This window comes from Rattus rattus, chromosome 1 (genome assembly GCF_011064425.1).
Source record: "Rattus rattus isolate New Zealand chromosome 1, Rrattus_CSIRO_v1, whole genome shotgun sequence".
In the NCBI taxonomy this organism is placed as follows: Eukaryota; Metazoa; Chordata; class Mammalia; order Rodentia; family Muridae; genus Rattus; species Rattus rattus.
Genome location: NC_046154.1, coordinates 39255414 through 39376774, shown reverse-complemented (window position 1 = coordinate 39376774; position 121361 = coordinate 39255414). Strand labels below are relative to the sequence as shown.

Below are 121361 nucleotides of genomic sequence, written 5' to 3'. Positions count from 1 at the left end.
GAATCTTGAATTCCTCTTGAGCAGTCACTTGGATTCCATCTGGATGAAAGGTTAAAGCAGAGCAAACAAATCATTAACAGAGTGTACACATAGATTCCTTCTTATGGAGTAAAGTACAATGTATTATGTAATTTGCTTTGTCCTTGCTGTTGCGTCCCTATGGTAACTGTTAACCTACTGAAGCAAAGACTAGAAAGTAGAAGCTGAGGCTGGAGAGTTAGCTCAGTGGTTAAGCGTGTTTGCCGCACTTTCACAGGACCTGACTTTGGTTCCCAGTACCCACTTTGGAACACTCAAAACTGTCTGGGACTCTAGGTCCAGGGCATCTGATGCCCTTTTCTGGCATCCATGGGCATCTTCACACACACACACACACACACACACACACACACAGGTTTTAAAATGTAGAAGCTGGGTTTATTGTTGTTGTTGTTGATGGTGGTGGTGTGCGTGTGCATGTGGGTGCGTGTCCGCTCACGTGACAAGGGTACATGTGGAGGTTAGGGGACAGTTTTGTGGAGTTGGTTCTTTCTTCCTACCCTTACCTGGGTTCTGGGGATAGGACTCAGGTCACTAGGCTTGTGTAGCAAATCCCTTTAGTTCCCATTTGGAAGGCTTCTGTGTTGATCTTCTGATTAAATGTGTTCAGTCCTCTTGTACACAAGCCTTCTAAGATACAAAGTTGGTAAGAAACTCACCAAGCTGGTGTTATTGGTGCTAACTCTTCCTAGCCTCTGAGCTCTGACCATGACAACTCCTGCTAGTATGAACTCAGGATCTCCAAAGATTTGGCCTCTCTCCCTCTCCTCTCTCCTCTCCTCCTCTCCTCTCCTCTCTCTCCTCCCTCCCCTCCTCCTCTCCCTCCTCCCCCTCCTCTCCCTCCTCCCCTCCCTCCCTCCCTCCCTCCTCCCCCCCTCCCCCTCCCCTCCTCTTCCTGTCTGATCCCATCTTTTTTTTTTTTTTTCTTTTTCCGGAGCTGGGACCCCAACTCAGGGCCTTGCGCTTAGGCAAGCGTCAACCACTGAGCCAAATCTCAACCCCTCCCACTTTTGATATGTATTTTTTTTGAAGTCCCATGGCCAGGGTCTGAAATCACGTTATCAGCAGGTTGGCTTCTGGAGTTGACAATATGCCCCCAGGAGCCTGCCTCAGCTTCCAGTGGTACCAGGCATTTCTCAGCTTGGACTGTATCGTTCAGTTTCTGCATCGGTGTGGATTGACTGCTTTTAAACAAATTGTATGAAAATGACTAACTTCTAATAGCAACACTGTTTATTGTGGCGTTATCAGAATTGGCCAAATATCATAACCCAAGGAACCTCATCAGAGGCAGAGGTACAAGACTGAGAGCTTTAGCACAAAAGCTGCATTTCATGTAAAGAAAGACATTTCTTAGAAAATTTTATTTTAAAACTAAGGCAAGTGGAGAGAATGCTATTTCAGAAAGAGAAAAAAGGACGAGAAATGCTTTTAAGAAAATAATGCTTTATAAAAATGGAATAAAAATAAGTAAACTGAGGAGAATCTGCGTTGAAGCACAGGGCATTTAGCTCCTCTGTCAGAATGAGTGGGGACCAGGAATTGGATGTTTATAACCAAGAAAAGCAGACTTTTATCCAGCACTTCTCCCAGATCGTCAAGGTGCTGACTGAGGATGAACTGGGACACCCAGAGACGGGGATGCTATTACCCGGCTCAAGGAGGTCCTGGAGTACAACGCTGTAGGAGGCAAGTACAATCGGGGTCTGACGGTGGTACAGGCCTTCCAGGAGCTGGTGGAGCCGAGGAAACAGGATGCTGAGAGACTTCAGTGGGCCCTGGCTGTGGGCTGGTGTGTAGAACTGCTCCAGGCTTTCTTCCTCATGTCAGATGACATCATGGACTCTTCCCTCACTCGCCGGGGCAGATCTGCTGGTATCAGAAGCTGGGCATAGGCTTGGATTCCGTCAATGATGCTCTGCTTCTGGAAGCCTCCATCTACCGCCCGTTGGAGTTCTACTGCAGGGAGCAGCCTTCCTACCTCAACCCGCTGGAACTCTAGTCTACCTTTCAGCTCTTTTTCTACAGAGTTCCTATCAATGACTGAGATTGGGCAGACTCTTTCCTCTCATCACAGCACCCCTAGGCCATATGGGTGTCTCCCCATCACTGAAAAGAGGTCGCAAATCTATTCACAAGGGTTACAAGACAGCTTACCTTTCTACCTATTAATCTTTGCTACCTATGAGGTCAGCCAGGGTGCCACGTTACATGGCTGGAATCACGAGTTCTAAGAAGGAACATGCTAACCAGTTCCTCTGATTCTGCTGAGATGGGTGAGTTCTTTGGTTTGGGCAGATCCAAGATGATTTGTGGATCTCTTGGAGACCCCAAGCCTGCACTTCTTTGCCAATCTTAGGTTGGACTGACATCCAGGACAAAGGAAATGCAGCTGGCTAATGGTTTCCTTCTGTGTCTGTTTTGAGCCACCCTTGACAGCATCCAGATCTTGGGAGAATTATTTTGGCCTTGAGTTTAAGGCATCCAGAAAAAGGGGGCTGGTGAGAGCACCAATGAGTGCATGAGGCGCTGGATCTGCAGAATGCTGTTCTTCAAGTACAGAGAAGACAGTTACAACCACCCAAGAGGCTCATAGAGCAGTGTCTCCGACAGCCCCTGCCCCATCCCTCTTCCTGAACTAGCAAACAAGATCTACAAGGAGAAAAGGACCTCAAATTGTAGAGGCTGAGGGGAGAGATCCAGGAATAAATTATTGTTCAACAAGTAAACAACAACAACAACAACAAAGGAAAAAGTAAAACATTTTGGGACTATTTCTCAACTCAAAGATAAAAAATAGCTCATATTCAAATGTATTATATATTTTTTTATTGTTTTAATTATAGGTCTACCACCAAAATCTATAACATGGGAGATTCTCTTACCCACTTTGGCTGCCATTTGAGATGCAGCCTTGCTGCCTTCTGGACCACAGTGTATGGGTGCTGACTCTGAGAAAACACTATCAGAAGACTGTGCTATATCTAAAAAGGCTAATGAGTTTGCAAAATGAATTATTTTTAATATACATGCAAACCAATGAAGTGCTCCTGCAGTTGTATTTCTTCACCTTTGCTAGTTCCCAATAACCACACAGAGAAAGTAAGTTTTATTTCAAGCTGCATCTCAATATCTGGGCAGTTGTTGATCTAATAATCCTCTATGCTAATCTGGTCACTTCCCAGCTTCATCTCCATGATGCTTGCCATTTAAGATTGTCCCAGCTCTCTTTGCTTTAGAGGTTTGTTCCCACGGTGTCTTCTTGGATCTTCTCCCAGCCATCAATCTGAATTCTCCTCTCTTTCTCCTCCTCTCGGCTGATGGAAGCACCCCTCACCCCCAGCCCGTTCTCTCTTCTGCCCAGTCATTGGGTGATCAGCATTTACTGATAGGGCAGAGAATAAATGGCAAGAACTGTTTATATAGACTTGAGACAGGAGACTCTAGACATAAGCACTACAATGCCAGTCCAGATTGAAACAAGATATGAGGGCAGAGAAACCAGCACTTGAATACACAAGGATAAACTTTACACTGTGCACAAAGCATTGTGCCCACATGGGTTGGCTGCCCAGTAGGAGGGAGTGAGAACAGCTCTAAGTTCCTGAGCCTTTGGTGTGCTGGTACCACGTGTCTCCAGCTGGTAAAGTGCTGAGCAGGCTCTTCAGCCTCTCACGTGCTTTTCCTCTGTACTCTGCGAACACATGTAAACATTTCTCTGGGGATATAAAGATATCTTGAGATACTTGTCCAGAACATCCTAGAAAGCTGTTTTGTGTGTAGATAAGATTGTACAGCCTGACACACTCACAGTCTTATCCCTGTTGTGAGTCATCAGAGGTCTAAACCATCGGCCTCTCAAGGCTCCACGAAGTCCTTCTGGCTTCCTGTGTAGGAACTCTCCTGCCAGACCTGGTGTCTACCTGTGTCTTTACCAGTGGTTTCTCACTTACCCCATGTTGTGCTTTGCTCTGGGTCACGTGACAAAAATAAAGAGAAGTTGGTGATATTTTAGCTTGGTGTTTGTCTTGGTTTAAGAGATCCGCTTCATACTGGGTTGTCAGAAAAGTATACCCTGATTTCCTGAGTGATACAGAGAAGGGGAGTATAGCGTATTATAGTCCTTATAATGCTCTGCAGGAGATTTGTATAGAAAATAATCTATGAGGCTTGAAAATTATAAATTTATAACACTAATTCTGAGTACTCAGGACTGTATAGGAGAATTTTGAGGTTCTGGTCCTTCATCTGTTACAGCAAAATTTTCTTTTCATATTTTTCTTTATTATAGTTTTATTGTTTGAAACCATTTTAAAATTTAAATATATTTTGATCTTATTCTCCTCCCCAAGTCCTTTTCATATCTTATAGGCATAACACTACTGTAGATAAAGGGTTTGAGGTTGGCTTGGTGTTTACCTTTTTCCCTTGACAGAGCACAGAGTATTTTCATGCATCCATGATTCTGGAAAGTAGGAGTGAAGGCTCTATGTAGGCACCAGCTCTACACTGCCATGTTGGATGAGTTGAGTAGGTGTTGTTTTTAGCAATGGGGCCTTTCAGCTAGCTTTCTAATACTGCCTAAGCCTGCCTGGTTAGAAGCAGTACACACACACACACTTAGGGAGAGAGAGCGAGAGAGCGGAGGGAGAGAGAGAGAGAGAGAGAGAGAGAGAGAGAGAGAGAGAGAGAGAGAAAGAGAGAGATCTTATAGAATAGTTGGTTTCCCTTTAAGAATCTACATTTTTATTTGTTTATTTTATATTTATTTTATTTTTGTGGCTTGAATGTTTGCATGTACATGTGTGCCTGGATCCCAGGGCGGTCTGAAGAGAGTGTCAGAGCCCTAAAAACGGAGTTATAAATGGTTTGTGAGTAAACATGTGGGTGCTGAGAACCAAATCTGGGTTCTGTGGAATAGCAACAAGTGCTCTTAACTGCTGAGGCATCTTTCAAGACCTACGCCTATTTTTCCCGTTTTTATAATATATTTTTGCAAACTAATGTAAATAGTAAACCAATTTCATTGTTAAAACAAAAACCAAACCAAACCAAACCAAAAAATCAAAACCTAAAACAACAATCTGATGAAGCAAACTGAGCTGATTTTGTTGGAAAACATAACTATTATTAATATTTAGGAATTACAATCAATGTACCGTCATTACACTTGCTTCCCGTTCCTCCCAGGCCCACCCTCCCACCCTTCTACCCCTCCTCCCTAGACCCCACCAAGTCCAATTTGTGTTACCCATATATACTCATTGGAGCATGGTCAAACTCCCAGTGGCCAGCCCCCTGAGTCTCCTTTCCTTTCCCCCTCCCCCTGCCAGAAACCTTCAGCTGTGAAGAGCTACACTTCAACATCATTATTAAAAATTTTAAGGACTTTCTTCATGTTGGTTTCATGTCTGGATTGTTTTTTTTTTTTTTTTTAGTGGGGTGGCATTATACAGAATCCTCAATGTCTCTTTTCTCACTTATGAGTCTGCAGTCATTGTGATCACTGCAAGAGAAGCTCCCCTGCTTGGAGCAACAGCTCACGGACCTCAACATGGTTTCCAGAGGCAGCAGGATTAAAGTCTTTGAGGAGAATTTTTTTCCATCTTTATTTCTTATTTACATTTCAATTGTTATTACCTTTCCCGTTTCCAAGCAAAAATCCCCTAACCCTCTCCCTCCCTTCTATATGGGTGTTCCTCCCATTACCCCATTACCACCCCTCCCCCAACAATCCTGTTCACTCAAGGTTCAGTCTTGCAGACCAAGGGCTTCCTTCCACTGGTGCCCTTACTAGGATATTCATTGTACCTATGAGTTGGAGCCCAGGTCAGTCCATGTATATATAGTCTTTGGGTAGTGGCTTAGTCCCTGGAAGCTCTGGTTGGTTGGCGTTGTTGTACGTATGGGGTCTTGAGCCCATTCAAGCTCTTCCAGTTCTTTCTCTGATTCCTTCAATGGGTGTCCCGTTCTCAGTTCAGTGGTTTGCTGCTGGCATTCACCTATCTATTTGCCATATTCTGGCTGTGTCTCTCAGGAAAGATCTACATCCGGTTCCTGTCAGCCTGCACTTCTTTGCTTCATCCATCTTATCTGGTTTGGTGGTTGTATATGTATGGGCCACATGTAGGGCATTCTCTGAATGGGCGTTCCTTTAGCCTCTGTTCTAAACTTTGCCTCCCTATTCCCTCCCATGGGTATTCTTGTTCCTCTTTTAAAGGAGTGAAGCATTTGCATTTTGGTCATCCTTCTTGAGTTTCATGTGTTCTATGCATCTAGGGTAATTTGAGCATTTGGGCTAATAGCCACTTATCAATGAGTGCATACCATGTGTGTTTTTCTGTGATTGGGTTACCTCACTCAGGATATTTTCCAGTTCTATCCCTTTGCCTATAATTTCATAAAGTCGTTGTTTTTGATAGCTGAGTAATATTCCATTGTGTAGATGTACCACATTTTCTGTATCCATTCCTCTGTTGAAGGGCATCTGGGTTCTTTCCAGCTTCTGGCTATTATAAATAAGGCTGCTATGAACATAGTGGAGCATGTGTCTTTTATATGTTGCAGCATCTTTTCGGTATATGCCCAGAGAGGTATAGCTGGGTCCTCAGGTGGTGCAATGTCCAGTTTTCTGAGGAACCTCCAGACTGATTTCCAGAATGGTTGTACCAGTCTGCAATCCCACCAACAATGGAGGAGTGTTCCTCTTTCTCCACGTCCTCGCCAGCATTTGCTGTCACCTGAGTTTTTGATCTTAGCCATTCTCACTGGTGTGAGGTGGAATCTTAGGGTTGTTTTGATTTGCATTTCCCTTATGACTAAAGATGTTGAACATTTCTTTAGATGCTTGAGGAGACTTAACCCAGAAAAAGGACCATTTTTCATCTCTCATATCTTGCTGCTTAGATTCAGGGCACTAGTGTGGTTGGGCAGGGTGTCCGGGGGCAGGTCTGTGCGAGCATTGCTAAAGGCGGCAGCTGCGTAGGTGGATCCACACCACAGGCTGGACCTGCGGGCCAATTGGCCACTGAATCTTTAGTTCTGTTTCTCTCTAACAATGAAGTCCGCTCTATTCTGCCATCTTTTTTCTTATTCGGGCCTATATTTGAAATTAATGGTGTTATTGAAAATATGAATACAGGTAGAATCTAAAGTAGATATGATACAATAGGCAACCATTCTCAATACTAAAATTCAGATTCATGGCAATTTTATGAAAAGTTACAATCATGCAAAATGCATAGATTGTATTTGCAACAAAGCAGCCTGCCTCTGTGAAAATATTTTTCTTATCTTTTTTTTTTATATTCCCAGAACTCTTGTAAAATAATCCAGGCTTGATGGTGCACATCTGTAATCCCAGTCCTGGGGAAGACACAGAACGTCATTAACCTCTGCTGTCTACACACATGAACACACACACACACACACACACACACACACACACACACACACACACACACACACACAGAGAGAGAGAGAGAGAGAGAGAGAGAGAGAGAGAGAGAACAGAGAGAGGAGAGAAAACATCCTGCCCACACAGAAGGCAGGGAACACTGGAGAAGCAGGGTGTATGAGTCTATGTCTTTTTTGTCACACTATAGTCTTACGAGGACGTGACAAAGCCACCATTGTGGTGTGTATGTGTGTGTGGTACTGGAGCATCTTGAAAGAAGTCTTGTATCCTCTGGAGTTTCAACTCAGGAGAGAACCTGTAGAATAATGGACTTGGTCCAGCCGAGCTGCCTCACCTTCCTGATATCTCCTGCCCTCACCAGCTCCACATCTCTCCTCTCCTTTCACACCTTCATGACCAAGCGTTCACCCAAAGCCAGTTGAGACTGAGGGAGGCTTCCTGAGGGAAAGAAGACTACTGATAAAGGCAGCCATCTTTCTTCTGGTAATTTTCCTTTCCCTGCATTTATAGCCTAGTCTTTCTCTGACAAGTGAGCAATTCAGATTTGCATGTCCTTTTAGGAAGGTCTTTAAAGGCTCCAGTATCCCTGCAGGTCCTGAGTCATAGTGGTTTTCTTAGCCAAGTGCTGCTGGTTAAAGGATACTTTAAGCCTGGTATTTGGGCCAATGGGCATGTTGGGAAAGATTTAATAGCTGGTTTCCTAGGGGAGAAAGGCATGGTAAATGTTGTAATTTCTGTGATGCTAATGCTCCCACAACGGTCAATTCCTAGCTGCTAGTGTGATGTCACTGAACTGAAAGTCGAGAAAAGATGCGAAATCTGCCGTGAGTTCCAGTTGCAGCCTGTTACAGCACACTGCTGGGCTTATCTCCAAGCCTCTTTCCACAGCAGCTGTTTTCTATGGCAGCTTTGAGAGCTATGCTAAGACCAGTGGATAGACGCTTCAGAGAAGCTCTCTCAGGTCTTCTTCAAACACATTCTTTATCATACTTCCTGGCGGAGCCATGCTGAAATACAAATTCACTATAAAATGTGAAAACTCAACAGATAGCTTATCTTGTTCCCTAATTCTCTGACCTGGGTGAACTGCATTTTCACTGGGATAAAGTGAAGGCTGGATGTGAATTTTCAGAAGTGGGATAAGCCAGTGAAGAAGGAACTTTGGGAGTTCTCCTCATCGTATTCTCTTGCTTCTCTGCCTGTGGGTGTGTCTGTTATTCTATCTCTCCAGTCTCTGCCAGAAGGGACAACAAAGCCAGGTTGACAACTCAATCATTTTCTGAGTCAGGACTTACTGTTGGAGTTCCAAGTCCACCTGTGCCCTGGTTTGGCCCTGTCACCTGTGTACAATACTCAGTCTTTGCTTTTCCATCCCTACTGAAAATCTGATTCCCACAGAATGACCCTCCTATATGTCCTCACTGTCTCCTTTCTGATTTGGTTGACTGATGGGGCACACTAGTAGGAGGCTGGGAAGTGGAAAAAGAAAAAACTTGGGGCATGGTCCCCTTCGCCAATGTTATGTCTAGCAAATGCAGTCTCTACCAGTTTGGGAACATTGTTCTTGTTCCTTCATGCAAGAGTGCTGACAGGATTCTTGTTGTTGCTAATGTACGCATGCCATGCCAGATGTTGTTTCGTGCTTTATAACCCCATCTATCCTTCTGAAAGGGGGCTTACATCAAAGACCTTCACCCAAACATTGATGGCAAAGGTGCTCTGTGCTTGCCCAGAATGACACAACTCTATTTTGGAGGGAGAAACAGCAGGCATTCCCTGGCAAGGCAGGTCCTTCAACAGGAAACCCTTGGCTGAGGCATTTCAGTGTAGCTACTGCTTTTCTGGAAACTGAATATTTCTCTACTCATCACTGTCCCTGAGTGGCTCCATCTATCCCAAAGGGATTTGATGATTAATCCTCATCACCCTGAAAGTATATTCTACATTCCTGTCCAATTTGTACAATGCTTTCGGGTGTAGTTTATTTTCCTCTGATCCTTCTGGGGGTAGAACAGGCTCTAAGATCATCTCACAAAAAGGGGACTCAGCATTATAAAACAGGCAAACATACCATTTCTGTCATGGGTCCACATCAAGGGGACTGTGGAAGCTGTCTACTGGAAAAGCATATGATCTTATCTGGCAAACGGATATGAAGAATGAGAACCTATGACCTCTTTAGGTAGTTTAAGTGAGATAGAGCATATAAAGTCCCTTGAACATACAAGATGCTTGTAAAATAGAAAGGCAGTGGTTATGCTAAGGATCACACCAAGAACTGCCCCCTGTTCTCTGCTCCAAGAAACCAAGATGGGATGTTCGTGGTCTGTTTTCTAGTAGGTCTAGTTTCTATAAGTTTTGATGGAAGTCAGTCATACTCTATCCTTTGTTGCCTATGAGCTTTGAGGCAGCTGTCCCCACCCTTTGGCACTTGGCCCAGTTTGAGTGGCTGTTGGGTGTAGCAAGGAGGTGGGAACTGGCATGGTGCCTGTATCCAGAGTATAAGGCAACCCAGGGGCAGCTGGAGGCAGTTGGTGACTGGACCCTGCAAGTTTAGCCATGGTCCTCAACTTCCTCTCCCCGAGCCTTTCCCGCCTCGGCCTGTGGGCTTCTGTAGTGATCCTGATGGTAATCGTTCTCAAGCTCTTCAGCCTGCTGCTTCGGAGGCAGAAGCTGGCCAGGGCTATGGACAGTTTCCCAGGGCCCCCTACACACTGGCTTTTTGGTCATGCCCTTGAGGTATGTGGGGATATAGAGGAGTTTAATCCTCTGGAGGCTGGGAAGGGAGGCCATCAATTTGGACAAGAGGGTGAGGCCTGGAGTCAGGACTCCTAGTTAGCTTTCCCACCTCTGCCTTTCAAGCTGGCTTCAGAAGCAACAGGACATTTCAGAGTTGCCACTTAAGAAGGCCCGAGATGCTTTCCCATTATTCTGAGGCACAGAGTGCAAGTCTGTGTGGAGACTTGTTGATGGATCACACCAGGGAGAAACTAAATCCTCAAAGTGTGACCCAACAACTAGGCAGTCATGAAGTGTCCTGCTCTATGCAGTGTAAAGATTTCTGATGCCAAGGAGGACATTCAAAGTAAAGACAGAGTGCTGTCTTCCAAGGCAATCTAGCATGTCTGAGAGGTTGGTACCCCCAAAGCTGGGAGGTACCCTCTCTCTCTCTCCTTTCTGTGGCTGAGGAACTATGGCGTTTCTCTAGGTTCAGATCCTGGTTAGTCCTTCTGTTAAAGCAGCACAGTAGGAGTTCACCTTAGCACCCAGTCTCAGGAATTCCTCTCGTCTTGGGGTTCCGGACCTTCTGAACACAAGGTAGGGGTTTGGGGTCAAGCAGGAGAAACAGATCCTCCACCCACCTCTCCAAGCATCTGGAGACTAACATCTTAGGTTGGAACTAGGAGCCTAGGAGTCTTCTGGAGTGTTTTGAGCTGCAGACAGGTTTGGGAGCCAGGTCTGGATGTCAGGAATGGTGTCTCAAAAGGGGGTATAATTATTTCTGCTTCTTTATTCCTATGTCTGGGGGAGTTGACACTGGAAATGAACTACATCTCTAATCTTATTCTTGCCCCTTACAGATAGATAACCTGCTGGTAGCCTATCAACTTACTTGTACCACTGAACACCAGGGCAGGGAGGAGGATGGCTTGGGTGAGAGAAAACAGACACTAGAACTTTTCCTACTCCCAGAAGGGTGGAGGTGCTTCCCCAGGGTCCACTTCTGCTCCGTTCTTTTAGTTTTAGCATTGCTCCATCTTTCCTACTGGTCTGAGGCTTTTGGAGAATGGTGACCTGGTTTGATTTATTCCTAGGCGCTCAGGGTCCAGCGCAAAACTAGGGACGGACTGAACATGGCTGAATGAATGAACACAAAAGGCTCTATTGTAGGGAGAGGACCACAGAGGATGGAGAGTGATGGGGAAGAGAGGTGAGGATGACTTGGGAGGGTCTCTGCCAAATGTGGAAGGGTGAGGTCACATTCTAAAAGGGTATGAGAGGCACTTGAGAAGACCTTTAATCCCTTTCTCTGTGCCCCCTTTGTGCTTACCTGCCTTCTTCAGGGTTGGAGAAGCTGGGGAAGTCCTCAATCAATAGCATATGGCTGACTCTCTCATAACTCCATGCCAGAGCTGGCTGTCCTCTTCTTCCCTGGTGCTCCACCCTGTCTTGGAAGTATATAGAGAGCCTGAAACACAGCCTAGCTTCAGCTTCTTTATGCCAATATAACGATCAGAAGGACATTGGCTTGACCCCGGGAGGCCATGCCAAGGCTGGAGTGGAGGCTGGTCTTGAGCGCTACAGTAGTGTCCTGGGGAACAATAACAGGCACAGCGTCATTGCATTCCTCCAGGGCTTGGCACCTCTGCTGCGGTTGGATTCTCACTTCAACCTGAGAATGGGCAGGGCAGGGTGTGGATTTGTTCCCCTAGTGTGAGAAAAGATGGGGAAGTGGAGGTTCAAAGGGGATAAGGTGTCCACTCAAGGACACATATTGGTTCAGGATTCAAGTCAACACTGGACTAGGGACTCCTGCATTTTAATCCAGAACACAGTGAAAGCAAAAAGCAAGCAAACAGATAAACAAACACCCAATCGGTTAACCCAACGGATAAACAAAAAAGCCAAGGAACTGAAAATTGATCCTAGCACACACTGAGGATGGCATGGGAAGGAAAGAGGCGGGGGGAGGACCCGTGGGAAGGATCAGTGGTAGGGAAGGACCCATTAGCGTGAATTCCCCTCCTTTGGTTTCCAGTTACAATCTGCAGGCCTTGGCATCATCTTCTTCTCATCCTATTCAGATCTCAGAATGCGTCCCCTGAGGAGCACAAGGAGTACTTTGAGCTGACATATTTAATCCACGTGTGTGTGTGTGTGTGTGTGTGTGTGTGTGTGTGTGTGTGTGTGTGTGTGTGGTGTTTAAGTGTGGTGTGTGTAGAGAGTATCAAGTTTCCAGCCCAATCTCTGGCTTTTCCTGTTGAGAGCTCTGGCTTCTTCTACTCAGCCAACATTGACTGTGGGCCTTTGCTGTGCCCTGTTTCATAGGTCATTCCTTTGCTGCTGATAATGTGGGAGTCATCATCTTCAGACTGCTGAGGTAGACGAGTGTCGATAGGATAAACTATAAGGATGGAGGAAACAGCTGGGCAGATGGGTGTCAGGTGTGAAATCTCTGTGGTGGGATGCTTGGTGGAAAATACTCTGACGCACTTGTTTCCTTTTTCTCCTTCCCTCCTCAATCCATTCTCCCCACCAAACAAAGATGTCTGAACAACTCCATGAAAGCAGATGGAGAGGGACAGGGACGAGGTGGAAGGCAAACAGGAGGGGATGCCAGGGTTGCTCCGGAGATGGTGCTTCTTGTTTCTGTTGCTCTGCCTGGAAGGCTCCTGCTCTTTGGCTCTATTTAGGAATTTTTTATGCTTTTGATTAGAATGAAATTATACTACTAACTCCCTTCCTTTATTCCTTTAAAAAATTAGTTATATCTCTCTGTGTGTGCATGTGTGTTCTCTCTCTCTCTCTCTCTCTCTCTCTCTATATATATATATATATATATATATATATATATATAGTTTCAAGACTGATCACTTTGCATTGGAAAACCAATAAGGGGGTTCAACCCTGGGAGAGGCTTGGTCTCTCAAGAGTCATTAGTTTCCTAGTTCTTTGTCTAGGGGTTCGACCCTGTGAAAATTTCCTCCTTCCACATTAACATGCCCTTTTCTATTGTCATTATTCTGGTCTTGAATATGCATCCATTTCTAGGAGAGATTGTTTCACAATAGACCCAGTATTCTGTCTCTTATTTAAAATCTTGACAGTGGCTTGGACTCCGCATACTGGGCCCTAGTCATCTTGTATGTGGTAGAAAGAGTACCTAAGGGGTCAGTATGACTGACACTAGACACACAAGGACACCAAGGTATAGCCAGAAGGAGAGCTACTAAGGAGATCTCCACAAGACTTGCCTGAGTGGCCTCAGAGGGAACCTCAGAGACTCATAGGAAGGGTTCCTATTGGGTGGCATTCAGTTCAGGGAGTGGGAGATCTTGTTAAGAATCTGGACAGAAATAGCTGATCTGAAAAGGAGTTAAGGTATTATATTGGAGGTACCCGAGCTCCTGTGTCTGGACCTAGCATGTTGGGGAAGAGGAGTCCCTGTCTTCTACCCCCAGTTGTTGGTTTTTCTAAACATTCACCTCTGTCTTGTAAGCAGATGAGTGTGTGTGCGTGTGTGTGTAGACCTGATATTGGTTGGGTGTCTCCTATGGCTCTCTGCCTTACTTATTCATCTTTTGAGAAGATTTAAAAACCTCACTTCATTTTATTTTATGTACATGGGTATTTTTCTGCATGTGTATCTGTGTATTACATGTGTGCCTGGTGCTTAGAGAGGCCAGAAGAGGATGTCAGGGGCCCTGGAACTGTAGTTGCAGATGGTTGTGAGCCACCGTGTGAGTGCTGAGAACTGAACCTAGATCCTCTGGGAGAGCAAGCAGTATTTTTAGCTGCTGATCCATCTCTCCAGCCTCTTTGAAAGGGTTTGTAAGAATTAAAAATTATGGATTTGTAAGAATTAAAAATTATGTAAGTGTGTGTGTGCATGTGTGTGTGTGTTTGTGTGCATGTGTGTGTGTGTGTGTGTTTGTGTGCATGTGTGTGTAGTGTGGGGATGTGTACATATGAATGCTGGTGCTGTCAGAATCCAGAAGAGGGTGTTAAATTCCTAAGAGTTAGATTACAGGAGGTTATAGGCAACCCCCTGTGGGGGCTGGGAGCTGGGTCTTTCAAAGGAGCTCTTAACTGCTGATCAGTATCTCACTTTTTGAGAGAAGGTCTCTCACTAAACCTGGAGCTCTCCCTTTTGAAAACACTGGCAGGTCAGCAAGTCCTCCCTCCATCTTTCTATCTCACCCTCAGGTCACAGATGCTAACCACCTTGTCTGGCTTTTAAATAGGAGGCTGGAGTTCGAACTCAGGTCTTAATGCCTGGGGAGCAAGTGCTTCTCCTTACTGAGCCATCTCCCTAAGAGATGGATTCTGTCCTCAATCAGTCCCCAAGAGCACTGTAGCTGCAGCAGACTGGTGAAGCAGGGAGCTCCTTCCTTGGACACTGGCCAACTGATCTTTAGGTCCACTAGGGAATGGCCTGAGCAGATTTGTTGACAGGAAGGAAGCTCAGTCACGATTCCTGGTCTGCCCTGTCACGTGTGATAGTTCTGTTGGCCTTTGAATGCACTGTTACCACCAAAGAAGAGGTCACGGTTCAACCAAACTTCACTGATATCTCTTTCTGATCTGATTCCTGAAGTATAACTTACTCAGACTATTGGACGGCAAGTCCTTCCCATTGCTCACTGCTGCCGGGGTTAACACTGGTGCAAATGAGTGGATGGGGGCTTAGGAGCTGGGCTCTATGTCCTATTTTCCTGTTTTCTTCCTTTGTGAGAAAACAAACTGTCCAAGAGCTGATAGTAAGTATCCTGGCTTGGGGTGTCTGAGGATAAATCTGAGGCATTTGTTGTATAATTCAGAGAAGTTTGCCAGCTGCCACATGACCCGTACAACAACAGTCTTAGCAGTCAGTTTTGAGGGATTGCAGCTGCAAAAGTGGGCCCAGATTCTGAGAGCTGTCCTCATTCTTAGGGGCTCCTGGGGACAATCAGGGATCATAGGAGAAGACTGTCTCTGGGGAGGCTATGACCATCTGTGACAGAGGCCAAGGTCTCCTGTCTGTGGTTGGGATGCTGCAGAAGGGCACAGGAATGCTGCCCAGAGTTGGGAAAGACAGAGAGCAGAACGTAAGAAACCCCAAGTTGGGGAAATAATCCCCAATTCGAGAGTATCCAATTAAGAGTATTTCATTGAATTAAGTGATTAATTAAGAGTAATTGATCCAAATAAGAGTATCAGAGTTTTCTAATTTTAGGTAGCAACCAAGAGTAGGTTAATGCCTCAGAGCTTCTTGGTACCAAAATTCAGGGGTACAGCATTTCTAAAATTAAAAAAAAACACCCACAATTACATCAATGTTAGATAAGTATGTTACAAGAGTAACCTTGTAACATTTGTTTAGTTATTTAGACATAACATGACAATTATTCTGGTTAAAGCATCTGGATCATGGGCAGAGTCCTAGAAATCCCAAATGTGTTGCCAAGACATGCATGGCTATTGGGAGGGGTAGAGTGTTGAGAATTCTCTAAGTGGACACAAAATGGAGTCAGGGCAAGATGGTGTTACCTCAGTCACTTCAAGTGCAGGCAGAAAGGAAGAGAGACAGGGCAGAAGGGAGAAGTCCAGGGATGCCAGCCGGAAAGGAGGAAGGGGCCCCACAAATGTCCCTTTGATCTATAGGTAAAGGTGATTTTTATCATTTTTGCTCCTGGCCAATGCATGCACAAGGCAACCTTTTGGGCTGAATTCAGGATTCAGAAAGATGATTCTGCAGGGAGATTACAGTAAACTCTGTAGAACACTGGGTCCAGAACTGCGCAGAGCTGTGCAGAGAAGGCACAGTTGGTGGTAGGATAATCTCCAGGGTCTTAGAGGGGAGTGGCTTGGGTGTGACAAGGATTCCTGGGTTTAGAACAGCAGCTCTGGGACTGGAGAGGGTATTAGAAATGTACAGGAAACAGGATACGGGAGGATGGAAGGAGGTTCTTGCGGGGGCATCTGCCTGGTCAGCACCTTTCCTTCTCTGCTCAGAAACCTGGGTTCTGCTGGGAATACTGGGTTCCTGAGTGGTCCTTGTCTTCTGTTTCAGATCCAGAAGTTAGGGAGCCTGGACAAGGTGGTATCCTGGGCCCAACAGTTCCCCCATGCCCACCCACTTTGGTTTGGACAATTCGTTGGTTTCCTGAACATCTATGAGCCCGACTATGCGAAAGCTGTATACAGCCGCGGGGGTAAGGTGCACTGGAAAGAGGGTGGGGTTTCCTGAGATTAGTGGCTCCGGGACCAAGTTGGGAGAGGTCAGGGCATGTGTCTAAACTCTGGGAAGAGGATGACCACATCCCTACACTACGGGATTCATCACTATGCCTCATTTGAGAATGCCTTATTTCTTTTTGACTGATGTCCCCTTGTCCTACAGATCCGAAGGCTGCAGATGTGTATGACTTCTTCCTCCAGTGGATCGGTAAGGGGGCATCTCTCATTCTGCGCCGCCTTCTCCCTCCTCAGTGCTAAGTGACCAGAATCCTGCCGTGCCACACAGGTCATCCCTCCATTGTCCTAAGCTTAGTGTCTCTGTGGGGAGGTGGGGGAGCAGTAAGCGAGCTCCCGCCTGTCAGGGGATGTAGGAGTTAGACACCTTTCTTCGCTGGCCATTCAGCTTTCCTCCCAAGCAGAGGCAAGGCAATGTACGCACTTGAAGAGTGGCTTCCTAGAGGAGTTAACCCCAGAGTCGACCCTGTAGGATATTATAATGGTGGTGCTTTCCAGAGAAGGGTCTGAGAGAAGGTCTAATAGTCATAGGACTATGGAGGCTGCAAGCTGACGGAGGGGCTGGAATGGAATGCAGACTCCTATTAGTAGATAAGGCTGGGCAGGGAAGATTGATCTCAGCTCTCAGGGATAGATTAGGATTGCCTGGACTCCACAGCCTCCATCTCCCCTCCCTTCTCAGGGAAAGGCCTACTAGTTCTGGATGGGCCAAAATGGTTCCAGCACCGCAAGCTGCTCACACCTGGTTTCCACTATGATGTGCTGAAGCCCTATGTGGCCATATTTGCTGAGTCCACACGAATGATGCTGGTGAGTCCCGTCCCCCCCCTCCCCGGCAGGCTCCTAGAACTGTGGGCTGCAGGACCAGCCCTATACCCATCCCCATTTACCCGGGGTGAGCAAGTGGTGTTCTCCTGGGGAGAGAGTCCCCGAGGCCCTGTCTTCGTTTGCAGCAATGGTGCCAAAGGCCTGCCTTGCCTCCCCCTCTCTGCTGTATGCTGTGGAGGCAGAATTGTCTCTGCCGGAAGACCTGGCTCTTTCTGGCTACAGCAGTTGGTTCTGGGAAGCCACCTAAGTCCCCTACTGGAGAGTTTGAAGGTTGCCTATATTTCAGAGTATTATAAAACACTTTACATTACCAAATTCATTTACATTTTCACAACTGTTTAGACCTTACCATGGAGAGCAATGTCAGGTCTCACTTAGGGCCTTGGAGCTGGAAGAGTTGGGCAATATCCCTTCTGTTTCTATTTTGTGGAATAACTTGAGTATTGGAATAACTCTTCTTCAAAAGTCTGGTAGAACTCTTCACTAAAAGCATCAGGCTCTGGACCCTTTGGTTTTGGTTGGTAGACTTAGTGACTACTTCTATTTCACTAGGGTTATAGCTCTGCTTAAATTTCTTATTTGATCTCGATTTTAACTTTGGCAAATGGTATGTACTGAGAAAATTGTCCGTGCCTTTTAGATTTTCCAGTCTGGTGGATTACAGATTTTTATAGTATGCCCTCATGATTCTCTGGATTTCCTTGATGTCTGCTGCTATGCCCCCCTTCATCTCTAATATTGTTCGTTTACATATTCTCTCTTTGCCTTTAGTTAATTTGGATAAGGCAACTTTTCAGCCTGCGGGAGTTGAACGATCCTTTCACAGAGGTTGCATATCAGATATTTACATTATGATTCATAGCGGTAGAAAGATTACAGTTATAAAGTATCAATGAAATAATTTTATGGTTGGGGTCACCAAAACATGAGGAACCATATTAAAGGGTCGAAGCATCAGGAAAGTGGAGAACCACTGTAGTAAGTGCTTGTCACCTTACTGATTTTTTCCAAAGAACCAGCTCTGTTTCGTTAATTCTTGTTGTTTTTGTTTATTTGGTTTCATTTTATTGATTTCAGTCATGAATTTGATTATTTCTTGCCTTTTACTACTTTTGAGTATAATTCTCTGTTTTATCTTAGAATTTTCATGTGTGCTCTTCAGTTACAGTATGAAATCCATTCATTTTTTAAATGTCTGCACTTAGTGTTATGAACTTGCCTCTTAGAACTGCCTTCATTGTGTTCTATGTTCAGATGTATTCTGTATTCATTTTCCTTCTAGTCTAGATTTTCCCATCTAATTCTGGAATTCACTCAATTTAAGTCTCCAATTTCTATCTTGTCCCATTTTTCATTCAGCAGTGTGTTGTCCAGTTTCTATGAGTTTGTAAGCTTTCTGTTGTTGATATCTACCTTTAGTCTGTGGTGGTCAGATAAGAGGCAGGGTGTTATTTCAATTTTCCTGTATCCGTTGAGACTTCCTTAGTGTCTTGAGTATGTGGTCAATCTTGGAGAATGTTTCATGAAGTGCTGAGAAAAAATATTTTTTTTTTTTTTGCGTGTGGGTGAAATGCTTTGGAAACATGTGCTAGGTCCATTTGGCTTGTAACTCCAGTCAGCTCCAGCATTTCTGTTTAGTTTTTGTTTGAATGACCTGTCTATTAGTGCGAGTGTGGTATTAAAGTCTCCAATTATTGATACTCGAGTGCCGATTGAAACTGCACTGTTGCTTTTACAAGCGTCTGTGCCCTTTTTTGAAATGTCCTCATAGCGGATTGTTTTTTTTCTTTGATGAGTCTATAGTGTACTTTGCTATCCCTTCTGATTAGTTTTGCACCAAAGTCTGTCTTGTCAGATATTAAAAACTGGCTTGCTTCTGGGGTCCATTTTCTTAGAATATATTTTTCCATCTTTTTATCTTGAGGTGATGTCTATCCTTAATGTTGAGGTGTGTTTATTGGATGCAAGGGAAGGATGACTCCTGTTTTCAAATCCATTCTGCTAGTCTGGGTCTTTTTATTGGGGAATCAAGTCCATTGATTTTGGGAGATATGACTGAACAGTGTTTGATACCAGCTATTTTATTGTTGTTGTTAGTGTGTGTGTGTGTGTGTGTGTATGTGTGTTTCTCCCCCCTCTTTAGATTTTCTGGTCTGGGATTATTTATTTTTTTGTGTTCTTTCTGGGTATAATTAACCTCTTTAGATTGGAGTTTCCCTTCTGTGAGGCTGAATGTGTAAATAGAGATTGCTTAAGTTTTGCTGGGTATAGTAGTTGGGCTGGCACCTGTGATTTCTTAGAGTTTGTCAATTATCTATCCAGGTCCTTTTGGCTTTTAGAGTCTTCACTAAGATACCCAGTTTTATTCTAATAGGTCTGCCTTTATATATTACTTAGTCTTTTCCACTTGCAGCTGTTAATATTTTTGTTCTGTTCATATAGCATTTTGATTATTTACCAAGGGAACTTCTTTTCTGGTCAGTCCATTTGATTTCTGCATGCTTTTTGTACCTTTATAAGCATCTTTTTCATAAGGTTAGGGAAATTTTCTTCTATAATTTTGTTGAAAATATTTTCTGTGCCTTTGACCTGGATTTCTTTTCCTTTCTATATTTCTATTACTACTAGATTTGGTCTTTTCATAGTATTCCCGGTTTCCTGGATGTTTTGTGCCAGAAGCTTTTTAGGTGTAACTTTTTTTTGTTTGGTCTGAGGTATTCATTTCTTCTATTTTGTCTGAAATGACTGAGATTCCTTCTTTTTGTATTCTGTCAGCGAGTCTTGCTTCTGAGGTTCCTGTTGGAATTTCAAATTTCCAGATTTCTCATGGTTTGGTTTTTCTTTATTTGTTCTGTTTTTACTTGCAGGACATGAACAGTTCTATTTATTTTCTTCCACTGTTTGTTTGTGCTTTCATGAATTCTTGAAGGGAAATATTAATTTCCTCTTTAAGGCTATTTTAAGGTCTTTGTCTTGTGCTTCAGCCATGTTGAATTTCTCAGGACCTACTGTGATAAGATAGCTAAGCCCTGGGAGACGTGTCTTGGCTGTTATTGATTTTGTTTTTATGCCAGTGTCTAGGCATCTTAGTTTGGGAGGATTATAATTCTAGGTGATGATACCTGGTCTTATCTTTGTTGCGTGGGCATTTTGGCCCTTGGTTTCTTTTACCTCTCTGGTTCTTAAGAGGGTGTGGTGGCTATGTTGCCTCATGGGGGATTTTTCTCAATCCTGATAAGTATTTTCGCAGGGGACATGTTCCTGGTAAAATGTGTTTCTAGGTATTGGGAGCCGACACTTAGGAAAGGAGATGGGCTAGGAGGGGTGAGAGGGTCCACAGGGGAAGAGTATTAGGGTATGCCACCAGGATGTGCTAAGTCCCTAGGGAACTGGGGCTGAGAGCAGGGAGAGCCCACAGCAGGGAGTCTGCTACACATTTGGGGCTAAGACTTAGGGACTGGATTTGGAGGAGAGAGGGAGAAAGAGAGAGATTTGTACTTAACCTACCTGCTTCCTTGGCCAGCCCCACTCCTTCCTACATTACCTCCTTTCTCTTTCTGGATTCCAGGACAAGTGGGAGAAAAAGGCTAGTGAAAATAAGAGCTTTGACATCTTCTGTGACGTAGGCCACATGGCCCTGGACACCCTCATGAAGTGCACCTTCGGCAAAGGAGACAGCGGCCTAGGCCACAGGTCAGGAGCACCTCTACCTAAGGCTCTCGGATAAGCAAGGTGGAAGGGGTTCCTGGTCTCTGCTTGGAGAGGAGATAGGTCCTGCCCTGATTTGTCCAGGGCCCACTCATGGTGGGAGACACTTATGTTAGTGAGGCGTCTTAAGGGGGCAAGAAGAGGAACAGGAGGTATTGCTGATAGGGATTCTTAAAAGAAAGTCGCTCAGGCCTCTACCCCTCCCTCTGCCCTTCCGTATAGAGACAACAGCTACTACCTGGCGGTCAGTGACCTCACACTGCTGATGCAGCAGCGCATCGACTCCTTCCAGTACCATAATGACTTCATTTACTGGCTCACTCCACATGGCCGCCGCTTCCTGCGGGCCTGCAAGATAGCCCATGACCACACAGGTGGGCCTTTCCCTCAAGCCTTCCCTCACCCCTCCACACCAACTAGGAAGCCTTGGTTCTTCCTCTGGGATCCTCTGTACCCTTCTTGATGCAGGGCCAGAATAGTCAGTGACACTTATGCTCTTGGTCCAGATGAGGTCATCAGGCAGCGGAAGGCAGCCCTGCAGGATGAGAAAGAGCAGAAAAAGATTCAGCAGCGGAGGCACCTGGACTTCCTGGACATTCTCCTGGGTGCCCGGGTGAGTGCACATAGCCCACCCTGTCTGACAGCTGGTCCCAGGGAGGTCTTTAGGCTCTCTTCCTGAAGCAGGCTCCTTGCCCAGCAAGTATAATGTATTGCTTACCCATGGCACAAATCAACAAAGGTAAAATGTGCAGCATGTGTGTGACTGGGCTGTGACATTAGGGAACTGGCAGCCTGGGCTGCATGGTAGCAGCTTGAAGACATTTCTAGACTTCCAAGATCCCTAAAATCATGGCGTTGCAAAACCTGGGGTTTAGATTTTATTCTCTTCCTCCTTTCCGTCCTTTCTACCCCTTCCTTCCTTCCTTCCTTCCTTCTTCCTTCCTTCCTTCCTTCCTTCCTTCCTTCCTTCCTTCCTTCCTCCCTCTCCCTCCCTCCTCTGTCTCCCTCCCCCTTTCTTTTCCTTTCTCCCTGCTTCCTCCCTCACTTCCTTCTTTGATTCCGTAACACTCAGTGCCTCCCTGAGTCATTTCCTGTGCTAGGTTGCCGAGATAAGAAAGAGCTGGTATTGTCATCCATTTGTACACAGCATGCCTTTGGGAAGGCAGTAGGTAAATGTTGACAATGATGTTTTCCCCTGCCAGTTGGAAGCAATGTCCCTAATGAACATTATCGAGATTGAATAAAGTTGCAAGTTATGTGTCCAGAGGGTTTAGGGAGGGTTTCATGAACTAGAAGCATCTAGGCTGGGTTTGGAAGAAACAGAAGAATCTGGAGACTCCTAGTCTACCAAGAATCTGACAGCTACTGTTGGGCATTCTTCTCATCCCTAACTCAGAGGCCATCATCTGTTTCATTGTGCCTTCTCTCAGGATGAAAGTGGGATCAAGCTGTCAGATGCAGACCTCCGGGCTGAAGTGGACACATTCATGTTTGAAGGCCATGACACCACCACTAGTGGTATCTCTTGGTTTCTCTACTGCATGGCCCTTTACCCTGAGCACCAGCAGCTATGTAGGGAGGAGGTCCGTGGGATCCTAGGAGACAAAGACTGCTTCCAATGGTGAGTGATCTGAGTGTGAGCTTGGCCCATCTTGCTCAGCCTAGGCACGGGTTGCACTCACCTTGCCAATGCCTGCCAAGGACAATACACAGCTATTCTAGAGGTGAGGTGAGGTTGGCAGCAGTTGTTCCTTGTTGTTGTATAGCTTTCTTGGGAGGATTCATTCTCCACAAATGGAGGCTTTTCAGTGTCACATAAAATTGTCAACGGAGTCTGGATTTCATAATGGCAGAATATGAACCCCCACTGGGTTTCTGGATAGAATAGAGAAGGTTGAGAAAGAGGAAGCAGGAGATGAAGGTGAGAGGACAGCTGGGAATGGCAGTCCCTTGCCACCTGCCACCTGCCACCTGCTACCTTCCACCTGCACTCCCTGCTACCTTCCACCTGCCTCCTGCTACCTTCTACCTGCTACCTTCCACCTGCTACCTGCTACCTTCTACCTGCCTCCTGTCTCCTGCCTCCTGCCACCTGCCACCTGCTACCTTCTGCTACCTGCCTCCTGCCTCCTGCCACCTGCCACCTGCTACCTTCTGCTACCTGCCTCCTGCCTCCTGCCTCCTGCCACCTGCCACCTGCTACCTTCCACCTGCCTCCTGCCTTTCGATGCCAGCACATAGCTCCCAGACTCCTCATTTATCTTCATAATGAAGGAGACTAATTTCTAAATGCCAAAATTTAAAAACTTCTATGTTGTCCCCTCTCCTTGTTCCTCAGCTCGAGCCTAAAATCCTGAATGTGATACCAGCAGGGACAACTTTCTTTCAGAGTGTCTGGGAGTCCTACCAGACTCTCTTGCTGTTTCCTCTTTGTAGGCCTTTGTAGCCCTACAATAATCTCCTCCCACTGAGTTCCTGATGTGCCTCTAGCACTGGACAGGACACATAGTAGGGATACAGAAATTGGCCTGTTAGCATCAGGAATTTCTGTTCTCCTAAGGAGGACTGATCTGTAATTCCAGTGTCAGAGATGTGAAGGATGGATTCTCTATAACTAAGGCTTATTTATTGGATGTAGGAAACTTTCCAAGGGGTCCAGCCATGAGCAAAGTGCTATCTGGAACACATTGCAAGTGCGAAGAGGAGAGGAGGAGCCAGTTTGCTACTGTTGGGGAGTTTTCAGAAAGCCAGACTCACATGTTTGAAATCCAGAAAAGGACAGAATAACTTCAAGTGGCCTGGAAGGTGGGGGTGCGTGTGAAGGGGAGGGGTTTGAATTGACTTTAAGGAAGATTAAACTTCAGGTGAAGAGAGCTGTGCATTCTATACTAGACAATCATGTAGGTGGTCTGAGGCAAGGGATTAAATGTGTATTTTATTTTTACTTAGTTTTATCCAGAATCCAAAGCAACTTCAAGGATGCTTATTTAATAAAATAGTACAAGAAATGAAAGGTCAGGAAGTGACTGGGAGTTTGAGGCTCTGACGGTATTATAGACTTCTGATGGTTGGACCTCACATTTGGGTCTGAGACTCCAGGTAGTTAAAGGGGTATTTGTATGAGTTTATCTTTATTCACCCATGGACATTGGTTGGTTCATTCAACTAAAAACTATCAGGCTACTTTTTTCCATTTCAAGCCCACAGGGAAGCCAAGCAGAAAGTGCAGAAATGATTGTTCCACTTCCCATACCTCCCCGTCTCCATCTTCAGGAGGATGTCCTCACAACTCTACCCCCAACCCACCAGACTCCCCCACTCCCTGGGGCCTCAAATCTCTTGAGGGTTAGGTGCATCTTCTCGAACCAAGTCCAGGCCCAGCAGTTATCTGCTGTATATGTGTTGGGGGCCTCATATCATCTGGTGTATGCTGCCTGGTTGGTGGCTCAGTGTCAGAGATCTTGGGGACACAGGGTGGTTGACTCTGCTGGTCTTCCTACAGAGTCACCTTCCAGCTTTTTCCTAATTCAACCACAGGGGTCACCAGCTTCTGTCCATTGGTTGGGTGTAAATATCTGCATCTGACACTTTTAGCTGCTTGTTGGGCCTCTCATAGGGCTGTCATACAAGTCTCCTGTCTATAAGCACACCATAGCATCAGTAATAGTGTCAGGCCTTGGGCCCTCCCCTGGAGCTGGATCCTGATTTAGGCTGTCACTGGACCTCCTTTTCCTCAGGCTCTTCTCCCTTTATGTCCCTGCAGTTCTTTCAGACAGGAGCAATTCTGGGTCAGAGTTTTTGACTGTGGGATGGCAACCCTATCCCTCTACTTGGTGACTTGTCTTTCTACTAGAGGTAGACTCTACAACTTCCCTCTTCCCACTGTAGGTTATAAAAAAGAAAGTACAGAAATATCCCTTGTGCTACTTTAGTATGGCTCTATATGACACAAAAGTGGCCTTGCCTTTGAGGGTTGGGTGCACAAATGTCTCTAGGATCCTGTGCCTTCTCCTTCTAGCTTGCTAGGTCTACATGGCATCAGTGTTACATTATGCTTAGGCACTTGGAGCCCTTGTGACTCCTTGTCGGAAGTATGATGGGGACAGGAAGTGAAAACAATATTGTGCTGAGGTTGGTGATGGGGCCTACACTCTCCTGGGACCCCACTGTTCCCAGTTCTCAAGTGTCATGTGTTGCCGGCAGGGATGATCTGGCCAAGATGACCTACCTGACCATGTGCATAAAGGAGTGCTTCCGCCTCTACCCACCTGTACCCCAAGTGTACCGCCAGCTCAACAAGCCAGTCACCTTCGTGGATGGCCGCTCTCTACCTGCAGGTAGGTGGTAGAAACAGTGAGGTTGGAATGGAAGTCCTCTGGATGCTCTTCGGTCTTGCCTGGACCACTGGACCATCTTTATACTATGCGGAGAGAGCTCAGGCTTTCTGTGCAGAGACCTGGGCCTAAGCACCAGGCTCACAAAGAATGAGTAAAATTGCCTCTGTCCCCAAGCCCCAACTCCTTCTTCTGTACAGAGAATATAAAGTTCTTTTTTCTTCTAGGTTTCAGGGTGGTTATATGGATTCATTTTCCTGTGGATTGAAATAACAAGGAATACACACACACACACACACACACACACACACACACACACACACACACACACACACACTGTTCCTTTGAGGAATTGTGAGAGTTGGGTTTGCTTTTGGGTTTCATTAGTGTGATAGGACCAGGCATGGCTAATCACTGGGCACACTTGCTGCACTGTTCTCTGGGGAGGAGTTCTTATAGCTTGAAAATTTTCTCTTTCTCTCTTTTTTTCTTCTGCTTAAAACTATATCAAATCGTTTTACTATGGTACTACTGTTCAACAACCAAATTGTGATGATATGCATAACATAAAAAGCAAATGAGTGTAGAGGGGGAGGAAGAAGGTATTGTCCATAACTGTTAGAATTTAAGAAGACGATGATTTTTAGGGTCTTCATGCACACTCTGCCTATTGTGCTTGTAGCCTGGACACTCCAGGGAGGTGATTCACATAGACTATTAAAAAATGCACTCACATGTTCAATTCTGTGTTGTGGCTTCATAAAAGTGTTCAGCCCCGAGCCTGACGTATAGCAAGCATTGAATGAATGGTATCTCTTGTTATTACATCAACTTCCTGAGAGCTAGTGAATTGAAACCCAACAGGCTCTAAGAAGCAGCTCCTGCTTGTTCTCCATTGTGGTAGGGTGGGTTCACAGTTCTTTGTTTTAATCCCACAGACATCTGGGTTAGACACTCTGCTCAGTTCTGCGATATTGGAGCTGCAACTGCTGCTGATTGTTAAAGTACTATGACTGTGATCAAGAGCTCAGTGTCGCCGGCAGTGAACCAGCAGAGGCTGGTGTCTCAGACGGGGGACATTAGGAAATTCAGGCTTAATGTGGAGGTGGCCCCGCTGCCTCATGATCCCTTGCTCTCAGGCCTCTTTTCTGCTTACAGGCAGCCTGATCTCTCTGCACATCTACGCCCTCCACAGGAACAGTACTGTGTGGCCTGATCCAGAGGTACTGCATCTTGGAGGTCAGACAGTGAGTGGGCTGTGGGGTTACCCTCTGCCAGGATTTGCTGAGTACTTAAGAAAGCCCTATCTGTCTCCTCAGGTCTTTGACCCACTGCGCTTTTCTCCTGAGAATGCTGCAGGACGGCATCCCTTTGCCTTCATGCCTTTTTCTGCAGGGCCCAGGTAGGGAGAGAGACAACATTCCCAGGCCCTCACAGCTGGGGAGGAAAAGTGAATGCCATCCACAGTGGGGGGCATCGTCTTAGAGTGCTCTGTGACATAGGAGCCTTTTGCCACTTTTCCTGGGGAAGGGGCGGGACAGATATTTTCATTCTGTGAGAGACTACCAGCCAGAACTCCCAATGTGAAGCTATCCAAAGGGGCCTTTACCATGCCCCTAAGATTTATGTTTTTTTTTTTTTTTAAGCCCAAGTTAACAGATCAACCATCCATTATGTGTCCAAAACTAGTGATTGGTTTTTGTGGGCCCCTAAGAACACCAGACTCCATCAGTCTGGTTAGCCAACAGCTTGATGCATCTTTGTGCTGTTTGCTGCAGGAATTGCATCGGGCAGCAGTTTGCCATGAACGAGATGAAGGTGGTCACAGCCCTTTGTTTGCTGCGCTTTGAGTTCTCCCTGGATCCCTCAAAGATGCCCATTAAGGTCCCCCAGCTGATCTTGCGCTCTAAAAATGGTATCCACCTCTTCCTGAAGCCGCTGGCTTCTAGGTCTGGAAAGTAGGTCTTCAGAGAACTAGGCCTGGGCAGCACAAGCCGTGACTCTTCCTGGGATGTTGCCCTCCTAGATAGAATGTGGAGTCATCATGGATCCCTGCCTGTGGGAGGCTTTGGAGGCAAAAGCATGGACACTGACAGTCTCCTGGAAGACATTCTCTTGTAAACATGTGTGTGGAATGATTCAATGCCCAGACTCCAGAACTTATTTCTTCACTCCACAACATTTGCTGAACGTTTTGCTGCCTTGAGAAACTTCATTGATTTCACATAGCTACATTTATTTAACCATCTTGGTGTGTATTTGGAATATGATGGACTTGAGGAAAATTCTTAAACTAAATCTGTACAAAATAAATAATACTTTAAAAAGCAAACTCCCACCACCAAAGTTAAGGAATAGGAAAGATGTTTTTACTGGCGATTTCTTCCTGGGAATGTGTCTCTGTGGTACTTTTAGGTGTTGGTGTTTCACAGTCACGTAGCACTCTGAACAGTCACAGTATCTCAGGGAAGGTGGTACAGTAACATTAAAGAGGGACTTCCCAGGAAAAAGGAATCTCTTTCCTATAAGGCGAGGCATGAAGATGCAAAGGACTTTTGGGGTGAAGTTGAGGGAGGGGCCTACATGTGATTTAGGGATCCTGTCCATCCTGGCACTCCTTGCAGCAGCTTCTTTTTTTTTTTTTTTTTTTTTTTTTTTTCGGAGCTGGGGACCGAACCTTGGGGCCTTGCGCTTGCTAGGCAAGCGCCCTACAGCTGAGCCAAATCCCCAACCCCGCAGCAGCTTCTTGATGGCTATGGGTACCCATATTTCTAGGAGTCAAGGTCTACGGTCACAACACTAGGAGGATCAAATCTTGGAATTAGCCCCGCATGGAAGGAAGGACATCAGAAGCTAAGATCAGAGATAGGAGCCAGGAATTCTACCCTGAGACTTGGTAAATCTGCTAGGGCAGCGGTTCTCAACCTGTGACTCATGACCCCTTTGGTAGTTGAATGACTCTTTCACAGGAGCCACCAACAATAACCAGAAAGCACAGATTTTATATTATGATTCTTTGCAGTAGCAAAGTTACACTTATAAAGTAGTAATGAGTTAATTTTATGGTTGGGGGTGGGGGTAGGGGAGTCACCCCAACATGAGGAACTGTATTAAAAGGTCAAAGCGTTGGGAAGGTTCAGAACCCCCACTCTAGGGCATCTTGGGAAATGTGCCATATGTACCTTTCCTACTACCAATTCTTTTCTGCTTGGAAGAAGTCCACAGCTTGGAAGCTCTGCCCTAAGATACTTGCTAACTCCTGTAAAGCCCTCCCTGTACACTAGAAGCTGGGATGTTAAGGTCCCATTATAGTGTGCCTGTTAGCTAGAAGCCTTAATGCAACTAACTTGCCCCTTTGCCCTAGCACACAGATAAACTGTTCTCTGAACAGATGTAGTAAGATTTCAACAGTTATCACGTGGGTGCTGATTCTCCAGTCATAACCATCATGTGTCACTGGGTGGTGGCTGAGTCTAAACTGTATCATTTGTTTCTTCAGCACCTTGGCACTCGGGTAGTATAGACTGGATGGAGGTACCCCCTCTCTGATAGGAGGAGGCTGTGACTGAATTTAAATATTAAGGGAAGGAACACTAATCTAGAAGGAACTTGAGCTGAAGCTTCCTGACTCTGGTGTCTTCTAATCAAGACACCATTATTAATATCAGCTCTTCATGAGTATTTGAATAAATCCAAGAACTCTGATGTGTGTGTGTGTGTGTGTGTGTGTGTGTGTATGTGTGTGTGTGTGTGTATGTGCTGTGTGTGTTATGTGTGTGTGTGTGTATGTGCTGTGTGTGTTATGTGTGAGTGTTTGTGTGTGTGTATGTGTGTATGTGTGTATGTGTGAGTGTGTATATGTTGTGTGTGTGTGAGTATATGTGTTGTATGTGTATGTGTGAGTGTGTGTGTGTGTGTTGTGTGTGTGTGTGAGTGTATGTGTATGTGTGTGTGGTATATGTGTGTGTGTCTATTTGTGTGTGTGAGGTATATGTGAATGTGTGTGTGTCTGTGTGTGTGGTGTGTGGTGTGTATGTGAGTGTGTGTGTGTGTGTGTGTGTGTGTGTGTGTGTGTGTGTATGTATATGTGTTGTGTGTGTGTGTGTGTGTGTGTGTGTGTGTGTGTGTGTTAGGGGCATCCTAGGGAAGAGAGTAGACACTGGAACTGGTGGCCATCACAGATGACATTTTCATCTTTACTACTTTTGAAACACAACATGAAATTCCATTGGTCTTGGGCATCCATATGCACATGTGTGGGTGGAATGTGTTATGGGTGTGTGGTGTCTCTTTGTGTGTGTATCATGGAGGGGGGATGTATGTGACAGTGAACTGAGATAAAGTCTTGCTCATTGCTTCCAGGCAATAGAGCCACTTTCTGGTTACATGTTCACCTCATTTGGAATCCTATGGTTAGACTTTGGCTGGTCTCCGAGGGTTCTGGACTCTCTTACTTTGCTGTGTTCTCTCAACATGGTTAATATGAGATTTTCTACATTGCTTGAACATACTGTGTGTGACCATTTGGGCTCTTGTCTCTGCCTTGGATCTCCCCTTGGTCAGGTACTAAGTATCCAGTCTGTCCGCCTGCCTTCCTAAGAATCGGCCTGCACTAGCCCAGCACACTGATAGGTTAGGAGAATAGGAAGGAGTCCTGTTTGCAGTCAGTGACTCCACAAGAAGCCCGCTTCAGGAAGCAGAGCATGGCATCTCAGGGAAGGCAGAGAGCTCATCATGGATCCTGATCCAGGAGCAGTTTCAAACAGAATGGGAACCTGTGTTCAGAGCCAGCATGAGAAGACAGATGCTGTGCAGGACACTGGACACTTTATTGGAGAAAGGAGGGAAGACAAAGAAACTTGTGTGAGGAATAGTCAGGTAGAGAGAGTCTATGCAGGGGAGACTTAGATGAATGTCCCAGGTGACAGTCTTGTGAAGATGATACTAGGCTGAATAAAGGCTTCACAATAATGTTCAGGCCTTGAGTTTTGGAGCCCATGGAACAAGTTGAATTATTCCTCATAATTCAAAAGAGACTTAGTAGGTTAGATGGAGTAAGGAATATTGAGATGGGAAATTATCTTGGAGTTTTTTAGTGGTCTTGATGATGTCATAAGAGCATTTGTAAAAGGGAAGGCATTTAGAAGAGGGGGTATGGGAAGGGTGCTGGCTTTAAAGCAGAGGAATATTCCAGTGCCGAGAAGGGTGATCTGTACTGAATAGAGGAGGAGAGGACTCTCTGAAGCACTCTTCTGAAGAAGGCTAGTCACACCACCAACTCAGCTTTCTGCCAGTGAAACTCATTTCAGATTTCGGAGCTCCACAACTGTAAGATAATAACGTTCTGTTATTTCCGACCATCAAGGTTGTGACCGTTGATTATTGGTATAATGAAGAAGTCCTGTAGGGGGAAAAGATGGTAAGAAGTGAAGAGGCAAGGAGAGAAGGATGGAGGATGAAGGAGGTTCAGGATCAGGTGCACAGTCAGATGTGGGTAGCAGGAGACCAAAAAACAAATGGGGAATCTAGAGGAGAGAGCGAGAGCGAGAGCGAGAGCGAGAGCGAGAGAGAGAGAGAGAGAACAGAAAGCAAGATGGTGACAGGAAGGGACGACAGAGGACAAGGTGCCAGGCTGCATGTTCATAGAGTCTGTCCTGGTCCTTACCAGAATTAGTGGAGCTTCTTGAGATACAGGTAGATCCCATTTTTGGACTTCAGCACAAGTCGTGGTAAGGGGATGGGGACCTTGGTGGGATCTGGCAGTAGCTCAAAGCGGAGCAGGGTCAGGGCCACAATCACCTTCATCTCACTCATAGCAAATTGTTTCCCAATGCAGTTCCTGGGTCAGAAAGGGAAAATAAAACTCATTAGCCTCTCACCTGTTTTAAGGGTTGACCCTTGAAGCATCCCAGAACAACATTCAGGGCCTACTGTCACAGGTTCAGTTTAATGGCTGTGATGACGGGTCATACCTACTTGGCTCTCCTGACTTTTTGACATAGCCTCAACATTTTTCAACGACACCTTGATCCTAGTTTTTCTTGTTTTAGACGTATGAAATCTGTTAGGACAGTATTTTAAGGACTACAAGTCAAACTTGTGACTCATTTAATAAGTTAATCGTTTACTCCATTCAGGAAGATCTAGCATATAGCTTCCACAGAGTGGAATCAGGTATCAGTAGAAAAGGACCTACAGGAAGACTGTGTTGAGGATCTTCAAGTGTCTACCCCATCTGCCTCCTACTTAGGGTACTCCACTTCCTTAATCCATCGGCCTCTATAGCCTTCCAACTCTATTTCAGAAATGTACACTATTCCTTCTTCAGTTTCCTTTCCTGGGCTTCTTTGGTCTCCCTGACTCTCCCTCTACACTGATCCTCTATACCTCCACCAGGTAGGGCTGTGTTCAATGCCTAGTTGCCTCTTCAGGTTCCATATCTCCAGTGTAGTGAGTCACAGCTAAGGTCACCCCCATTGATTTTTGGGCTCCTCTCTTATCCCAGGTCTCTGTCTCCTCCTGGAGATGCTCCCCCCACCCCCATCAGTTGCAGATTTCCATTCATTTTCATGGCCATCCGGCCATCTCTCCTGTCCTTCCCCATACCTGATCCTAAACCCCCACCCCCTCCTCTCCTTCTCTTCCTCCCAGTTCCCTTCCTCCATCTGCCTTTTTTTTTTTAAAGATTTTTATTTATTCTATGTATGTGAGTACACTGTAGTTTTCTTCAGACACACCAGATCCCATTACAGATGGTTGTAAGCCATCATGTGGTTGCCGGGATTTGAACTCAGGACCTCTGGAAGAGCAGTCAGTGCTCTTAACCGCTGAGCCATCTCTCCAGCCCTCCATCTGCCTCTTATGACTTTTATTTCCCCTTCTAAGTGAGATTTGAGCTTCCTTACTTAGGCTTTTCTTCTTGTTTAGCTTTGCTGTTGTCTGTATGTGAGATGTGTTCTTCTAACTGGGCTGCCTTGTCTGGCCTCAGTGGGAGAGGAAGTGCCGAGTCTCATAGAGACTTGAAGTACACAGGGTGGGGGATTGGGGGGGTGGGGGGTGGCGGCACTCTGGAGGCCCCCATCTGCTCAGAGGAGAAGGGGAAGAGTGGAGGGGGAAGGGGAGAATTGTGGGAGGGGTGACTGGAAGGAAGGCAGTAGAATGTAAAGTGAATAAATAAAAATATAAAATTAAACAAAACAAAACAACAAAGGTCTAGCTGCAGTTATACCCTCTACTGGCTGCTGCCCTCACCTCTTTCTTGCCCATCCCACTTCCTACTTAAGATCAAGCTGTTGAGGTATTTGAGGACCACCCCTCCCTTCATATCCCCTAAGCTCAGGTCAATGAGTGATTGGCTCTTATTTCTTTGATGACTGACCCTGCTCCTTCTAGGCCTCAAGGCACCACCTATACCATATTCAAGGCCATGCCACCATCAGGGCGTGGGATGATGCCAGGAACATGGAACATTCTGCAAACTGCTGAGTGGATGAGTGAAAGAATGGGGGAAGAATATATTTTAATCACAGATATATTTGTCTTTGTGGGCCACAGTTTTGAACTCTTAGAGGCAGGAATGGGATAGTATCATTATTTCTATATTTTTATGCAGCATAGCACTGGACACACAGGAGTTGTTTAAAATTTATTTCGCAGTTAAAATAGTTACCTTTCCTTGGTTCTTAAAATGTAATTCATGTGGATTTAAGGGATGAAAAAAAAATAGAACGAAATACAATAAAGATGAAAAAGCTTCTGACCAAAGCAAGCCATGGGAGACTGTGTCTGAATCCCAGCACTTGGGAAGCAGATGTAGAGGGACCATGAGCTCCAGACAAGCCTGAGACTCTGTCTTAGAAAACACCACCATCAGCATGGCTCGGTGAGTTAAGCTGAGTTACTACTGAGTTAAGACAATACTCTCCTGTCTTCTAGTGGCAGTGGCATGATTTGCAGCAAGTGCATTCAATCCTGAAGTTTGCCAAGTGTGTGGACATAGTCTGTGTCTGGAAGAACAACTTACTTCTAGCCTGTTCTGTGAAAACTGATTTGCCACTTCATGAATTCATGAAAAATAGGCTCAGAAAATTCTTCTTCTGCACCACCTTTTAAAATTTGCAGTGAGTTAGGTCCTGTGGAAGGATTTCCCTAGAAGCCATCAGAAAGTCTTTGTCCAGTTCAGTAGCTATTCAAGAGTGTCTTCTATTTCACTCCCAGAAACCTTAAAAATGCTGTTATATGTAAAATAGAGGTTTACTTCAGAGCAGATTACTCTCCTCCTTTTTAATGCCTTTTGTCTGAAGTTAGACTACATAGCCTCTAAGTGTACACTTGAGGAATATACATTATCTATCAAGCTTTGGCCATTGGGCAATTGCAAGAGAGATGTGAGCATCAACACGGATTGAAAATTGTGTTGGGAGAGAGAGCAAAGGTGGAATTAGCATACCCTGGTGTGAACCTTGCCTCAAATGACGTAATACTTCACTGGACAGTTGAATGTGGCAGACATGCTAGCAAATTAACTCCTTGCACAGTGATTCTAGAATAGAGAACTACCCAGGAATAGTGAGGGGTCAGATCGAGGTGTGGAAAAGACATGCCCTTTAAGAGCCCCCAAATTGGACATGCTGGACACCTGAAGTTAAAGTCATGTGAAAAAAAATCAATGTAAAGTCCTGCCCTTAAAGTGAGGGAAACATCAGAACACATGCGAGTTCATGCACTGGCATAGAAATTTGTTTGGCCAATGGGTTAATGTCTTCATAGTGTGTCCTGAAATGCTACCCTCCTTTTGTGCACAGACACATCCTCAAGAAGCTTCTCCCCCCCTCCCATAGCCACCCATCAGGATATACCCGAAGATGCCATATATGCATGAGATAAAAACCAAGGAATGGTGCAAAGATTCTTTACAGTATATTCAATCATCATACACAGGCTATCTCACCTCGCTCCTCCTGAGAAGGGCAGGAATGAGTGGCTGTGTCGGGGAGAGTCTGGTGCAAACCTGGAAGGGTCAAACACCTGCAGGGAGACAGCACTTCAGATAGAGGTCAAACCCTTGCTTGCAACTCACAATGGACAATATGCCTAGAGGTGGGGACAATAGGTGGTATTGATCTTGAGACCAACTCCTCTGCCCTCCTTGGGGGAACCTCCTACCTCTGGGTTTGGCCACACCTTCGGGTTGTGGTGGAGACCATAAATGGAGAGTGTGACCTGGATACCTGTGGGGCAGATAGAAATGTGAGAGAAGATGGGTTATACCAGGGGTGACTCCTTGGTTCCTGAGACAGCAGGGGATGATACGTTTGCACAAGAGGTTAGGGTGCTATAGACCATCACTTTCAGCACATGTGCATGAGTTGGAAACAAACCTGAGGCACAAGTGAGAAGTATAAAAAAATGGAATTAAAGAGAGAGAAGCAAAAAAGATGAACCTGGGTTTTGGGAATAAATAAAGTTAGAACTTAAATTTGATGAAGGATTTCCACTAAAGATGTTAAGATATTAAGATATTAAGTCCCCAGAGTGAGTTGATTTATTCTGTTTTTTTTTTCAGGTGAGTTACTAAAATTTCAGAGAGGGGTTATATATCACCAAAGCAGGATGTGGCAATACTAGGGTTTTGCCATAATGAGCTGTGAGACAAAGGGTGCTTTCCTGACATTGCAGGGGTCTTGTATTTGGTGATCAGTTCATCTCTGTCACTAACCCAAGTGCTTCTCAGAGACTGGACCACATATGACTCATGGCATGGGATTCATTGCTCTTTTTCACTTGCTTTGTCTCATAAAAGAAACACATCCCTCTAGCCCCTGTCTGATTCTCTATCTACCCTGTACATCCCAGTGTGTGTGTGTGTGTATATATATATATATATATATATATATATATATATATATATATGAATGAATGAAGCTTATTTAGCTCAGATTTGGAGCTGAAAGTTCAAACAGCTCTCTCCCTTGGTTGCATCCTATCATGGTGAGGACAGGTGTATATCTTAGCGGTCTCCCTCCTTCTCTTTCTAAAGCCACTATATAGAATAATGTGAGACCAACCCTAATGTAATCTATCCACTCCCAGGTCCTCTAAAGCATGTAGTCAAGCCAAGTTTATCCATCTCATCTTGGGGATGGTAAGTGGCTCAGTCCTAGAGCACATGCTTAGCAAAAAGGAGGCCTTCAGTACAATTTAGAGCACCACCATGATTAACATAAATTCACAAAAGCTTTCACCCTCCCAACCCCATTAACGTGTGACTCTGGGTATTACATAGCTGTATGAGTTTGGCAGGAAACAAATACCAAGCCACAGCAAAAGGTCAGCAGAAAAGAACTGTGAGGCTCCACTTCCAATGTACGCTAGAGACAAGATGTCAATCATCAGGGCGTGAGGAAACTCTGTTCCTTATTTCCTTCACAGACATCCAGAGAGACACATCGAAGATTCCAAGGAGCTCTGCAAGAAAAAACTCTTCCTCTTCTGTTTAAATTTGCCTGATTTGCTCTTTTTATTTTTGAAAACTCTCTCTCTCTGTCTTTGTCTCTGTCTCTCTCTCCCCACCCTTGTGTGTGTGTGTTCTGTGCCTGTATAATATAAATATATGTATAAATGTATAATGTAAAACTATTAGTGAAATAAGCTTGAAAAAGAGACCCTATTCACTATTTGGGTTAAGAATTAGGGCTAAATCTAGTTGGGCACCAGATCATTTTCTCTGTGTTTGATGACATAAGTTGTGTCTTCAGCAATAGGGTCTGACTATCAGGTTATGGAGAGTAACCGGTAACTTGCCTTGGCAAGAATCTGAGGTCACATTTTATTTACTGATCTATATATAAATAGTAGTTCTTTATAAAAATGTCTACACGTTATATCAAATGTAGAACATGATAAAAGATTGGGGATTGAGAGAAAGACCTCAATCCATATAAAAAAGGCTGTGTGTGGTGGCACATGCTTGTTATCCCACTGCTGGTGAGGTGGGGACAGGCAGGTTCCTACCTCAGTGGCCAGCCTAGCCTAAGAGATGAGCTACAGTCCAGTGCAAGACCTCCTGAACTGAAAAATCATGGTGGACAGTGCCTGTGGAATGACAACTAATGCTGACCTCTGCCTCCCACTTCTATGTACAAACATATGCCTGTGTTTCCAGCCCCAACATGAAAACATATGTGACAGTGAGGACATCTGAAGAATAAGTGTGGCTATGAGTTATATGGTGTTGGCATCTGGAATTGAGTCTGGAAAATGTCATTGTTCCCAAATTAGAATGGATGCTTCATGATGAGATCATAGATTCAAAAGAAGAAGGAATGTTAGCTGATGAAGAATGCTTTCAATGTCATTCATGCAAAGTAGCATTTAACTTTATAGGAGGTCATTTAAGCTTATTACTGTACTTTATGAGTAAGAAGCATTATTTACTGAAAAGGAAACGGCACTCAGAGGGATTCAGAACTGTTGAAGGACACAGACTACTGAGCATCCATTCTCTCTGGGATGAAAGGCCTGGGAAATTCATACCCTTGGGTAAAGAGCGCCCATCAGGGAAGGTGACAGATGTGCTGAGTTCTCTGACAATGCCTGGAACAGGTGGGTAAAGCCTCAGGGCCTCCTTGATGCACATGGTGGTGTAGGGAATCTGGTCCAGGTGATCCCTGAAATAAAGTCCATCCTGGAGGTCAGGTAGACTGGAGACCCAAAGAATAAGGGCACTTCTACTTGAACTCTTACCAGGTAATGGAGGACCCATCCCCCAGGACACTCTGAACTTCCTCTCTGCATCTTTGTTGGTGCTCAGGGTGTGTGGCCAGAGCATAGAAGATCCAGGAGACTCCACTGGCTGTGGTGTCATGACCCTCGAACATAAATGTGTCCACCTCAGCACGTAGGTCCTTGTCAGACAAGCTGTCCCCATTCTCCATCTGAGGGAAGCAACAGGCATCATCAGAACTATACTTGTTCCTTGTGTGTTCCCAGGCAGACTCTCAGGCCTCTGCTGTACATACTCACTCTGGCAAATAAGAGGATGTCCAGAAAATCCAAACGTCTTTTCTTCTTGACCTTTTCCAGCTCTCCCGCATTCTGCAGCTGATCCTTCCTTAGCTTGATCACACCATCTATTCCAGAACATCAATTATTCCAAAGACCTGAGAGCTACAGTAACCCCATGTAGCTACATGTGTCTCCTTGCCTGAAGCTATGTGCACTATATAGGATTGGGTAGGGTTAGAGGACCAGTGTGATCTGACGCAGGTCAGAACTCTCTTAGCACCATGGGCAATAGAAGCTCTGCTTGAGTTGCTGGGTCAGGTCTCACTACACATTACCAATATGATGACATCCACTTAACACCTGGCATTCTGACATTCCAACTGCTAACATTGTCAGTGTAAAAGTAACTAGCATGTATGTGACCCAGGTCCTATAGGGGGATGTACTGAAGGGTCTGGATCTGCCTCAGAAGTCATCAATAGCCCCCTTGAGCTGATCCTAGGAAACAAGGGAGACAGAAGGCACAAACAGAACCTGTGTGATCATGGGCAAGTTGACAAGCACGGTTGAACAAGTGGCCATTGGAAGAAAAATTATAGATGGTATCATTCTGATGAAAGATGTTCCTCACACGGGAGTGAAAGAGGTCATTCAAGTTCCCAATGGCCTGGATATAGCTCTTGTAATTTCTGAAGAAGAAGAAGAGATAGAACAGATTAGACTGTAGAGCTCTCCAACCCACAGATAGTACGGACTCTGGGGAGATTTCTATATGATAAGAAGAGACAACACTGAGGCACATAATTCTGTCTCATAACCCTTGTAATTTTCAAGCTGGTAGAAGGTGGCATGAATGTCTAGGATTCCACCTCAGCTAGGGATCAGTGGTCTTTGGATTGGGATAGGATTCAATTGGGTCAGGGATTGACCTGGGACTGGGATAAGACTCTTTATTGAGTATCCAAAATGTCCCACATGCATCACAGATAAATCCATATTAGTTGGTAAGATCAAAGGCCCTGAAGATCAAGGGTTGTCACTCACCCATCCACCTGAACACTGCCATTGTGGCTGAAGGCACACTTCATGACAGTGTCTAGGGTCATTAAGGAGATATGTTGAAAGATTTCTATAGAGGAGTCTTGACCTGCCAGCCGTTCCCATTTGTCCTGTAGTGGGAAGGGAACATTGACTTAATTTCCCTAGAAAATATGTGCTCAATAGACTGAATTCTTTCCCTATATTGTAAGATACTATGTTCTAAGTTATTCAATTTTGATAACAGACGTTTTACAGACTGCAAAACAAATCTTTGTGAAAGGACACCTATATTCTTGTAAATTACTTCAAAATTAAATATAGAAACTCATAAGAAAGGAAACAAGTTTCACATTTTTTCAGTTAGTTAAGATGTTTTACCTGATAAGCAATTCTGTTTTTAGGAGATTAAAAAGATGATACATCAGTAATTGGAGAGCTCAGCTCAACCTGAGATAATGGTAGGATTTCTACATATAGAGCATAAAAAAACCCAAGTAGCCACGAAGGCATTTCTAATGGGGGTCCCCAGTGTATTCATCAAAAGCTTGCTGAGAACAATTGACTCATTATTGTGGATGAATGAAAATAGCCCCTATAGGCCTATAGGAAGTAGCACTATTAAGAGGTGTGGACTTGTTGGATTAGGTGTGACCTTGTTGGAGAAAGTCGTCACTGTGGGGCAGGCTTTGAGGTCTCAGATGCTCAAGCTTGACCCAGTGTTTCACTCTCTTCCTGCTGCTTTTGGATATGATGTAGAACTAGCAGCTACCTCTCTTGCATCATGTATGCCTTTGTGCTACCATACTTCCCATCATGATAATGGACTAAACCTTTGAACTGTAAGCTGGCTTCCATGAAATGTTGTCCTTTATAATTGGTTGTGTGGTTATGGTGTCTCTTCACAGCAATGAGACCTTAATTAAGACAGAAGTTGGTACCAGGAATGGGGTATTGCTGCGATAGACCTAGCCATGCTTTGTTTGGAGTAATGTGGACTTTGGAACTTTGGATTATAAAAGCATTTGAATGATTTAAGTGGGGCTTAATGGGCTGTAGTAGTCGAAGGACGGTGGGGCCGAGGGCACTTGGAATTGTGGGGTCCTGGCTCAAGAGGTTACAGAGGAGAAAAATTTTAGTATGTGGCGTAGATATCTCATGATATTTTGGCAAAGAATATGGCTGCTTTTGCCCTTATTCAAAAGGTTTGCCTAAGGTTAAGGTGAAGAGTTGGATTAGCTGCATTGGCAGAGGATATCTTACAATTGCCTGGTATGGATTTTGTTGTATGGTTATTAGTATTCGCTCATGCAAATCTACAATGAAAAGGAGCAAACTGAGAAAGAGAAAAAATACAAAAATGCATACTTTGAGGAGAAAGGAGGCACCGGGAAGTAGACTGTAGCTAAGGCCTGTGTTGAAGGAGATAAACAGATTAGAGAAAAGCTTGATGCTAAGTGGAATAAAGGGAGCGGTGACCTCAGACCAAGATCCCACCCAGATAAACTTCCAATTTTGGAAAAGAAATTAAAGAAAAGTGAAAAGGAATTAAAGAAAAGCCCAGGGCCAGGCCTGGTGGTGCATACCTTTGATCCAAGCACTCAGGAGGCAGAGGTTTGTGGATCTTAAAGTTTAAGGCTGGCCTGTTACACAGATTGAGTTTTAGGACAGCCAAGCTTAGGCAGTAAAGGAAACCATCAAAACCAGCTGGTGAAGATGTAATTGGATGAGTATGAGAACTTGGCAGCTTTGGCCACATGGTTCTGGTTTAGAGTCAAGGAAAGAAGGAAGGGATTATGGGATTTCCCTCCTTGTCTAAGGAAAGCTGCTGAAGCCAGGCACGTGTGACGGGTGTTCTTGCATAGAGGCTTAAAGAGGTTACTGTGTGAAGATGTGAAGATGAAGCCACAATTGTCTTGGAAGCCTACAATGTTGGAGATGCTGTGAGCTGTTTGCTGAGCAAAGCTGCTAACAGGGAGTGGAACCAGCCAACAAAGCTGAGAGGAGTTGGAAATCAGAATAGCACTTTGACATAAGACATTGAGATGCAGAGTTTGGAGTTTGCCAACGTTTTTCCAGTCTTGCTTTGGTTCAGTATTTCTTCACCATGCTGCCTTTTCTCCATTTTGGGATTGTAAGGTATATCCTGTACATGTCGGGAGTATGTCATCTGTTTTTTTTAATTTTGATTTTATAGGGGATTAAAGTTAAGAGATTGCATGAGTCTCTTAGACTTTGATCTTCGAACTTTTGAACAGTGCTGTGGTAGATTATAAGGACTTTTGAAGTTGAACTGATTGTATTTCTGCATTAGGAAATGGCTACAAGCTTATGGGGGTCAGGGAGAGGAATGTGATTGGTGGTTTGAAGGAAAACGGCCCTCATAGGTCCCTTAGGAGGTGTGGCCTTGTTAGAGTAGGGGTAGTCTTGTTGGAGGAAGTGGTCATTGGGGGTGGGCTTTGAGAACTCAGATGCTCAAGGCACACTAGTGTCTCACTCTCTTCCTGCTGCCTTTGTATCAGGATATAGAATTCTTAGCTACCTCCCTAGCATACCATGTATGCCTGTGTTCTACCATGCTTTCCACTATGATGGCAATGGACCAACCTCTGAACTATAAGCTAGCTCCAATGAACTAAAACAGTCATAACCCAGAGGCCTGTTGAAAGGTGGTGGTATGGAAGGTTTGGCTATGACAATGTGGATCTGAAGTCCATCTCTCTGACTCAAGTCCATGCAGAAGCACTAAGACCCAAGGGAAACCCCAACTAAGTATCATCCTGGGAAGTCTCTCTAAAGTTGAAGATTTGAAGAAGGAGAAGATGCTCTGATGCTCTTTACATTGGGCAATAAGCAAGTATGGCCATATCCTAGTACCTGGAATATTTCTATTTTAACTATATGTGAAGAACCTGTATTCAAAGTAGAATACATATGTAAAGCTTGTTGATGCATACACTGATTAGGTGAAGAGAGAGATTGAGAGAGAGAGAGAGAGAGGAGACTATAAGCAGAGAAGGAAGAAGAAAAAAGAAGATGAAGACGATGAAGACAATGATGATGATGATGACGACGACGACGACAACGAAGAAGAAGAAAAAGCAGAAGAAGAGGAAGAAGCAGAAGAAGCAGCAGCAGAAGAAGAACAACAAGAAGAAGAAGAAGCAGAAGAAGCAGAAGAAGCAGAAGAAGCAGAAGAAGCAGAAGCAGAAGCAGAAGCAGAAGAAGAAGAAGAAGAAGAAGAAGAAGAAGAAGAAGAAGAAGAAGAAGAAGAAGAAGAAGAAGAAGAAGAAGAAGAAGCAGAAGAAGAAGAAGCAGAAGAAGCTGCAGCAGCAGCAGTAGCAGCTATGGTATCTGTGGCAGTAGTAGTAGCCAAAGCTGCAGCTGATGTAGAAAGAACAGCAGAGCTGAGGGGAATAGAGAAGAATAAAGTTAAATGAACTCACTAGCATCAGTCGAATGGAGTCAGCCATGTTTTTCACATAGGGTTTCAGAATGTCATAGTGGAAGGCTGGGGTTAGCATTCGCCGGTGCTGGAACCACGGTTGTCCATTCAGCAAGAGCAAACCATATCCTGGGCAGGAGAGAGGTGTGTGTATATGTGTGATCAAATCAGAGAGACCACTAAATAAATTGGGGACAGGGAACTATGAAGTGTTAGAGATAATTCTGAAGAATGCTACAGTCCAGAACGTGAATTTCCCAGCTAGCGGCACTGGCATACATGCTGTGATTATGAGAGCTGTGAGATAAAACTCGCAAAAGAGTTAGAAGGAGGCAGATCACACTGATGTTCAGATAGGACTGTTTGGAGAAGTGAAGGGTCAGAAGTAGAGATTTGGGGGTAGACCATGACAGTGGTAGTCTGTCACATCTATTCTCTGTGAACCAGAGACACAGCACTTGGAAAATCCAATTAGAAGTAGACCACATTCCCAACTTAGACATACATACCAATCCAAGGAGCTAGCAATCTGTAGACGCCATTGGCCTTTGGATCTGAAAGGGAAACAATGACTTAACAAGAAAAGGGATTAAAAGGCAGCTGTGGTTAAAGGCACGAGTTTCTATGATGTTTTAAGTGCTGTCTGTTGGCAAACTGTCTGAACTCACTGCCCAATTCCTCATATTCCCTTCAAACTCTGTCCTAACATTCAGGCTTAGGAAGGTTACAATTCATGTTCTAGTAGCTGGACTCCTCCATGGCTGAGATGCTGAGTTGGTGAGAAACAGTCCATGAGATCAAAGTCAAAGAATGGAACAAGTGGTGTGTGTGTGTGTGTGTGTGTGTGTGTGTGTGTGTGTGTGTGTGTGTGTGTGTGTGTGTTTGTTTGTGGTTCGTTTATTCTACGAGTCAGGCAGGTAACAATTAGAGATTTCAAACCTGAAACAATTAACTAGACTTACCATCTTAATTTGAATAAATAATAAAGAAAGACAAAGACATTAGGCTAAGAGATTTGACTTTTCAGTTCTGAGTATTGTTGGCCATGTGCTGGGTTGTAGTCTGGAAGAATGGTAGAGTGTGGAGGGTCACGCTCTTCTGGAATTTGACAGCCTAGGGCGAGTACCAAAGAGGAATGTGCTTATGTCTTCACAACAGCATGTCACGCTCACCTGATCGCCCGAGAATCACCTTCATGTAGTCAGGGTCATAGACAACTAAGTAGGCTTTGCTTCCCCAGAACCATCGAGGAAAGGCACTTGGGAAATTCTCCACGCATGTCATAATTTGCTGTAGTTCTTTGTCACCTTGAAACTGCTGTTGAGGGAAAAAGAAGGTAGTGGGACTCTTGATTATTTTTTGGACTGGAGACAAGAGGAGACCAAACACAGGAACATAGTTTTGGATTTTTCTGAAGCTGTCAGGAGGGTGAGGCAGTTCGATGAATTATCTGTGCCATTACTCATGGCTTTGCTGTACGAGGGCTGATCCTGAGGGAGATTTGAGAGTCCTGGTGGTTGGAGCTGTGTTCCTCAGAGGAGCCACAGGGTCGGCTTCTCAGATCTGCACAAAAACACTGCATACCCAGGTCTTTCTAAGAGCATCTATTGCACAATCCTTTGTTGAACGCCTTTCTATGTAGCCTCCTCATTGGCTCTGTACATTATTCCCTGGGGTGACAGTGCAATGGGTCAGTATTGTCCCTTCCCAGCCTACAGGCTGCTATCCCTTTCTAGAGAATTTCATAATCTGTTCCTGGCTCTTGAGCTGAACTCTGTGGTACAAGGAAATAAATTCAATCTAAGTAGCTTACAGTGCAGGGTGTGTGGGAAGGAGAAAGGAGAGCTAAATGACCCTGCGGGAATTCTAACATTAGTGCTGTCATCTGAGGACCCTCCCCAGCCTTTTCCTTTAATGTGCCATGACTTTGGGATTTCAAATTTGGACTTCACCAATCCTGAAAATACTCCTAGTCTGGGGCAGCCACCCACTGATCCCAGCAATGTGAACCCTTCCTGTGCCTGATAGCTTCTAAGATGTGCACTACTGCTCTACCAAGAACCCACAGGGGCAAGGTTTTCAACTCATTGATTCATTCTCTGGCAAGCCCTGAGCTTGGGAGAGAATAGCGGTAGGTAACTCACTAGGTAAGGAACTACTTAAAAGTTGTTTGAGAACAGCAGAGATATTAAAGGTACTCAGCCAGAAGAGGAGGGGACTAGGTAAGACCAACAAAAGCTTTCAAAGTGTGGGGTTATCAGTACAGAGTTGAGCAACAGCCAGACAGGTTGAATAACCCTATCGTTAGGATGGTGTGCCTCAGCCTGAGCTGGGTATCTCATGAGGTACTTGGAATCCTTATACATCAGGCTTTGTCCTGTGAATTCGATGACCAGTCTCTGAGACACCCATCTTCCCTGCTCTCCCACCCATCCTTCCCTTTCCTTCATACCTTGTGCCCAAAGAACCAGTGGAAGGGAGGTGATGGGAACTGCTGGAAAGCCTTGAGTAGCCATTGCCTTTGCAGGTAGAACTGGACTGCTTTGACCAGCAGCAGAAGCAGACCAAGCACGGAGGCCACTTGGAGGAAGCCAGAAATGCTGCCTGTGAAGCGGGTGGGGCTCAGTGCAGAGACACTCATGGTGCAGCCACTCCTCAGTAGCTGCCCTCACTCTCACAGATCCTTTCTGCCTCTTGCCTAAATCCTGTAAGGATTGCCCGCCTACCTGTGGGAGGGAGAAAGGTGAGGCAGACCAATCTTGATCTCAAAGTTCAGTTGGCAGGAATGATTTACCTTGGGAATCAGAGACATGATTTTTTTTTTTTTCAGCTGACAGTGGCTAATAGCCAGACCTGCACCCATTTTCCTCTCTTTGTGCTAGTCAAGAACATTGACTTGTTTGACTTTTATTTCCCTTTTTCATTGTATTTGGCATATACACTTATAGGATACAGTGTGATATTTCAACACCTGGGTACTGCACATATAGGTTAAGCAGAATAATCATAATTTCCTTAAATATTCATCCATTTATTTTTTATCTTTTCTTGAAACATTTAATTTAATTATTAAAAATCAAACAAGGTTGTCAAATAAAAATAAATATCTCTTGTTAAAGTCTTGTGTGATATGGGGGTCCTCACACACTGGCTCTTTCCCAAGCTGCATAGCTTATGTCTGTGGCTTTATTTGTTGCTCTTGTGAGGTCCTTGAGTTTCCACAGCAGACCCAGCACCTACATAGTTTCTTCTGAATTGTCCATGCCAAATGGATGGTGGCTGGTTGCTAATTCAGACTGGAAAGCATCTAGGCACTGCTGCTCTTCTCCATCTAGGTAGGCCAGTCTCACGGGCAGTCCATGCCTTGGGATGCCAAGGGCTCTCTCTGGTGCTTGTTTTGCTTTCCTGGAATCAATGGGTTTCTTTCCATCCCTTAGCACCTTCTTGTGAGATTTTTTTTTGTAGATAGCATACAGTTGAATTTCATTAAAAAATCCATTCAGTCAACCTAACACTTGGAAAGTTTAGTCCATTTATGAAAAGTTTCTGCTGTAGACTCTAATACTATTCTACCAAGCCCATGCTTATATGAGACTTGGCATATTTCTTTTGGTTTGAGACTTTATTGTCTTGGACTTTTGAGAGGTTGAATAAAGTGTGTCTTCAACGGGACTATATCAATTGAATCTAAATGGGATCCTTTGAATTTACTGTACTTGGATGCCTATGTATTTCCCAATAAATACTGGAAAACTCTCAGCTATTACTTAACTAAATAGCTTTTCTTAGGGTTTTACTGCTGTGAACAGACACCCTGACCAAGGCAACTCTTATAAGGACAATGTTTAATTGGGATTGGTACAGGTTTAGAGATTCAGTCCGTTATCATCAAGGCAGGAGCATGGCAGCATCCAGGCAGGCATGGTGCAGGAGGAACTGAGAGTTCAACATCTTGCTCCGAAGGCAAACAGGAGAAGACTGCTTCCAGGTAGCTAGGATGAGGGTCATAAAGACCATGCCCACAGTGCCACATTTCTTCCAACAAGGTCACACCTCCAAACAGTGCCACACCCTGGGCCAAGCATACTTAAACTACTGCAGCTCTATTTGTTTATGGGTTTACTTCTGATTTACTTGTATGCATGTACCACATGAATGCTATATGTGTGGAGGTCAGGGGACAACTTACAGGACTCTGTTTTCTCCTATCATGTAGGTTCCAGAAATGGAACTCAGATCTTGGTCCAGATGAAACTTGGTAGCAAGTGCCTCTGACCAGCAGCCTTCACGAGACAGGCTCCTTTTCTTTTGGTAACTCCTGTAATGTGATCATTTCTCACTTACTAGTATCTTGTTGGTCTTATATACTTTATTTTTCTGTTTTTTCCTATTTCTTTCTTTCTTTGTTTTTTTTTTTTTTTTTTTTTTGATCTGGCTGGGTTATCTCAAAAGTCGGTCTTCAAGCTCAGAATTCTTCCTTCTGCATGATGTAATCGGCTACTGAGACTCAACTGTATCTTTAGTTTATTTAGTAAGTCCTCTGTGGCTTCTTTTTTCTTTTTAATGATCTGTAATTTTTTTCCTGAGTTTCTCATTCAAGTGATGCTTTTCATTTGTTTGTTTGTTTGTTTTTTTTTAATAAAGTGTGCATTCTTCCACATCTTGTCAAGTTTCCTTAAAACCATCATGTTGAAGTTTGCTTTTTTTTTTTAATGGCAATCCACTGATTTTTTTCTTCTGTGGCATTTACTAGAAAGGTATTTTTATTATGTTAGTTGTGTCTTTATTTGGATACATGTGTGGTTAATCACTCACCTTTGCTGTTTTTATAGGATAGCATTTTTTTTTTCCTCAGCAGGGTACTTGGTCTTGGGGATATGCCAGGGAGTCAGTAGTGTGGTTACACTGATCTTAGGTCCAACTCTGTGGTTTCCATGAAGTGTGTGTGTGTGTGTGTGTGTGTGTGTGTGTGTGTGTGTGTGTGTGTGCGTGCGTTCCAGTGGCCTAGCCCTCAGGTATTTATGGACTTTTGCTGACACTCTCCTTAGGAAGTTAACATTTTGTACCCATGAGCACAATGCATGCTACTGTATATGAGGATGAGGAGGTCCAATTTTAGTCTCTGTTGTTTATCCTAGGTTGGGCTGATCTGATGGACCCAGGAAAGCAATTCGTGACTGGTACAGCGCTGGAAGGGAATGTGCTAGTCAGTTTCTGCAGGCCTCCAGGGAGGAGACTGCAGAGGAAGCCTCACCTTCTCCTCTTCCTCCTCCTCCCCCTCTTCCTCCTCCTCATCTTCCCTCTCATCTCATCTCCTCCTACTTAAAACAGGGTTTTTCTGTGTAATTCTAGGCGTTCTGGAACTCTCTCGTATACTAGGCTTTCCTTGAACTCATAGAGATCCACCTGCCTCTGTTTTCCAAAAGCCAGGACTAAACGCATGTGCCACCACTGCAGGGCCTCTAGAAGTTCTGATCAGCCTGGTTCCAGGAATTTGGTACTCTTTAGTTTCTACTCAGTCCTTGTACAGGGTAGACCTGACTGGAGTGGCAAGGGAATGAAGAAATGACAAACACATACACAGAAACAGATACACAGAAAGAGCTGGGATTGAGTGGACAGGGGTCTCTGACAGAGATGCCGAAGCTTTTGTCCCCAAGCGCACTGTATTTATACAGAGAGGCAGGGTTTTTGCACACATAAGAACCAAGGGGGCAGAGTTAGTTAATCACGGTAGTTGCAGTTTCTGTAGGGTAGAATCCTTCAGGCACTGCAGGGGGAGAAGACTATGGTGGACATTTTCTGCACACACTGTCAATACCTGCACACAGCTTTGCTATCCCCATAGGCTTCATATCAGCGAAGTAAAGCTGCACTGTTTTCCCACGGGTTTGGGGCTAGGGTCCTTGATACAGTCACACTCGTGTCAACAGCACACATCCACTCACGAGTTCATTTACTCAGGGTATTTCCACTCCTCATGGTAGTCTCAGGACCCTGCCAGGGCTGAGGTATAAATAGCAGTTCTCAGAGACCAGAGACTGTTCATTGGCTTCACACTTTATCTTCAGGGGAACTTTACTGCAGGGATCGATCAGGGTAGGCTGCAGTTACCCCTAGGGCTTCTGGTAGGAGGGAAGGGTCTCTCAGCTGTTTCCTATGGCCTTGGTAGGCTGAGATGCTCAGAGCAGGCTGTATGGCTTCTTTGTGGAAATTTAGGGACTTGTCGGGTGCTGGCTGGATATATCATGGGTTGCCGGGGTAAGGGTGGAGCTCAAGAGAGTGTTGTTCAGGAGAAGCTTGAGTGGTGGCCCGAGTTAATGCTGCAAGTCTAAGATGGCCTGACCGTGCTGCAAACTGAGCTTGGGCTTCTCCAAGGGCAAATACTTTAGGTGCCTGTGGTTCAAACAGGAATTGCTGGACATCGAGGCGTTGTATCCCCTACGGTTTGATCTCATCTGAGGAACTAGAACAGTAGATTTGTGTGCTCTGTTTCCCTCTGTACAAAGACATTTCCGGGTCCCTGCGCTCTCTCCGTGTATTATTTATTCAAATGCTATTCCAGCGGAATAATAGTGCTTTTTCTTGGTTTTGAACCTTGTTATGGATGGAAACAGGGCAGAAAGGTCTAGTAATATTTTGCTGGTGACGTTCCACCAACCACCTGCCCTGTGCCAGGCACAGGGGTGTGTGATAAGGGGTGTGCACGGCAGCAAGAAAAACAAGCACGAACCCTGACTTAAAAGAGCTCAGTCTAATTTACCAAAATAAATGTGATTGGTCGCAACCTTGCCCTTATTTCAGAGATAAGAAACTGATTACAGAGAGTCCAAATGGATATTGTTAAAAGGAAAAAAATCATTGAGAGTCCATGGTGGTACTGGTAACCTTCCCTATTGGACTACGAAGCTGCCACCCCCAGAATCTCCTGACATGCTCTCAACGGCTTCTCTTCTGCCTTTGCTAGTAACAAGGGGTTTATTTTTCAACGCCTATGGCCAAAGGTCTTTTCTTTTTCTCCTAAATCCTATGCTCTGTCAAAAACTAGAGCAAAGGGGAATGGAACAATTTACACTCCGTCTCACTGAACTTTACCCTAGTTTCATGCCTGCCTTTTCTATCTACATTGTACTCTTCCCCTCTGACCTAGGACTCAGACTGTGGACTTTCCCTCTTCACCCAAAACCCCATTTTTTTCACCCCTAAAATGAGGGAACACATTGTAAAGAGTTGGAATTTACATCTGCTGGTCAGTTACTGTTCTTTGGAGGTTTTTTGAGAATTTTATACAATATGTTTTGATTATATCCATCTGCTCCCAGTTCCTCCTAGATCTACACCTCACTTCCCTGTAGACTAAATTCTGTGTCTTCTTCCTGTGACCTAAAACCCATCATGTCCAGTTTGTGCTGCCCATATACTCCTGGATGTGTGGCCACTCACTGGAACATGGTCAAACCTACCAGGGGCTGACCCCTTTCCTTAAATCTTTGCTAGAATTTGTTGAGAGTTGTTTTTTTCTTTTTTTTGATCTTAGCTGCTGAGGACTGCATACCATGACAGTGACTGCCAGCAGCAGGCCAGCATGGAAACATCTTAGTAACCCAAGGAAGCTCTTTGTGAAAAAAAAAAACAACTGTTCCTGTTTCCCCTAACCTTAGCCTTGGACAATGGCTATGTAGATTTCATTTGCGTGTGACTGCTTTTCAGTTGGCCTTGGTGTGCATACTTATTCTATTATATCTGAATTTCTTACTTCTTTCTCCTGCTCTAGTGAATTCTGTGAAATTAAATGTTCCTTGGTGCAATGATTCTTAAACAATTAAAAATCGAGGCAAAGGGACACAGCACAGCACAGCCCTAATGGCCCAGTTGCATGCTGTGTGCTCTCATCTTGGAAACAATGTAACAACTGCATATTGTTTACACAACATTTAAGAGTGGTTCCTGGATAAGCAAGTATAGAATACATAAAATTATATACTAGTAAAACTACGTCACAACACTGGGACTCTTAGGTGAGTCATCGTGTGCCACGTGCAGAAGCAGAAAGCCAGTGAACTGATGAGTTTAGGGTTAACTTGATTCTTTCTGACCACTGCCTGGCAGCTTTGCCCATGTCATTTATCATTAGAAATTTCACAGGAAAATGCAAGTAGCTGACCTCGGAGCTCTGAAGTATAATAAGTCGAAAGTTAATGTTTAAATAGTGATAACTATTTAACACTGCAATTATTATTATTTTGGCCACAGGTCTGGGAATAGCGGAAGCCTGAAACTTTGGGGAACGATTGTAATTCTTAATTCTTTGTGGGATGTGGTTATTCTTTTGAATTTGATTTGGCAATGATTATGCAATGTCTTGTTTTCTACCTGCTCTTGGAGTGACGATAAAAGACTGGGGCAAGAGAAAGGCGAGAGAGTGGAGGGAGAGTGAGGTGCACATGAGGTGTGCGTGAGATGGGTAGAGAGTGAGTGGAGAGAATGTGAGAGAGGTGTGAGGGAAGTGTGTGTGTGTGTGTGTGTGTGTGTGTGTGTGTGTGTGTGTGTGGGTGTGTGTGTGTGTGTGTGTGTGTGTGTGTGTGTGTGTGTGTGTGTGTGTGTGTGTGTGTGTGTGTGTGTGTGTGTGTGTGTGTGTGTGTGTGTGTGTGTGTAGGTGTGAGGGTGTGTGTGTGTGTGTGTGTGTGTGTGTGTGAGAGAGAGAGAGAGAGAGACAGAGAGACAGAGAGAGAGAGAGAGAGACAGAGAGAGAGAGAGAGAGATCATTGGGGTATGCTGGCTGCCAGTCTAGTTGAAAACCATATGTTCCAGACTCAGCGAGAGGCACTGCCTCAAAGGAATAAAACAGAGTGATAGAGGACACCAAACACCCTTCTCTGGCCTCTGTGTATGGGGCGTAGGTGCAAGAACCCACACACACATTTGCACATATAACACACAGACAGACAGACACACAGACAGACAGACAGACACACACAGAGCGATCCCCATGGTGCATGTATATCACCTTTTCTTATCTGTTCATGTATAGATACACATCAAAGCTGGTTCCATCTCCTTGCTATTGTGAATAATGCAGTTATAAATATGGACACATAGATATCTATGTTGCATATTGGTTTAGAGTCATTTTGGCTTATACCTGAGTGGTGTGGCTGGGTCATGTGGTAGTCCAGTTTTTAGTTCTGTGCACCATATATGTAACTGGTACCCAAGGAGGCAAGAGGAGGGCACCAGATCCCCCTGGAACTGGAGTTATAGATGGTTGTGAGTTGCCATGTGGGTGCTGGGAATCAAACCTGGGTCCTCCGAAAGATCAGCCAGTGCTCTTAACCTCTGACCTACCTCTCCAGCTCCATAAGTGCTTTTTGAAACAATTGCAAAAAGCGTTTCCCCTTATTTTATTTCTTAGCAAATGTATTATAGGTTCATAGAAAAGCTGGCAGCTTTGCATATTGATTTTTCTATCCTGATAATTTGTGGAAAGCATTTATTGGATCTAAGAGGTTTTTTTTTTGTTTTTGGTAGTCAATAAAGTATAGGAGTGTGATATCTGCAAGTGGATACTTTGAGTTTATCCTTTCCTATTTACTTGCTTTTTATTTTTCTTTTGTCCTACCGTTCTGGCCAGGACTTCAGACACTGTGTTGAAGGAGAGAAGAAAGGGTGAGCTCTCTTGTTTTAGATGTTAGAGGAAGTGATCTCAGTTTCCCTTCACTGGATATAATGCTAGCTATGAGTTTGTACACTAAGGTGCTCTTCTTTTTCTAGTTCCTTCAGGGCTTTTAATTATGAGAGAATATTGAACTTGGTTGAGGGCTTTTTCTGCATCAATCGATAGTACCGTGTGGTGTTTGTTCTTAAGTCTTTCCATGAGCAGACTCGCATTTATCAGTTAGTGTATGTTGAACCAATCTTGCATCTCTGGAATAAAACCAAGTACATCATGATGTAAAAGCTTCTTAAACTATTCTTGAGTTTGGTTTGCAAGAATTTTATTGAGAATTTTGCATTTATTTTTATTGTAAGAATTAGTTTACAGTTTTCTTTCTTTTCTCGTGTTTTTCATTCAGTTTTGACATCAGAGTAGTGCTGACTTTATAACAGAATGAGTTTGGTAAGTATTATTTCTTTTTGTATTTTATGAAACAGTTGGAGGAGAATGGGTGTTTGGTAGAATACAGTTTTCTTTCTTGTAAAATCAAAATATTCCTCTGTGTGGTGTTTTTCTTTTGTGTGTGTGTGTTAAACAAAAAGAGAGACAGAGACAGAGAGGCAGAGAGGCAGAGAGACAGAGAGACAGAGATATCAAGGGAATTTTTGTCTTTACCATGTGTGCTCCAGGATTCAATTCAGGCCATTAGACTTGATGTCAAGCACTTTTATCCACTTGTCGTCTTGCAGTTCTGGAACACTTTTAAAAAATTAGCATTTCAATCTTGTTGATTGCTGTGGATCTGTTTAAGTTGTTTACGTCATCTTGATTCGATTTTGGTAGGCTGCGTGCATAGAAAAAATTTCGTTTTCTTCTAGTTTTCAAGGGCTTTTTGTTTGCTTTGGTTTTTTGAGACAGGCTTTCTTGGTGTAAGCCTTGCTGTCCTGGACTTGCTTTGTAGACCAGACAGGCCTCTACCTGCCTCTGCCTCCCAAGTGTAGGATTAAAGACATGTGCCACTATGCCTGACCCCACTATGTTGTGCTTTTGTTTTTAAAGAATACATGTTTTAAAGAATATATGATACTCTGCTATGTTTGCAGACAGGAACCTCGCATAACCGTTTCCTGAGAGGCTTCATCTAGCAGCGGATGGAGGCAGATGCAGAGACCCACAGCCAAACATCAGGGGGATTTCGGGGAATTCTTGTGGAAGACAGAGAGATAGAATTGAACAAATCAGAGGGGTCAAGGACACCACAAGACATACAAAGTCAATTAACCTGGGCCCATAGAGGCTCACAGAGAGTGGGTCACCAACCAGGGAGCATGCAAGATTTGTACCTAGGCCCCCGACATATTTGTAGAAAATGTGTAGGCTGGTCTTCATGTGGGACCCTAGCAAGGGGAGCAGAGCTGTCTCTGTCTCTGTTGCCTGCCATTGGATCCCCTTCCCCCTACCTGTTCTGCCTGGTTCAGCTTCAGTGGTCAGAATGTGCCTGAGTTAAAATATAAACTGTTAAAAAAATAATGTTGGCATTGGTGGTGTTTAATATTTTCAGTATCTTCCTACAATTCTGCCCCTTAAGACTAGTTTCTATCTTTGCCCAGATCTTGAGGGTGCGTTCTCTGTTTGTTTGAATTTCTTTCAGGTCATTGGTCATATTTTTCCAGAGCCTCCACCTTCTCTGAGGAGAAGGGGAGGGAACAATGGGGGCAGGGGATTTGTAAGAGTGGAACAGGGAGGAGAGAAGGGAGGGGAAGCTGTGACCAGGATGTGAAGTGAATAAAAATATAAACTGTTAAAAAAATATGCAATGGCATGAAAAAAAAAGTATATGTTTTAGGCACTGGTGGTGTTTAATATTTTCAGTATCTTCTACAATACTGGCTTCATGGTCATGACCTGCCTTAAGGTTTTTTTTTTTATTTTTAAATTTAAATTTTTTTTTTTTTTTATGTTTCTGTTTTTCCTCTCAGATCTTGAGGTCGTAGATCGAATTCCTCTGTTTGTTTGTATATTCTTTCAGGTCATTGGTCATATTTTTCCAGAAAATGTTTGACTCATTACCTAACATTTACCAGGTTTGATTCGCAGCACAAGGTGGTAGCTCACGATTATTCGTAATTCCAATTCCAGGTGCCAGCTATACACATGGTGCACAGACATGAATGCAGGCGAAACATTCATATGTATCAAATAGAATAAATGAACCTTTAATTAAAAAAAACCAATAAGATAATGCCAAAATAAACATTAAATGTACGGGTGGGATAAGGAAGAAAATACAGGGTTGGGAGGGGTGATCCAAGCATAAAAATATTACCATCAAATGGAAAATGCATAAACACAGTTAGACGATGAATGGAGTATTAAAATCATATTTTTATAAAAGCAACAGTGTTCTTTCCAAGAACTCCCAGACCATGTCTCAGTAGATAGCTAATGCTTTAGTTGGAGTTTGTTTCTCAAGCGCTGTGAGAGTTCAGTAAACAACCATGTAGGGCCCCGGAAGCAGCTGCGGTTTGAAGAGTTTGGGTGGAATGTAGATGTCCACTGGGTCCATTTGATTTATGAGGTCATATAACTTCAGGGCTTCTCTGTCTGCCTGTCTGTCTGTCTGGTTCTTTTTTGTGTGGTGGGAATGCTCTGTATATTGGTGAGAGTAGGGTATTGAAAATACCCACTATTACTGTATTGGAGCCAATCTTTGGTTTTGAATCTAATAATGGTACTTTTGTGCATCAGTGTTTGGTGCAATTTATCTTAATTTGCTTTTGTCTTTCTGTTTTTTTTTAAATTAGAATGAAGAAGTGAAGCACCTCTATTCATCCATTTTCCTGACGATTCCCCTAATTAAAAAAAAAAAAAACTATTTATTTAATGTCCGTGGGTATTTTACTTCCATGTGTGTCTGTGCTCCTCAGGCATGTAGTGCCAGCGGAGTCCAGAAGAGGGTGTCAAATTCCCTGGGTTTGGATGATTGGTTATGAGCTGCCAAATGGGTGCTGGAAATAGAACACAGGCCCTCTGGAAAGCAACCAACGCTCTTAATTGCTGAACCTACAAAAGTGGTAAAATTACTGTAGAACATGTTGTGGGAATAAACAGTATTAAGTGTCTGGCTGCATTCCCTGATTTTTTTTAAAACATTCTTTTGGAGAACTGTGGGAGAAAGCAGGGCAAGTGCCTGTACTAGTGATCTGAATGTAATACTTACCTGATCTGTGTTCCTGATTACCACAATATGGGTCAAATTATAAAGAACTCAGATTCAGAGAAGGAAGCAGTCAAAACTAAAATTCAGCAGTATATTTGGATGCCAAAGCTCTTTCCACTCCGGCCTCCCAATCTGCAAGTAAGAGTGGTAGAGGATCCAAGTAGGGAAGGAGAAAGGGTACCAGTTGACCCGTTCCGTTAGACTAGATCATAATGTCTTGCTAAATATTCACAACGTGCCTGGATCTTTCAATAATTTACTCATCCAACAAATATTTGAAGTTGTAAAATGACCACAAAGTTGGGTAAAAGTTCAGACAGATAGAACATGTCCCCTTGGTTTTTGGTTTTGACAAAAGCTCAGAACTGTGGAAAGAAAGAAAGAACCACGGGTTATGCCTGTTGTGTCACAGTGGAAGACAAATAGGAGTGTGTTAAAGAAAACATTTGGACAGGTGAGAGACCAAGGTAGGAGCAAACAGTCATTCCTGGTAGAGTGAATGAGCTGCCTTTCTAGATATTCCTGTTGAAATATCTTTTGTATATGCTTCTCTGGGGTCTTCAGAATGAGGATTGATTTATGGAAGATAATCATGAACGAGGTGAAGCTAAGGACCTTAGAGAAGGGCTTATCTCCACCCTTTATCTTTTTTGTTTCTCTTCTAAAAAATTGTCATTCTTAAATTTTTTTTACTTAATTTTTAGGCAATCTGTTTTGATCGTATTCTTTCCCTTCCCCAACCCCTCCCAGATCCTCAGGACCTTCCTACCTATCCACCTTCGTGCTAATGAATAGACAAACAAAAAATTCTTTCTTTGCTTAAATAATATCTCCACAAAATCCATAAATAAATGAGATTGTTGGAAACCATCTCAGCACTCTTCAGTTGATTGGCTAGTAATCCTTCAATACTTCATTTTTTAAACTTTTGCTTTATTCATCCTGGGTAGGCATTAATTTCTTCCAGGCAAGGCACAATATGTATAAATGCACTAATTTCTCTTTTAGAATTTGCCCTGAGTTCAATAGATATGTCTTAAATTAATGAATGACTGAATAGGTGATGGGAAACTTAGGTATTTGGGAAAGAGAGGCATTATTAGTCTACTCAATGAAAACACTGAGGCACAGAAAGAGTCTGTCACAGGCCGTGTGTGTGGTGAGGCTAATCTTAGTCTTGAGCCACCTGAATGCAACTGCAGTGTTCCACCTGCTGACCCATCCATCCTGGATCACAACTGGAGAGTGATTGTGGCATGCCTCGGGGAAAGTGGAAGAAACAGCTGGATTTGGGAATCCAGATGCAAGGATGACTATGTGTAGAACCCAGCAATTATATTCATTTGGACATCAATTTCCCTTGTCATCATTTCATCCTGAAATTATGAAAACAGTACAAGGACCTATACCTATGAAATGCTTGGTAAATCTGAATATGAATCTTTTGATATCAAATTTAATGTCTATTTCATGAGTCTACCTCATTCATCAATGAGGATACTACATAATGTGCAATATATGTTCATAAATATTTATGAGTAGTTCAGAGATAAGAGAGTGGGTATATACATAGACTTTACCAAGACCAGCTACTAGGGATTTGTCTTTACTGTTTACCAAAGTTGATGTTGCAGAGTAATAAACTTTGGAGTCTGAGGTCAGTCTCTGTCTGTTTTTCTACTCTCCCTCCCACAAGTAGGTGTGTCTACCTCCTCATGACTTAAATGCAGGTGTTCCAAATGTTCAGTGACCCTAGTGATCCAGAAACCATTAACCATGGGTTTCTCTGTATTTAGCCCTACAAGATCCCTGGATGGTGTCTCTGGGTTCCTCCAAGGGGCCTTCCTGCTCAGTCTATTTCTGGTGCTGTTCAAGGCAGTCCAATTCTACTTACGAAGACAATGGCTGCTCAAGGCCCTCGAGAAGTTCCCATCCATGCCTTCCCACTGGCTTTGGGGCCATGACATGAAGGTAGGAAGAAGGGAGAGCATGGAAGAGTATGAAAAGTACGAAAGTTATACAGGGCAGTCTGCTCTGTGATAATCATGTAGTTTCTGAAGAACACTGGGTTTACTTCTAAGAGCAGGCTTGCCTTAATCATGTGGGGCATACTCTTTTTAAAAAGATACATGATGACAATAGGACTCAAATCTCAGGATGTAGAAGGGAACGGGAAAACAGCCTGGCTTTATGGAGTGGGTGGGTGATGTTAGCTATAGAGAAGCAACTAATCTAGGCTGTTATCTGAGAGAACTTCTAGAAGTGATGCTTTCTATGCTGTCTATCAGTTTCCTCTGAGATTGAAACTTCCCAGTTTGGAGAGAAACAGAGATGATTACAATACAGGGTGTTGTAAAGAGAGGTACAACATTCCATCCAGAAAGAAAGTCCCTTACAATAAAGGAAGTTCTATGGGGGAGGGGAAACATTCCATCCTGCAAGGGAACTCCTCAAGTTTAGAAAGCAAACAACTCAAGGGCTTCGTGGAGCCTCTGAAACTTGCTGGATTAGTTAACGTCCCCCACCCTCAAGTGTATATAAGCTGTAAGAATGGCTGACTGTGATACCAGCTCTCAGCAGAATATAATTTGGCTGGGTCTGGGTGAAGAGGCACTCAGTGAGGGATCACACACTTAGCCACATTTAAGAATATTAAACTCAGAGCTCTTTCCCCAGTAGCTTCTCTAAGGAGCCTTAGCTTCATCTAACAAGGGTCCAGGATCTGGCTAGGGCAAATCCGTGGACATAGCAATGGCCTAGATGGAAGGGACAAAAAGGACAGATCATCAAGCCAACTCAAATTTCTACCTTTTCCTGAACATTCTGGAGCAATGCCCCTGTGGTGGTCCTGCATCTCCCATACCACACAAAGCACTAGATGCCAAAGAATGTCTTTATGGATTTGTCTTTTCTTTGATGTCTGTTCCCAAAGGACAGAGAATTCCAGCAGGTTCTTACGTGGGTAGAGAAATTCCCAGGTGCCTGCTTACAGTGGCTCTCAGGGAGCAAAGCACGAGTCCTGCTCTATGACCCTGACTATGTGAAGGTGGTTCTGGGAAGATCAGGTGAGAGTCCAGTCTCATTTACATCTGTAGCATATCTGTCATCCAAAGTTCATTACAAGTCTGTGTAATATTAGAAAAGAGTGACACTTTAGCCATCGATGTCTAATTAGTACCTACCATTCACACTGTCTAGAGGCCAACATATGGCTAGCAATACTTAGATAGTTCTCACCACTTAAAATAACTGCACAAGGCTTAAATTTTTTTCCTTCCTTTGTTCCTTCGTTCCTTCCTTCCTCCCTTCCTCCCTTCCTTCCTCCCTTCCTTCCTTTTCCTTTTACAACTAAATTGAGTTGATGTGTTTTACAAATTTTCCAAACATCATAATGACAGAGACGTTCATTGCTGATACAATGAAGTCTGCCTTCCTAAGTGAAGCTAACTGGCAATACAAAGACAGAAAGGAATGGAAGGCAGTGTGAGTGGGAATGCATCAACTTGAAATCCACCAAGAACTAACGACATGGTTATTGAAATGACTCGGTTGGTGCAGGGGTTTGCTGCTCAAGCCTGATGACCTAAGGTTGGGCTCTGAAACCCACATTGATTTCAGTGGGAGGAATGAACTAACTCCACAGAGTTATCTTCTGAACTCTACACAGACACTGTAGCAGGTGCATCACAAATAATAATTTTTAAAATTCTGAAAAATGAAAGAAAAAGCTTGTAGTTTTGAACACTGTCCTCCTATCTGGTCCCCAAGATCTGTCTTACTTTTCAGATCCAAAGGCTTCTGGAATTTATCAATTCCTTGCTCCCTGGATTGGTAAGTATATTAAAATAAGGAGTGTGTTTTCTTCACTACTCTCTAGCTAATGGAGAAGAACAGGTGACTGGTCACAGTATCATGATCCATTCCTAAATGAAGCTTTATTTCTCTTCTCGTAATCTGTCCTTAGTTCTTTTTAATGCTGCATGATGCCAGGTTTCTGCCATATTATTTCTTCAATCATTCATTGTCAGACATTTATATATATATCCCTCTTGACCTGATCCCAACATGTTTTAATCCTTCATTTCATTCTGTCTTAGTCACAGCAGATTTATCAGACAAACTAGACTTCTCCCTTTCTATGTCTTTGTCTAATAAAACACCCTTACCATTTCTGAATTTTTATTTCCCCATTTTATCCCAGTTAATGTAACCAAATGATCCCAGGGGTACCTTTGATTCCACCTCTGTCAGACACATTAACGATCAGTCTCTGGCACAGGTTATGGTTTGCTCCTGTTGAATGGGAAGAAATGGTTCCAGCATCGGCGGATGTTGACTCCAGCCTTCCACTATGACATCCTCAAACCCTATGTCAAAATCATGGTGGACTCTGTCAATATAATGCTAGTGAGTTTCTCTGTCTCTTTCTCATTTTATTGTACCCACCTGAAAGCACACTCACAATGACTCTACTCTTCAACACATTCTAGACGTTCACATAGACTAATAACTCATGTTGTTGCTATGAAGTAAGTCTCCCACAAATGCATAAATTGGACAGCTTCTGCTCAGCAGGATGGAGCCACAGACTTCAGAGTGCACTGTGGTAAATATAGGACCAAGTTTTGTCACAGTGGATAAGACACCATACAGTGTAAACTCCCTGTTTTTGGCTGGACTGGATAGTGGCAGCTTCAAGACAAGAATGTCTTGGACCCCAGGCCTTCTGTGTGATCTTAAGTGGCTCATGTGTAAGTAGAAACCAGGTTCACATCCTCACACCCTTACCTGCCAAATCCTTACCTCATATTAGGTCCTAGTTTCTGGCATCACCATTTGAAAGGTGAAATGTAATTAACCAATAGCACGCATGAGGCATGTTCACCCAGGACAACAGCTTTTCTTTTCCTTTATACATTTTATTCCTTCCTGTATTCGTGTTTATACAAATTTTTCAAGTCTGGTTTAGTCTCGAAAGTTTAAAGAGGCCATTTTTGTAAACTGAAAGATTACTTTGTTTCTAAAACCAAATAAGCAATAATTAAATACCATGAGAAAATACGCTGTTTTGTTAAAGAGTTTGGAAGAAGCAGACAACAGATTACAAACATTTGCTTCATGCTTTTAATTTACTGGAAGCAAATGAACTCAATGGAGAGGGACGCCAGACTGATTATCTATAGATAAAGAGAAAACTATTAGTCTAAACACAGGTCGTCTGAAGAAAATTAAGAAATTATCTCGTTCTCACCACAGGACAAATGGGAGAAGCTTGATGACCAGGATCACCCTCTAGAGATCTTCCACTATGTCTCCTTGATGACACTGGACACTGTTATGAAGTGTGCTTTCAGCCACCAGGGCAGTGTTCAGTTGGATGTGTGAGTAAGAACCCTTTGTTGTAGAGTCTTTGGTCTTACCAGTCCGTTTAGTAAGTTAGGATTTAAGTTCAGTCAGTTATTCAGTAAGAAGAAAGTGGGGCAGGTAAGACAGTTCCCTCCACAAAACATAAGATTCTTATCCAGTTCTAGACCCAACTCTTATTTCAAACCAGAACCAAACCAGCCAGCCCCAGTAAGACACTGTGGAACCCTGGCATGTGTCTAAAGTTCCAATGGTCAAAAGATCTTGAAGTGGTGTGTGCCTTGGTATTGTGTGTTCCATGGTTGAAAGAATGACTATAGAGAACCTACTCTATTTTTAGGAAAGATACCCCAATCACCAGTATATTGTACCTCCTGTCCATAGAAATTCCAGGTCCTACACCAAGGCTGTCGAAGATCTAAACAACCTGATTTTCTTTCATGTGAGGAGTGCCTTTTATGGGAACAGCATCATCTACAATATGTCCTCTGATGGCCGTTTGTATCACCGGGCCTGCCAGATTGCTCATGAGCACACAGGTTCTGTCTTCCCCCTTCCTGCCTTCCTTTCTTTGTCAGGTACATTGCAAAGACATGATCAGATATCTCAGACATAGTGAGTTTGCCAGAAGCCTCTGTAGGACTTGAGTCAGTTACTAAGATATAAGTTTTGGGAGCAAGAATGTTAGCATAAAAAGTGCATTACAAGAATTGTCACATTTTATTACATTGGGGACATGTCCGACATGGCTCTGTGACCCATGAACCTGAGTGGAGGTTTGAGGTATATGAGATTGAGTAGACTTCACATCATGACGAGATTCCCACCTGCACATGCATCTGTGGCTTCATAGGACACACACATTAGGTTCAGGGATTGTGTGTATTACAGTAGCTCTGTGTTCTGTCTGACAAGTGCTGTCATGGGATAGATGGAGTGATCAAAACGAGGAAGGCTCAGTTGCAGAATGAGGAAGAGTTTCAGACGGTCAGGAAGAAGAGGCGCTTGGATTTCTTGGACATCCTGTTGTTTGCCAAAGTGAGTGGAGAACAGGGTTAATATTTGGCCCAGAAGTACAGATGAGATACAAAGTCTGTTTTCTCACATTCATTCAGATGGAGGATGGGAAGAGCTTGTCTGATGAGGACCTGCGTGCAGAGGTGGACACATTCATGTTTGAGGGTCATGACACCACAGCCAGTGGAATCTCCTGGGTTTTCTATGCTCTGGCCACCCACCCTGAGCATCAAGAGAGATGCAGAGAGGAGGTGCAGAGCATTCTGGGTGATGGAACCTCTGTCACATGGTGAGAACCATTCACCTGTCTTCTTAAAGGAGAGACCTTCTGGTCTTCCCAGCTTTGTGTGACTCTTCAGGATGGACTTTATTTCAGGGACCACCTGGACCAGATGCCTTACACCACCATGTGCATCAAGGAGGCCCTGAGGCTCTACTCACCTGTACCTTCTGTGAGTCGAGAGCTCAGCTCCCCTGTCACCTTCCCAGATGGACGTTCCATACCCAAAGGTAACCAAATCCAGTCACCTATATGCTCACATGTGTTTCTGTTGTCCCAGCAAACTGGATCCTCACTTTGAAGTTTTGAGATGAGATTATAAGGTTAAGACTGAGGAAGTCTCCTGGAAGAAATGTCACATGCTGGTTAAATGTCATTCTCAGCCTTGAATTTGCAGTCACTTAATATACTCAGGGTTGAAAAAAAATAGACGCAGGTCTTGCCATGATAAGGTTTTGTTTATGAGTAATTAAAATGGTAAGGGAAACTGTTGTGTGGGTGCCATGGCTCCCAGTGTCTCAGGAAACTGAGGTGAGGAAAGAGGGGAGCTGCTAAGTTCTGAGTTCCTTTGTCACATGTCCAAGGCACATGTTAGTGAAACCATCCTTGGATATGGTCCCACCTCTGCCACATGCAAACAGTGTAAACCTAAGTAAAGATAATGGGGCTCATTGAAAATTTAGTATTTCATGTGAAAACTGGGCATGAAACAGTGCCTTTTGGGGATGTTAGAAGGGGAATTGTGTCTTGTTAGCTAGTGTATGTTCTTCAATGGTGTGTGTAAGACATTTAATGAACGTCTGCTGTCATTGCACTAAAGTGCCGTGTACCCCCAATACTTCATTGCTGTCTGTCATCATCAGGTTTATGGTTGTCTAATGTATACTTCACTAAACTCCCTATCCCCAAAAGGATCATTAGCTCTACACGGTGACTCCTTATATACAGGCCATATGTATATGCCACTGGAATTGGCTCTAGAGACAATTCTTTGGCTTAATTATGTTTTTTTCCCATCTTTATTAACTTGGGTAAATCTTTTTTTATTATTATTATTAACTTGAGTATTTCTTATATACATTTGGGTGTTATTCCCTTTCCCTGGTTTTCCGGGCAAACATCCCTCCCCCTTCCTTATGGGTGTTCCCTCCCAACCCCCCCCATTGCTGCCCTCTCCCCAACAGTCTAGTTCACTAGGGTTCAGTCTTAGCAGGACCCAGGGCTTCCCCCCTTCCACTGGTGCTCTTACTAGGATATTCATTGCAACCTCACGAGGTCAGAGTCCAGGGTCAGTCCATGTATAGTCTTTGGGTAGTGGCTTAGTCCCTGGAAGCTCTGGTTGGTTGGCATTGCTGTACATATGGGGTCTTGAGCTCCTTCAAGCTCTTCCAGTTCTTTCTCTGATTCCTTCAACAGGGGTCCTGTTCTCAGTTCAGTGGTTTCCTGCTGGCATACGCCTCTGTATTTGCTGTATTCTGGCTGTGTCTCTCAGGGCGATCTGCATTCACATTTTGATCATCCGTCTTGAGTTTCATTTGTTCTAGGCATCTAGGGTAATTCAAGCATTTGGGCTAATAGCCACTTATCAATGAGTACATACCATGTATGTCTTTCTGTGATTGGGTTAGCTCACTCCAGGATGATAGTTTCCAGTTCCAACCATTTGCCTCTGAATTTCACATAGTCATTGTTTTTTGATGGCTGAGTAATATTCCATTGTGTAGATGTACCACATTTTCTGTATCCATTCCTCTGTTGAAGGGCATCTGGGTTCTTTCCAGCTTCTGGCTATTATGAATAAGGCTGCAATGAACATAGTGGAGCACGTGTCTTTTTTATATGTTGGGGCATCTTTTGCATATGCCCAAGAGAGGTATAGCTGATCCTCAGGCAGTTCAATGTCCAATTTTCTGAGAACCTCCAGACTGATTTCCAGAATGGTTGTAGCAGTCTGCAACCCCACCAACAATGGAGGAGTGTTCCCCTTTCTCCACATCCTCGCCAGCATTTGCTGTCACCTGAGTTTTTGATCTTAGCCATTCTCACTGGTGTGAGGTGAAATCTCAGGGTTGTTTTGATTTGCATTTCCCTTATGACTAACGATGTTGAACATTTCTTTAGGTGTTTCTCAGTCATTCGGCATTCCTCAGCTGTGAATTCTCTGTTTAGCTCTGAACCCCATTTTTTAATAGGGTTATTTGCCTCCCTGCTGTCTAACTTCTTCAGTTCTTTGTATATTTTGGATATAAGCCCTCTATCTGTTGTAGGATTGGTAAAGATCTTTTCCCAATCTGTTGGTTGCCGTTTTGTCCTAACCACAGTGTCCTTTGCCTTACAGAAGCTTTGCAGTTTTATGAGATCCCATTTGTCGATTCTTGATCTTAGAGCATAAGCCATGGGTGTTTTGTTCAGGAAATTTTTTCCAGTGACTTGGGTAAATCTTATTTACATTTCTTTTTTCCCACTTTTATTAACTTGAGTATTTCTTATTTATATTTCGATTGTTATTCCCCTTCTCAGTTTCACAGCCAACATCCCCCTAACCCTTCCCCCTCCCATTCTGTATGGGTGTTCCCCTCCCCATCCTTCCCCCATTACCACCCTCCCCCCCAACAATCATGTTCACTGGGGGCTCACTGGGGGTTCAGTCTTGGCAGGACCAAGGGCTTCCCCTTCCACTGGTGCTCTTACTAGGCTATTCATTGCTACCTATGAGGTTCGAGCCCAGGGTCAGTTCATGTATAGTCTTTGGGTAGTGGCTTAGTCCTGGAAGCTCTGGTTGATTGGCATCGTTTTTCATATGGGGTCTCAAGACCCTTCAAGCTCTTTCAGTCCTTTCTAAGATTCCTTCAACGGGGGTCCCGTTCTCAGTTCAGTGGTTTGTTGCTGGCATTCGCCTACATTTGCTGTATTCTGGATGTGTCTCTCAGGAGAGATCTACATCTGGTTCCTGTCAGCCTGCACTTCTTTGCTTCATCCATCTTATCTAGTTTGGTGGCTGTATATGTATGGGCCACATGTGGGGTAGGCTCTGAATGGGCTTTCCTTCAGTCTCTTCTCTAAACTTTGCCTCCCTATTCCCTCCCAAAGGTATTCTTGTTCCCCTTTTAAAGAAGGAGTGAAGCATTCGCATATTGATTATCACTCTTGAGTTTCATGTGTTCTGTGCATCTAGGGCAATTCAAGCATTTGGGCTAATAGCCACTTATCAATGAGTGCATATCATGTGTGTTTTTCTGTGATTGGGTTACCTCACTCAGGATGATATTTTCCAGTTCCAACCATTTGCCTATGAATTTTATAAAGTCATTGTTTTTGATAGCTGAGTAATATTCCATTGTGTAGATGTACCACATTTTCTGTATCCATTCCTCTGTTGAAGGGCATCAGGGTTCTTTCCAGCTTCTGGCTATTATAAATAAGGCTGCTATGAACATAGTGGAGCATGTGTCTTTGTTGTATGTTGGAGCATCTTTTGGGTATATGCCCAAGAGAGGTATAGCTGGGTCCTCGGGTAGTTCAATGTCCAATTTTCTGAGGAACCTCCAGACTCGTTTGGCTTAGTTATATTTTACTCCATGTTTTCTCCTCTCCCCCACAGGTATCAGAGTCACAATTTTAATTTATGGCCTTCATCATAACCCAAGTTACTGGCCAAACCCAAAGGTATGAAAGCCTGGGGAAGAGTGAAGACTCACTCAGTTGCAACTTTAAACATTCTGTATCCTTTTGCGTTGGAAATGGGCTTGACTCCATCCATGCTGGCCCTGTGCTCTCTCTGCAGGTGTTTGACCCCTCTAGATTCTCACCAGATTCTCCTCGCCATAGCCATGCTTATCTGCCATTCTCAGGAGGAGCAAGGTGATGGGAAAGGGTTGGAGGGAAAGGATGGAGGGTTGTCACATATTAATATTCTATATTTCTGATCGCTTATGTCCCTATGTGGTCACTTGCATGTATTTCTCTTGGTAGATGTGGGTAGATGGTATCATGTCTTTGTGTTTGTGCAAAGGGAAGGAAGTCAGCAATTCAGTATAACACAGAAATTTTTATTAACCCGCTGTCCTGTGACCACTAAGACATCTGTATGAAAATTAGTATGTTTTGGTATTTTAACTAATTCTGAACTTCATATTTCAGAATTATATTCCCTATGAAAATTAAGCTGAGAAGTTTTCAAAAATCTTAAAGGATGAATTTCTCTTTCTCAAAATTCTCATTACAGCCTCATAGCTTTTCTTATTAACTCAACAGTTGGATGCTTCTATAAATCTTTAAAATATATGTGTCTATAAATATGTGTGTAACAAATATATATTAAGTACTATAATGTGATATGTTTAAAATTCTAAAAACTCTGTGGGTTCCTCTGTTAAAGTCATATATGTAAGAGTTCACAGCTTCCTATAGGTTGGACACCAGGGCTATCATCACACGTTTTTTACTTCTAGCCTCACAACATTTTTTGCATATACAAATGCTTATCACGTGTATATACATTTCTAATTTGTAGAGCTATGCATGCTGGAAGGGACTTCAGTGAACAGGCCTGGTCTACTTAGTCTAGTGGTGCCAAAACCAGAAATGAGGACATTAAATAGCTTCTGAGGAAAATCCTCTGTTGAGTGATGATGCCCACCACTAGCTGATGTGTGCAGTGACAGAGCTCTGAGGGAGACGGACAGCTAAAAAATTCCAGAGTCTACAGGACTCATCCTGTAGACCACAGATTCCCCCTAAGATTTCTTAAGGGTTGGATTCAATGGTCATCAGAGTTAATATGTCTCCATGGATCACAAGGGGGAGAAAATGAAAGGTAAGGATTTCTTCTGATTTACCAATTCTGTGAAACTTAAAGCTGTGGATTAGCTCCTACAGAACAGGCTTCAGATGTGGCATTTTACTGGAAGACATATGACACAGTTTATCCCATAGTTAAGAATGTCACCTTAACCAGCTAAAAGCATACTGCAGCCATTGGAGGATTGGAGAGTCGCAGGTTGTCAAGTTCCTAGCTTAAATATCCTTATCCTCTATGCATATTATTGTGTTTTTAGAATTCAACTCCATTAATTCAAATGAAAATGAATTTTAAAAATGTATTTTTTTTCTGCCACGTTCCTTGCTGAGACAGGAGAATGTAGCCAATCACCTATACCTGATGCAGCCATCATTCCTTCTTCCTGCCTTAGACTCATGTGTCCCTCACTGACATCTTATGAAAAGTTACACACTCCTTGCTGCCCTATAGCCTGAAGTGTGTTGGGTCCTTGAGTAAAGCACCCTTGCTACCTTAGAGTCCAGGAGGAGGTGAATGCCACAGAGGATAGGGAGCTGGCTGACTCTTAGCTTGTTGCTTGGGTGTGGCAGCAAGGCTGAAGGGAAGCATTAGTAGCGTTTTCAGCCACATGAGTTGAAATAGGAAGTGGAGCTATACAGGTAAGAGGTGGTAACTCAACAAACCTTCACTAAGAACGGTTATGTCTGGGGCACCTGGAGCTGTCCCAGAGGACAGTGTGCATAGTAGGAAGAGCATTGCGAGGGTGACCGTGGGGATCCAAAGACCAAGATAGGAAAATGCAAATGCAAATAAGGCCTTTTCTGGAATAAGATTATATGGTTACTGATGATGGTAGCCTGGGGGAAATGAGGGATTAGAGCCTGAAAGCTGAGTGGGAAGAAGATGGAGGATCAGCTTGAGGATGCCCAATCAGATGCATTCACTACAAGCTTCTACCACCGATATTTGACTCCCATTGAAGAATCAATCCATTTTTGTACATAGATGATAATCCCCACGATGGTGACCTACCCCTTCTCATATTGACCAGAATAGGAGTATTCACACTGGAGATCCAGAGACTGTTAGCGGAGAGAATTGGCTAGTTAGTAATTACCTCATTAAATAACTCATGCGCTTGGACTCCATGCCCACAGAGCTGGCACTGTCCAAATGACATTCTGTATACTCAAGAACAGGACTAGGGAAAGAGAGAGAGAGAGAGAGAGAGAGAGAGAGAGAGAGAGAGAGAGAGAGAGAGAGAGAGAGAGAGACCTAGAGGAGCTAGAGAATTTATCATAGGTCAGGAGCCTAAGCTCGAAGACAAGGGATTGAGGTGGTTGTATAACCTATAAAGAAAGTGATCTCAAAGCAAGGGAATGATTTAGGCATGTGGTCTGTAAATAAAATGATTAGGCTGATACCATGGGGGGGAACTCTGATGCCCCACAGGACTGAGGTTAAAGGATCAATACTCACTGTAACCAGAGCAAGTCTCAGGCCACATCTTACTTATGTGTCCCTGCTTGGTTCAGGAACTGCATTGGGAAACAGTTTGCCATGAATGAGCTGAAGGTGGCTGTGGCCCTGACCCTGCTTCGCTTTGAGTTGCTACCAGATCCCACCAGGATCCCGGTCCCCATGCCAAGACTTGTGTTGAAGTCCAAGAATGGGATCCACCTGCGTCTCAAGAAGCTAAGATAAATCTGGTGGAGATAGGACAGCTCCAAAGGTCTGCTGCCTGCAATACCTGCTTTTTTGTTCCTGGCTAATTTATACTCATTTTGCTTTCTCTTTGATTCCCATCCTTCTGCTGAGTGTCCCATCATCTCATCTTTTTGCCCACATTTCTGTAGCTTTTACTCCAGATGCCTTCCCAGCTTGTGCGTATACCCATTTCCCATCTGGTTTCACCTCTGACCAGCCACTGAACTTGCCGCCAGCAGCCCGTCCTCCAGCCTGCTTACCCATCCTTATCATTGGACTAACAGAGAAAGATGTATTTTAGAAGGCATGACTGTATTTCAGCCAGATCATAATGTCACCCAGGGCATGCCTATATTCCACCCAGATTGTATCTTTGGATGTGATCCCTGGCCAGAGCAACCATGTTGCTGGATTAAAATTCCTCTACACACACACACACACACACACACACACACACACACACACACACACACACACACAAAATGTATTTTAGAGGGAAACTCTTGCACTTTATCTCCCTTCAGTTCTCAGAGTCTTGGGACAATGGGCATCATGAATTAAAATGTTCTTAGAAATCACATGCTGGGAGAAAATTAATACTAAAGATTCTGGCACCAGTCAGAGGAAGGAACTCGCCTCAAAAGAAGAGATTTCTAGATATTTCTGATTGTCTCATGGTGAAATTAATGTATGCCTCATCTTTTCTATGAAATAATAATACTGATGCAGAATGGTAGAGAGAAATGAATAGTTTTTACTACTTTGGGACAAACTGTAAATAAATCCATTTCACTTCATTAATTTCTGTTTCCTATTTTTATTTAAGATACAGAAAAACAACTCAGCATGAACCTATGCTCCCTGAAGCACTTTTGGCAAGCCAGCCATCAGAGAAGCCTGTTGCCATCTGCTCCCCACTGTTAGAATGGGGTAGAATTCTCAGCTCCTGAGAGGTTGTACTTGGATTGTTGACTTCTGGGCTGGTTTATACAAATGTAGGTTGGTGATTTTGTGAAGCTAAAGAGTTTTCTGATTTTACCCTGGCCTGATTTGTTCAGAGTGCTCTGAATATTCAGTTTAGTGATTTGGAGAATTCTGTTAAGCTCTCATGGCATGGACCTGGATTCTTTTGTGACAATGGGAGGAAGTATAAAGAAGGGTGTGTACCAGACACAAGGACACTCAAGTTTATAAATCACTGCTACAGCTGAAAACCCACAGTGGCCCTCACATAGTGATAGTAAATGACTTCAATACCTCACTCTCACCAATGTACAGGTCACCCAGACAAAAACAAAGCTAAAATTCTGGACCTAATTGATGTCAGAAACCAAACATACCTAACAGATATTTTGAGAACACTTTACTGAAATACAAAAGAATAGACCTTTATTTCAGTGTCTCATGGAACGTTCTCCAAATTAATCATAGACTCAGACACACAGCAAGTCTCAACAGATAAAGTTGAAATCACACTTTGCACCCTATATGGTCACCATGGATTAAAGCTGGATATCAACACAGAAACAAACAAACAAACAAACAAACATAACCAGAAAGCCTAAAATGAAAAATGGGTCAAGACAGAATCAAGAAGAAATATAAAAAGTTTTTATAATTAAATGAAAATAAAAACACAATGGGATGTAATGAAGGCAGTTATAAGAGGCAAGTTTATAGCACTAAGTACCTACATAAAGATATTGGTGAGATCTCATATTCGTCACAACAGCATAAGTGAAAGCATAGAACAAAAGCAAAACTAATGCTTCAAAGGAGTCGATGGCAACACCAGCGCTGATATATCAATAAAACATAAACAAACAAACAACAACAAAACCCTCAAACAGTTGGTCCTCTGAGAAAATCAATACCCAAACTAACTAAATGGTGGAGGCAGAGGTGGGGGGAATCCATATTAATAAAGTTAGAGATTAAAAAGGGAGAAAAAACTACAGATACTGAGGAAGTCAAGAGAACCATAAGAACATACTTTATTTTATTATTTATTGTTTATTAAAGATTTATTTACTTATTATATATAAGTACACTGTAGCTGTCTTCAGACACACCAGAAGAGGGCATCAGATCTCATTACAGATGGTTGTGAGCCACCATGTGGTTGCTGGGATTTGAACTCAGGACCTCAGGAAGAGCAGTCTGTGCTCTTAACCACTGAGCCATCTCTCCAGCCCTATTTTCTTTTATTTAATGTATTTTAATAGCAAACGAACATGAACAGCAACAGAAGACAGATACCATTAAAAACATATACTTCCATGTAGGACAACTCTGTTAGAAAAGTACAGTGAATGGATGACGTCTACTGTATGATAAAAATGCTACAAACACCATTTAGTTGCTGTCAATAAGAAATTTACTTATTTTTAAAAACTCCAATTTCTGGCATTGTCCAGAAATTTTTAACGGGTTTATTTATAATAGTTATAAGGTTGAACTGTTGAAATGTGTTCATGGAAACATTTTGCTTGCATTAATGCTTTACATCTTGCATTTATATTAAAAAAATCACACACAAATGAATGTAGAGAAACTGCCAATGCCTGATTCTGTTCCCTAGGTTTCTACTTGCAATCATATACTTATGTACCTTTGACCCCTTGGAAAAAATATCTAACATTCAGAACTACTGATAACAGGAAGAAGAGGAAAAAAAATCTTTTGAGAATGAAATGTTGCCGCTCATAGTGGACTCTTAAGCATGTTCTCCACGTATGTGGCATGCTAGCTGGGTATCTTTTGGCATAATTATTACACGTTTGGCATATATAGCACACAGGTTGGTATTTTCAAAAAGGGCAGACAGACAGGCCTCTTTTGCCTCTTGCAAAGCACCAACAGCTGCACTCTGGAAGCGCAGGTTTGTTTTGAAGTCCTGAGTAATTTCTTGCACCAGACGCTGAAAGGGGAGCTTGCGAATCAGAAGTTCAGTGTACTTCTGATAGTGTCTGAGTTCACGACCGCCACAGTACCAGGCCTGTAACGATGAGTTTTCTTCACCCCTCCAGTAGAGGGCGCACTCTTGCAAGTGAGCGACTTTTGTAGTCAGTTGTTTCCTGGGTGCTTTACCAGCGGTGGATTTGCAGACAGTCTGCTTCGTATGTGCCATGGTATGACCACCTCCTTACTCATCTCTTTTCTCCTTTGGCTGGAGCTCGGCAAGTGAGAGGAGGGAAGTAAGAGGCAGCACTGGTATTAGAGAGCGGCGACCAGGAACATACTTTAAAACCTGTATTCTACCAGATTGGAAAATCTAAAAGAAACAGACAATTTTCTTGATATAGACCACCTACCAAAATTAAATTAAAAACAGATTAAAAGGAAATTCAGTAGAAGAGAGAAACTCAGAGCATTTTCATTAAAAACAAGGCAAGATTGTCCACTCTCTCCATACTTACTCAATAATGTACTTAAAATCAAACAATAAGATAACTGAAGGCGATCAAAGGGGTACAAATAGAAGAAGTCAAAATATTTTTATTTGCAGATGATACGATAATACATGTTAGTGACCTTAAAAATTCCACTGGAAAACTCCTCCAGCTGACAAACACTTTCAGAAAAGTAGCAGGATACAAAACCAACTAACAAAAATCAGTGACCTTCCTATACACATAGGAGAAATAGAGTGAGAAAAAAATCGGGGAAATAATATCTTTCATAATAGCTTCAAAAATCATAAAATATCTTGTGGTAACTATAACCATGGAAATGGCAGATTCTTATGATAAAACTTTAAGACACTTAAGAATTTGAAGAAAATATCAGGAGATGAAAAGATCTCCATGCTCATGGTTTGGTAGGACTAATACAGTAAATATAATGTCTAATATCGTCATCCTACCAACAGCGATCTACAGAGGCAATGCAATCCTCATCAAAATTCCAACGCAATTTTTCACAGAGCTTGGAAGGACAGTACACACACACACACACACACACACACACACACACACACACACACACACACACACCCCCAAAACAACAAAGCTAACAACAGGACAGCTAAAACAATTCTGAATAATTAAAGAACGGCTGGAGGTATCACAATCTCTAACTTCAAACTATACCACAGAGCTACAGTAATAAAAACAGTGTGGTACTGCTATAAAAACAGATGCATAGATAAATGGAATCAACCGAAGGCACAGAAGCAAGTCTATATTCTTGTTTATACCTTACTTTTTTTTTTTATTAACTTGAATATTTCTTATATACATTTAGAGTGTTATTCCCTTTCCGGTTTCCGGGCAAACATCCCCTCCCCCCCCCTTCCTTATGGGTATTCCCCTCCCCGCCCTCCCCCCATTGCCGCCCTCCCCCCAACAGTCTAGTTCACTGGGTATACCTTACTTTTATAGATGGGCCAGAAATATATGTCAGAAAACCAAACCTAGCATCTTTGATAAATGGTGCTGGTCAAACTGGATGGCCACATATAGAAGAATACAAATAGGTCTATACCCTCCACTCTGCATGACACTCAGTTCTAAATGGATGAAAGACCTCAATATAAGACCAGATGAACTGAGTCCGATAGAAGAGAAAGCAAGACATGGTTTTGACCAGGAAAAGGCTTTCTGAACAGAGCACTGATAGCACAGGCACTAAGATCAACAACTGATAAATGTGAGCCCATGACACTGAAAGGCTTCTGTATGCCAAAGGACGTCATGATATGGAAAAGCAGCAGCCTACAGAGTGGGGGAAGATTTCTAGCAACTACACATCTGGTAGAAGGCTAATATCTGAAATACATACCTATATTTCTATATACACACACACATACACACAAACACATACACATGTACACAAGCATAAACACACACACATACATACACACATACACAAACAGAAACACACACACATACACACACATATACATATACACACATATACACATAAACATAAACAAAGATATATACACATACACACACATACACAAACATACACACACATAAACACATACACAAAAGTACACACACATGCACACACATACACACATATACACATACACATATACACACACATACCCAAAAGTACACACACACATACACACACATATATACACATACACACACACACACACACACACAAACACACACAAACACACACACACACACGAACCTAGACATTAAAAAACGACAACTCAGTTAAAAATAATGGTGTACATATGTAAACAGAATTCTTAAAGAAATGTCCAACACTTTTAGTCATCAGGGAAATGCAAATCAAAACTACTTTGAGATTTCTTCTTACACCAGTGCCAGGAATGGCCAAGATCAATAAAACAAGTGACAGCTCATGTTGGTGAGGATACAAAGTAAGGGTAACACTCATCCATTGATGACAGGAATACAAACTTAAACAGCCACCACGGAAATCAGTGTGGTGGCTCACCAGAAAGATGAGAATTGATCTTCCACTAGATCCAGCTATACCATTCTTATATAACCAAAGGATGCTTCATCCTACCACAGAGACACTTGCTCAATCATGTTCATTGCTGCTCTCTTCATAATAGCCAGAAACTGGAATAAGTTTAGATTTTCATAATGGAACATTATGGAATATTATCCATCTATTAAAAACAAAATAATGAAATTTGCAGGTTAGTATATAGAACTAGAAAAATCATGAGTGAAAAATCATGTAACTTTAATTTTTTCAAGGCTTACTTTTAATGATGGTTCTTAAACACTTTAACATCCCTTTTGTCCCACCATCCACCACCGGCAGTGGAAAAGAAATGTTATAGGAGAAGTTGGTTTGTTCAGAACTGGTTCTGTGAAGCAAATCCCATGTGTTGTCTGGCTATCGCAATTGAGTTTACAGGTCAGCAGCGACAGTTCAGTCCACTCAGAAACACTTCCTGGCTATGGCAGCAGTCCAGTTCGGTAGAGTCTGGAGAGCAAACTCGATCAGCAGCAGTGGCACTACCTAGGAGAGACAGCCAGGCCTCAACCTGGTCATGACTCAGCAGGTGGGACCAGGGCCAACAGAAACTCTAGGGAAAGTTCTCAGCTCTGCCTCACTCAAGGAAAGATATCATCCGGACTGGCCTCACACCAACGCTATGTGGCAACAAGCCAAAGAACTAGGCAAGAAAGGAATTTTACCAACAGCGCCTCCATACAATCCTCAACATAGACCTGCAAAGGGTATTTCCTTTTGCCCAGAGGTGTGGAGAGAACTAGGCCTTAGTTTCCCAGTATTTTTGGATACTAACAGGCAACGATATCATGAGCCCGTTGATTTCAAGACCGTAAAACAGTTGGCGGAATCTGTTAGGACTTATGGAGTAAGTGCAGCTTTTGTTATTGCTCAAGTTGAAGCTCTTACCAGGAACTGTTTCATTCCTGGAGACTGGGGAATTTTAGTCAGAGCCTGCCTCTCTTCAGGTCAGTACTTGAACTGGAAATCTTACCTCTATGAAAATGCTAATGCTCAGGCTGCCATTAACTTAGCTTCAGGGGCAGATCCTCAGAGGCATTGGGATGCCGACATGCTGTTAGGATTGGGGAGGATCTGGACCAGACTGGTTATCTAGAAGAAGTGTACAGGCAAGTCAATGAAATAGCTGTTAAGGCATGGAAGGCGCTACCCAACAGGGGTGCAGTCTCCGGGAACCTCACCAAGGTTCTTCAGGGGCCCACAGAGCCCTTCTCAGACTTTGTGGCCCACATGGTTGAAACTGCCACTAAGATCTTTGGAGACTCTGATACAGCAATGCCTCTTATTAAACAGTTAGTGTATGAACAATGTACAAAAGAATGTAGAACTGCCATAACACCATATAAACATAAAGGATTAGAGATTTGGATGAAAGTTTGTAGAGAGTTGGGAGGACCATTGACTAGTGCTGGCTTAGCAGCAGTGGTGGTACAGTTAGGAAAAGGAACAGCCATGGATACTTGTTTCAAATGTGGCCGTAAGGGACATTATCGAAGACAGTGTCTAAGAGAAATGAAGATAGAAGTAGAGAAAAACCTAGACCACCTGGGTTATGGCCACGGTGTGAAAAGGGAAATCACTGGGCAAATGAGTGTTGATCTGAGAAAGATCTGGATGGCCGAGCCCTATCGACAGGATATGAGGTGCATGGCCTAAAAACGGACTATGGGACCCATGTCCCCAGGGCCCTCAAATATATGGGGCTCTACAAAGCCAAGAGATACGGAGACCTTGACCTTCCCTTTGCCATCCAAGGGACCAAGGAGAGCCACTAAAGGCTCCACAGGACTGGACCTGCACTCCACCACCCAACTCATATTAACCCCTCAGACGGGAGTACAGCTCATAGATACAGATTTTAAAGGACCCCTTCCAAAAGATACGGTTGGTTTATTATCGGGACGCTCCTCTTCTGCCTTAAAAGGCCTACAAATTGTACCTGGGGTTATAGACCCTTACTATCAAGGCACTGTCAAAATCTTGGTAGCCTACCCCCCGGGAAATCACCCCTATTTCCCCTGGGGATAGAATAGCTCAGTTGCTGCTCTTGCCTAGCTTGCATAAGCATTTTCCTGCTATAAATAGAACCAGGGGAGACAAGGGCTTAGGATCCACGGGATCCCGAGTTGCTTTTATATCATTGGAGTTGAATGACCGCCTGATGTTAACACTGACTGTAGAGGGACGATCATTCTTGGGGTTATTAGACACTGGAGCAGATCGCAGTATTATCTCTGCTCAGGATTGGCCACCCAAATGGCCTACACAAGCATCTTCTCAGGCCCTACAGGGTCTAGGGTATGAGAGGATTCCTTTAATAAGCTCAAGGGAACTGACATGAAGAAATACAGAGGGAAGATCAGGAAGATTCACTCCCTATATTACAGACATTCCTGTGACATTATGGGGCAGAGACGTCTTAGTGATTCTAGGTATGAAATTGACTAATGACTACTCCCCACAAGTTAAGGATATGATGACAAGAATGGGATACATGCCTAATAAAGGTCTAGGAAAAAAACTTACAAGGGCAAATTGACCCAATAATGGCAAAACAAAAACAAAACAGGACAGGACTGGGTTTTTCCTAGGGGCCATTGAGGGAGGAATACCCATTACGTGGAAAACCGAGGAGCCCATATGGGTTCCTCAATGGCCTCTATCCTCTGAAAAATTAAAAGCTGCCGCTGATTTGGCAGCGGAACAATTACAATTAGGACATATTCAACCATCTAGGTCACCTTGGAACACGCCCATATTTGTGATTAAGAAAAAATCAGGAAAATGGAGGTTATTACATGATTTAAGAGCTATTAATTCTCAAATGCAAATAATGGGTCCCATACAGAGGGGTTTACCCTTGCTTTCCAGCATTCCTGCTGATTGGCATATCATTATAATTGATATTAAAGACTGCTTCTTTTCCATCCCTCTCGCCCCACAAGATAGTGAGCGTTTCGCCTTTACTTTACCTTCCATGAATAATGAAGAGCCCGATAAACGCTATCATGGGTAGTTTTGCCTCAAGGCATGGCTAATAGTCCTACCATGTGTCAGCTGTATGTAGGGCAGGCCTTACAACCAGTATGTGACCACTTTCCAAAGTTAAGAATAATACATTATATGGATGATATCCTACTATCAGCTAAAGATCTTGGCACCCTAGAAAAGGCCTATGCAGAGATGGTTGCAGTGCTAGAGAATAATCAATTATTTGTGGCGCCTGAAAAGGTTCAAATGGGCAAACTAGGGGAGTATTTAGGAACAAAAATAGCTCCTCATAGCATTTCTCCTCAAAAATAGAATTACAAAAAGATCATTTAAAAACATTGAATGATTTTCAAAAATTGTTAGGAGACATAAATTGGATTCAACCCTATATCAAGATGCCCAATGTAGGTCTACAACCACTCTATGAGATCCTGAAGGGGGATTCTCAATTAACCTCCCCTCGTATAATAACCACAGAAGCACGTGCAGCCTTGAAAAAGGTAGACGAGAGATTGGAAAAGGCAATGTTGAATAGGTATAGGGAGGGAGAAGATCTTCTATTACGTATATTGAGAACCTTTCGTCAGCCTACAGGAGTGTTGTGGCAACAAGGACCACTTCTATGGATTTATCCCCATATTTCACCCAATAAAACCCTTGAATATTATCCTTCAGCTGTGGCCAAACTCGCCGTGTTAGGCATTAAGTCTTGCATTCAACATTTTGGCACTCCTCCTAAGAAAGTTATTACACCATATACATCAACTCAAATAGAAACATTGTGTGCTTTAATAGATGATTGGGCCATATTACGCTGTGGTTTTGTAGGAGACTTTAACAGTCATTATCCTAAGGATCCATTGCTACATTTTTTTACTGAGCATCCAGTAATCTTCCCCAAGGTCACTGCTTCAGAGCCTTTGTCTGGAGTATTGGACATTTATACTGATGGCTCAAGAACAGGTGTGGGGGCCTATATGGTTAACTCGCATGAGTCAGTTTTGACCCAGTACAATCCAGGCACCCCTCAAGTTACCGAATGCATGATTGTACTGGAGGTCTTTAGAAGGTTTCCTGATCCTTTTAATTTGATCTCTGATTCTGCTTATGTAGTTAATGCTGTGCACTCACTTGAAATGGCAGGGCCGATTCAGTCGTCTAGTACCATCTGTCACATTCTTTTGGAATTACAAAAACTAATATGGGCCAGAAGAAATAAATTTTATATACAACATATTCGAGCCCATACTAATTTGCCTGGCCCCATGACCAGTAATAATGCCCTGGTGGATGCTAGTACTCGTAGAGAGTTTATTTTTCATGCTGCTCCAGTTGATCTCGCTAGAGAATTTCATCAAAAGTTTCATGTTCCTGCCTTTACTCTTCAACAAAAATTTAACATCTCTAGAGCTACAGCCCATGATGTGGTGTTACGTTGCCAGAATTGTGTTCAATTTCACCACCTTCCTCATGTGGGGATTAACCCTCGTGGTCTGATCCCGCTAAAACTTTGGCAGATGGATGTCACACACATATCTCAATTTGGAAATTTAAAATGTGCTCATGTTTCCGTTGATACCTGTTCTGGTATTATACATGCCACTCTGATGACTGGTGAAATGGCTCGTAATGCCATTAGTCATTGCTTAGAGGCATGGGCGGCCTGGGGAAAGCCTGATAGTCTCAAGACAGACAACAGGCCTGCCTACACAGCAAAGTCCTTTCAGGCATTTTGCCAGACAATGCAGGTCGGTCATACTACAGGATTACCATACAATCCCCAGGGTCAAGGAATTGTGGAAAGAGCACATCGTACCTTAAAAGAGCTTATACAAAAACAAAAAGAGGGAATTGCCAGCGGTCGAACACCAAAAGAACAACTTTCTTTAGCTCTTTTTACTCTAAATTTCTTAATTTTGGATGTGCATGGCCACTCTGCCGCGGATCGCCATGCTGCTACTATACCTATGACTAATGCAAAAGTAAAGTGGAAGGATGTCTTAACTGATGAATGGCGTGGCCCAGATCCTGTGATTTCCAGATCTAGGGGAGCTGTTTGTGTTTTTCCGCAGAATCAAGAAAATCCAATTTGGGTACCTGAGCGCTTGACTCGAAAAGTGCCTTCTGCTCTTCCTGAAGATGAGACTATTACTACTATTACTACTGGGAATGGTAATACAGGTTGATTTACTCACCCTGTGGGCTATTGCCAGATCCTGGCCAGTACCCATGCCAGTTCATAGCAAATCCACTGCCTTACCAACCTTTTTCTCCACCTCCTGTTTGCGTGATACTCCATGTATAGTGCCGAATGGAGAAGTACCCCAACGGTATGATGCCACTAATCTTTCTCTATCGCATAACTTATGTTTTACTGTTCAGAACTCCTCTCTGCCCTGCATTTGGATACGTAGAGCTACTTTAGCTAATTGGATGGATCCTACAAGCCAAAGCACTATGGGCACTATACCAATCTTAGAAGCTTTGACTCAAATCATCCAAGGGCAGCAGTCAGGCAGCGGTAACTTATCGAACAGCCAATCCGCTGATCTGAACATCACAACATTTATTATGATACATAATTGTAGCATACCATCGCCCCCGGGGCAAAGTAACCATACACGATGTAACTCCACTCACCGTAGAGTTTTGCCCATTTGCCCCCCGTATCAAGAGTTCCCACCTGACTTTACCCTGTGTCAAAGTCTGGCATGTCAAGTAAAACAAATCTTGCCAGGGTTTGAATTTTCCACACCCCTTGGCAAGACATTATATATTGGGAACAAAATAAGTCTAGTGTAGGGAATCACTGGCCATGGTATCAATAGATGTTATCTAACGAACAAGGAACATATACATCCTTGACCCCTTTTGCTAGATTGATGGGTGAGAATTTTACACTATATAATGTGTCAGCTACTTGAAAAAATGATACCAGTTTGTATCACATTCAGTAGAATAGTCTCTTGGCAAATGATGCTGCCACTAATGCTTCAGTATGTGTCAAACCGCCCTTCTTCTTTTTGGTAAGTAGTTATGCAAGTAATGATACTTTAAATTGTAATAGCTCAGATATAGAATGCTATTTGGCCAAATGTTGGGACGGCACTAACAGTACTGCTGTACTGGTTAGACTTCCCTCTTTTGTGCCTATCCCTGTGGAAGCTAATCCAGATAATTTCCCCATACTTCATTTATTAAGAACCAAAAGGGATTTTGGAATTACGGCTGCTATAATTTCAGCCATTGTACTTTCAGCCGCTGCAGCAACTACAGCCACAATAACCATGATTAATCAAGTACAGACAGCTGAGACTATAAATAAAATTGTAGATAGAACTGCAGTGGCACTAGAGATGCAAGAAGAATTCAATACCCATTTGATGTCAGGTCTTTTATTAGCTAATCAATGGATGGATTTAATTCAAGAACAAATAGAAGCACTGTATCACATGGCTCAATTGTCCTGCATTGCTTCCCTTAGAGGTTTGTGTATTACCCCCTTGCAAGCTAACTTTTCTCAGCATTCTCAACAGAGCAAAGAAATTTCGAACTATCTGAAGGGAAATTGGTCCATTAAAGCAGAACAACTATCGAGACAATTGCTAATGCAGATTGCGATCCTTAACAGTACTAAGTTGAACCCCATCACGCTTGAAGACTTTACCTCCTGGATCACCAACGCTCTCTCCTTTTTCAAGGAATGGGCTGGCATGGCAGCCTGGGGAGCTATTGTCCTCCTGGGATGCGGAGTATGTCTCTGGCTCTTCTGCCGTTTAAAAGGAGAGCATGCCCGACACAAAGCTGTTGTTTATCAGGCAATGATTGCAATGGAGAATGGTGCCTCTCCCAGTATCTGGCTGGCCTCTGTGAAGAATTGAGAGTTCGCCCTAGATCATTTGTATCACTATCATATGAGGTCATTGTATCCAGAGACGGGCAACTTTCCATGAGCTTGGACCGACCTAAGACACGGGGCCCGGCGGCATAGGGTAACCCTATGACGGATAAGGCCGAGTTTTGATGAGACAGGAGCTCCTAAGACAGGAGCAATGACATTTTGGCAGGGTATCCTGATCTAGACCAGTCATCACTCTCCAAAATTCCCCACGGTGATCTTTTTATAAAACAAAAAAGGGGGAGATGTAGGGAGCGGCATACATATATAAAGATGGCGCCGACATCCGGTGTACCAGTGCCATTCTGGTGGTAAACAACAGCACTGCTCATGTGCAGAGTTGCCTTGGACACTTGCCCGACTAGGGCGACACTATGCTAATGAGGTGATTTATGTTCCACCAATCCCTGGGGGACAAGCAGCATAACCATTGCCTGCTATCCATAAAAGGAGAGCGCTTTTGTCACTCAGGGTCCCCGTATCAACAATGAGGTGGTCCTGCAATAAAGGCTGTTGGGAAGAATCCAACCGTGTTGTGTCTTCCTTGCTGGCCGAGGTGGGCATGACAGCTAAACACACACATGTATTGGTCCACCTTACATTGCATAGTTGAGCTCCATTTGTCAGGGCTCCATAGAGAGAAATGCACCAAAAAAAAATCTAGTGGTGTACTGCAGATCTTGCAGTTTCCTCAGACTCGGGTTGGTTGGCAAAGTGATGTCAGCTGAGACAAACGCATGTGCTGAGGCAAGATACGTGGGGGACAGGAGATGTTTGAAGGGATATAAATAGGACTTGATGGACAGTGATGGAGACTGACCTTGGCTTGCTTGCATAGATAAATACTTTCTCATACCGAGCAGCTTCTTCCTCAAGGTCTACCAAGTCATTCTCACTAAGCTCTGAGTCATTGACATTCCCAAGGTCAATGCTTTTAAGGAGGGGTATATTTTCTTTGTCTCTAGGTCCGGACCTGTCTTTATCACTCCTGTCTTTCAGGGAACAGTCCAAAGCTTATGACCTAAGCATTTATTCATGAATAATTAAGTGTCAGAATCATTATTCAGGGAAGAAAAAGGGCCGGTAGAAAAGCTCGTGGCAATAGTCTTTACTTGTTTTGGATGGCAGGTTCCACATAAACAGGCTATGATTAACCAGATAAATGCAGAATCCACCAAAATCCAAGGTCATTAAGTTCATGTGGAATCACATAGGTAAGAACATAGTCAGTAGTCTCTCCTTCCTTACAATTGCTAATGAGTAAAGAGATAATACAGAGAATTTGAGTCTCCATTAATAGGAGCAAGTGTTCCAAAAGGTTTCTTCTTTTCTATGGTCACTAATGAGGTAAGGAAAGATAAAGTAAGTTCCAGAGGATGCTCTTGGGACGGGAATGGGGGGCGGGTTACAAAGGGAATATTTAAGGTGCTCCTTTTCTCTTAAAGGAAGGCCACAAAGCACCCTAAGATCCTATCAGTTTTGTCCTAACAACAGTGTCCTTTGCCTTACAGAAGCTTTGTAGTTTTATGAGATCCCATTTGTCGGTTCTTGATCTTAGAGCATAAGCCATTGTTGTTTTGTTCAGGAAATTTTCTCCAGTGCCCATGTGTTTGAGACTCTTCCCCACTTTTTCTTCTATTAGTTTGAGAGTATCTGGTTTGATGTGAAGGTCCTTGATCCACTTGGACTTAAGCTTTGTACAGGGTGATAAGAATGGATCGATCTGCATTCTTCTACATGCTGACCCCCAGTTGAACCAGAACTACTTGCTGAAAATGCTATCTTTTTTTCCGTTGGATGGTTTTGGCTCCTTTGTCAAAAATCAAGTTACCATAGGTGTGTGGGTTCATTTCTGGGCCTTCAATTCTATTCCAGTGGTCTATCTGCCTGTCCCTGCAACCAACAGATTGGGAAAAGATCTTTACCAATCCTACAACTGATAGAGCGCTCATATCCAAAATATACAAAAAGTCATGAAGTTAGATGGCAGGGAGACAAATAACCCTATTATAAATGAGGTTCAGAGCTAAACAAAGAGTTCACAGCTGAGGAATGCCAAATGGCTGAGAAGCACGTAAAGAAATGTTCAACATCTTTAGTCATGAGGGAAATGCAAATCAAAACAACCCTGAGATTTCACCTCACACCAGTGAGAATGGCTAAGATCAAAAACTCAGGTGACAGCAGATGCTGGCAGGGATGTGGAGAAAGAGGAACCCTCCTCCATTGTTGGTGGGATTGCAGACTGGTACAACCATTCTGGAAATCAGGCTGGAGGTTCTTCAGAAAATTGGACACTGAACTACCTGAAGACCCAGCTATTCTTCTCTTGGGTATATACCCAAAAGATGCCTCAACATATAACAAAGACACGTGCTCCAGTATGTTCATAGCAGCCTTATTTATAATAGCCAGAAGCTGGAAAGAACCCAGATGCCCTTCAACAGAGGAATGGATACAGAAAATGTGATACATCTACACAATGGATTACTACTCCGCTATCAAAAACAATGACTTTATGAAATTCGTAGGCAAATGGATGGAACTGGAAAATATCATTCCAATCACAGAAAACACACATGGTATTCTCTCATTGATAAGTGGATATTAGCCCAAATGCTTGAATTACCCTAGATGCGCAGAACACATGAAACTCAAGACGGATGACCAAAATGTGAATGCTTCACTCCTTCTTTAAAAGGGGAACAAGAATACCCTTAGCAGGGAATAGGGAAGCAAAGTTTAGAACAGAGGCTGAAGGAAGGCCCATTCAGAGCCTGCTCCACATGTGGCCTATACATATATAGCCACCCAATTAGACAAGATGGATGAAGAAAAGGAATGCAGGCTCAGCTGGCACATCTGTCCCCACTGCTAGCAGCCAGTCCAGCACCTGGCAGCCTATCATTTGGGTCCTTCTTTTTTTGTGTGTGTGTGTGTTGTGTGTTCTTTCTTTCTTTTTTTTTTTATTAACTTGAGTATTTCTTAGATACATTTCGAGTGTTATTCCCTTTCCTGGTTTCCGGGCAAACATCCCCCTTCCCCCCCCTTCCTTATATGTGTTCCCCTCCCCCCCCTCCCCCCATTGCCGCCCTCCCCCTGACAGTCTAGTTCACTGGGGGTTCAGTCTTAGCAGGACCCAGGGCTTCCCCTTCCACTGGTGCTCTTACTAGGATATTCATTGCTACCTATGAGGTCAGAGTCCAGAGTCAGTCCATGTATAGTCTTTAGGTAGTGGCTTAGTCCCTGGAAGCTCTGGTTGCTTGGCATTGTTATACATATGGGGTCTCGAGCCCCTTCAAGCTCTTCCAGTTCTTTCTCTGATTCCTTCAACGGGGGTCCTATTCTCAGTTCAGTGGTTTGCTGCTGACATTCGCCTCTGTATTTGCTGTATTCTGGCTGTGTCTCTCAGGAGCGATCTACACTTCTGCACTTCTTTGCTTCATCCATCTTGTCTAATTGGGTGGCTGTATATATATGGGCCACATGTGGGGCAGGCTCTGAATGGGTGTTCCTTCAGTCTCTGTTTTAATCTTTGCCTCTCTCTTCCCTGCCAAGGGTATTCTTGTTCCCCTTTTAAAGAAGGAGTGAAGCATTCACATTTTGATCATCCGTCTTGAGTTTCATTTGTTCTAGGCATCTAGGGTAATTCAGGCATTTGGGCTAATAGCCACTTATCAATGAGTGCATACCATGTATGTCTTTCTGTGATTGGGTTAGCTCACTCAGGATGATATTTTCCAGTTCCAACCATTTGCCTACAAATTTCATAAACTCGTTGTTTTTGATAGCTGAGTAATATTCCATTGTGTAGATGTACCACATTTTCTGTATCCATTCCACTGTTGAAGGGCATCTGGGTTCTTTCCAGCTTCTGGCTATTGTAAATAAGGCTGCTATGAACATAGTGGAGCACGTGTCTTTTTTATATGTTGGGGCATCTTTTGGGTATATGCCCAAGAGAGGTATAGCTGGATCCTCAGGCAGTTTAATGTCCAATTTTCTGAGGAACCTCCAGACTGATTTCCAGAATGGTTGTACCAGTCTGCAATCCCACCAACAATGGAGGAGTGTTCCTCTTTCTCCACATCCTCGCCAGCATTTGCTGTCACCTGAGATTTTGATCTTAGCCATTCTCACTGGTGTGAGGTGAAATCTCAGGGTTGTTTTGATTTGCATTTCCCTGATGACTAAAGATGTTGAACATTTCTTTAGGTGTTTCTCAGCCATTCGGCATTCCTCAGCTGTGAATTCTTTGTTTAGCTCTGAACCCCATTTTTTAATAGGGTTATTTGTCTCCCTGCGGTCTAACTTTTTGAGTTCTTTGTATATTTTGGATATAAGGCCTCTATCTGTTGTAGGATTGGTAAAGATCTTTTCCCAATCTGTTGGTTGCCGTTTTGTCCTAACCACAGTGTCCTTTGCCTTACAGAAGCTTTGCAGTTTTATGAGATCCCATTTGTCGATTCTTGATCTTAGAGCATAAGCCATTGGTGTTTTGTTCAGGAAATTTTTTCCAGTGCCCATGTGTTCCAGATGCTTCCTAGTTTTTCTTCTATTAGTTTGAGTGTGTCTGGTTTGATGTGGAGGTCCTTGATCAACTTGGACTTCAGCTTTGTACTGGGTGATAAGCATGGATCGATCTGCATTCTTCTACATGTTGACCTCCAGTTGAACCAGCACCAATTGCTGAAAATGCTATCTTTTTTCCATTGGATGGATTTGGCTCCTTTGTCAAAAATCAAGTGACCATAGGTGTGTGGGTTCATTTCTGGGTCTTCAATTCTGTTCCATTGGTCTATCTGTCTATCTCTGTACCAATACCATGCAGTTTTTATCACTATTGCTCTGTAATACTGCTTGAGTTCAGGATAGTGATTCCCCTGAAGTCCTTTTTTTATTGTTGAGGATAGTTTTAGCTATCCTGGGTTTTTGTTATTCCAGATGAATTTGCAAATTGTTCTGTCTAACTCTTTTGAAGAATTGGATTGGTATTTTGATGGGGATTGCATTGAATCTGTAGATCGCTTTTGGTAAAATGGCCATTTTTACTATATTAATCCTGCCAATCCATGAGCATGGGAGATCTTTCCACCTTCTGAGGTCTTCTTCAATTTCTTTCTTCAGAGTCTTGAAGTTCTTATTGTACAGATCTTTTACTTGCTTGGTTAAAGTCACACCGAGGTATTTTATATTATTTGGGTCTATTATGAAGGGTGTCGTTTCCCTAATTTCTTTCTCCGCTTGTTTCTCTTTTGTGTAGAGGAAGGCTACTGATTTATTTGAGTTAATTTTATACCCAGCCACTTTGCTGAAGTTGTTTATCAGCTTTAGTAGTTCTCTGGTGGAACTTTTTTGGGATCACTTAAATATACTATCATATCATCTGCAAATAGTGATATTTTGACTCCTTCTTTTCCAATCTGTATCCCCTTGACCTCCTTTTGTTGTCTGATTGCTCTGGCTAGAACTTCAAGAACTATATTGAATAAGTAGGGAGAGAGCAGCCTTGTCTAGTCCCTGATTTTAGTGGGATTGCTTCAAGTTTCTCTCCATTTAGTTTAATGTTAGCCACTGGTTTGCTGTATATGGCTTTTACTATGTTTAGGTATGGGCCTTGAATTCCTATTCTTTCCAGGCCTTTTATCATGAAGGGGTGTTGAATATTGTCAAATGCTTTCTCAGCATCTAATGAAATAATCATGTGGTTTTGTTCTTTCAGTTTGTTTATATAATGGATCACATTGATGGTTTTCCGTATATTAAACCATCCCTGCATGCCTGGGATGAAGCCTACTTGATCATGGTGGATGATTGTTTTGATGTGCTCTTGGATTCGGTTTGCCAGAATTTTGTTGAGTATTTTTGCGTCGATGTTCATAAGGGAAATTGGTCTGAAGTTCTCTTTCTTTGTTGGGTCTTTGTGTGGTTTAGGTATAAGAGTAATTGTGGCTTCATAGAAGGAATTCGGTAGTACTCCATCTGTTTCAATTTTGTGGAATAGTTTGGATAATATTGGTATGAGGTCTTCTATGAAGGTCTGATAGAATTCTGCACTAAACCCGTCTGGACCTGGGCTCTTTTTGGTTGGGAGACCTTTAATGACTGCTTCTATTTCCTTAGGAGTTATGGGGTTGTTTAACTGGTTTATCTGTTCCTGATTTAACTTCGGTACCTGGTATCTGTCTAGGAAATTGTCCATTTCCTGTAGATTTTCAAGTTTTGTTGAATATAGGCTTTAATAGTAAGATCTGATGATTTTTTGAATTTCCTCTGAATCTGTAGTTATGTCTCCCTTTTCATTTCTGATTTTGTTAATTTGGACACACTCTCTGTGTCCTCTCGTTAGTCTGGCTAGGGGTTTATCTATCTTGTTGATTTTCTCAAAGAACCAACTTTTGGTTCTGTTGATTCTTTCTATGGTCCTTTTTGTTTCTACTTGGTTGATTTCAGCTCTGAGTTTGATTATTTCCTGCCTTCTACTCCTCCTGGGTGTATTTGCTTCTTTTTGTTCTAGAGCTTTTAGGTGTGCTGTCAAGCTGCTGACATATGCTCTTTCCTGTTTCTTTCTGCAGGCACTCAGCGCTATGAGTTTTCCTCTTAGCACAGCTTTCATTGTGTCCCATAAGTTTGGGTATGTTGTACCTTCATTTTCATTAAATTCTAAAAAGTTTTTAATTTCTTTCTTTATTTCTTCCTTGACCAGGTTATCATTGAGTAGAGCATTGTTCAATTTCCACGTATATGTGGGCATTCTTCCCTTATTGTTATTGAAGACCAGCTTTTAGGCCGTGGTGGTCTGATAGCACATGGGATTATTTCTATTTTCTGTACCTGTTGAGGCCGTTTTTTGACCAATTATATGGTCAATTTTGGAGAAAGTACCATGAGGAGCTGAGAAGAAGGTATATCCTTTTGCTTTAGGGTAGAACGTTCTATAAATATCCGTTAAGTCCATTTGGCTCATGACTTCTCTTAGTCTGTCTACGTCTCTGTTTAATTTCTGTTTCCATGATCTGTCCATTGATGAGAGTGGGGTGTTGAAATCTCCTACTATTATTGTGTGAGGTGCAATGTGTGTTTTGAGCTTTAATAAGGTTTCTTTTACATATGTAGGTGCCCTTGTATTTGGGGCATAGATATTTAGGATTGAGAGTTCATCTTGGTGGATTTTTCCTTTGATGAATATAAAGTGTCCTTCCTTATCTTTTTTGATGACTTTTAGTTGAAAATTGATTTTATTTGATATTAGAATGGCTACTCCAGCTTGTTTCTTCCGACCATTTGCTTGGAAAGTTGTTTTCCATCCTTTCACTCTGTGGTAGTGTCTGTCTTTGTCTCTGAGGTGTGTTTCCTGTAGGCAGCAGAATGCAGGGTCCTCGTTGCGTATCCAGTTTGTTAATCTATGTCTTTTTATTGGGGAGTTGAGGCCATTGATGTTGAGAGATATTAAGGAATAGTGATTATTGCTTCCTGTTATATTCATATTTGGATGTGTTATGTTTGTGTGCTTTTCTTCTCTTTGTTTTGTTGCCAAGACGATTAGTTTCTTGCCTCTTCTTGGGTATAGCTTGCCTCCTTATGTTGGGCTTTACCATTTGTTATCCTTTGTAGTGCTGGATTTGTAGAAAGATATTGTGAAAATTTGGTTTTGTCATGGAATATCTTGGTTTCTCCATCTATGTTAATTGAGAGTTTTGCAGGATACAGTAGCCTGGGCTGGCATTTGTGTTCTCTTAGGGTCTGTATGACATCAGTCCAGGATCTTCTGGCCTTCATAGTTTCTGGCGAAAAGTCTGGTGTAATTCTGATAGGTCTGCCTTTATATGTTACTTGACCTTTTTCCCTTACTGCTTTTATATTCTTTCTTTTATTTTGTGCGTTTAGTGTTTTGACTATTATGTGACGGGAGGTGTTTCTTTTCTGGTCCAATCTATTTGGAGTTCTGTAGGCTTATTGTATGCCTATGGGTATCTCTTTTTTTAGGTTAGGGAAGTTTTCTTCTATGATTTTGTTGAAGATATTTACTGGTCCTTTGAGCTGGGAGTCTTCACTCTCTTCTATACCTATTATCCTTAGGTTTGATCTTCTCATTGAGTCCTGCATTTCCTGTATGTTTTGGACCAGTAGCTTTTTCCGCTTTACATTATCTTTGACAGTTGAGTCAATGATTTCTATGGAATCTTCTGCTCCTGAAATTCTCTCTTCCATCTCTTGTATTCTGTTGGTGAAGCTTGTATCTACAGCTCCTTGTCTCTTCTTTTGGTTTTCTATATCCAGGGTTATTTCCATGTGTTCTTTCTTGATTGCTTCTATTTCCATTTTTAATTCCTTCAACTGTTTGATTGTGTTTTCCTGGAATTCTTTCAGGGATTTTTGCGATTCCTCTCTGTAGGCTTCTACTTGTTCTCTAAGGGAGTTCTTCACGTCTTTCTTGAAGTCCTCCAGCATCATGATCAAATATGATTTTGAAACTAGATCTTGCTTTTCTGGTGTGTTTGGATATTCCATGTTTGTTTTGGTGGGAGAATTGGGCTCTGATGATGCCATGTAGTCTTGGTTTCTGTTGCTTGTGTTCCTGCGCTTGCCTCTCGCCATCAGATTATCTCTAGTGTTACTTTGTTCTGCTAATTCTGACAGTGGCTAGACTGTCCTATAAGCCTGTGTGTCAGGAGTGCTGTAGACCTGTTTTACTGTTTTCTTTCAGCCAGTTATGGGGACAGAGTGTTCTGCTTTCGTGTGTGTAGTTTTGCCCCTCTACAGGTCTTCAGCTGTTCCTGTGGGCCTGTGTCTTGAGTTCACCAGGCAGGTCACTTGCAGCAGAAAAGTTGGTCTTACCTGTGGTCCTGAGGCTCACGTTCGCTCGTGGGGTGCTGCCCATGGGCTCTCTGCGGTGGCAGCAACCGGGAAGATCTGCGCTGCCCCTTCTGGGAGCCTCCGTGCACCAGGGTTCCAGATGGCCTCCGTGTTTTCCTCTGGAATCAGTAATGTGTGCAGAGAGCAGTCTCTTCTGGTTTCGCAGGCGTGTCTGCCTCTCTGAAGGTTTAGCTCTCCCTCCCACGGGATTTGGGTGCAGAGAACTGTTTATCTGGTCTGTTTCCTTCAGGTTCCGGCGGTGTCTCAGGCAGGGCTCCTGCCTCTCCTGGGCCCTCTCCCACGGGAGCCCAGAGGCCTTATACAGTTTCCTCTTGGGCCAGGGATGTGGGCAGGGGTGGGCAGTGTTGGTGGTCTCTTCCGCTCTGCAGCCTCAGGAGTGCCCACCTGACCAGGCGGTGAGGTCTCTCTCCCACGGGTTTTGGGAGCAGAGAGCTGCTGCGGGCCGTGATCCGCGGGTCCATTTGGGTCCTTCTTATCTGTTCTTTTCCAAGACAGCCTGCCAGGAATTCACGCACAATTTCCCTAGTCTAGCTATCTCAAAGACGTCAGTGCCCCTAGTGGCTGGTTAGTGTTGGAGACACATCCATGTCTCCTAACTGGAGCAGTTCAGCCAGTTTCAGAAATGTTGGGGAACTGAGTCTATCAAAAATAGCCATCATTCTGACCTTAAAATACTTTACATCCAAAATAAATTATTCCCCTTGTAAATTATTAATGGTGGATAATTTGCATGATTATGTATCGTTGCTCTCTAGCATTCTTTTTATTGAACACTAAGGCCAGAAGGATAATGAATTGTAGAATAGTTTACATTATACTACACATTTAAACATGCTTAAAATGTGTTTCCATTTATTTTTATTTAATTGATACATAATTATAATCATTTGGCTTGAAAATTATTATGCTAGTTTAGATGGTAAATATAGACATTTCTATGTGAATCACTGTCTAGTGAAGTTTTAAGATTCAAATATTTATTGTGCAAGTAGAATATAACAATTTGTCTGCATTCCCAACATTATCCTCTGTGTTAATTTTTTATATCTCCTGTATTTTACCTTTTTTCTAACATAGTCTTTTTATTGATTATGTGGACATTTTACATAATGCTCCCAACCAAATTAACTTTTCAGCCCTCCCAGGTCCACCCCAGAACCATTGTGACCCTCCCCCACAAAGTCCAAATCACAAAACTGAACAACTTAAATATTCAAAACAAATAGACTATGTGAAGCTCTGAAAAGCCCCTTTCCTTTACCAGTCTGCCAACCAACAGTAAAGGTCAGGGAAGTAGGGAATGATGCCAGGCTGCTGAGCATTCTCTTGCATCAAATCTTGGGGAGTTTCATGAGGTGACAAGTTTACCCAATAGCTGGCTTAACAAAAGTGTTTTGGAGCTTCCTGTACCTTAACAGAAACTAAGAAATACTTGTGGAATACCCATAGCACTCAGGGAGTTAGTAAGGTGCCATGGGAGAATTTCAAAGAAAGGGAGAAAGTAGTGTTATAAGGATTAAAGAAGGTTACTGGAGCAAGAAGGGTTAAGTTTCAGTGTAATGGGAGGGCAGGGAAAAGGAGAGGATAGAGGGAGGAATAAATAACAATTAAAACATTTCAAAAGAGTCATATGGAAACCTATCTACTACCATAGAACACACGCATACATACATATATATGGGAGAGTTACAATGGTATAACCTTATTGTAGGCACCAAGTTTTGCAACCTACTTTTAATAAGGGTTTACCCTCTCATCTAGCCACTCTGCAGCAGAGGTAGAGGAAGAGAAAAGTTAATTGGATATGTGGGAAGTGGACCTGTTCAGCAATAGTTCTTTGTGGGTGAGCTCAATGTTCTTAGGCAGCAGTTCAGTCCCATAGTAAACACCAACTATGATTCAGCAGCCACAGAACAGTTCTTTAAACAGGCAGACACCAGGTATGAGCCAGCAACTACAGTCTAGTCCTTTCGCAAGCAGACACCAGGTAGCTGTAGTTCAGTTCTGAAGAAACTGTCAGGCTCATCAATCAGCCTAAGGCAAAGCTGCAGAAGCAGCAAGCTGCCACAGGAACCTCACGAGCAGCTCTTCGGAAATTCTCTCTCAATGACAGCATCACCACAAGTTGAGCTCAACAACGCTATGTAAGACAAACCAATACATGAATATCTTTAGCAAAGGATAGTGAGGTGGAGCAAACCAAACCAATGCTCAGTGCTCGTCTCCCGCTGTCTGTGGGGTCATAGTTATACTCCTTCATCATGAGTCCTTTCACGTGTTTGCTATATCAGAACATCCTTTCACCTGTGTCTGCTTCAGGAAAACATTCTTTCTGATGTCTGCTCTAACAAAACATCCTCTGTGCCTCAGTAGAACATCATTTGATATAAGTAACTTTCCAAAGAAACTAGAAGTTTCCACTTCGCCATGTAATGGAAGAACAATACTCCCACCAAATACCACAGTCTAGCAAATAAAAGTTCCAGAGCTAAGGAGGCTTACCTCTTTTGGATTTGTTGGCCAAGGAAGTCCCACAGACCCCGGAACATTACATTACCTTCTAGAACTTGATATCACCATCAAGACATCATGTATTTGAGTCACAGAACATGGATATTTCAAGCTGGTATTCACCTCCAAGCATTGTTCTTTCTGACTAGCCTTCATAGCGCAAGAAAGTTCTTACATGGTACCAGGGGATAAAAGTAATAAGACAGTCTTACCTAGGTGTGAGCCTTGTGAGCCACAATAATGACTGGTCTGATGAGATACCCACTGGTACAATAGCAGCACAAATATCATGGGAGTGACCAACATATTTTTGTTTAAATTTAAGTTCCACTCCATAATATAAAACCCATATCTGTCACTATTGTTGTTTGAAAGAAGAACTTGTGATTAGAAAAGACTAGTAGAGAACTTCCTACTGTTATTCTGCTAACTAGGCATAGTATTTTAGTGACTCCTAAAGAGTTATTGTTAAACCTGTAGATTAACACATCTTCCAATGCTCAGCAGAGAAATCTATGTGCAGTAGATGACAATTAACACAAAGACCCACAAGTGCCCAAGACCCAGAGAATATGAGACTGTAGAATGCTTTGCTCTAAATTGGGACATCCATATGATATCCCGTTCTTCCATGTCTCTGAGATCACTGTGGGAGATGGGGAGGAAAGACTGTAGGATCCAGAGATGCTGGGAATGATGTCCTCTGAACACAACAGGGCAGGTGCACATATGAACTCCCAGTGACTGGACAGTATGCACAAGTAAGTTCCATACGAGCTCAAGCCAGACCAAGGGGAGGTGGACATGAAGTCTCATCTCTAGCTGAGGAGCTATTGACAATTGATAGCTGCTGGGGACATGGGAGTGAGTTTTCTTTAAGGGTTTTACCCATGATAGGTTGACCATGCTCCATTGAAAGACCACACACCCAAGAGCATACAGATAGCACGAAATGGACTTGATGGGTAAAAAGTAAGAAGCCATAAGTTGGCTGGGCAGGGAAGGCGAGATGAATTTCGGAGGATTTAATCGAGGAGGTGGATATGATCATTGTATGGAATTATCAAAGAGCTGATAAATTTTATTTCAAATGCTAAAATATAACCTAAGCTAAGTAAGAGAAAAAATAAGTAGAAAAATAAAAGAAAATCATGGAGGATCTTTTTCAGATAGGTCTTCACTGGCTCTCTAATTTCAGTAAGAAACTTCTGTGGTGACAGTTGTGAGTAGCTTGAGGTTTGTGAATGGGGAGAAAGGGCAGATTACCGTCTTCTTGCACATCTGCTAAAAAGTCACTTACTGCAGGGCAATGTTAGTGTCCCTCAGTTGTGATTTGGAGATGAAACGATCACAAGCAAAGAAATTGCAGCAGAATTCAGAGAAAGCTACTGGAACTCATAAGAAACTTTAATAAGTTTTAGATGTAATAGTACCTTATAAGGTCAATTGTATTTTCTAATATCAGCTAGTATCAACTAGAAAATACAATAAAACCCTAAAATGTTTCTGTTTAAAAAAAAAGAAAGAAAATTAGTAATGGACAATGAATTTATTTATAGTTAGGTCGAAAGAAGATAAATGCTACTAGTTTTCTACCATCTTTTTTTCATAGAAAACAAATGAAGCAAAACCCAGGAAGTCCACATATGTTAATTTGATCACAAAGTAAGCTAACAGAACTGTTCTAAATCACCTCTTGTGAGTCAAGTTCTTCTTCTGGCTGGCACAGAGTATTAGCCTTATTTTTCTACCAGTGTAGAATTTCTAGGAACATTTTATCTCCTTGGGTCCATTGATTCAATAGTCTGAAAATCACAAGGAGGGATCCAGGTGTCTCCCTTTGGTATCTATGCATCCACGGGGGCGATGGTTATAAAGGGCAAACATCCTGGAGGACAGGCATGTTCAGGAGTTGTGTGGCCAGTCAGAGAGACAGCTCAATGGAAGACAGGCACACACACAAAAGCTGGGAAGGAATCTGGAGGAGAGTTGGAGAAAGAAGGACAGAAAGAGAATGGGTGTGAGACAGTACAGGCAGCAAAGGAGAAAGGGGACCAGGGTCCGAGAGAAAGCAAAATAAATATAGACAAGTCAGGAACAAAAACTGGTGACAAAGAGAAAGTACTTCAGGCAGCAGGCCTCTGCAGCTACCATTTTCTCTGCCAGTGTTATTTTAGCTTCTTGAGATGCAGATAGATCCTGTTCTTGGACTTTAGCACAGTTCTTGCCATGAGGAATGGGACTCTGGTGGGATCTGGGAGCAGCTCAAATCGGAGCAGGGTCAGGGTCACGGCCACCTTCAGCTCATTCATGGAAAACTGTTTCCTGATACAGTTTCTGGGACAGACAGACACAGGAAAGTAAGATTTGGCCTCAGACCTGTTCTTAGTTCGTCAAGCATTGGCCAATAAGCCCCACCCAGAGTGGGTCATAGGGTCTTGCTTCATGGTCCCTGCCTAATCATTTTCCTAATAGGTCTCACACTCACACTGATTCCTTGTCTTGGTTCATGGACTCCTGATTTTTGACAAAGCCTTTCACTCTTCTGGGACTAGCTCTGACCCTAGTTCTGCTCTCAGACACGTGGGATGTCATTTGAATAGTGTCAGCACTGCAGGGCATAGAGTCCTAGCACATGAGTCTTTTAATGACTTAATGGTTAGCCAATTCCTTCCATTAGTCATTTCTGGATCTCCACTCTGGATCCCCCTATTCCAGACAATATAAGAAAGGATGGATCATGTTCCTGGGAGTTATTAAATACAAATAATTCCAGGATGAAATTTAAATATTAGTGAATAAGACAAACATCATCTTGGTGTTCTTCATTCAGAGAATGAGAGGGACTTTCCTTCAGTCAAACTACCAGCATTCATAGCTGCCTAGCCTCCTCACCCAGAAAGATAGCCCCTGCCTCCAGCTGCCTGTCTCATGGTCTTGTTAATTTATTAATACTATCTTTTTAAAGTTGGTTTAGATGAAATTTTAGCCCTAGGTAAACTTTTATCCTAAAAAAAATATTCCTTCCAGTGTAATAGCATGTATCTAATCTACATGGAAGCTGATTTTAGCTTCAGAATTACTGTATCAGAAGAACATACTTTATACCCATGAATAACAGGGTTTTGGCCAGGGTGAGTCCTGTAGACTGTGGATTTTCACAGCAGCCCTTTGCTCGCTCAGCAGTTCATGTCAGCACTATGCAGAGGATTTCCTCAGGAGCAGTTTAATGTCTTCATTCCTGTGTGCTACCACATTCCTAGGCAGACCAAGCAAACCCACTTGCCAGTCCCTTCCCTCATGCATAATTTTTCAAACAGGAAAATTGTTATATTAAATTGCCAAAATTTTATACCCAATGCAATTTTGGTGAAGCTTAAAAGCCACAAATATGTGAGATGATTGTCCCTGGTGTCCAACTCAATGATCTGTGAATTTTCACAGATATGATATTAACAGAAGAATCAGCAAAGTATCTGTAATTTCAATATATTGAAATATAGCACTTTACTTAGCATATCAGAGTGCAATATTAAATACATATATTTTATGTGTGTTTTATAAATATATGTATAAAAGCACTCATTAATTGTAGTGTGCAGTGACATTCAAAAATTGGGGAAATAAGAAAATATACTAATTTCGAAACAGAGTTTTCAGTGGCCACTGAGAATTGGGTTAAAATCTCTGAGCTGTGTACTAAAATACCTTCTTTCTTTTTGAACAGGCAGGCATAATTCCATCTAAACACAGAAGCCAACAGTCATGTAAATGGGCACCAGAAAGCCCTAAGTGATTGGAAATATCAAATACTGACATATGCCAGTCATGTTCCCTAACCCATTCCCCTTACCTTGCTCCTGCTGAGAAGGGTAGGAAGGCATGAGTGTGCCGGGGGACATCTGGTGCAAATCTAAAAGGGTCAAACACCTGCACAGAGAGCATGCAGACCAGAATGGATGAGAGTCAAGCCCCTTCCCAATACATAAGGAGCAGAATTCCTAGATTAGAAAGTAGGAAACTAGGAGTTGGGGATTTAGATCAGTGGTAGAGCGCTTGCCTAGCAAGCGCAAGGCCTGGGGTTTGGTCCCCAGCTCCGAAAAAAAGAAAAAACAAACAAACAAACAAACAAACAAAAAGTAGGAGACCTCTTCTCTTCCCAAGGGTTTCATACCTCTGGGTTTGGCCATAATCATGGGTTGTGATGAAGGCCACAAATGGAGAGAGAAATCAAGAGTCCTGTGACTTGATTTTCTTCCTCTCAACAGACTTCACGTTTATTTATTTATTGGTTATATGTATAAGCATAAGAGTGTGTACGGTGGGCAGGCTCATGAGTGTCCGTACTCAGACACTCTGGAGCTAGAGTTATGGGTCTCCTTTAAGAGCAGTAGGACCAACTACTGAGTCATCTTACTGTCTCCTCAAATGGACTTTTTTGTTTTTAACTTTTTCTGTGTTTTCAAATCCTCTCATTTCCTTGCACTCACCACACTCTATGTGTGAAAAAATCTTGTGTCTGTCTTACTTTTTTCTATCGTGTCTGAGACCTTGTAAAGCTTTAGCAGCTGACACTGGGAATACTCATGTGTATAATACGGGGTTATTAGGGTGTCTCTGCAGATGATGGACCTTCCTTATGAGATATGGTTCCAGAAACGTGAAGGTCACCAAACCAACTCAAGCCAGTGATGTTTGCATTTTTTTTTTTTTTTATTAACTTGAGTATTTCTTATATACATTTCAAGTGTTATTCCGTTTCCCGGTTTCCAGGCAAACATCCCCCCCCCTCCTCCCCCTTCCTTATGTGTTCCCCTCCCCCATCCTCCCCCCATTTCCGCCCTCCCCCCAACAATCACGTTCACTGGGGGTTCAGTCTTAGCAGGACCCAGGGCTTCCCCTTCCACTGGTGATCTTACTAGGATATTCATTGCTACCTATGAGGTCAGAGTCCAGGGTCAGTCTATGTATAGTCTTTAGGTAGTGGCTTAGTCCCTGGAAGCTCTGGTTGCTTGGCATTGTTGTACATATGGGGTCTCGAGCCCCTTCAAGCTCTTCCAGTTCTTTCTCTGATTCCTTCAACAGGGGTCCTATTCTCAGTTCAGTGGTTTGCTGCTGGCATTCGCCTCTGTATTTGCTGTTTTCTGGCTGTGTCTCTCAGGAGCGATCTACATCCGGCTCCTGTCGGTCTGCACTTCTTTGCTTCATCCATCTTGTCTAATTGGGTGGCTGTATATGTATGAGCCACATGTGGGGCAGGCTCTGAATGGGTGTTCCTCCAGTCTCTGTTTTAATCTTTGCCTCTCTCTTCCCTGCCAAGGGTATTCTTGTTCCCCTTTTAAAGAAGGAGTGAAGCATTCACATTTTGATCATCCGTCTTGAGTTTCATTTGTTCTAGGGATCTAGGGTAATTCAAGCATTTGGGCTAATAGCCACTTATCAATGAGTGCATACCATGTATGTCTTTCTGTGATTGGGTTAGCTCACTCAGGATGATATTTTCCAGTTCCAACTATTTGCCTACGAATTTCATAAACTTTTTGATAGCTGAGTAATATTCCATTGTGTAGATGAACCACATTTTCTGTATCCATTCCTCTGTTGAATGGCATCTGGGTTCTTTCCAGCTTCTGGCTATTATAAATAAGGCTGCTATGAACATAGTGGAGCATGTGTCTTTTTTATATGTTGGGGATCTTTTGGGTATATGCCCAAGAGAGGTATAGCTGGATCCTCAGGCAGTTCAATGTCCAATTTTCTGAGGAACCTCCCAGACTGATTTCCAGAATGGTTGTACCAGTCTGCAATCCCACCAACAATGGAGGAGTGTTCCTCTTTCTCCACATCCTCGCCAGCATCTGCTGTCACCTGAGTTTTTGATCTTAGCCATTCTCACTGGTGTGAGGTGAAATCTCAGGGTTGTTTTGATTTGCATTTCCTTATGACTAAAGATGTTGAACATTTCTTTAGGTGTTTCAGCCATTCGGCATTCCTCAGCTGTGAATTCTTTGTTTAGCTCTGAACCCCATTTTTTAATAGGGTTATTTGTTTCCCTTGGTCTAACTTTCTTGAGTTCTTTGTATATTTTGGATATAAGGCCTCTATCTGTTGTAGGATTGGTAAAGATCTTTTCCCAATCTGTTGGTTGTTGCTTTTTGTCCTAACCACAGTGTCCTTTGCCTTACAGAAGCTTTGCAGTTTTATGAGATCCCATTTGTTTTTTCTTGATCTTAGAGCATAAGCCATTGGTGTTTTTTGTTCAGGAAATTTTTTCCAGTGCCCATGTGTTCCAGATGCTTCACTAGTTTTTCTTCTATTAGTTTGAGTGTATCTGGTTTGATGTGGAGGTCCTTGATCCACTTGGACTTAAGCTTTGTACAGGGTGATAAGCATGGATCGATCTGCATTCTTCTACATGTTGACCTCCAGTTGAACCAGCACCATTTGCTGAAAATGCTATCTTTTGACCATGGGATGGTTTTGGCTCCTTTGTCAAAATTCAAGTGACCATAGGTGTGTGGGTTCATTTCTGGGTCTTCAATTCTATTCCATTGGTCTATCTGTCTGTCTCTGTACCAATACCATGCAGTTTTTTATCACTATTGCTCTGTAATACTGCTTGAGTTCAGGGATAGTGATTCCCCCTGAAGTCCTTTTATTGTTGAGGATAGCTTTAGCTATCCTGGGTCTTTTGTTATTCCAGATGAATTTGCAAATTGTTCTGTCTAACTCTTTGAAGAATTGGATTGGTATTTTGATGGGGATTGCATTGAATCTGTAGATTGCTTTTGGTAAAATGGCCATTTTTACTATATTAATCCTGCTAATCCATGAGCATGGGAGATCTTTCCATCTTCTGAGGTCTTCTTCAATTTCTTTCTTCAGTGTCTTGAAGTTCTTATTGTACAGATCTTTTACTTGCTTGGTTAAAGTCACACTGAGGTACTTTATATTATTTGGGTCTATTATGAAGGGTGTCGTTTCCCTAATTTCTTTCTCGGCTTGTTTCTCTTTTGTATAGAGGAAGGCAACTGATTTATTTGAGTTAATTTTATACCCAGCCACTTTGCTGAAGGTGTTTATCAGCTTTAGTAGTTCTCTGGTGGAACTTTTGGGATCACTTAAATATACTATCATATCATCTGCAAATAGTGATATTTTGACTTCTTCTTTTCTGATCTGTATCCCCTTGACCTCCTTTTGTTGTCTGATTGCTCTGGCTAGAACTTCAAGAACTATATTGAATAAGTAGGGAGAGAGTGGGCAGCCTTGTCTAGTCCCTGATTTTAGTGGGATTGCTTCAAGTTTCTCTCCATTTAGTTTAATGTTAGCCACTGGTTTGCTGTATACGGCTTTTACTATGTTTAGGTATGGGCCTTGAATTCCTATTATTTCCAGTACTTTTATCATGAAGGGATGTTGAATTTTGTCAAATGCTTTCTCAGCATCTAATGAAATGATCATGTGGTTTTGTTCTTTCAGTTTGTTTATATAATGGATCACGTTGATGGTTTTCCAGATATTAAACCATCCCCTGCATGCCTGGGATGAAGCCTACTTGATCATGGTGGATGATTGTTTTGATGTGCTCTTGGATTCGGTTTGCCAGAATTTTATTGAGTATTTTTGTCGATATTCATAAGGGAAATTGGTCTGAAGTTCTCTTTCTTTGTTGTGTCTTTTGTGTGGTTTAGGTATAAGAGTAATTGTGGTTTCAGAGAAGGAATTCGGTAGTGCTCCATCTGTTTCAATTTTGTGGAATAGTTTGATAGTATTGGTATGAGGTCTTCTATGAAGGTCTCTGATAGAATTCTTGCACCAAACCCGTCTGGACCTGGGCTCTTTTTGGTTGGGAGACCTTAATGACTGCTTCTATTTCCTTAGGAGTTATGGGGCGGTTTAATTGGTTTATCTGTCCCTGATTTAACTTGGTACTTGGTATCAGTCTAGGAAATTGTCCATTTCCTGAAGATTTTCAAGTTTTGTTGAATATAGGCTTTTATAGTAAGATCTGATGATTTTTTGAATTTCCTCTGAATCTGTAGTTATGTCTCCCTTTTTCATTTCTAATTTTGTTAATTTGGACACACTCTGTGTCCTCTCGTTAGTCTGGCTAAGGGGTTTATCTATCTTGTTGATTTTCTCAAAGAACCAACTTTTGGTTTGTTGATTCTTTCTATGGTCCTTTTTGTTTCTACTTGGTTGATTTCAGCTCTGAGTTTGATTATTTCCCTGCCTTCTACCTCCTGGGTGTATTTTGCTTTTTTGTTGTAGAGCTTTTTTAGGTGTGCTGTCAAGCTGCTGACATATGCTCTTTCCTGTTTCTTTCTGGGCACTCAGCGCTATGAGTTTTCCTATTAGCACAGCTTTCAATCGTGTCCCATAAGTTTGGGTATGTTGTACCTTCATTTTCATTAAATTCTAAAAAGTTTTTAATTTCTTTCTTTATATATCCTTGACCAGGTTATCATTGAGTAGAGCATTGTTCAATTTCCACCTATATGTGGGCATTCTTCCTTTATTGTTATTGAAGACCAGCTTTAGGCCGTGGTGGTCCGATAGCACGCATGGGATTATTTCTATCTTTCTGTACCTGTTGAGGCCTGTTTTTTGACCAATTATATGGTCAATTTTGGAGAAAGTACCATGAGGAGCTGAGAAGAAGGTATATCCTTTTGCATTAGGGTAGAACGTTCTATAAATATCCGTTAAGTCCATTTGGCTCATGACTTCTCTTAGTCTGTCTACGTCTCTGTTTAATTTCTGTTTCCATGATCTGTCCATTGATGAGAGTGGGGTGTTGAAGTCTCCTACTATTATTGTGTGAGGTGCAATGTGTGTTTTGAGCTTTAGTAAGGTTTCTTTTACGTATGTAGGTGCCCTTGTATTTGGGGTATAGATATTTAGGATTGAGAGTTCATCTTGGTGGATTTTTCCTTTGATGAATATAAAGTGTCCTTCCTTATCTTTTTTGATGACTTTTAGTTGAAAATTGACTTTATTTGATATTAGAATGGCTACTCCAGCTTGCTTCTTCCGACCATTTGCTTGGAAAGTTGTTTTCAGCCTTTCACTCTGAGGTAGTGTCTGTCTTTGTCTCTGAGGTGTGTTTCCTGTAGGCAGCAGAATGCAGGGTCCTCGTTATCCAGTTTGTTAATCTATGTCTTTTTATTGGGGAGTTGAGGCCATTGATGTTGAGAGATATTAAGGAATAGTGATTATTGCTTCCTCTTATATTCATATTTGGATGTGTTATGTTTGTATGCTTTTCTTCTCTTTGTTTTGTTGCCAAGACGATTAGTTTCTTGCCTCTTCTTGGGTATAGCTTGCCTCCTTATGTTGGGCTTTACCATTTATTATCCTTTGTAGTGCTGGATTTGTAGAAAGATATTGTGTAAATTTGGTTTTGTCATGGAATATCTTGGTTTCTCCATCTATGTTAATTGAGAGTTTTGCAGGATACAGTAGCCTGGGCTGGCATTTGTGTTCTCTTAGGGTCTGTATGACATCAGTCCAGGATCTTCTGGCCTTCATAGTTTTCTGGCAGAAGTCTGGTGTAATTCTGATAGGTCTGCCTTTATATGTTACTTGACCTTTTTCCTTACTGCTTTTAATATTCTTTCTTTGTTTTGTGCGTTTAGTGTTTTGACTATTATGTGACGGGAGGTGTTTCTTTTCTGGTCCAATCTATTTGGAGTTCTGTAGGCTTATTGTATGCCTATGGGTATCTCTTTTTTTAGGTTAGGGAAGTTTTCTTCTATGATTTTGTTGAAGATATTTACTGGTCCTTTGAGCTGGGAGTCTTCACTCCCTTCTATACCTATTATCCTTAGGTTTGATCTTCTCATTGAGTCCTGGATTTCCTGTATGCTTTGGACCAGTAGCTTTTTCCGCTTTACATTATCTTTGACAGTTGAGTCAATGATTTCTATGGAATCTTCTGCTCCTGAAATTCTCTCTTCCATCTCTTGTATTCTGTTGGTGAAGCTTGTATCTACAGCTCCTTGTCTCTTCTTTTGGTTTTCTATATCCAGGGTTATTTTCCATGTGTTCTTTCTTGATTGCTTCTATTTCCATTTTTAATTCCTTCAACTGTTTGATTGTGTTTTCCTGAATTCTTTTCAGGGATTTTTTGTGTCTCCTCTCTATGGGCTTCTACTTTTTTATTTATGTTTTCCTGAATTCTTTCAGGCATTTTTACATTCCTCTCTGTAGGCTTCTACTTGTTCTCTAAGGGAGTTCTTCATGTCTTTCTTGAAGTCCTCCAGCATCATGATCAAATATGATTTTGAAACTAGATCTTGCTTTTCTGGTGTGTTTGGATATTCCCTGTTTGCTTTGGTGGGAGAATTGGGCTCCTATGGTGCCATGTAGCCTTGGTTTCTGTTGCTTGGTTTCCTGCGCTTGCCTCTCGCCATCAAATTATCTCTAGTGTTACTTTGTTCTGCTATTTCTGACAGTGGCTAGACTGTCCTATAGGCCTGTGTGTCAGGAGTGCTGTAGACCTGTTTTCCTCTCTTTCAGTCAGTTATGGGGACAGAGTGTTCTGCTTTCGGGCGTGTAGTTTTTCCTTTCTACAGGTCTTCAGCTGTTCCTGTGGACTTGTGCCTTGAGTTCACCAGGCAGGTCACTTGCAGCAGAAAAGTTGGTCTTACCTGTGGTCCCGAGGCTCAAGTTCGCTGGCGGGGTGCTGCCCACGGGCTTTCTGCGGTGGCAACCAGAGGGGAGAACTGCGGAACCCCAGCCGCGGAGCCTCCGTGCACCAGGGTTCCAGATGGATTCTGGTGCTTTCCTCTGGAATCAGTAATGTGTGCAGAGAGCAGTCTCTTCTGGTTTCGCAGGCGTGTCTGCCTCTCTGAAGGTTTAGCTCTCCCTCTCACGGGATTTGGGTGCAGAGAACTGTTTATCCGGTCTGTTTCCTTCAGGTTCCGAGTCGATGATTTCTATGGAATCTTCTGCTCCTGAGATTCTCTCTTCCATCTCTTGTATTCTGTTGGTGAAGCTCGTATCTACAGCTCCTTGTCTCTTCTTTTGGTTTTCTATATCCAGGGTTGTTTCCATGTGTTCTTTCTTGATTGCTTCTATTTCCATTTTTAATTCCTTCAACTGTTTGATTGTGTTTTCCTGGAATTCTTTCAGGGATTTTTGTGACTCCTCTCTATGTGCTTCTACTTTTTTATTTATGTTTTCCTGGAATTCTTTCAGGCATTTTTTCGATTCCTCTCTGTAGGCTTCTACTTGTTCTCTAAGGGAGTTCATCATGTCTTTCTTGAAGTCCTCCAGCATCATGGTCAAATATGATTTTGAAACTAGATCTTGCTTTTCTGGTGTGTTTGGATATTCCATGTTTGTTTTGGTGGGAGAATTGGGCTCCGATGATGCCATGTAGTCTTGGTTTCTGTTGCTTGGGTTCCTGCGCTTGCCTCTCGCCATCAGATTATCTCTAGTGTTAATTTGTTCTGCTATTTCTGACAGTGGCTAGACTGTCCTATAATCCTGTGTTTCAGGCGTGCTGTAGACCTGTTTTCCTGTTTTCTTTCAGCCAGTTATGGGGACAGAGTGTTCTGCTTTCGTTCGTGTAGTTTTTCCTCTCTACAGGTCTTCAGCTGTTCCTGTGGGCCTGTGTCTTGAGTTCACCAGGCAGGTAGCTTGCAGCAGAAAAGTTGGTCTTACCTGTGGTCCTGAGGCTCCAGTTTGCTGGTGGGGTGTTGCTTATGAGCTCTCCGAGGCGGCAGCAACCAAGAAGATCTGTGCCGCCCTTTCTGGGAGCTTCTGTGCACTAGGGTTCCAGATGGCGTTTGGTGTTTTCCTGTGGAATCAGTAATGTGGGCAGAGTGCAGTGTCTTCTGGTTTCCCAGGTGTGTCAGCCTCACTGAAGGTTTAGCTCTCCCTCCCACAGGATTTAGGTGCAGAGAACTGTTTATCTGGTCGGTCCCTTCAGGTTCCAGCAGTGTCTGAGACGAAGGGGACCTGCTGCTCTTGGCCCCTCCTCTACGGGAACCCAGAGGCCGTACACAGTTTCCTCTTGGGCCAGGGATGTTGGCAGTGGTGGGCAGTGTTGGTGGTCTCTTCCACTCTGCAGTCTCAGGAGTGCCTACTTGACCAGGCAGTGAGGGATCTCTCCCACGGCGTTTGGGAGCAGAGAGCTGCTGCGGGCAGGGATCTGCCAGTTCGGGACTCCCGCTAAATACTGGAAGTGTCTGGTCCTAGAGGATTTTTGCCTCTGTGTGTCCTGAGTTCACCAGGCAGGTCGCTTGCAGCAGAAAAGCTGGTCTTATCTGTGGTCCCGAGGCTTAAGTTTGCTCGTGGGGTGTTGCTTATGAGTTCTCCGCGGCTGCAGCAACCAGGAAGTCTGTGCCGCCATTTCCGGGAGCTTCGGTGCACCAGGGTTCCAGATGGCATTTGGTGTTTTCCTCTGGAATCAGTAATTTGTGCAGAGTGCAGTCTCTTCTGGTTTCCCAGGCGTGTCTCATGAAACCTATATCTTGTTAGCTCAAGAAAACACTGGAGTTTGTTTTGTGGGGTGGGAGGGGATCAGGGCCACTTTTGTTGTTCTGACAGTTGAGCTCAAGATAGACAGCCAGGGAGGACCTTATCTGAGGGCACAGATGTTCATAAACTTACACTGGAAGAACAAAACATGTACAGAGGTGGAACATGACGTCAGAGAGCAACACCCATTTTTTGTCATTGGGTGAGCATTTGCACAACATGTGCAGGAAAGAAAATAAAAGTAGGTGCTAAACCAGTGGAACGGGAAGCCCTTGGTCTTGCCAAGACTGAACCCACAGTGAACATGATTGTTGGGGAGAGGGCGGTAATTGGGGGAGGATGGGGAGGGGAACACCGATAGAGAAGGGGAGGGGAAGGGGTTAGGGGGATGTTGGCCCGGAAAGTGGGAAAGGGAATAACAATCGAAATGTAAAGAAGAAACACCCAAGTTAATAAAGATGAAAAAAAATTCTACTAAGCTGACATGTAACATTGGGGTCTTCGATGAATCAACAGAACCACTCAAACACATGCATAAACACACATGCACATGCACACACAAAGGCACACGCACATGCAAACACACACACACAAACACACACAGACGCACTCACTCATATTATTTTCAAATTGATAGGTTATACATAGCAGTTGATTAATAAAAAGTAAATATTAAAAATTAATGAAACTTCTGTGAAAGAGAAAAAAAGTAGGTGCTAAAGAGATGATCTAATCTCTAAGAGTGCTTACTGCTCTTCCAGAGGACCCAAGTTCAATTCCCAGCATCCACATCAAGAGACTCACAATCCCTTGTATCTACAGCTCCAGCGGGATCTGATGTTTCTGGTTTTCATTGGCATTTGCACTCGTGAGTATGCACATGCAACCTTACATAATTATATAATTAAAAATAATGAAAATAAATCTTAAAAATTCAGAGTCAAGATGAAAGGTGATATCCAGTTTGGCTGTTAAAATATGTGCGTTTCACTGCATGGGTATCTTGTATTCGTACAGAAACCCTGGACCAAGGACAGATTCTGATTGAGTAACATACCAGGAAGTATATCCTTGGTCACTGAAGCTGTTACTGCCTAAGCCATCTAGACAGAGGTAGTCATGTTGTCTGGCGGTATTACATCTCCTGTGCACATTCCTAGAATTGTAAAAGAAGAACATAACTTATTCATTGTGATGTTCTTTCCCTTGGACAGTAAACTCAATATGGGTCTTTGTTTTGGTTCGTTTTGGTTTGGTTTTTTTATTTTTCAACCTTTTATTGATTTTTAGTGCACACCAATCCCACTCATCTCCCTGTTGCTTCATATCCTTCCTTCCTTCTCTACTCTCGTACATTCCCCCCAAAAGAAAATGAAAGATTTCACCATGGTAGCTGCAGTGTGTTATGGTGTGTCCCACAGTATATTCCTTTGCCCAAACTGCTTTACTTGCAAATATTCATTGCAGTGAGTCATTGGTCTGGCTTGAGGCCTCTGGCTTCTGCTACACCATCAATACTACATCCTCACCAGGACTCCTCTCAGATATCCTGTTGTTGTCCTATGTCATGTCAGCTTTAGATTTCTAGGATTAACCCCCTCACATACTCTAACAGTTCATAGATGGGGTGGATATTGGGGTGGGTCAACTCAAAGCCCTGGATTTGGGACTGGATGAAAGTTGATTTAGTTGTCCAGTCAGCTCTCCTATGGTGGCTTGTGCCACCAGTACCTTGAGTGCCAACTCTACTGTGCTGGCCAGGCTCTCCCAAGTGCTACAATTGGTAAGGGACAGGACTAGCTCTCTTACACTTACTCCATCGAGGCCAGCTCTCCCATGCCCACACCACCAGAGATTGTTCTTCCACACCTATACCGCCAAAGCCAGCTCTTCCATGTGCTCAGATGAGGGGCAGGGACAGCTCAACACAGTGCTTGGAAATTATCATTGCCTCAGGCAGCAGCCCAGACTAGGGACATTCTCATGGCCTTTGGTGGTAACATGGGCCTTGGACCTTAACACAAACCGTGGCTGTGATAGGACTACAAACCTAGGCATGGCCTCTGGCGTAATGTGCCTAAAGTCCCCATGGCCACAAGTGGCAGCACAGAGCACTCAGATAAGTATGCTCCCAATGGCAGCATGGCCCTCAGATATCCATATGGTTTTAGGTGGGACCCCCAAACCACGACATCCACATGGCCTTTGGTGCTAACTCAAGCCTAGGACATTGACACAGATCTCAATTCTATTAGGACTGTGGAACCAGACATGGTTCGGTGGCAGCTTGGGCTATGAACTCAGGTGGCAGCACAAGGTACTCAGACCAGTTTGGCCCCCAACATCAGTGTGGCCTCCTGCCATTAATATGGTCATTGACATCAAGATGTCCTTCAGCAGCAACACAGACCACAGACATCAGTGCAAATAATGGCTGGGTATGGCCAAGACACCAGGCATGGCCCTTGGCAGCAGCATGGTCTCCGACATCACCTTGAACTCAGGTGGCTGGGCAGACTCTTCATTTCTACCCATTCCTTACCACCACTGCATCTCCCAGTTCTGTTCTCTCCACAGTGCACAAACTACTATACTTTGCTTCCTCTCCCATCTCTCCACCTCATACTCCATCTTTCCCATCTCTCTATCACATATTTGCTCATCACAGCGATGCCTACAGCAGGACTATGGCAAGCACTTGGGTATCTTTCCTCCAGCCACCCTGGGGTCACAGGGCCATGGGTAGGCACTTTGGTCTTCAGTGTGTTTTGATCCTGCTATAGAAGTTGTCTCTGTTCCACTGACTTTAATAAAATATTAATTAATCGATTAATTAATTGTGCGTGTGTGTGTGTGTGTGTGTGTGTGTGTGTGTGTGTGACATACTATGGCATATGAAGAAAGTCAGAAGACAAGTTCAGATCATCAAGGGAGGTGGCTTGAATTCAAATCATCATTAGTAGTTGTGGTAAGTACCTTCCTTCCTGAGCCTGTAAGGACTGTCAGGAGCCAACTAGGAAAGGCTAAAGGAAAATAAGTAAGTTTTCTGGAAATAGCCCACTGCTTTACATGTCTTCAATGGGTAAAGTCTGAATTGCAAAGTCTTCAGAGATTTCGTCTCAGAATTGCTTCTTTTTTTTTTTTTTTTGGTTTTTTTTTTTTGGGGCTGGGGATCGAACCCAGGGCCTTTGCTTCCTTGGCAAGCGCTCTACCACCGAGATAAATCCCCAACCCCTCAGAATTGCTTCTTACTATTGACTGATGTGCTTTCCTGTCACCATTACATAGTCTAAAGATTTCTGGGTATCAGCTCACCCTATTGGGCACATTTCCTGAAGATCAATATGTGAATGAACTTTCATGAATTAATGCTATTTAGATGAATTAATGAGTTTATTGAATTCCAGATTTGATTCAAATAATTTTAGGAAGAAAGGTTGGTTTTATGTTTATATATATAATATATATTATATATAATATATAATATATAATATATATATATTTTTACTTATTAACTTCAAATCCTGTTTTCTGGGCCCTCCCAGTTACCCCCTCCCACAATCCTTTCCCAATCCCTTTCCCCTTCTCCTTTGAGTGGATGGGGTTCCCTGGTATCCCCTCACCCTGGTACATTAAGTTCCTGTGAGGCTAGCTGCATCCTCTCACAAACAAGGCAGTCAAACAAGGCAGCCCAGCTAGAAGAACATATCCCACAGACAGGCAATAGCTTTTGGGATAGACCCTGCTCCAGTTGTTCCTGACCCACATGAAGACCAAGCTGTATATCTGATATATATATATATATATATATATATATATATATATGCGTGTGTGTGTGTGTGTGTGTGTGTGTGTGTGTGTGTGTGTGTGTGTGTGTGTATCTATCTCCAGGAAGGCCTAGGTTCTGCCCATGAATGCTCTTTGGTTAGTGGTTCAGTTTCTGAGAGTCCCAGGGGTCTAGGTTAGTTGACTCTGTTGGTCTTCCTGTGGAGTTCCTATCCGATAGAAGCCACAATTCTTCCTCCTGTTAGGAAGAAATTTTTTGTAATTGGATATTTTATGATTTACATTTCCCGGTTTGCCCTCTGCAAACCTCTTATCCTATCCCCTCTCCCTTGGCTTCTATGAGGTTGCTCTCCCTTTCACCTGGCCACTCCCACCCCACCAACCAAAGAGTACACAGGGACGGATCCATGGCTCCAACTCCATATGTGGCAGAGGATGGCATCATTTGGCATCAATGGGAGGAGAGCCCTTTTCTCTTGTGAAGGCTTGATGCCCCAGTGTAGGGGAATGCCAGGGTTGTGGTGTGGGTGTGGTGGGTGGGTGAGGAAGCACCATCATAGAAGCAGGGGGAGGGGGATGGGAGATGGGGTTTATGGATGGGAAACTGGGGAAAGGGGATAACATTTGAAATAAATAAAGTACCCAATAAAAAGATAGGATGTGCCCATTCCTCATAGAATAATGAGTAAAAGCTACATAATAAGGAATACAATGAGCTTTCACAATTGCACTAAAAAAGTAAATAGGCTTGGGATAGATTTGTGACCCAAGGATTGAGCCACAGTTGTGAACTATAATAAAGTGAGGCCATGTGAAACTGTTGCTTTGAACTTATAATAAACTTATAGGCTGAAACATTGCTTTAAATGTATTATCAACACTTTTCTGTAACTCCCCTTTTATGAAACATTTATCTATGAGGTAATTTTCCAAAAACTTTCATCTAAGAAGGTGTAAGAAGGCCAGAAAAAAAGAAATGAGGTGGTTTATTGGGGGCCCTTCCCCATCTATTCAAGTGTATATGTATAAGTACATGAGTATGTATGTAAGTGTGCATGCACACTTATGGAGCTGATGAGATTAGGTGGTAAGGACTGACCAGAATGTGAGTGTATGAATGCATGTGTGCATATGTATTGCACACGTGTATTGCATATGTAAAAGATTGTCTTTCTCTCCTTCTCTTTTCTTCCTGGTTCATGAAGAGTTAATGAGCCTAAGCTTCCTGCCTTAGCATGAGATCTTTAAACAACAGAGCTAAGAAGCCAGCCTTAAATGGTAAAAAAATAGTAAGAGAGAAATATTGAGAAAAGAAACTAGTGATTATTAACACAAAATAGTAAGAGAGAATTATAGAGAAAAGAAACCAGTGCTTATTAGCACAGAACAGTAAGAAAGAGTTAAGTTTCCAGAGGGCATCAGCTTCTGGTCCCCAGAACACTAAGCTACAAGGCCATAGATCATCTTTGGGTTTCATCCAACTCTGTCTACTATATTAGTACTAGTGATGCCAGTAAGTTTCCAGGCAGAGGTCATATCTCATCAACATTTGCAGAACCTTTTCTCATGATAGAGCCTTAAGAATGTTAAGGAACGCCCAATCAGAGCCTGCCCCACACGTGGCCCATACATATACAGCCACCAAACTAGGTAAGATGGATGAAGCAAAGAAAAGCAGGCTGGCAGGAACTGGATGTAGATCTCTCCTGAGAGACACAGCCAGAATACAGCAAATACATAGGCAAATGCCAGCAGCAAACTACTGAACTGAGAACGGGACCCCCGTTGAAGGAATCAGAGAAACTGAAAGAGCTTGAAGGGGCTCGAGACCCCATATGAACAACAATGCCAAGCAGCCAGAGCTTCCAGGGACTAAGCCACTACCCAAAGACTATACATGGACTGATCCTGGGCTCCAACTGCATAGGTAGCAATGAATATCCTAGTAAGAGCACCAGTGGAAGGGGAAGCCCTTGGTCCTGCCAAGACTGAACCCTCAGTGAACGTGATTGTTGGGGGGAGAGCGGTAATGGGAGGAGGATGGGGAGGGGAACACCCATATAGAGGGGAGTTAGAGGGTTAGGGGGATGTTTGCCTGGAAACCGGGAAAGGTAATAACAATTGAAATGTAAATAAGAAATACCCAATTTAATAAAGATGGAGAAAACAAACAAACAAACAAAAAGAAAAAAGAAAAAAAAAGAATGTTATTCCATGTGACTGTCTGATGGATTTATGTTAGACAGTGGAATATGATTGTGTGCTGTGAGAGAGTACCTATGCAGATAAGGGAAGAGAGAGACAGGCACACTCATGCACAGAGTCTACTATGATCCTCACATTAGTCTTCAGGATGCCATAATGAAAGAGGAGAGTCAAAATATGCTAATGTTGAAACCATGTCTGGTCATTTGACAGGAAAGATCATGCCAGAGATGGTTGTGTGCATGAATACATGGGCAATGGGATCAGAAGAGAGACTGGGGATAATTTGGGAGAAGCAGATGTTGGTAGTTATATGGGAATAAAATTGTGTATTCTGAATTTCAAAGACCAAAATAGTAAATTGTGGTACCTTTCAAGAATATTTATTTCCTAGTTGGTCTGGCACATCTAATACAATTATGAGAGCTGAGATAAAGGTTGAAACAGTGGGAACAGGACATGAAGGGACATAAATAAATGTCACTCCTATAACAGAGCTATGCTTGGGTTGAGGGGGTGGCTTGTGCTAGCATGAAGAAAAGGTGGAAATCTGGTTAGAAAAGAAATGAGGCTTCATTTTAGGGGTAGGTCACTATAGTGACGATCCATCAAATCTTCAGAGATGTATCCTGTTACACCTAGCTGAGAAATAGACTTGTTTAGGCAAACACACTGCCTTAGTTACTGTTCTGTTGCTGTGCCAGAACTATTGCTGTGATGAAACACTGTGACTAAGGCAACTTACAAAGAAAGTGTTTAACTGGGGACTTGCTTACAGTTTCAGAAGGGTAGTCTATGATCATCAGGGCAGGGGGTATGGTGGCAGGTAGGCAGGAATGGTGCTGATGCACAGCCAGGTGGTGGAAAGATGGAGGGGGGAGGAGAGAGAGAGAGAGAGAGAGAGAGAGAGAGAGAGAGAGAGAGAGAGAGAGAGAGAGAGAGAGAGAGAGACTGGCATTGGCTTTTGAAACCTTAATTGAAGGCCACCCCCAGTGACTCAGCTCCTCTGAAAAGGCCACAGCTACTTCGAAAAGGCCACAGTCCTAATCTTTCCCAAACATTTGCACTAAAAGGGGACCAAGCATTCAAACACACTCAATTCAACCTCATTCAAACAAACGAATCTTTACTCAGCAACTCTCCTTAGAACTTTACATAGTAAAAATCTGATTAGTGTCCAGGAATGAACTATATAAGCTATAAAACGTTTACACATTTGTTTGTATTAAGTAAGAGGTTAATTAGGAAGACTTATGTAGCCTTCTAAATTTGCACATTAAAATAATAGCATTTAATACCTCAGAATGTCACATTAATATGAGGTAGAGACCTTTTTAGAGGTAATCAAAGTAAAGTTATATCATGAGGGTGACCCTTTTTTCCTTCATTAGTTTATTTATTCACTTTCTATTCAGGATGAAATCCACAATCTCTCCTCTCCTCCCACTCCCACCCTCACAAATCTCTCTCCTCATTGCCTCCTCTCAGGAGAAGGGGAAGCTCCTCTTGGATACCAGCCTGTCCAGGACATCAAGTGGCAACAGGACTAAGTACATCCTCTCCCACTAAGGCCCAACAAGGCAGTCCAGCTAGAAGAAGGTGATCCAATGACAGGCAACAGAGTCAGAGACAGATAAGGGTGGACTCTAACTCACTAAGATGACATCTTCATGAAAGGAGGAGTTTTGTACACAATACATGTATGGAAAGAAGATATGAGGTGGTGTGTATATTAAGATGATGGCCATTTATAAACTACATTGATAGGTCTACAAAAAACACCTCCTCAGAGAAAAGACTTCCTCCTACAAAAGAAACCACTTGAATAATCAGGTGACCTGGGACTTCTAGTGTCCATGCTGTGGAACAAGATATTCCTGTTGTTTTGTCTATGGCTCCTCAGTGTGGCAGCCTTATCCACGGGTACAATTTTATAATGCTGTAAGTGATGCTGTGCTCAGGGAAGGGTCGTTAGTGATAGCTAGCTCCTGAAGAAAGAGGAAATGAAACCATGGTGACATAATATGTTCATGTCTTATATTAACATACTACCAAGTGTATTCCACTGTGTGTACAGACTGGAGTCCTCTGGACTAACTATACCAGTGGCCAGCACACTACTGAAGATATTTCAGTGAGAAGATCTTGCTGTAGCCCACAATGACTGTACCAGCAGGCATGCCTCTGAACCAAGAACGTCTCCACATACACAGTCCACACACCAATCCTGCTGACCCCATGGAGTCCGTTTTTCACAATTCCTATAGTTTCCGAGTAAGTCTTTATGCTGTGCTGGAAAACCTTGTCTCAAAACCTGTCAGCTGAGGATTTTTCAGAGCCTACCTTCAGCATGACTCATAGAATTCAACTCTTGTTTTCAAAGAAAGGGGCAAGAGTTCATTATGGGACAGTGAGTGAATGAGTCTTCGTTATTATTTTTGTTACATGTAAGCATGTATAATCATGAGGTATTTTAAAAAAAATCCAGAAGAGAACAAAAGAATACTGTGGATGAGGGAAAACCCCATAAAACCTAAGAACAGGATGTCGCCAGTATAAGTAAGCAAAATCCAGAACAAGGACGGTGAGCTCTTGGGACTCTGAAACACTCCTTTCTTAATCCCATTAATGTGTTCATTCACCAAGCAAATATTCACTGAGGCCTCTAGAAGCTGGTTACATAAACACAAATCGCCAGAAATACTTCATGCTCTGGTGAAGCTGATATGCTCTTGGTGGCTAGGGCATTTCTGTCCCAGCTCCTGGACACATCACTATACTGTGCTGTAGGAGTTTTATTCACAGTGGAACATGGAAACAACCTAATATCTATTAACTGATGAATGAATAATTAAAGTATAGTACCTATACACAATGGAATTTTATCCAGGTTTTTAAAAATATGAAATTTACAGACATGTGAATAGAGATGGAAATATAAAGAACAAGTTAATTAAACCCAGAAAGACAAATAATACATGTTTTTCTCTTATGAAGACTCTAGCATTGAATCCTTATATTTGTGTGTTTAATTTGGTGCAATCCAGAAAACTAAAACAGGATAATTGGTGGGAAGAAAACAAAAGATCCTAAGGAAGGAGGAATAGAACACAGGTGACATGAAGGGGGAGGAATAGTGCTCCGGAATGAAGTTTAAAGGGAGGTGTTGATAATTAAAAAATCAATCCATGCTATACCCGCTACTCTCCAGTTGTGCTTTCCCTGCGCCCATGGCTATCCCCATGCAGAGGTCTATCCAACTTCCAGAGGTTCACTTGCTGCTGAACTGCTGAACTTCTGTTTCCAGTCATCCATTCCCTGTGGCTAGCTGCTGCCAAACTGCTGAGCTCATGGAGTCACTGCGAAATGGGAAATACCAAGACGATCTTAGTTTAGAATCAACAGATAACACAACTTTTGGGCACAGGATCTGTTGTTCTAAACTCATCCACTGTTCTATGTCAGAAATCTGGTGGCAGATTCTGGTGGATTCCACCACCAGACCTAACAGACCTTGGTCTACATTTTGCTGGCTTTCCCTCCCATCAGTCCTAAAGGAAGTCCCCTCCTCCAGTATTCCCTCTTTCTCTACCAGACATGGAAGGCCTACCTCCACCTCACCCAGTTATTGACTTCTTGTCATCTTTATTATCCAATCAATTAAGGAAGAATTCCACTGTAGGGAGAGAAGGATGGAGGATAGGCAGAGAAGGGCATCTAGGGAAAAATAATTAATTATAATGATGTTTGAAAAACCCATATCACAATCTATATTCTCTCTCCTTTCTCACCCCCCCCTCTGTGTGTGTGTGTGTGTAAACTGGAGCTACCCCACATAGATGTTTATGTTTATGCTCATTCCAGATGCTATAGATTGCCAAATAAAAAGCCCAGTGGCAGGAGGGTGATGCTTTCCTTCAAGTTGGTGAACAGAGATGTCATAGAGACACATCCCCAAACAATACAAGCTATTGCCACTGCCCTTGGTTGCCCACCAGAACTTGATAGAAAAACCCTATTAGTGAGGATACCACATTGATAATGGCACAGAGAGAACTCCAATAGGAAGCTTCCTAGCTACTGATTAGTTTCCATTGGACTGGAAGGTCTATGTAGGCTGTGGAGAAAGGGGTGAGTCAACAATGGCATTGCCCTTCTGTGAACCCTGTGAACTTCAGTAATGACTGGTGTGGAAGAAATGCCCATGGGTGCAATATGTCAGGAATGTTATGGATACAACTGATCATTTCCCTATTGGAATTAAGGCCTGTGACATAGGAAGGTACTGTAAGAATAGACTCTTATTTTTATATCAGTTCTCATCCTGGAATTTAAATGTCTCTGGTTTTGGCATAAGGTAGTTTGGTTAACGTTCTCTGAATCTCATGTAACAGACAAGAGGCTGTGCCTCTCTCAGAGAAGCTAAGATCAGTGAAGATGTGAGACCCACAAGCATTGCACAGCTAGCTCTATAAGCAAGTCTGACTCAGCCTCTGTCACTGTCCGTCAAGTCCTATTCATACCCTCTAAACATCACAAATCCTCCATGTTTCTTGCCTCAGCATGTGAGTCTGTCTCAGCTGGTATCACTCTGCCAAACTACCTGAGTCTGAGGAAACAGCAAGAAACTGCAGCACAACACCAGAAGGTTTTTGGTGTGTTTCTCTCTATGGAGTCCTCAAATGCAGCTCAACTACCCAATGTAAGGCATACCAATACATGAATGTTGTTAGCAAAGAATCTTTCCTCAGGTGGCCATAGTGTCTGCTTCACCTAAATGTTCCTACATGAGCAACCTTAGTTTTTTGCCTTTGTCCACTTTATAATAATGTTCCTTTACCTATGTTTGCACCAACAGAACACCATCCAGCAGACTTTCAAAAGAACCTCAATTTTCTACTCCAAGAAAGAAAGCAATTTATTGAAACAATGTCTTTTTTTATTAACTTGAGTAATTCTTATTTACATTTCGAATGTTATTCCCTTTCCCAGTTTCCGGGCCAACATCCCCCTAACCTTTCCCCCTCCCCTTCTGTATGGTGTTCCCCTCCCCATCCTCCCCCCTCCTTACCGCACCATTACAATCACGTTCACTGGGGGTTCAGTCTTAGCAGGACCAAGGGCTTCCCCTTCCACTGGTGCTCTTACTAGGCTATTCATTGCTACCTATGAGGATGGAGCCCAGGGTCAGTCCATGTATAGTCTTTGGGTAGCAGCATAGTCCCTGGAAGCTCTGGTTGGTTGGCATTGCTATTCATATGGGGTCTCGAGCCCCTTCAACCTCTTCCAGTCCTTTCTCCCATTCCTTCAACGAATGTCCCGTTCTCAGTTCAGAATGCTGCTGGCATTCGCCTCTGTATTTGCTGTATTCTGCCTGTGTCTCTCAAGAGAGATCTACATCCGGCTCCTGTCAGCCTGCACTTCTTTGCTTCATCCATCTTGTCTAATTGCATGGCTGTATATGTATGGGCCACATGTGGGGCAGGCTCTGAATGGGTGTTCCTTCTGTCTCTGTTTTAATCTTTGCCTCTCTCTTCCCTGCCAAGGGTATTCTTGTTCCCCTTTTAAAGAAGGAGTGAAGCATTCACATTTTGATCATCCGTCTTGAGTTTCATGTGTTCTGTGCATCTAGGGTAATTCAAGCATTTGGGCTAATAATCACTTATCGATGAGTGCATACCATGTGTGTTTTCTGTGGTTACCTCACTCAGGATGATATTTTCCAGTTCCCTCCATTTGCCTATGAATTTCATAAAGTCATTGTTTTTGATAGCTGAGTAATATTCCATTGTGTAGATGTACCTGTATCCATTACTCTGTTGAAGGGCATCTGGGTTCTTTCCAGCTTCTGGCTATTATAAATAAGGCTGCGATGAACATAGTGGAGCACGTGTCTTTTTTATATGTTGGGGCATCTTTTGGGTATATGCCCAAGAGAGGTATAGCTGGATCCTCAGGCAGTTCAATGTCCAATTTTCTGAGAAACCTCCAGACTGATTTTCAGAATGGTTGTACCAGTCTGCAATCCCACCAACAATGGAGGAGTGTTCCTCCTTCTCCACATCCTCGCCAGCATTTGTTGTCACCTGAGTTTTTGATCTTAGCCATTCTCACTGGTGTGAGGTGAAATCTCAGGGTTGTTTTGATTTGCATTTCCCTGATGACTAAAGATGTTGAACATTTCTTTAGGTGTTTCTCAGCCATTCGACATTCCTCAGCTGTGAATTCTTTGTTTAGCTCTGAACCCCATTTTTTAATAGGGTTATTTGTCTCCCTGCGGTCTAACTTCTTGAGTTCTTTGTATATTTTGGATATAAGGCCTCTATCTGTTGTAGGATTGGTAAAAATCTTTTCCCAATCTGTTGGTTGCTGTTTTGCCCTAACCACAGTGTCCTTTGCCTTTCAGAAGCTTTGCAGTTTTCTGAGATCCCATTTGTCGATTCTCCATCTTAGAGCATAAGCCATTGGTGTTTTGTTTAGGAAATTTTTTCCTTTGCCCATGTGTTTCAGATGCTTCCCACTTTTTCTTCTATTAGTTTGAGTGTATCTGGTTTGATGTGGAGGTCCTTGATCCACTTGGACTTAAGCTTTGTACAGGGTGATAAGAATGGATCGATCTGCATTCTTCTACATGTTGACCTCCAGTTGAACCAGCACCATTTGCTGAAAATGCTATCTTTTTTCCATTGGATGGTTTTGGCTCCCTTGTCAAAAATCAAGTGCCCATAGGTGTGTGGGTTCATTTCTGGGTCTTCAATTCTATTCCATTGGTGTATCTGTCTGTCTCTGTACCAATACCATGAAGTTTTTATGACTATTGCTCTGTAATACTGCTTGAGTTCAGAGATAGTGATTCCCCCTGAAATCCTTTTATTGTTGAGGATAGTTTTAGCTATCCTGGGTTTTTTGTTATTCCAGATGAATTTGCAAATTGTTCTAACTCTGAAGAATTGGATTGGTATTTTGATGGGGATTGCATTGAATCTGTAATTTGCTTTTGGTAAAATGGCCATTTTTACTATATAAATCATGCCAATTCATGAGCATGGGAGATCTTTCTATCTTCTGAGGCCTTCTTCAATTTCTTTCAACAGAGGCTTGAAGTTCTTATTGTACAGATCTTTTACTTGCTTGGTTAAAGTCACACCAAGGTACTTTATATTATTTGGGTCTATTATGAAGGGTGTCATTTCCCTAATTTCTTTCTCGGCTTGTTTCTCTTTTGTGTAGAGGAAGGCTACTGGTTTATTTGAGTTAATTTTATACCACGCCACTTTGCTGAAGTTGTTTATCAGCCTTAGTAGTTCTCTGGTGGAACTTTTGGGATCACTTAAATATACTGTCATATCATCTGCAAATAGTGATATTTTGACTTCTTCTTTTCCAATCTGTATCCGTTTGATCTCCTTTTGTTGTCTGATTGCTCTGGCTAGAAGTTCAAGAACTATATTGAATAAGTAGGGAGAGAGTGGGCAGCCTTGTCTAGTCCCTGATTTTAGTGGGATATCTTCAAGTTTCTTTCCATTTAGTTTAATGTTAGCGACTGGTTTGCTGTATATGGCTTTTACTATGTTTAGGTATGGGCCTTGAATTCCTATTCCTTCCAGGACTTTTATCATGAAGGGGTGTTGAATTTTGAAACAATGTCTTTAATTTTCCAGAACTTAGCTAACTCATGCCCCAAAAACTAGCTTTAGAAAAAAAAGTACATGGTGTCCTAAGAAAAACTCCAGAATGCTAGAACCAGGGGCAATATGAAAATGGGTTTTAGTGTTAAGGACAAACTATTCTGGGAATCAGTAAACAAGGATTAATCATAAGCCAGGTTCCTGGACATATTCACAAGACAGGAGATAGTGATGAGACAGTCACAGTGGGAGGGATGTCCAACACAGACCTGAGCATCAGGACCATAGACTATGAAGACTGGGAGAGTGGGTGTTGTTTCTGTCTCTCTGTAATGGTGGACCAGACCAGTTCCATATGGTTTCACCAGGGAGCCAAGTCTGAGAGTGCTGACAGAGGTTGACAAATGTTTTGGTGTCCTTGTCCCTTTCAACACAGAAGGTGGTGGCTTGTGTGCTTTCTCTCACTGTGTGGCATTTCGGGAATATGCTACAGCTTTGACTATTGTCACACCACCATATGTACATACTAGGGTCCTCTGGACTAAATATACTGGTGGCCAACACACAACTGTAGATATTTCAGTGAGTAGAGCTTGCTGTAGCCCACCAGTGCTACCAGGCAAGTGTGTGTCCACATTCACAGTCCACACACCACTGAATCTCAGTCAGCAAGAAGGGATTGCTTGATATATGCCAGTTGTTCCATGCCCAGGGATACCTGCAAAGGTACTTTAGAGGTCAAACATCTCAGATTACATTTCTTTAACCAATCAGCTGAGGAATGTGGGTGCAGCTTGCATAATTCTCCAACACCTCTAACAGGTTTGACCTGAGCTGAGAGGACTCTCAATAAGCTTCTTCTCACAGTGGACTGGGTTTGTTTGCTCTGCTTGGGTTGAAATCACAGGGAGGTTAAGAGACACTCTGGCAGTGCTGGTCCTTTCTTTGGCAGCATTTAACCCTCAGTTGATGTCAGCAAGAGTTTGAGAAGCAGGTGACACTCTGCTGACTCAGTGCATGTGTGGGCCCTGGGTCCTAGAACCCTTAGCCCTAGGTAAGTTTTGTAGCACTTGTATAGTTCTAGCAGGGGTGGAGTTCTGCAGCCACTATTGTGGTCAGTGTCACAGCTCCAGGGCTTACTTAGTGTCTAAAGTGACTCCATTGTGAAAAGAGCAACCATCTTAGAAGCCTATCCACCACCCAGAGTGTGGGGGATTTGACTGTTATATTATTTCGGGAATGCTGGCCACTAAATCATCTCTTTGCTCCTTCTTAAGAAAGTGGAACTGGCCAAGATGCTGCTTGGCTCCTCACTTCCAACAAAGGCAGCTCTGAGCCCTGGCAGCAGCTCAGGGGGTTGGGGTGGCACCCCGGAACCCATCAGACCTCCAGCTTCTGGTCACCAGGCAGTCAGCAGCATGCAGGGAAAATTGAAAAACACTGAAGTTGACTTTTGCAAATCCACCCATTAAATCAACAGCATGGTTTTCTCTGAATCCTAATATTACAGGAGTCCAGAACCCACAAATAGAGAGAATGAGAACACACGGTACTGAGTCATCCAGAAAAGTGAACAACACTTGGAATTCACTTCAGAGGACTTGAAAGTCCTTGGAGAAATTGGACGAGGAGCTTATGGTTCTGTACCCAAATGATCCACAAACCAAGTGGGCAGATAATGGCAGTTAAAAGAATATGGTCACCTGTGGATGTAAAAGAACAAAAACAACTTCCCATGGATTTGGATTAGGGATGAGGAGTAGTGAGTACCCATACATTGTTCATTCCCATGGTGCACTCTTCAGAGAGGGTGACTGTTGGAACTGTATGGAGCTCATGTCTACCTCATCTGATAAATTTTACAAATATGTACACAGAGTGTCAGATGACGTTATCCTAGAAGAGATCTTAGGCAAAATCACTGTAGCAACTGTGAAAATACTGAACCCCTTAAAAGAAAACTTGAAAATTGTTCACAAAGACATCAAACCTTCGAACATTCTTCTGGACAGAAGTGCAAATGTATAGGTCTGTGATTTTGGCATCAGTGGACAGCTTGTGGACTCTATTGCCAAGACAACAGATGCTGGGTGTAGGCTGCATATGGTACCTTAAAGAATAGACCAAGTGCATAATGACAAGGGTATGATGTCTGGTCTGATGTCTGGAGTTTGGGGTTCACATTGTAGGAGTTTGCCACAGGCCAATTTCTTTATCCATATAGAACAGTGTATTTGATCAGCTAAACCACATGGTGAAAGGAGATCCTCCCCATCTGAGTAATTCTGAGGAAAGGGAGTTCTCCCCCAGTTTTAGCAACTTTCTCAACTTCTGCCTTACAAAGGATGAATCCAAAAGGCTAAAGTGCAAAGAGCTTCTGAAACATCCCTTAATTTTGATGTATGAAGAACATACTGTATAGGTTGTATGCTATGTTTGTAAAGTCCTGGATCAGATGCACCTCCCGGCTCTCCCGTGTATGTTGACTGATACTTCTGCTACATCAGACTCTAAAAAGAAAGGGCTGAGAGGAAGCAAGACGTAAAGAGTTTGTATCCTGTATCACAGTTTTCCTATTGCTCACCCAGACAGCATGTGCAATAAGTTTGGTGTTCGTTTCCATCATGTCTGTAGACTTCTGTCACCTTGAATGTGCATCCCTGTAATACCTGACTGATCACAATGTTAGTGCTGGTCACAGAGACCTCATCCTGCTCTTTTGTGATGAACACATTCACGATGTATGGAAGTCAGTACCATCAAGTTGTTGACTGTGCTTAGGTCACACTATAAATTCATTTCTAGACACAAAACCTGGAGACACAGCTACTGGAATGGTGTTTTGTGAGACTTCCAAGGGCTGGAGGGACACAGACAAGGATGTACTATATCTGAACATAGAGACCTAGGCTTGAATGAGAAGAGCTTGCACAGTCAGTGAGAAACATTTCCTTCTGCAGCCGGGAGACAAAGGGTTTCCTTTTTCACCAAGTGCAATAGATTTACTGACCTGTTATTCTCTTCTTTTACAGTCACAGTCGATGTTTGGGGAATCGATGTGCTCAGCCAAATTCCTTGTTCAAAATATCATGTTAAATCAGAATTAATTTATCTTTACCAAAACCCATGTTGCTTTCAGAGAGGTGAACATTAGCTCCTCAGACAGGGCAGAATGTCTTCTCTGCCCTTTTCCAGTCCTGCTTGCCACTGGGAAGATACAGGAGTCTGCCACCTATCATAGAAGGGCGTGGCCAACTTGATGCTCTACCTGCCACCAACTGCCAGGACTGAATGAAGGAAAAAGTACCGAGGGCACAGTTTACAGGTGTTTTTTTTTCCTTTTTTTCTTTATTAACTTGAGTATTTCTTATTTACATTTCAAATGTTATTCCCTTTCCCGGTTTCTGGGCCAACATCCCCCTAACCCTTCCCTCCCCTTCTATATGGTTGATCCCCCCCATCCTCCCCCCCATTACCACCTTCCCCCCAAGAATCACGCTCACTGGGGTTCAGTCTTAGCAAGACCAAGGGCTTCCCTTCCACTGGTGCTCTTACTAGGCTATTCATTGCTACCTATGAGGATGGAGTCCAGGGTCAGTCCATGGTCTCTTTGGGTAGTGGCTTAGTCCCCTGGAAGCTCTGGTTTGTTAGCATTGTTGTTCATAAGGGTCTCGAGCCTTCAAGCTCTTTCAAGTCCTTTCTCTG

General features: G+C 43.0%; 3 protein-coding genes and 4 pseudogenes across 5 annotated transcripts; 4 read left to right on the top strand and 3 right to left on the bottom strand.

Annotated features, from left to right (window-relative positions):
• The first annotated feature begins 1545 nt into the window (after positions 1-1545).
• LOC116884887 lies at positions 1546-2301 on the top strand (annotated as a pseudogene).
• A 7665-nt stretch (positions 2302-9966) lies between these two features.
• On the top strand, positions 9967-27613 carry LOC116898076 (cytochrome P450 4B1). Its single transcript, XM_032899470.1, has 12 exons — positions 9967-10195; positions 16230-16371; positions 16560-16604; positions 17094-17221; positions 20808-20932; positions 21170-21321; positions 21454-21560; positions 22378-22568; positions 25151-25284; positions 26440-26504; positions 26601-26683; positions 27060-27613. Exons 1-12 carry the CDS (start codon positions 10016-10018, stop codon positions 27241-27243), a joined length of 1536 nt encoding a protein of 511 aa, XP_032755361.1. The 5' UTR covers positions 9967-10015; the 3' UTR covers positions 27244-27613.
• Positions 27614-30090: 2477 nt separating this feature from the next.
• LOC116887346 (cytochrome P450 4A10) lies at positions 30091-44450 on the bottom strand. 3 transcript variants are annotated; one of them, XM_032888950.1, is made up of 13 exons: positions 44223-44413; positions 42943-43087; positions 42280-42324; positions 41772-41899; positions 38332-38456; positions 37822-37976; positions 37306-37412; positions 37027-37217; positions 36817-36950; positions 34447-34511; positions 34232-34308; positions 30947-31120; positions 30091-30682 (listed from the first exon to the last, which is right to left on the bottom strand). In XM_032888950.1, the coding sequence occupies exons 1-12, from the start codon at positions 44409-44411 to the stop codon at positions 30952-30954; spliced, it is 1530 nt and encodes a 509-aa protein (XP_032744841.1). In that variant the 5' UTR covers positions 44412-44413; the 3' UTR covers positions 30091-30682; positions 30947-30951. The 3 variants fall into 3 exon arrangements, with proteins under 3 accessions (XP_032744841.1, XP_032744834.1, XP_032744846.1); XM_032888943.1 differs by having other exon boundaries at positions 30092-30607; positions 44223-44450; XM_032888955.1 differs by lacking the exons at positions 30091-30682; positions 42280-42324 and having other exon boundaries at positions 31088-31120; positions 34232-34291; positions 44223-44411.
• An 11921-nt stretch (positions 44451-56371) lies between these two features.
• LOC116887335 (cytochrome P450 4A2) lies at positions 56372-67790 on the top strand. Its single transcript, XM_032888931.1, has 12 exons — positions 56372-56616; positions 57578-57710; positions 58432-58476; positions 58925-59052; positions 59902-60026; positions 60394-60548; positions 60941-61047; positions 61125-61315; positions 61403-61536; positions 64908-64972; positions 65091-65167; positions 67622-67790. The coding sequence occupies exons 1-12, from the start codon at positions 56422-56424 to the stop codon at positions 67788-67790; spliced, it is 1524 nt and encodes a 507-aa protein (XP_032744822.1). The 5' UTR covers positions 56372-56421.
• Positions 67791-70509: 2719 nt separating this feature from the next.
• Positions 70510-70923, bottom strand: LOC116887324 (annotated as a pseudogene).
• Positions 70924-93713: 22790 nt separating this feature from the next.
• LOC116883968 lies at positions 93714-106668 on the bottom strand (annotated as a pseudogene).
• Positions 106669-118951: 12283 nt separating this feature from the next.
• LOC116883154 lies at positions 118952-120146 on the top strand (annotated as a pseudogene).
• The last annotated feature ends 1215 nt before the right edge of the window (positions 120147-121361 follow it).

Bases quoted from the DNA above. Each gene is read 5' to 3' on its own strand.
- LOC116898076 (XM_032899470.1), top strand. From the start codon at position 10,016: ATGGTCCTCAACTTCCTCTCCCCGAGCCTTTCCCGCCTCGGCCTGTGG. The intron at 26,505-26,600 runs GTACTGCATCTT...CTGTCTCCTCAG, and splicing joins CTGTGTGGCCTGATCCAGAG to GTCTTTGACCCACTGCGCTT. The intron at 26,684-27,059 runs GTAGGGAGAGAG...TGTTTGCTGCAG, and splicing joins CCTTTTTCTGCAGGGCCCAG to GAATTGCATCGGGCAGCAGT.
- LOC116887346 (XM_032888943.1), bottom strand. From the start codon at position 44,411: ATGAGTGTCTCTGCACTGAGCCCCACCCGCTTCACAGGCAGCATTTCT. The intron at 43,088-44,222 runs GTATGAAGGAAA...TTCCCTCAACAG, and splicing joins ACTGGTTCTTTGGGCACAAG to CAGTTTCAAGGTGACAAAGA. The intron at 31,121-34,231 runs GTGAGATAGCCT...TTTCTGACCCAG, and splicing joins CCCTTCTCAGGAGGAGCGAG to GAACTGCATTGGGAAACAAT.
- LOC116887335 (XM_032888931.1), top strand. From the start codon at position 56,422: ATGGGTTTCTCTGTATTTAGCCCTACAAGATCCCTGGATGGTGTCTCT. The intron at 58,477-58,924 runs GTAAGTATATTA...TCTCTGGCACAG, and splicing joins ATTCCTTGCTCCCTGGATTG to GTTATGGTTTGCTCCTGTTG. The intron at 61,537-64,907 runs GTAACCAAATCC...TCTCCCCCACAG, and splicing joins TGGACGTTCCATACCCAAAG to GTATCAGAGTCACAATTTTA.